Genomic DNA, 144,179 nt, shown 5'->3' on the forward strand with positions numbered 1-144,179 from the left:
CTAAACGGAGCTATGACAGCTCCAAATAAAGGATGCATACCATTGAGGAAGCATGCCAATGGCCAAATATAAGGCCATTGGCATTTATAAATATTTAAAATTATTAAAATCTAACTTTTTTCTCCGATCTCCAATATTTAAGCATAGCAGAGCACTGCACAAACGTGCAGCGCTTTAAAAAACAAGAAAATAATTTAAAAATAGCCAAAAATAGGCATTTTCACTAAAAAGCTTTTCCTGCCATGCAGGTGAATGGCAGGCTGAAGACAGCATGGCCACTGAGTAGTGATTACTAAGGGGGGGGGGGGAGCTCAGTGTGAGAGATGTAACCATGCATTAGTAGGCAATCCTATGCAAATGAGGATAAGGATAGTGAATCCCAGTTTTCCCCAGCATGTGAGCCATGTCCCAAGAGTGTAAGTGTAGGAGTAGGTGAGTAATAGAGTAGAATATAGGTGACATCATGAGGGGTATGTCAGAAAGGCTGTAAGCTAATTGGAGCACAGTGGCTTGTGTTTGCCCTGATTTGCTCAGGATTGCAAGAGGCGTGTCTACAGTTGTCCTATTTGAAAACCTGAAACCAAAGGTGCACACTGTTAAAAGTTCGGAAATTTCTTGCAAACATGCACACAGCATGTGCGCTCGTGTGCGCTCGTGTGTTTGTGTGGTGGTGCCCCGGGTGGAAACAGAAAGGGAAAAGGAAGGAAAAGAAGTAGTAGGAAGTTAACAAAGGAGAACTAGTAGAGCTGCCAGGTGAAATATATCAGAATCAGCCAATTACACAGGCAGCAGACTATCCCAGCCCAGCCCAGCACTTTAAACTCTGCAAACAGCATTCCCCCCTGTTTTTTCCCAAGAACTCTGCAACACTGCAGTATGCAAAGAGGGAAAGCTTAAAAAGCTTAAGTCAGACAAAATGTTAGGGGCTGCTCTTGCTATCATAAACCAACATGTGCAAGGTGCTGAGGGTGGTGATGTTGTGATTGCTGCTGAGCAACCCACAGTGAGGAGACGGAGAAGAGTGTACAGACCCAGGGTAACCTACCAGGGGCTACATGAGCTGGAGATAGTGGAGTGCTATAGGGTGGACAATGACCTCCTGCAGCAAATTGTTGAGCAGTGCCGGCCACGCCTCACACACAGAACCAACAGAGGAGAACCCATCCCAGTGGATACCAAGGTATGTGTTGGCTTAAGAATACTAGCTACAGGTGCCTTCCAGAGACCAACTGGTGATATGATGGGGATTTCACAGGCATCAGCATCCAGGGTACTCTACCAGTTCCTGGATGCCATGTCAGCACATGTCGGTGACCACGTATATTTCCCCAATTCCTGTGAGGCATTGGCCAGCAATATGCATCTTTTCCACCAAATAGCAAAATACCCTGAGGTAGTGGGTGCAATAGACTGCACACACATACACATCAAAGCACCACTCGGTGAGCGGGGTAGGGTATACATCAACTGCAATGGCTTCCCTTCCATCAGTTGACAGGTTGTGTGCGATTCCCAGGGCATAATAATGAATGTAAGTGCTGGTTGCCCTGGAAGCTATCACGATTCCCACATCTGGCATCTGACACAGCTGTACCAGAGATTTGCCAATGGGGACATCCCTGATGATCACCTAGTGGGGGATGCTGGATACGCACTGGAGCCGTGGCTGATGACACCCATCAGAAATGCACACACACCTGAACAAGAACTCCATAATGAGGCACATGCACAAACAAGAAACATAATTGAGCGTGTGTTTGGGATGCTCAAGTCAAGGTTCTAGTGCCTGGATACATCTGGTGGAGCCTTGCAGTACTCACTAACTACATGTACCCAAATTGTTATGGTATGTGCCATGCTACGCAATATGATCCTGCAGAAACAGCTGCAACAGGAACAGCATGGGGCAGGGCCAAACAGCCCCCCACCATTGCCAAGGCCTGCACAGGCACAGCGTGACTCGGAGTAGGAACAACCCGAGCCTGCCCCAATATGCAAAAGGAGGCGTGCCCAGTATGCCCTGGCCTTGGCAAAGAGGCAACGCATAGCACATACACTGACTCAATAGGAACCCTGGAAATGACACCTCTCTCTGACTCGCACATACAGTAAAAGGGATGCCTAACTTGACACTACCTGTTTTCAAACATGTATAGGGAGTGTATTATGTGCATCCAACATAGGCAGCCCTGCAGAACCACCTGAGGCATGGGTGCCCTATTTTAAGCAATATAAAGCACTGCTAAGCACATTTTACCAGTATTGAGCATATTAAAATCCAATTGCTCGTAGCTGCGCACCACGCTAACCAGCTCAACGTCGGGCAATGTTGAGCAACGTTGAGCAACCTCGGGCAAAGTTGGGCAATGTTGGGCAAAGTCGAGCAAAGTTGGGTGAAATGCTCACACCTGCTTTACTGTTCCTTTACCAGTCAGGTCGGCCCAGCAGGAAAATAAAAAGCAGCGACAGGGCTCAAACTCAGGATACTGTGCACTATAGTCACAGTACTGAAACACTAAGCCATGACAGCATTTCACTGGCACAGACACAATTTAAGTCACTCACACATACCAGTTGGGGGGGGGGGGTCACATACCTAACAGTCACAGCCAGCAGGACAATTGTAGATAAACGCAAACACAAACAAATGCTGTAACATGCCCTCTGAAGAGGCATATGAGTAACCTCCCCCCAGGCCTATGCAGACAGATAACAGCAGGCCAGACAGTGTGATGTGGGTTGGGTAGGCTTTGAAGTCACAAAATAATATGCATGTAATTGGAAGCTAAGGTCTGTAGTACAGTGGTATCAAGCCAGTACGATAGGCAACAGTACAGACTGAAATGGAGTACCTGACATAGCAGTGCAGGCCTAGCAAATGTGTATAAGTGTCAGGTGTACCCCTCATCCTATGTACACCCACAGTAATAATCAGGTGTGCCCCTCCTGGGTAGAAATGTACAAATAATAGCTGTCCCCCCTGTATGCAGAAATGTTGATAAGTCTATGCAAATTGACTTATGGAAGCCCTGCAGGCACAGCATGCTTCCTGTCGATGTACAACACAAAGGTGAGCCCTGAAGTAAAAAACAACTTGATTTTTCACACACATATAGTATATATGCCCATAGTGGGCATGCTCACACACTTAAACAAATCTAGCAAATTTCAGTCAGCAACATACTGAAAGGTCATACTGGGCATGCTCACACACTTAGGCCATGTCAGAGTACAGCAGTGGGCCACACATATCTGACAGTTGCAGTTCTTACTCCAGACACTTGTCACTATTCACCAATCCTGACTTGCACATACAGTGATATGAAAACAGACCCATATAATATATTGGACCCCTGTCATAATCAAACTATGTACTACAAGTACTTAAGTTGTTCAAAGAAAGTGGAAATCCAAAGATCAATAAATCTCCGATCAGTATCATCAAGAAACAATGAGCACTACTAACATCATCCAAGCCATGTTCTGGCAAAAATATTGCCAAAGAGTCCATAGAGAACCATGAAGCTTTCTTTCGCTGTTATAAATATCAATGTAAACTCATATATGTTCTGAGTCAGTGCAAAGTGTAAATGAATACATGTGCATGACTGACATTGCCAACATCTTGTCAGTCAGGTTCATACATATTTACTCCCCTCTCACTGACAAAAGGGCCCATTACCATACCTAGAGATTGTGAAAACCTAGACATCACATATACAATGGTTAAACAGCTCTATCCAAACCTAAAAACATGGCATCTATGGGATGACATGGTTTCCCTGGCTGTGTCATATCTGAACTCCAAATCAAACAGACCCTGCACCTGAACAGTCTGTTGAGACTCACCCTCTGTACAGGATATGAAACTGTTGAATGGGTTACAGCAATGTTTGGCACACTCCACAAGTGTTGGTGCACAACAGACCATGGGAACTATTGTCTTATAAGCCTAATAAGCCTGATCTGCAAGGCCATGGAGTCCATCATTATGGAACTCATAAACAGAGCTATTGGGAGCCTACAAACACCCAACCCTACCCATTTTGGTTTGGACAGGGGCAGATCATGGCTCCTAAACCTGCTAGACAGTTTTCAAGGCAGTCACCCAGGACCCAGGACATACATTAATGAAATGAGCTACACACGGCCTACATAGACCTGGAAAAGCCCTTTTCCAACATCCTACACACATGTCATATCCACAAAATCAACAACCTGTGCATAAACACATATGTCATCTGATGGATTGCCAACTGGGGCACAGATAGATCCCACAAGGTAAGAATTGTGGTCACCCTGTTGGACTGTAAGCTGGTAACAACTGCTGTCCCCCATGGCTCAGTCTTGAGACCCCTCCTGTCTGGTGTATACTTTTCAGAAATACAGTCAAACACACGAGGGCTATGGTTAGCAAAGTTTGTGGATGACTGCAAAAAGGTTGTCATAATCAATGTTTGGGACAACAGAGACATCCTTAAAAAAAGTCTCAGTCAGACAGATGTGGTTTCAAAATTATAGCCTCGAGCTGCAGTCATACAAATACCACATAGGTGCCAACACCCTAAATATGGAGGTAATAATAAGGGATCTATGGACACATGTGGATAGTCATCTCTACTTCCAGAAACACATTCACAAAGTGGTTAGAAAATCATGATATGTGTTCCCACAAATTGTCAAGGTCTTTGCATGTAGGTCAAAGGAGGTTCCCTCTACTCATCAGTCATCAGACCCATCAGAGAGTATCATGGCACACTTGCGATGAATCTGACTAGGCACCTTCAGCAGCTGGAAAGACCACTGAAGTACCTCAACAAGAGGATTACTGGCCTCAAACAGTTGCCCCATGCAACAAGACTAAAGTTAACTCAATCTATACTCTGTTGCATACTGTCTACTCAGGTGATCTCTGCCCAACAGACAGGTCCATGTCCAATGCAGAACTGATGTACATGCGCTATCTGAAGTAAACCCAAGCTCACTGTGCCACATGCTCTAGGGATATCATCATCACAACAATAAATAAAACATGTTGGAGGGATACATTACTAACTCACAGACTTCTCTTGCTTTGGAACAGGCTCCCAACCTACATTAAGCTGAGTCCCTCACTGACCCTCTTCCAGAGAAGCCTTGATGAGTGTATGTGAAACTGAACTGTCACACCATGGATCACTTCATCAGCTCTACTGCACAGAGGCCTAGGGAACTAACCCCATGTTTGGTGATAGCTGCACACTCTGGCCATACTAATATATGCCTTCAGGCAGATAGCCTATTACCTACCTATGTACCTATATATATGTAGGGGGAACACAGTATAATAAGCCAAAGATGGATGGGCAGAGATGTGTGTAAGGGGGTGACCATGACAGGGAGCCATCCAGGACTGTCTCACCCAGCACACATCCCAATGGCACAAAAGACATGAGGTGCACATCTCACCAACTGTACATAACAGCCACCAGTATCTGTAAGCATTACAGTGTATGTGGTCCATGTGACTGCTGTACAACATGACTGTAAAATGAACTACACATCTACTATCTGTAGACATGTACCTGTCACATAGGTTCATAGGTATGTAGTAGACTATCTTCACAAAGGCATATATTAGCCTAGGCAAGTTGTGAAGCTTTCACCACCCCATTGGGTAGTCTCCTAAGCCCTAGTTCTAATAGTTGGTGCCCTAAGCCCCTTTCTAGTGGGGCTGCTGATGTGATGCCTGGCGTGAATTGTCTGTTTCCCATCCATGCATCAAGGTTCCTATTGAAGAGTGTCAGTGAGGGGCTCTGTCTAATGTACATTGGGACTCACTTCCACAGTAAGGCAAGTGTCTGGGATCGTACTCTATCCCACCAGCATGTTGTATTCATTGTTGTGATGAGGTTCACATCCCTGGAGTGTGTAGTGTGACTCACTTTTGTTATCTGTAGATGGAGCATGTTCAAGAGTTATGTGTTGGACATGGGTCTGTATATTAGGCAGAGTGTGCCTCTGTGTAGGCGGTATGCAACGGAGAACAGATTTAGTTTTACCAGTTGTGTTGCATAACACAACTGTTTGAGGCCAGTAATCCTCTTGGTGAGGTACCTCTGTGGTCTCTACAACTTCTGGATATGCTTAGTCGAGTACATCCAAAATGGTGCATTGTACTCAATGATGGGTCTGATGACTTAAGAGTAGAGGGCCACCACTACCTCTTTTGATCCTGATGCAAACCCTTTGTTGATTAGATGGGCCACATAGGATTTCCTAATCACTTTGGCAACATGGTTGTCAAAGGAAAGATGACTATTTACTTGTCTCCCCAGATCCCTTATTACCTTGTCAGTTTTTAGGGGGTAATACCTATGTGGTAGTTTGTGGGTACTTTGTTTTCACCAAAGGGGATTACTATGCATTCTTGCACATTGAGCTTGAGGACATGATTCTGACACCACACATCTGTCTCAAAGAGTCCCTTCTGGAGAATATTTGTGTTATCCGGGAATCTATCATGGCAAACACTTTACAGTTCCCAGCAAACATAGTCAACCACAACCCTCGTGTGTTGGCATGTACTTTTGAGAAGTCTATACCAAACAGGAGGGACCCCAGGACTGAACCCTGGGGGACACCAGTTGTTACCGGTGTAAAGTCTGACATGTAGCCAACAACTCTTAATTTGTGGGATCTATCTATGAGCCAGTTTGTTATCCATCTTGTGATGTATGGATTCATGCCCAGGTTGGTGAGTTCATCTATGATACCTGACTGGGGAATGGTGTCAAAGGCCTTAGCAAAGTATAGATAGGCTGTGTGGAGCTCATTTCAATCATCTGTAGCTTGGATAACTGTCTCAAAGAAATCCGCCTAGTTCAGGAGGTGTGATCTGCATTTGACGAAGCCATACTGGGTGTGCTCAACTGTGTGAAGGTTCCCAATGTCTTTATTGTTGACTTCCATTATGACTGGCTCCATTGCCTTGCAGATCAGACTCATCAGGCTCATAGAGCATGAATGCCAAGGGTCTTTTGTGGCCCCACCTCTGTGGAGTGGGAAGAACGTTGCTGTTCAACTATGACTTAAGAGTAGAGGGCCACCACTACCTCTTTTGATCCTGATGCAAACCCTTTGTTGATTAGATTGGCCACATAGGATTTCCTAATCACTTTGGCAACATGGTTGTCAAAGGAAAGATGACTATTTACTTGTCTCCCCAGATCCCTTATTACCTTGTCAGTTTTTAGGGGGTAATACCTATGTGGTAGTTTGTGGGTACTTTGTTTTCACCAAAGGGGATTACTATGCATTCTTGCACATTGAGCTTGAGGACATGATTCTGACACCACACATCTGTCTCAAAGAGTCCCTTCTGGAGAATATTTGTGTTATCCGGGAATCTATTATGGCAAACACTTTACAGTTCCCAGCAAACATAGTCAACCACAACCCTCGTGTGTTGGCATGTACTTTTGAGAAGTCTATACCAAACAGGAGGGACCCCAGGACTGAACCCTGGGGGACACCAGTTGTTACCGGTGTAAAGTCTGACATGTAGCCAACAACTCTTAATTTGTGGGATCTATCTATGAGCCAGTTTGTTATCCATCTTGTGATGTATGGATTCATGCCCAGGTTGGTGAGTTCATCTATGATACCTGACTGGGGAATGGTGTCAAAGGCCTTAGCAAAGTATAGATAGGCTGTGTGGAGCTCATTTCAATCATCTGTAGCTTGGATAACTGTCTCAAAGAAATCCGCCTAGTTCAGGAGGTGTGATCTGCATTTGACAAAGCCATACTGGGTGTGCTCAACTGTGTGAAGGTTCCCAATGTCTTTATTGTTGACTTCCATTATGACTGGCTCCATTGCCTTGCAGATCAGACTCATCAGGCTCATAGAGCATGAATGCCAAGGGTCTTTTGTGGCCCCACCTCTGTGGAGTGGGAAAAACGTTGCTGTTCAACATTCTATGGGTACATATCCTGTAGAGAGGATGTAGAGAGAGGTGTAGGTATCCTTGATGGATATGGATACATCCCCACCCTATGTGCTATGATCCCGGTTCTGATGCTGGAAGGTATGGAATGAGTAGTATCCTGGTAGTGCTGGTGTGCTCTCTGGAGCCTTGAACTAGATTTCTGTTACTGCACAGATATCAATATTCTCCATACTGAGAAGTGCCTCGAGTGTGTGCATTTGGATGCTGAGACTTCTGGCAATGAGTAGCATTTAGCTCACTTTGTGGTTATTTGTGTTGGTTACGGGGTTTGGTTTGTCCTGAGTGACCGGTGTTCCACACCTGAAGTCAACGCCTCATTGGTCCGATCTGACCATAAGCTAATTACCCTACATATGCACATTCTGCCCCCACCCCCCCATGAAGGAAACCATGTTAAAAAATTTCTCCAAAGCCAACTTCGTGCTTCTTAAGACAGAAGTGGTGAACTTCAGGACACTCATGCAGATGGACAATACAGTTACGACTACTGAATCCTGCACAATTGCACTTTATAAGCACTTACTTGAGTGCATGGATTGTGGTATCCCAAACAAAACCAAGACACTGTCCTCCAAGAAAAGGAAGCCAATCTGGTGGTCCCCTGCCATAAACAAACTGCACAACAGAAGGAAGAAACTGTTGCAAAATAAGGTAAAATCCCATGAGTGGAGGAGCTCCCTGGTCAGCCTCAGTAAGAAGCTGCGATCCCTGATAAAATCCTCCAAAGCTAGTTACAAAAACAAAATTGCCACTGATTCTAATGACATCCACAAAGCATTCTAAAGCTATGTCAAGAATCTCAATGGCAACACTCAGATCTGCTCTGAGTTTCAGCACAATGGCACTAAATATACCGGCCCAACTGATATTTCCAACATCCTGGCAGATAGGATCAGTGCTAACTTTACCCCCCTCTCACCCATGAAAGAGCCCATCTCTATACCGGAAGAATGCAAAGTTGCTGTTATCACGGCTGCACAGGTAAAAACCCTCCCCAAAGCCAGGAACACAGCATCCATGGGACTAGATAACATCCCAGGCTGTGTTCTACACGGACTACAGAATGAACTGGCACCACACCTAAGTACCATGTTCAATCATAGCCTCACCTCAGGCTTTGTACCTGCTGAATGGCGCACAGCGACGGTTATCCCACTACACAAGAGGGAGCCACCATGGACCCCGGGAACTAGCCCCCCCATTAGCCTGATGAACCTCATCTGCAAGGCCATGGAACGTATCATCATAGAATTTATAAACAAAGACATTGGTAATCTCCAAACTCTGGACCATAACCAGTTTGGGTTTGTAAAAGGCATATCATGTCTCATAAACCTGATAGACTTCTTTGAAGCAGTCACCAAAGCTGTAGACAATGGTAAGGTGGTTCACACAGCCTATGTAGATCTTACCAAGGCTTTTGACACCATCCCCCACTCTGGAATTATAGATAAACTCATTAAACTAGGTAAAAATCCCTATGTCACAAGATGGGTTGCCAAATGGCTCACTGCCAGAACCCACACTGTGAAAGTAGCAGACTCCAAATCCGACTTCAGACCAGTGACAAGTGGAGTACCACAGGGTTCAGTCCTGTGTCCTGTCCTGTTTGGTATCTACTTCCCTGAAGTACAGGGTAACACATAATGTCTTTGGCTAATGAAGTTCCCGGATGACTGCAAACTAGGAGCCATAATCAAAACTACTAATGATGTGGGCATCCTATAAAAGGGCCTCACTGAGACAGATGCCTGGTGTCAAAGCCATGGCCTCAAGCTCAATGCCAAAAAGTGTATTGTCATCTCCTTTGGTAAAAACTCTGTACCCATGAACTACAACATAGGCGGTAGTATACTTAACACTGAAAGTGTGATAAGAGACCTTGGGGCACAGGTGGACAGTAGTCTCTCCCTGGATAATCACATCCCCACAGTAGTCAGGAAATCCTTCTACGTGGCACACCTCATCACAAAAGGTTTATCATGCAGAAAAAAAGAGGTAATTGTTCCCCTCTACTCATCACTTATTGGATCCATTATAGAGTACAATGCCCCTTTTGGTATGTACCTCACAAGACATCTACAACAACTGGAAAGCCCACAGAAATACCTCACAAAGAGCATTAGTGACCTCATATACATGCCCTACACAAACCATCTCAAAACACTTCAGGTTTACTCTGTCACATATCGTCTACTCAGAGGTGATCTCTGCCTAACATACAAAGCTATGTCAAACACAGAGCTGTTGGAAATGCTCCACTTAAAGAAATCCCAATCCCTCCGAGATTCGGCCCCAGAACCCGGATCGAAATACAAAAGGAGGGGGTGTATCCATTTTCATAAAGGATACCCACACCTCCAGGTTAGTGGCACAGCTCGAGGCCTCGAAGACCATCCAAGTGCAACTAACAGTGGGAAAAGCTGCTTATCAGATTGTAGCCTGCTACAGATCACCTATCATGCCTCAGGACCCTCACTCAGCATTCCTGAGTACACTGGCAAATATAAAGGTCCTACCAAACACCATGATATTAGGAGATTTCAACTACCCAAACATTGACTGGGAGAATTACTCAAGTACAAACTCCTTTGCCCAATGCTTCCTAGAGTTTATAAACTCAAATGCCCTGGAACAGCTTGTCACCATGCCCACTAGAGGTGACAACATACTGGAACTGATCATCACCAACATGGGGGATCAGTGTTCCACACCAGAGGTAATCCCCCAAGCTGGTAAGATCAGATCATAAAGTAATCACACTGGACATCCACATCCCGACCCCACCCCCAGTCAAGGAAACCACTGTGAAAAACTTTTCAAAAGCAAACTTCACACTTCTCAAGACTGAAGTGGAAAGTGTCAAAGCCCCCTTGCTACAGGATAATGCTATTCAATCCGCAGAATCCTTTACAAGTGCATTCTATGAGCATCTGCAGGGATGCATGGATTGAGCCATCCCAAGTAAAACCAAGACTCACTCCTCCAAAAAGAGGAAACCAGTCTGGTGGTCCTTAGCCATAAATAAGCTATACAACAGAAGGAGGAAACTACTACATGATAGAGCAAAATTCCAAAAAGGAAAGGCATCACTGACCATTATTAGCAAGAAACTATGATGGCTCATAAAATCATCCAAGGCCAGTTTCTAAAGAAAAATTGCCAAGGAATCTAAAGATAACCACAAAGCCTTCTTTACTATATCAAACATTTAGGTGGCAACTCTCAGATATGCTCTGAGCTACTGCAAAATGGCAAAAATACACTGAACCAACTGACATTGCCAACATCCTGGTGGACAAGTTCAGTGCAATCTTCACCCACCCTCACCCACAAAAGGGCCAGTGTCCATCCCAGAAGAATGCAGAGCCCCAGACATCATGGACATGCAGGTAAAAATAGCCCTCTACAAAGCCAAGAACACGGCATCAATGGGACTGAATGGTGTCCCAAGCTGCGTCTTACACGAGCTCCAAAAGGAACTAAACCCTCACCTAAATTCAGTGTTCAGACTCAGCCTTACCACAGGTTATGTATCCAAAGAATGGCATACAGCAACAGTCATCCCACTCCACAAAGGTGGTGCCACAACAGAACCTGGGAACTATCACCCTATAAGCCTGACCAGCCTGGTCTGCAAAGCTATAGAGTGAATTATCATGGAACTCATAAACAGAGACATTGGGAACCTCCAGACACTGGACCCTACCCAATTCGGCTTTGTTAAAGGCAGATCCTGCCTCCTAAACCTAGGTGACTTCTTTGAAACAGTCACCAAGGTCATAGATGAAGGGAAGGTAGTCCACACAGCCTACCTGGACCTCACTAAGGCCTTCGACACCATTCCCCACTCTGGCATCATAGACAAGCTTACCAGCTTGAACATTAACCCCTATGTCACGAGATGGGTGGCCAACTGGCTCACGGATAGAACACACATGGTTAGAGTTGCAGGTGCCATGTCTGACTCTAAACCAGTCACAAGTGGCGTCCCACAGGGCTTGGTCCTGGGACCCCTCCTGTTCAGTATATACTTCTCTGAGGTACAGGCAAGCATGGGAGGATGATGGCTGACCAAGTTTGCAGATGACTGCAAACTGATGGCCATAATCAACTCTATGGCTGACACAGACATCCTCCAGAAGGGTCTTACAGAGACAGATACCTGGTGTCAAAACCATGGCCTCAAGCTGAATGCCAAAAAATGCATAGTCATCCCCTTTGGAAAAAACAAAGTGCCCATGAATTACCACATAGGTGATAATCCACTAGGTATGGAACATTTAATTAGGGACCTGGGGACCCAGGTAGAGTGTAACCTCTCCTTTGATAATCACATTGCCAAAGTGGTTAGAAATTCCTTCTAAGTAGCCCACCTAATCACAAAAGGGTTCACCTCTAGATCAAGAGAGGTCATTGTGCCCCTCTACTCATCACTCATTAGACCTATAATAGAGTACAATGTCCCATTTGGTATGTACCTTAATCGGCACATGCAACAGCTGGTAAGACCACAGAAGTACCTCACCAAGAGGATCATGGGCCTCAAAGAGATGCCCTATGCAGCTCGGCTAAAGAAACTCCAACTCTACTCGGTTGCTTACTGCCTGCTCAGAGGTGATCTATACCTGACGTATAAGGCCATGTCCAACCTGGAATTAATGGACATGCTCCACCTCAAGAAAACCAAATCTCTTAGAGCCACATGCTCCAGCGAATTAAACCTCAGCACAGCAATAAACAGGACATGCTGGAGGGATTGATTCCACTCCCAAAGACTTCCCATACTCTGGAATAAACTACTTATCTATATCAAACAAATCTCCTCATTAACACTCTTCAAGAAAAATCTTGATGATTGGATGGGAAATAGGAAATTCACCCTGGGGATCACTTCTGTGTCTCTGCTCGACAGTGGCAGAGGAAAATAAATTTCTTGGGTGGCAAAAGCCAGGGTACCATTTTGGCCAGGCTTGTATAGGCCCCAGGGCCGATAGCCTAGTGCCTACCTATGAGCCTATGAACCTACGAACCTTTGAGCTTTGCCTAAAAAAGGTAATATGGGGACAGCAAGAGTCTTGGCCAGTATTCAGAAGCATAGGGGTGACAAGTGCAAACCATCTGTAGCGGAGCAACGAGGCTTGTCTCTCATGTCATCACAGGCAGACAGAGACTGGATCCCCTTTGAATGACACCAGAAGCTCAGCCAAATTGTTGAAGTTTATCATCTTTCTGTTATATTGCAGTATCATGTAGGTGAAGGTAAGATGCTACTCAAGGTCAGGGTCATACCAGCCTGGGCTACATGATCATAGAGCTAATATATATCTCTTGTCATGTTGTCCTGGGAGGTATGTCTCAGATCATTCACACTGACATGTACAAAGAACACGTCATACATGTACTTGTTCTGGAGTGAAGTAAGTGCTTGTGTTATGTGCCGGATCATAGCACCTGACAGACAACTGACAGTAACCTTCCCCTTGTCCAGCCGAGTGAGTGGAACATCTGTGTGCCTGACTATGAAGTCACCTATTACTAGTGTGTTGGGTATGTTGTTTTGCTTTATGGCCTGTTGTGAGGCACACTGCTTTGGTGTATTATGTGTTTTCTGGCATGTGCTTGGAGGTGCATGTTGCTTGCTTGTCTGCTTAGGAGGACACTCTCTCTTTTTTAGATTAATATTTGTATTCTCCGACTATGGTAATGTGTATTCATGTGTGTGTTTTGCTGGTGCTTATATTGTAGGTCTATGTGAGACAGTTGGTGTTGTGGTTGTATAACCCTACTCCTCCTGACTGTATTGTCCAGTATTGGGTTGACAGAGCTTAGCCACCAGTTTGACCCTGTGTGTGCCAGCATGTGATGCATCAACCCATATATGATATGGTCATGGCCTATGCATACAATACACTTGCAATGCACCTAGTATGATAAGCCTGCTGAGGTTAGCAAATGTGAAAAAAACCTTTGGGCAAACTGTCAGCAAGTAATGTCTGCATTGCATCCTATAACTCCATATTGCTTGCTGAAGTGTAAAGGCATACTTGGTTTGGATTAAGAACACCACAATTGCCAACTTTGTGTGTGTGTGTGTGTGTGTGTGTGTGTGTGTGTGTGTGTGTGTGTGTGTGTGTGTGTGTGTGTGCACATGTGTGTGCGTGTGTGCTCGCATGTGTGTGTGTGTCTGTCTGTCTCTCCCTGGGGAGAGAGCAACCTTTTTGGAGACTACTCACACCCCTTAAAAGTGGTATACTCATCTTTGTCAAGTCTGATGATGCCACCATCCTACAAATATACCTGTGGAAAAATGAACTCCTAGTAATGTCTATAGCGCATCGTGTAAAGGCATACCACGACATTATCATAATGTAGCTAGATAGGGGTTCAAGTCCTGCACTTTCCAACTGAGTGTGTGTGCCTGCCTCAGAAAGAGCAACCTTTTTGGAGACTTTTCACACCCCTTAAAAGTGGTATACTCATCTTTGTCAAGTCTGATGATGTCACCGTCCTACAAATATACCTGTGGAAAGGAGTAACCCCAGTAATGTGTATAGTGCATCATGTAAATGGGTAGTGTCATAATATAGGTAGGTAGGGTTTTGAATCCTGCACTTGTCAACTGTGTGTGTCTACCTGGAAAGGAGCAACCTTTTTGGAGACTACTCACACCCCTTTAAAAGTGGTATACTCATCTTTGTCAGGTCTGATGATGTCACCATCCTACAAATATACCTTTGGAAAGGTGAAACCCTAGTAATGTGTATAGCGCATCGTGTAAATGCATACCGCTGTAGTGTCATAATGTAGTTAGGAAGGAGTTTGAGTCTTCCACTTGCTGACTGTGTGCTCTAGGTCTGTGACACTGTTGGTCAATGTGGAGTGGGTTTTGATTTATCTAGTGTAGGACATATCACAATGACAACTGTATGTGCATTACACATGTAAGGTAGCTGTGGGGCAAATCCATATACATACATGTGACCTCAATTATTTCATAGGTGGGTACTCTGCTTTCTCCATGAACGCATCTGTTATCTTTGCCAGAGTGTGCTGGCACTTTCCAGACCTTAGGTCACTTCTGTATGCTTGTGACAAGCTTAGCCACTGAAGTGATCCCTGGGCTCCGTCTTCTGTTTCACATCCACTCATCACGGTTTCTATTGAAGAGTGTGAGTGAGGGTTTATGCTTGAGGTATATTTGAAACCTGTTTCAAAGCAAGCAAAGTCTGGCAAAGATGACTAATCATTATAGGTGTGCAACAACCTCTGTGGATCTGCATGCAAACCCTTTATTGTTTATGTGCTCCACACAGGGATTTCCGAAACCCTTTAGTAATGTGATTATCAAAGGAGAGATGACTAAACACATGGCTCTATGTCTACATTAGTACCTGTTCCACATTTTGGGGGCTACTACCTATGTGGTACTCTGGGGATACTTTGTTTTCTAAAAGTGGATAACTATGCTTTCTTTGACTTATAGCTTTACATCATGAGTTTGACACCAGGTATCTGTCTCTATGATACCCTTTTGGAGGATGTGTGTGTCATTTGGAGAATAAAGTATAGCCTACAGTATGCATTTTCATCATATGTGGGCAGACATATCCCTACTGTGTTTGCTTGTACCTAAGAAAGCTATATGCCAAACAGGAGTGGTCCCAGGACTGAGTGCAGGTGAATGCCACTTGTTACTGGCATAGAATAGTACATGGAGGCTGCAAATGTTACTGTGTGTCCTACATCTGTGCGTCAGTTGTCAAGCCATCATCTAGCAATCGTTTATGGTCAGTCTGTTGAGGTTATGTATAATACCAGAATGTGGGATGGGTATGAATTGCTGGTGAACTATAGCTTGGCTGTGTTGACCTCCCCTCCATCACCTATAGCCTTGTTAACTGGCTTGAAGTCTACTAGGTGAAGGAGCCATGATCTGGCCTTTAGAGAACCTAAGTGGGTATGGTGCAGTGTTTGCAGGTTCATAATGTCTCTGTTAATGAGTTCCATAATGCTGTGCTCCATAGCCTTCCAGAAAATATTTGTCTGGCTTACAGGGTGATAGTTTCCAGGATCTGTTGTAGTTCTACCCTTAATCAATTTATGTTAACATTTGCAATGGGTGTGATGAGGGTGGACAGGTTTAAGAATAAGTATATTAGAGGGTCAGGCCAGGTTTGAAGGTTAGTAGTCCAAGCCAGGTAGGCAGGATTAAGTTGGTTTGTACATGTGCTGAGGAGGGATGCAGAGTATATTGTGAAATAGATGCTAAGGATAAAGCCACCAGGTAACAGGAAAAGAGGAATGCCTAAGATGAGGTTTATGGCTGTGGTGAGAGAGGACATGCAGGTGCATGGTGTGACAGTGCAAGATGCAGAGGGCAGGAAGAAATGGGAACAGATGATCTACTGTGGCGACCCCTAATGGGAACATTCAAAAGGAGAAGAAGAAGAAGACATTGTAGCTCAACCCTTGTGGACTGTGAACACCATTACCATGCGTCATTCCACAAGTATGTAACCTGTATAGAGGCTGCATCTGGACAGAGTGTTTAGGTGAGTGGTGACTTCATATGTCAGCTTGTGTATGACACAGCCAGGGACACTGTCCAGTACCATTGCCACTGTGGTTTGGACTTTGATAAAGATATGTTTTAACTAGAGTGTCTGTGAATCATCAGGTTTTAAATTCTTCAGGTCTGGAAATGTGGCCCTTGTGTAACGACAGTGTGGTGAAATCCGCATTCAAACTGTCTGACAAGGAATTGGTAATGTCAGTTAGATAAGTGTACTTTGTGACCATTTACATTAACTGTGACCCGATCTGAGATTTCCCCTGTAGATTATAAACAACACTAAAGAAAGCTTTAGTGTTGTCTTTGGAATCCTTGCTATTTTGTATTTTGAAGCTTGCCCTGTATGTTTATTGAGGGATTGTATTTTCCCAATCATACTGACCAGAGAGGTTATCCCTTCTTGGTATGTAACTCTTTTTTTTTTTGGTACAACTTCACACCTTCTATTACATATTTAGTTTATGGCAGGGGTCCATGAGACTAATGCACTTTTACTGTATAAGTGAGAATTTCTTGTGTTGGTGATAGCACGGTCCATGCATCCTTGTAGGTGAACAGTGTGCATTACTAAAGGATTATGCAGCTGGGACAGTGTTAACCTTAGTAATGCAAACCAATGACAGATAGCAACAACAGCATTACCCACAGCACAGTGTCAAGTCGTGTCATACACACACATGCGTACTCAATTTCCAAAATGTGTGTAGTACAATGCATACTGGCCACCAATAGAAACTATGGAATGTTAACACTGGCCAATACAGGGCATGTCACCCTGCCCATGTGTCCAATATGCATGTACATGCAGACAGTGCACCTCCACCATGTTCACAAATGGACACCTGAAAATCTGTGTTGCACACACCCCACACTTACTGTCCACTGTATAATGCATGCTGATACAACTACACACATCAGCCAAGTGGCACATGGGCAAACAAAACACAATTGGAATAAACACTGGTGAAAACAATATAACATTGCTAATTACAGCTTTAATGCATCATGCCTGCTCAGCTACACCTTCAAGGATATCATGACACTTTACTGCTGACAACATGCTACACATCCAACCCTTGCTATAGGTTCATAGGTTCATAGGTTCATACTAGGCTATCTGCCCAAGGGCATTTATAAGCCTAGCCCATAGTTATTTGGCTTTCGCCACCCCTTTAGTTTGAATAAAACTATGCCTATTATTTTGCTGTGCCTCTGTCAAGCAGTGACACTGAAGTAATCCCTGGGGTATATCTGCGATCCCCCATCCATTGGTCAAGATTCCTCTTGAACAAGGCCAGCGAGGTGCTCTGCCTCACATGTACCGGGATTTTGTTCCACAGCATAGGGAGTCTCTGGGTGATGAATCTGTCCCTCCAGCATGTTCTATTAATAACCGTGTCAAGGTTTAAGTCTCCCACCCTTGTGGTTCTGAGGGATCTAGATTTTTGAGGTGAAGCATATTCATCAAATCAGGGTTTGACATGGCCTTATATGTCAGGCACAGGTCACCTCTGAGCAAGCGGTATGAGACTGAATAGAGCTGGAGTTCTTTCAGTCGGGCAGCATAAGACATATTTTGAGACCCTTTATCCTTTTGGTGAGGAACTTTTGGGGCCTTTCCAGCTGCTGCAGGTGTCGGGTCAGATACATTCGAATGGGGCATTGTACTCAATCATAGGTCTAATGAGTGATGAGTACAGGGGACGATGACCTCCCTTGATCTAGATGTGAATCCTTCATGATCAGGTGGGCAATGTAGAAGGTTTTCCTAACCACTTTAGCAACATGAGTGTCAAACAAAGGCTACTGTCAACCTGGGTCCCCAGATCCCTGATGACTTCTTCTGTGCTCAGTGGATTGCCACCTATATGGTAGCTAGGGGTAACCTTGTTTTTCCCGAAGGGTATGACTATGCATTTATTGGCATTTAACTTTAGGCCATGGCTCTGGCACCAGTTATCCGTTTCTGTGAGGCCCTTCTGAAGGATATCTGTGTCAGATGTGTTTTCGACTATGGCGCCCAGTTTGCAGTCATCTGCAAACTTTGTCAGCCATAACCCTCCTGTGTTTGCTTGTACTTCAGAAAAGTAGATGCCGAACAAGAGTGGACCCAGGACTGAGCCCTGTGGGACACCACTTGTGACAGGCTTTGAGTCTGACATGGCTCCAGCAACTCTATACTTTATTAAAGTCACCCTGTGCATTAGCACCATGTTAGCCTGTTCCTGCATCAATGCTACAGATGACAGGAGGTGGCACAGGTTACATCATATGCACAGGATGTGTTGTTGGTTTGCCAGAGGCCTACACTGAGCCATACAACTGTCATGTGACTGTGAGTGTGTGTGTGTGTGAGGGTCATGAGTACTGTTATGGGCCAATGTTGATGTAATGTGTGCGGGTATGTGTTTGCCCTAAGTTTCTGGTTTATGTGTGTGTGTCTGCATACACACAGTTCCACCATGTGGCTGCCATATACAGGGATTTGTGAGACAGCTACAGACTGTACCTGGCAGGCTATACAGATCACTGTCTCTGGCCATGGATATGGAACCTGTGCCTGGCAGGGGTGCTACAGATAGTATCAGGTACTAATCCAGATTGGGTACTGTCCGAAGAGGTCGACATATGTCCACTGGATCCAGGTCCCTGCTGGGACTGGCCAGAGCCACGTGCACGTGGTCTGCTAGGACGGTCTATGGACAGCCCCCCCCCAACATTGCTGGGGCTGATACTGGCACTACAGGAGCGGCTGTGACTTTCTGGATGTCCACGGCGACCTCCAGCTGCTGGTGTTGCTGGCATACATCCATGTCCATGTCTCAACTGTCCCGCACTGTCCTGATACATGGACATGACATTGTGGAGGACATCCACTGTCTCAATCTAACTTCTATCAATGACCTCAGTGTAGTTACGTATGGCACCTGCTAGGTCATGGTTACTGTCATTTACAGAGGTGTTATGAGCCCTCTGTGCCCTTAGTCCCTGTCTTAGGCTGTGACTTGCTGGATGTCCACGGCGACCTCCAGCTGCTGATGTTGCTGGCATACATCCACGTCCACGTCTCAACTGTCCCGCACTGTCCTGATACATGGACATGACATTGTGGAGGACATCCAATGTCTCAATCTAATGTCTATCAATGACCTCAGTGTAGTTACGTATGGCAACTGCTAGGTCATGGTTACTGTCATTTACAGAGGTGTTATGAGCCCTCTGTGCCCTTAGTCCCTGTCTTAGGCTGTGACTTGCTGGATGTCCACGGCGACCTCCAGCTGCTGATGTTGCTGGCATACATCCACGTCCACGTCTCAACTGTCCCGCACTGTCCTGATACATGGACATGACATTGTGGAGGACATCCACTGTCTCAATCTAACTTCTATCAATGACCTCAGTGTAGTTACGTATGGCACCTGCTAGGTCATGGTTACTGTCATTTACAGAGGTGTTATGAGCCCTCTGTGCCCTTAGTCCCTGTCTTAGGCTGTGACTTGCTGGATGTCCACGGCGACCTCCAGCTGCTGATGTTGCTGGCATACATCCACGTCCACGTCTCAACTGTCCCGCACTGTCCTGATACATGGACATGACATTGTGGAGGACATCCAATGTCTCAATCTAACTTCTATCAATGACCTCAGTGTAGTTATGTATGGCACCTGCTAGGTCATGGTTACTGTCATTTACAGAGGTGTTATGAGCCCTCTCTGCCCTTAGTCCCTGTCTGGTGTACTGCTCCATTCGTGTCTGTGCCTCCATGACAGCCTGGAACATGCGTGTGGTAGAAAGATGTGTGGTACATCTGCCAGGGGCATGATGACCAGCAGTGTTCTAACGAGAACCCCTGGGCATCTGCCTATGTGGTACCATTCCAGACATCTGGCTATGGCTGCTGTGTCCTAATACATGTGCCATAGATACTACACTGCCCTGGCCAGTGCCAACCGTACACTGTCCCTCAGCTAAGGGCAATGGTGATGATGGATGTACAGGCAGTATGACTGTGTACATGGATGGGGTGGAGACTTGTGTACTGTCAACTGGTGGCCCAACAACAGACCCTGACAAACCTGCCTGTGCCTCAACACACCTATCCTCATCATCATTGTCTGTCTCAGTGAAATCAAGTTCCCTGCTGTACTGAATCAGCCCCACCTCCACACCTGTGAGAGGAAAACAGGAAACACACTTTAAGACCTGAACATGACTTCAGACCACATGCGCACATGCACACATGCGCACATGCACACACGCACACATGTGCACATGCGCACATGCACACACACAAAAATACACTTCTCACTAAAGCAGACACACACAGCACCAGCAATCTCAGAACATACACAATAGCAGGTAATGGTGGGGTACAGTATCACAAGCAAAACAGTCATATCACACATGTCAGCATGCAGGACATGTGTTGCTCAACAGCATGCAGTGCAAGTGTAGACAGTCCTTGTTACTAACAATATACATGGCTTTGATGCATGTGTTTTGTTATTAGGTGATGGGCCTCCCCCTGGAACGCAATGCACACATGGACACAACATTGCTGTGCAGGTATTCATAACCCTGTAATGTACTGTGCACCATAACTCACAGGTGTACATACCATTGCTGGATGTGTATCTGTGTGTCAGATAGGTATCCAATTCTGATTACAGCCTCTGTGTCTTTAGCAAATAATTGTGGACACATTTTTAGCACATGCATGATGAGTATTCACACAACATCATCAGTGGTGCATGGATAATTGATGGAATACCATTAGGCCACATACCCAATGAACGGTACTTATGGTGAGTGTAGATCATATTGCGGACATGCCAGTCTCATCCATGACATGGCATGCTAAAACACAACTGCATATTTAAACACAACACATACCCAATGTGTGTCATATGACCTAGCCACTCAATAGCATCACAATGAATGGTTCACATTATGTAGACTATTCTTCAATAACATCTACTACATGTCAATAAATACATATGTGTCACATACCTTTCCTTTGTATGATTTGGTAATATTTCTTTTTCTTTTTCCTTTTTTCTGTCTCTCTCTCTCTCTCTCTCTCTGTCAGTCTCTGCAATAGAGTGATTGAGTTTGTTGGCAGAGATTGCAGCCTGCTTTTGTAGGAATTTGCACATGAGCATGTGATGGCCTCTGCACCAATTAGTGGCCATCATTTGCTAATTGCATATAGCCTGTTGTGTAGTAATTGCAGTAATCATTGTCATAGCAACCCAGTACTATAAATTGCTAAATCATGTAGGCGTGGCCCTTTCAGCTTTCCAAGATGGAGATCATCCTTGTTCACTGCGGACATCATTTTTTAAGACAGAAGGTTGGTATAGTTCTTATATCAGAAGCCAGGGGTGTAGCCAGAGATTTACATTTTGTACTCAGACCTAATGTTGTTGTTTCCAGTACCCACTTGTCAGTATAGAAATGTACTCACCCCTCAAAATGCTACCCCAAGATACATGGAAAGATGTACTTTCTTTTCAACTGTTACAATTAACTGCCATACAAAGCTAGTTATTGAGATGTATTCCTTTGGCACAAAAATTGTTTGTGAACTGCTATACTGGGAATATTCATTTATCCAGTTCTAAACAGTTTGTGCTTTTTTAGTGTTGACATTAGCACAAGCTGCTCAGAAAAACTGCTCACATTTCAGTACTGTAGGTATGCTTACCTATAATCTTGGTAGTCCCTGCACACACAGGTATATTCTACATTTGGGTAGGGTTGCAGACGTACACAGAGCATAAGCACTATTGTGTGGATTTTATCTTGCTGGACTTACAGGGTTGCTGTGTACATGTTAATTTATCAAAGCAAGTAGTCTGTCTGCGTAACTCCCAACTGTGGACCTATCCACATGATAGCCAGAGAATAGCCCATTATTTTTTGCCTGTGCACCACACAGGTCTTTTCAGCAATAGAGCAATGGCATTCTTACAGTTGGTTGCTACCAGTACATGGCTACATCCATTTGCATTTCAATGTTGTATTCCTTCATAAGGGTATGCTTCCGAAACTCCTTCCAAAGCTATTTGCACAGTGTGTAACAGCAGAAAGGCTGATATGCCTCTGTGTTTCTGCCTCTGCCAGACCTCTCAACCACTCAGGTACATATTTGAACAGACTCAGGGAAAAGTAAAGAAAAAGTCAGGACAGCCAGGGACACCTTTAAAATATTAGTGCCATTAAGTTGAGACATTGAGAGAATCAGAGCATATGAATTAATACACCTTTTCTGAAATAAAAGAAGTGTCTAACTCTTAATTATTGTCATTATTCATTAATTGTAATTCGCCACCTTTCTGGCCAAAGTCAGTAGTTTTCAGAGGGAGTCAGAGGGACAGAGCTAAAATTTGTTTCAAAATCAGGGTCAACATCCACAGAACAAGTTGTGTGGTATGGTATTCCTATTTTTCCTTTACATTCACTCATTCTGATGCATGATATATTTATTTAAGCACCAACTTGGTGTATCTTTACTGTGGCTTAGTGGTACTTCATGTTATGTAGTGTGTGCAAGGTCTGGAGTTCGAGACTGATAGAGGTGTTTTATTTTTCTCCTGAGCAGAACAAGGGCCCTCACATACAGAGTGACTAAGGCACTTTTAAGCAGTTGTAAGCGGGTTTGCGTGGGTTTGTGCATTGCTGCGCATTGCTTAGCCAAGTGCAAACCCACGCAAACCCACTAACTACTGCTTAATAGTGCTTACTTCTGCTAACCCCCGCACTCATTTCTTTGAAAGAAAAGAAAAATGTGGAGATAGGAAAGTGGTGAAAAAGGGGCACAAAGAGCTAAAGACAGTATGTAAAATAGCTCAGGATGTGCAGGATGGGTGTAGGGAAGGTCCATAGCTGCCCATTTTTTCAACAGCAACAGCTATGCATATGCAATAAATTTGGAGGTAGATATGAAACATTCAACCCCTGAGAGAGGGATGAGGGCAACAAAGTATGTTGTAATGCCACTTAAATAACATTTCATGTGTCCAGTGGACATGTGTGCAAAATGGGCAGCTATGTATGGGGCGTAATTTTTTTTTTTTGAGAGCAGATTGCCCTTTTTTGTTCAGGTGAGAGTGGAATGTGAGGTAGGGGAAGTAGGTATATTTGGGGAGGTAGATTGGGGAGGTAAACAGACAAGACAAACAAGACGCATACAGGGGCAGTATATGACACGTGGTGGGTGAACACCTTTGATGGGGAGGGATGTTTGGAAATCGCAAGCCCATGAGCCCCCAGATGGAAACAGTGGGACTGAGGTCCCCACCCATGGGCAGTCACCACTGCACCTTCACGGCCCAGAGGATGGCTGTGCTGGGGGATGTGTAGGAGAGGCAGGCTGACCTGAGAGTTGTGCCACTCGAGCCTCAAGCTGGTGTAGAAGTGCTGCAACAGAACGTTCAATCTCTCTATGTACCACAGCCCGGACCGTTCGAAGGGTGATAGGTGGCTCTCCTCCACCCACGCTTGCACAGGGAGCCGAGTCCCATCCCCTGCAGCGCTTCCACCTGAAGGTGGCACAGGGCCAACAGAGGAGGAGGTCCCAGGCCGGACTCCGAATCTGCTGGTTCCTGGTGCCATGGCCAGCTGAGGTGGAACAGGTGGGTTCGCTGGGACCGGTCTTCCCATACGAGCTATGTTTTGGAGAGTTTAATAAATATATGGGTTAGTAACAGTCAACAGCATTACCAATTAGTTATAACAGCATGCAGAAGTATTCCCATTAACCCAACACACCAGATTTTCAACAGTTGAAAAGCAAGCATAACACATGCATATATAGAATAATAGTGGACATTACAACAGCATGCACATTGAATTGATGGCAACAGGCCACCAATATTGTGGTATTTTAACAGGGCACATGCATAGAAATAAATGCAAATAGTTATAAACCAATAGGACATATGTCCCAACAAATGTTTTGAGATAAGACATACCGATTGAGGTGTGGAATTGCATTTTTTCATGCACATACAGTAGAGTGGAAAAAGATAGCTTAATTAACAACTTATATATCCTTCTAGTTTTCACTACATTCCTATTAACTGCAGTTATATGTCCCTTACATGTATTATTACACTACCCAATGTCCTTATATTGTGCAATTGGATGTTGCTAGATCATTATATACATGAGCTGTACATACAAACTGTCCAAGATGCAGTTGTTACTGCTACATATTTTAAGAGTTGCTCACACACACTACTGCTAAGATGGTACACTGACAGCTCTACTTTCATATAATTATTATCTAGATATATTCAGGTGAAAGTATCAGTTATATGTTAACAGCTCCCTACATTTCTGGCAGCACACTGACATTTCTGGGGAACACAATACCAAGTTACTCATGTGCCAGATTAACCTGTACATGCTGGGCATGAACCAACAGTTGAGGGCTGTAAATATGCATAAAAAACTACTGGCACTCCCTTCATCCACGTTATATGGGCCTGCCCAAGTGTGGATTGACACTGCTTAATACAACACTATTTGTAGACTGCAACAGTACAACAACATATCAAAGAAAATTACTCAGACGCACTCCTGGAATTATACATTTCTTAAAGGATTACTACACCTTTATTTATTGGGTTAAAACACTTTTTGAAGGCTCTCTCATTTATTTTATATAACAGTACATGTAGAATAATTACTAACCTACCTGATGATGCAGCCTTTGCAGCCTATCTTCATGGGCTTGCTGATTCATATCCCAGACAACTGCAGCTGTGAAGTAAATGCAGTGATATTGAGGCATACCTATCCATAGTATAGACAAGCATAGCAATTCTTAACTACTTAATAGAATGGCTACTTACTCAGTAATGGGACATTAGGCATCGCATGGGATTCCTGGATCCACTGGTCCAGTTGATCCTCCCTACGTCGCTTCAAGTCAGAATAATGGTGCCTGACCTGCTCACCAGTCCAAGAAACACCAGTGGCACTGGTGAGATCACGAGTAAGACTGTTCCAGGCCTCCATTTTATATTAGGTACCCTGGTACTGGCCCCGCAGGAGTCTTTCCTCATGATTGTGGACAAGGAGCCAAACTATAACTTTGGACTCCTCAATGCCCCAGCGTTGCACTCTAAATCGAGTGCCTTCTCTAACACTGCCCATGCTGACTGCAGAAGGAAGCTACAACCAATTATAGCAAGTATTCCTGCCTGTGGAGCTTAAATATGCCTCATTTCCCACACTTATTTGTGATTGGCCAATTTTGAAAAAACTCAGCTGTAGGCACACCTGCTTAGCTGATATTGACAATGTTTAAATTCCTTTGATAGATATGTGTCTGTTGAAAGTGCATGTTTATGAAATGCTGTCATGGCTTATTGGTTATGTACTATGACTATAGTGCTCTGTATCCTGAGTTCCAGCCCTGTTACTGCCTTTTATTTTCCTACTGGGCAGACCTGACTGTTTAAGGTACAGTAAAGGAGGTGTGGTCGTGTTTAACTGACTTTGCTCAACTTTGCCCAACTTTGCCCAACGTTGCTCAATGTTGCTTGACGTTGCTCAACGTTGCCCAACATTGCACTGGTTAGCGCGGTGTGCAGTTATGCGCACAGACATTGCGCTGGTTAATGCGGTGCGCAGCTATGAGCAATTGGATTTAAATATGCTCAGTACTGGTAAAATGTGCTTAGCAGTACTTTACATTGCTTAAAATAGGGTACTCATGCCTCAGAATGCATAACCATTTCACCTTCATATATATATATATAATTTGTTCACTACTACATTTAACTTTTCAATGCTTTTTACAAAACTTATACATAAAAAATGTCAGGAAATATTTTTGTATACAGATTTCCAGCAGAAAATGGAACGTGCAGTAGTGGGACACTCACTGGGAATGTCTCCTCTTTGCGCGAAGGCTCTAACCATTACGCTATTGCTATTTTGTTTACTTTGCATATATTTTTATTATTATCCTCTTCTGGTGTCTAAACTGCTAACCATAGCTAAGCAATGGGCAAACCCGCACAAATATGGGCAGCTATATCGGATGAAATAAAAAAAAAAAAATAAAAAATCTTTCTATTTTTAATTCTGTCAGTTGTTTAACATATGGGGGAGTGTAGTGTTACATTGTGCACATGTGAGCGGACTCGCTCATGTAACTTGACATTGCGGCGTTTCTTCATTGCAGGGGCATGGATTTTTGAACTGCACAGCAGTCCGTCACGCCCCCTACACTCGTCCACGCTCCTTGTAAGCTTTAGAGTTGAGGCAGCGCACCCTCATTAATATGCATGGCACGCTGCCATCATACTCTTAGACTGGTGCTTCCATGTAAGACTAATCAAGTCTTACAAGGAATATTAGTAAATCCTGGGGATTATGCTTTTTGTATGCTTTTCAATATAAACAAAGAGTTTGAACTCATGTAGTCTCTACTTGTATGTCACACCTTCAGTTTTATCATAATCTTACTAATATTCCTTAAATGATCCCCCCTCTTGGTAAAAAAAAAAAACAGCAGTATCTTTTGGTGTAATGTCAATAACTAAATGCAAAAACCCAAAGAATAAGGCACCACGTCTGGAACAATAAATTAATTTGTTGTTCCAGATGTGGTGCCTTATACTTTGGGATTTTGCAGTTTGTTTTCTGTGTTTCATTTCAATTACTAAATGGGCAATCTGCAGACAATTTGAATCCTCACTGTAATGTTAGCAAATTTTGAGTTGGGATGCAGGGAGAGAACAGCTTCTAAAATTTTACGTAGGGGAGGTTTTGCTCTACATAAAATCATGATTATGTAGTTCATTTTGCTTTCTTCTGAAACCAAATCTGCTTTGATATATTAAGCAGTGATAACATTTATTCTGTCCTCTCCAACATATTGAATCCCTTGTCTTTATAAGGCATCTTAAGCAAGCCTTGTAAGTTCAGAAAAGGAGCATCATTGCTTTTCTATCTAGAGTCATTGCTTTTTTTCAGTATATCTTGCAAAATGTGATTATCTTTATTGCCACTATTTCAGAGTATGATTAATGCTGCAGGTTTTTTTATAATAGCAACCCGTAAGTCTTTCTCATTTTTTTTCACCCAGATTCTTTCATTTGTCTGTTATATCCTTGTGTTTTCCTCTGGTTCAAGACCATACTCTGTCCCTCTAACTTGTTTCCTTTTTTATTACCTCTGCTATGATATTATCTGAATATACACTAAGATCCAGTTTTCTGTATCCTGTAAGAATTTATTATACAAATAAATTAAATAAGATTAAGTACAAAACTATTCCAAGAAAAAAAGAAATACAACTTATCACATTCTGTCACTCCAATAACTTTTCATGAAAACTACTGTTTGTTCCCCAATTTCAAACGCTCTACCAATCTCCAAGGTCTTGTCCTCATCATGTCCTTTCATCTTTGAAGCAAACCTGCATTATGGGTCTAAATCAGAAACACCAATATAATCTTAATGGCTCACATCCACAGGATTGCCCCATCCAACTCTCTGATGAAATAATTATAGAACTGGATCTCATCAATCTACCTAGACATTCTTGTTTTGGATATATGTGGAAGCACATTAAGTAGTCTCTTCCTCATTACCATCTCAGCTACCTTTCCCATAACACAGATAATATTAACTGAGCTGAAGCCTCCTGGATAACACATTACTCTTCTGATCTCAAGTGGCTCTACTTTCACATGTTTTTGGTCTCCTATAGCCATGACTCACAGGAAAGTTCTAGAAAAGAAACTTTACAGAACACATGTTGAGATCATACATGGTCTTAACTGGTTATGCTTCCTCAGTATCTCCAGTTGTCTTTCCACTTTTCTTATCTCATCACATTTCTATTTCTCTTATTATTGGGAAGCCACAGTCTGCAATATCCTTTCTCTTTACATTGTTAAGGTTGATAAGATATGCATTCAGAATTGTTTCCCATCTTTTAGCAAGTTTGTGCTCCCACTTTTCCTAAGTTAAACCTCTTGTTTTCCACGCTTCTTTCTCCTTTCCAAAACAATCCTAGAAAATGAATTCTTCCCAGCCTTAGCACTCACTGCCCATGCCTTCACTCCCATTTTATCATTAAAATACAGTTGTCCCATGTATCTTCTTCTTTCGGCTTTTCTCAGTTAGAGGTCGCCACTTCTCTAGAGTTAGATTTACACTTTTCTTCCCCTTTATATTTAACTATGCTGACATTTGGCCAGATTTAATATACCCTACATGCTCCGGATACACCATGCATGTGAAAGTGCACTGTTCTGGATTCAGTAAGCAGCACTACATGGTGTGTAGAGCTGTACAAACATTGTAAGCATCATGGCATGCTAATTACAGTATAAGCAGCTAAATTGTATGCTAATCAACCAATCTAAGGTGGAGGAGCTATTCAACAAAATATGAAACAACCATGTAGACTCAGTGCTGGTTTTCCCTGCAAATTCCAAAATCTATTGGAATATAGGCATGGAAAGGAGTCTACACAGAAAGAATGTTGGGGGCTGCTGTTGCTTTAATTCATTTGCATGTGCAACAGTCTGAAGTCTATGCTGCTGCCCATGCTGACTGCAGAAGGAAGCTACAACCAGTTAATGCTAATAGACCATGACCAAGAAGTAGAAGAGTTTTCAGACCTCATTTAACTTATCACAATCTGCATGATGTGGAAATTGTAGGTAGCTAGAGACATACTACAGGAACTGTGCAACCTCTGTTGTCCTCAACTCAAACCCAGGGCAAACTGAGGGAAACCCATACCAGTGGAGGCAAAGGTATGTGTAGAACTTAACATTTTAGCTACAGGAACCTTTCAGATACCAACAGGGAACATGCTGGGGGTGTCACAGTCATCAGCATCCAGGATCCTCCATCAGTTCCTGAATGCTATGCTCCAACATACCAGTGACTGCATATATTTTCCCTGTACAAATGAGGAGAGAGACACGCATATACATATAGTAACATTGATGCCAGGTAATGCTCCCAAACTTTACCTACCCATGTAATGGCTGTGTACAGCTTGCATCAGACAAAATCAGCCCTGAACTAAAACTGCTGCAACTGTTGGATTCGCAAGGTAAGTGTTGAACCTGGATTGTATTGTGTAATAATGCAAATGAATAGCATATCCCTACATGTTGTTACTTGGCAACGTAAGCAAGTAAAAGTTGGGTGATTTGTACAGAAATGACTTTAACATGTGACAGCAGAGACTTATGTGACTATATATGTCCTGTATGAAGTAGTAGGCCTCAGGCATCAGATTCACACATTCATACATCTCAAAAGTACTGATGGTCACTGCAAGTCCTCAGTTGAGCAACATACTTTTCTACTGGAAAATCATTACAGAGAAAATCAGGTCTGTGTGGTGTGCTGGGTTAATGCAATGGGCTGTAGGTGAGAGGGATCCATTTCAGTTGCAGACATCACAACCCTCAGAAGACTATTAAAAATACTGATGCAAAGAAATGTTTGATTCCATCAACTGTCTAACTTTCTAAGACCAAAATATGTCAAAGATACAGTTAATAAAACAGCATTACAAATGCAGATATACTAAGCACTAAGTCAGCTATGCACCCTGAGCATAATACACAAATGCTATGTATCACTGAATCCAAAATATAGAAAACAAGGATATGGCATAGTTATTTTCACTTGCACAGGGTGTTGTGTGTGTGTGTGGGGGGGGGGCAGGAAGCCTGGGCTGACACAAAGGGTCAGTGTGTGTGTGTGTGTGTGTGTGTGTGTGTGTGTGTGTGTGTGTGTGTGTGTGTGTGTGTGTGTGTGTGTGTGTGTGTGTGTGTGTGTGTGTTTGTGTGTGTGTGTGTGTGTGTGTGTGTGTGTGTGTGTGTGTGAGTAAGAAAAAGAAATAGGCAGGCAGTTGAATACAGTAACAAATAGCCAGTGTGGCAAAATGATCTTTAAGCTTCACGGCTGAACTATGTAACTGTCTTGTGTGTGTCTGTATGGGTCCTCCAAGTGAAATTGGTGTGTGAGTGTCTGCAAGAACACAGCCAAGCTCTGTGTTAGCTCTGTACCTTGGTACATCAGACAGTGTGAGCCATACATGGTAGAAGTGGCAGTTCATAATTGTCATACCTGACCACAAGAACTGGCTCTCCCAGTAGTTGCACTGCCATGTCCATACCCACAGTCAGATGTACTGCTGCTACCTGAACATGGCTGATGTCTGCTGGATAAGCCCCCCCTTGCAAGAGCTCCCATGGCCTGCCACATCTGGGTGAGGACACCTCAACCACTGATGGAGCAGTTGAAGCAGTGCCACTATGGGGCCGTAATCAGGCACAGCCACATCAGCTAACAGCAGATGATGTGGCTGACCTATGCCTACAAGGATGCCATCCCTCCCTCCCAGCAGATGTTCCATCACAGACACCGCACTTTCCAATGTGTTATTCATCTGATCCATTGAATTAGCAACACAGTGGAGGCAGTCACGCATGTCAGCGAGTGCCACATCTACAACCCTAAGCATTTCTCTGGAGGACCTATAAGAATATGCCTGTACCTCCATGATGAACCTAAACATATGTCAAATGCCACAGGAAGACACCCCTGGATCAGGTGGACAATGGACAGAAGGATTCCTCCGAGCACCCCTAACAACCCTACTGAATGGCTCCTTACCTACACTTTGGCTATGGCACTAAAACCGCAGTAACCACACTTATCTGATCGAGTGTCTCACCTTCCACCTGTCCAATTTCTGAGGGCTCACTGGAATGGGTTGACATAGGCAAACTGGCTGTGTCTGATGGAATTACAGGGGATGGCTGAATGTCAACCTCAGTGTTAGATTCAACCTCTGCATCCCCCCGACTGTGTCCTTGTTTGGTCACCATCATCAGTGGAGTCTGACGATACTCAGAAATTAGGTGGTAAGAATCCTACGCTTCCACTGTCAGGATCACTTGCGATAATAAGCAACAAACACAGGAAAAAATTAATAGCTCCACTACTATAGGTAACTGTATGCTAACAAAGTAACAGTGGTGCCACTACTACAGACAGTATAGTCCTGACACCAACATAACAATATGGATAAAATATTGCTCATCACTACTGACAAAAAAGTATTTGGCTTACCATGTGCAGGTGATGCTATGCTTCCCATGGATAATTGTCCTGGAAGAAGTTAAACAAAAGGTAAGGATAACATCATCACAACTAACAGTAATACAGGGAGTTAAAACTTTTTGCCCTTTATATGTCCATCAACAGTACTTTTAATAAGAACTTGGATGACAAGTGCAACCTAAGCCCATGCAGAATCAATCAGAATGTGTTGGTAACTGTATCACTCTACAACCTGGCCCAAATTAACTGATAGTTAAACAGAACGTATGTATTACTGTCAATATTTTACTATTCAAGAGTATTTAACTATTGCGATACAAAAGCCTAACTGGAAGCTTCTCCTGAGATGTACTTGCTCTCCCTGAAACAGTTTTACTAATGTCAATTGCATGATGTTCTGCAGTTTCCATTGAGCTGTCTGGATCCCTGGCAGTAGACAGACCTCTTCATTTGATGTTATCAGTGGCTATGTAGTAGCCCCCAGTACCCATGTGATCGTGGGCAACTACAGCTGCTTTCCTCCATGCATATAAACTCATGTCAGTGGCCCTACTGTGCACCTGATCATATGTGCTGCTGTGGTAACCTACTGCATTCACATCAGGAACTATCTGCTGCCAAATTTGCATTCTTCCTGACATATCTCCATGTCCCTTTCAAGCAGAAAGACACCATGTCACCTAAAAGTTTCCACAAAGACTCATTCTCAGGGTCAGTGAAGGGGGGGGGGGTCCAGGGATTGGGACACCTGGGTGCAATAGTCATAGTCGACCTAAAACACAGCAGAATATTAATACACGTAAGTATCAAATAACTAAAAGTGCTGTTTCCAGATAACACATAAAAAGTTAGCATTTCATGATTACCCACTGGAACAACATAAAACAGTCCAGATATTGAAATATAAAAAACAGAATTGTGCAGTTGTAACATATTACAATCACACACAAAACAAGGTTTGATCCAAAAAAGGAGAGTAACAATAGCAAAACTATCTTGTTTGTGCCAAAACAGAAATGCAACTTTGCTGCCCCACTCCAAAAAGAACAGGCCAGTGACACATTTTACTCACAAACCATCAGTGAAATGCTAAAAGTGCTATCAAATGAACTATCCCTGAAACATGAGTACAGATTTAACAGACAACATTCCATTTTTAAGTGATTGCCAGTAATGTCTACCTGTGGCCAGAACTCCGGTAGAGGTGCATATGATCTATCCTAGAAGGCTAACAACCCCGTGTCATTGACAATATAGGATGTTTACATTTCACAGAAATAACAATAGAAGAGTTTACACAGAAACAGAGTTGAAACATTAGCACTTGTGATGACAGTTAATAAGGTTGTGTATCTGAGAAAGTGAAATGCCCTGGCAAACATGCCCATGCCATCAGTACACTTCTAAGAGATGCATACAGATAAAACTAGCATTTGCTAATACATACATATATATATATATATATATATATATATATATATATATATATATTTGTGTGTGTGTATACACACACACACATACACAGACACACACACACACATATATATATATATATATATATATATATATATATATATATATATATATATCAACATATTTTTCTTAATGACATTTCAGCATATGCAGTATATAGCTGAAAAATGTAAGCACACCTCATTAAGGTTGGCAATCTTCTGTACAGATATATCCCAAAGTGATATCCTCTTCTGTTTTATCCACAGAAACAAGTATTGCCACTTTAAGGTTCCTTAGCTACGTTTCCCTTTTTATGGTGCAATTTCAGGGCTATGAGCACAGTGAAGATGCAAATGAGGTATAAACTTATTAGACATGTGAATCCCAATTATTTGACACCCTGTATCTGATGTAAACATAGTGCAGGTAATCCCTCAGTTTTTGTTGCTAATGGATTGTAACTGTGAATTATTACTGGTAGGGAGAAGGAAATTCAGACTGCCCTACCTCGAGTGGGTGTGTCAGGCAGGTTAGACTTGCAAAGTGTAGAATTAATTGCATCAGGGCTGTAAATGTAAGTAAGCAGCACACATTCCCAGTTTCTGTTCAGTAACATCCAACCCCCTTCATTTGTTGACAACTGAATATTATTGCCATTTAATATCCTCACACATTTTCAGGACAATAATACACAATGCATTCCAGACTGCATGATACAGATAACTGCTCATATAAATAAAGAATGACAAATAAACACAGAGAGATAAGACAGAGCTGCATTTCTGCAAGCAATACTCACAAATGGTTGTGTGATCACTCAGTGCACTACATGTGAAAGTAATATATGTACAAACAACTGTCATATGTTTTGTTAGTACTATGGAAAATTTAGTTGGTTGTATGCAGTATGATTTCAGTTCCCTACTGCAAACCTGTTTGTTTGGCAAAGAGGGATGAGACTCCCTTACTATGTCCTGATGGTTCATTGAAGAGAGAGCTCAACCTGACCTGTTTAAAAATATTTCATGTATACCAAGAAAAAATTTGTAGTGTTTTTTTCATAGATTGCTTTTCTTTATTTCAACAACTTTTCCCTTGTTTAGTTTTTATGCAGGTGTTTGCATGGTTAACAGCTTAGCACAAACAAGGGAAATGGAGAAACACAATGAATGCCAGGTTTAGCGGTGCTTATCTCATTTGTTATATCTTGAATAGGAAGAAAGCACTTAACATTTTATTGACTTAAGAACGGCTTTACTGACCTTAGTTTTCATTGATTCAATTTTTATCTATTCATATTTTGGTTATTTTTTCATTGGAATGTAGTCTCAGTCTGTGGTTTCATTTGAAATTTGGTACAACCCAGTATTCCAAGTCTCGCAGATTTGGTTTATGTGGTTCTTGTTTGCATGGGAAGTTGCATCTCATTTGTTGTAGCTCTACCTGAAACTTGTTGCACAGTTCATTCCATGTCATATGCCTCTTTCATCCCTTCTTCCTCTATTTAGCTGTAGTGATGTTGCAGTCTGCCTTTGACACAAAAGTCTCCACTATCACCACCTTCTTCTTCACTCTCTAACCCTATCCTCAAACCTTCACATCTTCACCTTCCCTCATGCTTGAATTCAGTGGATTGAGTAAGTTTATGGCAAAGAAGTTCACATCTTGCTTTAACTTCCATACTCCCTTATGCTAGCCTATTTTTCTTCTGCTTAGTCTTTGCCCTGTCTCCTCATGATTCATTACCCCTCACTTGAGCCCTTTCATTATGCATTGTTGCACACATCCACCATCCTTGTCTGCTCAGACTTTCTTGAATACCATGAGCCCTGGTTCCTTCAAGCCATAATTTCTTCTGCTACTGGTCTATGTTTCTCTTATTCCAACAACATTGTAAGGTATAACAGTTTGGTTATCTTTTTATTTCTTGCCTTCTAAAATGAGCCAAGCCTAGCTGTCAGTCTCTTTATTAACCCCCCCTTACTGTTCCTTCTCTTGTGTACCCTCTGTGAATCCCTTACCTTTTTCATCCTTTTCTTTCATTGTATCATTTTAAGATAATTGCTGCTCTATCGTTTGGCAATTTTTCCAGTTATATACGCTGATGCAGTCTTCATTTGTTTACCTTCTTCACTGCTTTCTTTCCACCTAATCATCTCCGCTTTTACAAATGACGTATTTCAAATGGTTCATCTTGAATGACTGACATGAATTGAATGATTGATAATGATCTGATTAGGTGAAATAGCTGAGGATAGCTGTAATAATGTAAATAATTAGTAGTGATCAAAGCAGCTCTATTTGAATGAAAGAAATAAATGTAATATTTATGTAAAAGTTAAATATTTTCATTACATGGAAATGTCATCTTGAGATAATATGTAAGCTAGGTATAACTAAAAAAGCATTATCCAAACTAATACTGTATCCAGGCATCACCAGCAAGACAGGAACTCAAAGGAATGTCATTCAGCATCTTACAGTAGGATACTATTATTATTATTATTATTATTATTACCATCATCATCATTATCATTTACGTGCTCCAGAGAGTGTCAGCTTTATTCACCAAATGTTTCTTGAGTCTAATGGCCGGATTACAAAAGATAATTATGGACAGTGCAGCATGCCACAGGAAGACTTCATAGAATGAGTGGTGGATGCATTTTCATAACATACACATAAACAAGACCAAGTAATTATCTTTCAGTGTAGGATAATTGCAGACTCCACATATGCACTCTGGATTCCAAAGCACAACTGGTACATCCAATGCAATTTACATGCAACACAGTACTTCACCAGCGATTTTTGAAAGCACTCAGCAGAGGACTCAAGTGCTTAATTTTAATGCTACTATATTATACAAATTCCTGGGAATCATGCGGATTCTGCAAGCCTAACTTTAAGAAAAAAAAAAATCAAACAGCATTTACTGCACTACAGCAGACAGGGATACTGCAAACCATAATAAAGGATGATCTGCAAAGGCATCCCAGAAGGCAGCCAGCCAACCAAGCAAAGAGCCAGTCTACTGTTAACCCAGCTCTCTAAAGAGGAAATAATAGATCAATACAGATTACACAGATAGCTGGTGCAGGCTCTATGCAGGACATGTGCAACCCTCATGTATGCTCACAGTGTGTGGTGTAACCCAGTACAAAAAAACAAAAGTGTGCCTGAGTCTAGCTATACTGGCCTTTGGTACATTTCAGCAACATATTGGAGATGATCCCAGACAGCTGCCACTTGCATTCTCTCATAGCTCCTGGCAGCAATGTGCACCCAGATAGATAAGTATACCCACTTCCTAACAACAGCCATTGAGCACAGAGTTGTCATGTAACAGTTCTATTCCATGGCCAAATTTCCCCATGGCCTCAGTGCAATAGACTTCACCCATGTCCTGGTCAAAACCCTAGCTGTATCTGATGCTTAACTGTACATCAGTATAAAAGGGTGGCCACTGCTCACTTGTCAGGTGGTGTGCTCTACAGAGCAGAGTTAATATCCTGATAATATACCCCGGTAATGTGCATGATGCAGCAATATGGAGGAAAGTACGCTGACATCTGTTCTCCAACGTGGTGAAATACTGGAGGGGCTTCTACTAGGTATGTACATGACCACTGCTATACAGTAAGCAGTAGCCATACCCTGCAACAGAAAGCAAGATGAACAAATATTCCTTCTCATCTCCCTAAAAATAGGTGATTGTGGTTATCTACTTGAGCCTTGGCTAACGACGCTGTACAAAGCCCCATCAACTCTTGCAGAGGATGTATACAACAGAACACACATGGCAACACGAAACACCATTGAGCATGTGTTTGGTGTGCTGAAAGCATGATTCAGATGTCTGAACACATCTAGGGCTGCAAACCTATACATACCAGAGAAGGCATCAAATATAGTTACTGCGTGTGCCTTGCTTCACAACATGATGACATCAAAACATGGTGGCTTCCCAACCACAGGTATGGGTGATCTATACCAAGAACCCCAGATGTCTGATGCTGAGCTATCAGAGCTGTCACAGGATTATCAGGAGGACACAGAGGTGAGAGGACATATACATTGGTGAAGGAGGATGCAGCTTCTGACACACACATTTCAGCCAGAACAAGACACACATACAAATGTACAAGACTAAACAGTGATGTTCACATATTATTGTCTCACAACAGCAGTACTGATCACAACTAATGGAAAAAAAAAACATTAATTTTTCACATTGAATATCATACACAACAGATGCATATGAAATATCCGTACAACCATATACAAAACCCTAAGTAAGGATAACATTTGGATGTAAACAGAGGAAACATCATAACAGGAAGTCTCTTTACATGGGACAAAACTAAAGAGGACCATACTGGCAAATATGCGGCATGCAGGAAAAGAGTACAACTGTGTTGTACTGGTAGGATATCATCATACAAAAAACTGACAAAAGAAAAAATGTAAACTGGTGACAACTCCAGTTAAAATAAAAGTGTATTGGAAATAATGAATAAAATCCACTGGCTCCACATTAGTACTAATAACTGGCACAAGGAATAAAATCCAATATTTTATTATGCAACTCAACAGTTTCACATAGAAAAGCTTCATCAGGCATATACAAACAAATTTAAACCAGTTTAGTTATAATAAGTCACATGATAAATCAAGACCTCTGATGTAATTGTTTTAACAGGGGTTTTAATGATACAGCATTAAGCCTTAAAATCCATTTAAATTCCTCCAGTTCAGTATATTGTACCAGACCACCACCACGTATGGATTCATTTAATTTAGATAAGATCATAAATTTAAAATAATGTGTAGTGCCAGTATTTTCAATATGATTGTAAAGTGCATTGGTGCTTATTTTTCTGTTAATCTCAGATAAGTGACTACTTATGCGATCTTTAATTCTTCTGTTGGTATATTAAATACCTTTCCACTGACAGGATGTACAAAATTATATCCATTATTAATGTTAATACAATGCACACATTTGTTACATGTATATGTGTACATCTTTTGACATGTATTGATGTAGTCACTCATTTAACAGCGTTTTCTGTGTTAGAATTGAAAGAACAGGTTTAGTGACAGTTTTTTTCCATTTGATGACATTGTTTTTAATCCTGGAAATATCATAACTATTATAACCTCTATGAAGAAAATCCTCTGCTGTTTTATCCAGCTGAGATATATGTATATCATCTATATCTAGTCTAGCGGTAGGATTCATCTGATTCTCTCAATCGCATTATTGAACATAAAAGGAGGATACATACATACTCATGCGATGCTGGCCAATAATGTCAGCTATTCATAAGATAATGGACTGTATAGGTGACAGACCAATGTCTGGCTATAAAAGATGCAATAACTTTTTTTTATCAAATATCTTTTTATTGAAAGCTTTTCTGGTATAAAAACAAAACAAAAAGAATAACAAGACAATTACATGTGGGACAGTTGATGTTACATTGTACATTCATGAACATGTAATGATAGTTATTGCCCATTATGCTAATAACATTCATATTTTGTAGAAAACCATAGTATTATCACACTGATATAATTAAATTATAAGTTTGTTTAAAAGTTTTTTATATGGCATATTTATCATACCATCTTTACTACTGTGATTTATAATATATGCATAACATCAACCTATAATATGATAACATTCTATTCTACTAAATAAAAAACTTACATACATATATACATATATGTCACCTTACTTATTTTGGTTGCTAATCTCAACAGAGTGGTGTGCTTACATTTCTTATGTACATAATATTTACATACTATTCATGACAAGATAGCAATTAATGTATTGCAGTACTTTTAGTAGCAGGTTTGATTCCAGCAGTAATGTTTACTATCCTTAAAATACGTAGACTATACCAGACTATTAAGAGAGCATTTCAATTAATGTTTTACGGTATTCTACATAATATATTTGATTTCTCTGACTTTTTGTATATAGTTTTTTTGGCTAATATGTGTTTTTTGCTATGCTTTTGTATTCTAACCAGGTTAATTTTGATCTATCAGTCCAGTTTTTTGCTATATAAGCTTTCATCAGAGTGCAAAGTGTTATTATGGTATGTTTAGATAACTTGTTAATATTACCCATAAATAAATGGAGTATAGCTGTTTGCCATAAGAGCATAAATTTTGAGTATCCTGATTTCTCTAATAGATTTCTAAGTGAACACCATAGCTTATATACTGTTTTACAGCTCCAGAATATATGAAGGATATCTGCTTCTTTATTTGGGCAAAAGGGACAATATGGTGACTTGGATGGGTTAAATTTGTTAAGATGTACAGGCGTGAAGTATGCATTGTCAAAAATCATGAGTTGTGTATATATTAAGTTTTTATATGGTGTCAGTTTTATAGTGTTTTTGATAGCTACTTCCTTTTGGTTATCTGTTATGGTGTTGTCCTTCCTATCCCAAAGTTTTGAAAAGATGATAGTGTTTTGGTATTTAACAGTTGCTATAAATTTATAAGTGTTTGATATCATTTTCTTTTTACTTAATAGCATTTTTATAATTTGTTGTGCTAACTTGACTTTTTGCTCGACTACTTTGATATATTTGGTTAGAATATTTAATAGATATATGATTTGTTTAATTATCACGTTATATTTTTACTGACTTTGACTAAGTTTGCGATATCTTCCAATGAAAAATTTCTTATTTGATAAAAATCCCAAACTGTATAATTTTTTATTAAAGGAAAGTTGTCCAGATTTATCATAGTGTTTGCTGGTTTTATATCTGGATTATTGTGAATTGGTTGCAGGAGAGTAATTGTATCTTTTAAGTTTACTGAAATCAGTAGTTTTTTAAAAAAATCAGAGATGTTAATTTATATTGGATGGATTTGTATTGGTTTAAGAGTTTCCTGTTTTATAAAGGGAATTGATTTTGGATTGATTTTATATTGGGTTTTGTCCCTATATAGTAATATGATCCATAATGGATACCATGTATTCCCTACTGGGTCATAATTCGCTATCTGTACGATATGGCTTGCATTGATAATTTCATAGTATAACTGAAAGTCAGGAAGGCCTAGGCCACCTTTTTCTTTTGTGGGTATTAACTTATCCTAGCTAATTCTTGTACACTTTGGGTACCATATGAATTTTGCCAGTTTAACTTTCATTTTATTGAAGAATGTAACTGGTATTTTTATAAAAATGGCATTGAGATGATATAAAATTTTAGCCAGAATGTTTATTTTTATAATTGAGGCTTTTGATAAGGTAGATAATTTAAGCTTTTCCCATTTATTCATACTCTCAACTATAGTGTACCATGTTTTATAAATATTGTTAGTGAACTTGCTTGTACATGACTAAAGTTTATACCCAAATATTTCAGAGTGTATTGCACTTTGACCTTGGTCTCCAGAAAGTAAAACTCTTCATGTCCTATTGGATTAATTGGATATATGATTGATTTCCTGGGATTAATCTCATAGTTGGACACCATGAAAAAAGTATCTATAGACGGTAGTATTTTATTTAAATCAGTATTTGGATATTGAAAGTAGATATTAAGATCATCCACAAATGTTGTGTATTTAATTTGGATGTTGGAGACATAGATAAGATGATGGTATGTTCTCTGAGTAATTTGCAGTAGTAGTGTTTCTATATACAGATTAAACAAATATGGTGAAAGTGGGCAATCCTGTCTTGTTCCATTAACTATTTGTATTGGTTTAGAAGTTTTCTTATTAATATTAAGGGTAGTAGTTGCTTTAGTATATAATGTTTTGATAATTTTATATATTCCTTAGGGAATCCAAATTTATACAGTATAAAAACTAAAAAAAATCTGATTTACTCTGTCAAAGGCTTTTGTTGCATCAACAGATAATGCATATTTCGGGGATTTGTCCTTAGCACGTAATTGGGTTAGAGCGTCTATAGGTAATGTGTTATCCTTAACTTGCCTATGGCTCATAAAACCTAGTTGTTCCGGTGATATTATGACTGGAGCTACCGTTTGTATTTTTTGAGCTATAATCGTTGAGAAAATCTTAATGTCCAAATTAATCAAAGCTATAGGTCTATAATTATTTGGGTTTGTAGGATCTGTATTTGGTTTTGGAATAAGCACAGTTTTGGAGTTGTTTATATATAGGTCCGATATCCCAACTTATATGATATAGTTGTATAGTTTGAAAAGTATTGGTGTGACTTGAGACTTAAAGTGCTTATAGAATTCTGCTACATATCCATCATGGCCAGCAGCTTTTTCAGGTTTTATTTTATCAATAGCCCTACTAATTTCCTCTTCTGTTATTAAGCTTTTAAGGTTTTTTGCTTGGAATTCATTAACCTTAGGAAATTCTAAGTTATTTGCAAAGGATTGAAATAGGTTTTCATTAATATGCTCTTGTGGCCCATATATGTTTTGAAATATTTCTTCAAAAACCCCAATTATTTCAATATCAGATCTATACTTTTTGTCTTTATATTTTATTTCTTGTATTTTACAATGGGGGTTCTTTATGTTGATAATTCTTGCTAACATTTTTGAAGGTGTTTGTACCCATTCTGCATATTTATGTATCATTTTGAGTTCTGTAAATGAGAATTCTTGTGTTATACTCTCATTTAATTGTTTCTGTAAGCTTGCTATTTGCTTCTCAATAGTAGGATTTTTTTTTGTAGCTCACTTTCAAGCAGTCTTGGCTTGTTTTCTAATTACTCTATATTTTCTCTTCTTTGTTTTTTAAAATATGATGTCTTTTGGATGAAAGTACCCCCAGCCATAACTTTAAAGGCTGCCCACTAAATGTCCAGAGGAATCTCGCCACTTAAAAAAAATCTTCATTTAATTGCATTAGAGATTTAATAATCTCTTGTTCTACCTCTTTATTTTTCAGCAAATTTGTATTTAATGTCCAGTTTGCTGTATTGTGTAATTTATACCCCACCTTATGTGTTATTTTTAGATTTATTTTAGAGTGATCTGATAGAGATCTAGGTTCTGGGTTATAGCTCACTTCATGGTGTGCCAAGCCTTGAGAAATCAAAAACATGTCAATCCTAGACCAGGTTTTATGATATGGGGAAAATTAGTGTATCTGGTACCTTGAGTGTCTGTATTGTTTAGTTCAAATGGATCCCTTAAGTTGAAGTCCTCGATTAGTTCTTATAGGAATGTTGTGGCTTGGAGAAGTTGAGTATGATTTTTATTTGACTTATCTTTTAGTGGATTAATAGTTATATCCCAGTCCCCCCCCAATTATAATCAAGTGATTTGGATGTTTATTTAGCAAATTATATAATTCAATTAAGAAATTGAGTTGGTAGTTACATGGCCCATAGACATTACACAGTAATAAAGGATTCTTGTGAGTTGGCAGTAAGGTTGTAAAATAGCACCATCTTCCTTTAACATCATAGTTATAATTAATGATATTACCATCAAATGATTTCTTGATTATTATAGCTGTACCTCTTGCTGAAGTACTGTCTCCAGCTGCTATTATTTTCTTAATCCATTTAGAATTTTTTCAGTACCCTTGTCCCATTGTTCCATAGTCATGTGTGTTTCCTGCAGAAAGGTTATATCAGTTCTTGAATTATAAATGAGATGCATTACTAGCTTTTTCTTTTTAGTGTCCTGTAAGTCATTTACATTCCATGAGGCTATATTAACAATTTTATGAGAATACTATTTTGTTCTATTTATATCTAAGGTATCTATGTATTTTATTTTGAATCTTGTCGGAGCACTTTGCGCACATTTTACTATGGACTGAGAAATAGTTAGATATAAGATTAAGGTGACATATTCCTCTTTCAAACTTTCCTTGGTGCCTAACCACTTACTCCTAATCTCTGAAAGAGAAAAGATTATCCAATAAATAAGTAGTGTAAACAACATTCTGAAATCAAAAAAAACAATCCCTATCTACAGATTTAACTATAATACAATAGTTATTTTGCATTCCAAAAAACATCACACATTTCCAGGGTAGACACTCCCCAGACAGCAACCTAACTTAAATTACTTGTTGTTTGTTCTTAACTCAAGTAGGCAGTAGGGTAGTTAATGTTTATGCTTCTATATTCCAAGTTTCCCAGCTATTTCAGACATTACTAGCTTATTTTTATTTATTAGCTGACTTTGCTATTACATATACTGTTAAGTAAATATATTACAATTGTAATTTGTGCTTTCGAAACTTCTTTTGTTTCCTCAATAAAACTCTGTATGTGAAATTACACATACGAATGCGTCTTCACAATATGCTTTACTTAGCATGCATCATGTATAAACACTACACTTTTCCTCTAGTAACTGATATTAGTTCGCAAAAAAAAAAGAAAAAAAGATATATCATGAAAGAGCATATATACATTTTGTTAACAATAATGTGCCAACCATTTCATGTTATTTTATCCTCTTCTTCATAACCTGTTATTTTTTCTTCTTTTTATATATTTTCTTATTTTTTTTCTTCCTATTCCCTTTTCTTCCCTGCAAGGATCTTTTAAATCATAGCTTCTTACACAGTTCTTACTTAATACTGCTTCCATCCTTTGCATCTGCTAGATTGTTAGCGCTTCAGCATTATTTTGCAATCAAGACTGTCTTTAAGGGCTTACATGTATTAAGATACAAAGATTGCAGTACCTCTGTGGAATTTAAGCCATGTAAAGTTCTTATTCTTGAATAAAAAAGCAGTCTCTCTATTTACAGCCTTGTAGCTTGATTTTACTTCCTGGTTTTCGATGTATATGTGCTGTGGAAGATATAGCTTTGCTGTTACCTTGTATTTGCTTCTTTTTATGATTTCTAGGCTACCTGGATTTTGGCTCTGACATCACTGATGACTTATTTATGTTTTTGGCGCGCGGTCAAAGGTCACGGGATGCTTGCTGGAAAAATGGCTTTTAGAATGTTGAAATGGAAAATAAAGCTTTTAAAGTGTTTTTCTTGTATTGTAAGGTAAGGTTACATCAGAAACTAATAAAATAATGTTTAAAACAATAGCAACATCATTATTTCATCAGAATTAAGTGTTTTGCACCATAGATGCGCTAAAAATGCTTACAATAGCAGAACAAATATACTTACTTTTCCCTTGTTATTTTGGAGGGATTTCATTAAATACTTTCAAGAAGGTTGAGTTTGCTTCACCTTTGTTTTTTATTTGGTATGCATAACCCTTAAATTGGAAATGCAGTGAAGCAGGATGCTTCATTTGGAACTTTATTTTGTTCTTTATCAAATATGTGCAAAATGGTGAAATAATTTGTCTCTGTTGTTTGATTATTAATGGTAGATCTTGTGCACCTGTTATTATATTTCCTTTCCACATGATTTTCTTTTTTTATTTTGCCTGCTTGTAAAACCATGTTGGCATGAGCTGCATTCAGTAATCTCACATATACCTGTCTTGGAGCATTAATTGTTTGGGATTTTCTTAGTGCTCTATGGAACCTCTTTATTACAAAGCTTTGTGCTGCCACATTTTTATCCAGGAATAGTTCACATATTTCTGTTATTGCAGCATGCAGGTAGGTTTGCTCATATGATTCAGGGATGCCTCTGATAAGCACATTGTTTCTTCTGGACCTTGCTTCTAAGTCTGTTATTTTTTGTTGCAGTTCAGATATTGTTTTTCCTGTGGCAATGTTACTTTTTTATTTCCTCTATCTTGTATTCATTTTCTAAAGCGTTCTCCTCGGTTTTCTGTAGTCTGGATGATATTTGGTCTAAGGTATTACCAAAGGCATTGAGTTTTGCAGAAAAAGATTTTATTTCTTCCTGCAGAGGTAATAGAGCTAATTTAAGGTCTTCCAGTAAGAGGAATTTTTCAGTTGCCATTTTGGGAGGCTGCTTCTCTGTTTGCAGCTTTGCAGTTCTTTGTTTTTTTGTACTTACTTCTTTCTCAGGAGTGCTTAATTGTGAAAGTTTTGTTTTTGTAGTTTGTGCTTCCATTGAATCCACAGTACTACAACTGATATGTTTTATTTTCTTTGCAGAAACTGCAGATTTTCACTGAAGTTTGTGCTGTTATATATGTTCCCCTGTCAGCACATGTGGTCTCACAGATAAGTATACAATACTGTGATTTTCTTTCTCTTTTGTGAAATCTTCTGAAAATATGTTTTAGTATCCAGTATATTGTTAGATTTCTTGATTTCTGTTGGGTTTTGAGACGTGTTTAAGCCAAGATTGGTTTAGATTTTAATTCCCAGTCAGGAGCTGTCTGTGAAGTGTGCCTCCTAGTTAGCGGCCATCTTGAAATCCACTAAAAGATGCAATAACTTAAAAAGTTATGCTATAAAGAACATCCTATAAACATCTTTTTTAAGACCAACAAAGTAGGAACACATATATGTAGCAAATATGTGCATTGTATTAGCATTAACACCTGGAAATAATTTTGTACATCCTGCTACTGGAAAGATATTTAATATACATGTCTATGGGAATTGCAATGCTAGAAATGTTATATATTTAGCCACATGTCAATCATCAGTCATGTACTGCATATTACATTGGAAGAAGATTTAAGGATCACATAAGTATTCACTTATCTGAGATTAACAGAAAAATAAGCACCAATACAATTTACAAACATATTGAAAATACTGACGCTACACATTATTTTAAATTTATGATCTTAACTAAACTAAATGAATCCACACATGGTGGTACATCTAGAACAATATGCTGAACTGGAGGAATTTAAATGGATTTTAAGGCTTAAAGCTCACATTTTAGCATGCTTAAATGAAACTGTATCTTTAAAACCCCTATTAAAACAATTACATCAGAGGGTTTTATTTATCATGTGACTTATTATTACTATTTAAACTGTTTTAAATTTGTTTATATATGCCTGATAAAGCTTTTCTAAGTTAAACTGTCTAGTTGCGTAATAAAATATTGGATTTTATTCCTTGTGCCAGTTATTTGTGCTAATGTTAATCCAGTGGGTTTTATTAATTATATCATACAGAAAACTAGCATGGGAAGGTAGCAGTAAAATAGCCAGTACCACAAGAAATCTAGGCCCATGCAGTATGAATGGGAATGTATCAACACAAACATTACCTAAAAGCAGAGGTCATACACCAACACTGATTCATCACACATAGCAAATTGTGATGTGAAACAGTTTGGTACAGCACAGTAAACAGCATACAGTAGCATGAGTAATGACAAACATCCCAAGGACCAGCCAAAAAGAAAAATACCACAAACAAGCTTCATATCAAATGCTTGTCATGGAATATCAAGGCAAAGCTTTGTTGCACAGGATATGCTGCAACATGACTCATTTAGAGGTAAGAATACATTCTGTCATGTAGAGTCTCAATGGCAGTGAGTACAAATCAGGCATGAAACATAGCAATGTTTGGGATACAGCAACATAGGTATAAGTGTGTAATCAGTAAGATACGGGAAGACACACGTGGGAAAGGCATGTCAGCATATGGATGCAGAATGGAAGCTGGTCCGCAGAAGTGCAGTGAGTGCTGAGGGTGAGGCAAGTGAAGTACCATGTTAAATTGCCATAAGTAACACAGAGGTATGCATACAGAGGTATACCTGTGCATACAGGAATTGCAAACAACAAGGAAATGTTTAATGTAGCAATCAGTGTTCGATGACTAAGGTAACATGCTGCTAACCACATAAATATGTGCTAGATGTCATAGCAAGCGATAAAAACATAGAAGCATGGAGATTGTCACATAGAGTGTTGATGTCACCAATATCTGTACTAATATATACTTATGACAAATATGTGCTACATGTCACAACTTGAATTTAGTCAACTAAGTCTGAGAAGTGATCATGAAAAAACATTTGGCATCAGACATTTGAAAAAATGCTGACAGCTTGATTAGTCAGTGGTCAGCACAGTGGTCATCACTGCCACAGTGTCAGAAAAATACAACAGTACACACATTGGATCAACCATCAGCGTTACTCTAATGCAGCCTGGGGTGCCCATGCTGATGGCTCACACCATTGTCCTGGCTGCTACAGCCACATCTGGAAACACTTGGTCCATGGTGCTGTACTGAGGATCTGGATGTGGTGACATTAGAATTTTAGGACACAGTATTGGTTGGAGCAGTAGAGCAAAGTATCTGTCTGGAAGTGACTGATAGACTTACAGTTGGGTCTATATTACATCGTTGAAGGTGCTGTTCATTGAACACTCTTTCATCGACACATAATAATTGAAATATGAAAACCTAGAATGGCCACATAAGCAAATTTTTTTTTCCAGGGGAAAATTTGCTTGGCTGTGATCAGGGATTTGAATTTTCCTCCACTGTAGTGTGATGTTGGAGTTGGTATATTTAGTTGGATTCACTTTATATCCTCGAAATACTGAAATGTCAAAATTCAGTATTTTGAAGCTATAAAGTCGAATTTTTGAAACATAGAAAATTGAGAAGTGCAAAATTCAAGATCTCGCACACCAGAGATTTTGAATTTCGCACTACTAGTGCACACACACACACACACACACACACACACACACACACACACACACACACACACACACACACACACATGCACACACACACCATCCTCCCCACACACAAACACAAGCTCTCTACTACATATAAGCAGGGGGGCAAGCACCCTTGCACACCCCCCTACTTAAAAATTCTAACTCCAAGATCGCACTACACACAAACACACACACAAGCACGCACACACACACACACACACACACACACACACACACACACACACACACAAACACAAGCTCTCTACTACATAAAAGCAGGGGGGCAAGCACCCTGCACTCTATGGGGGCTGTGCCCCCCACACCCCCCTACTTAAATATTCTAACTCCGAGGTCGCACTACACACAAACACACACACCACCACATAAGCTACATTCTCCTCGCACACACACATCACAGCAACAAAACACACTAACACACACCACAGCCCCTACCCAAAACCCTTAACACACACACTTACCTGAATCCATAACCACAGCGGAACCTCAGAAGCATGAAATTCAAAACCTCTGATATTTAAGGTTTTGAAATTTGTGCTTCTGAGCTTTTGCTCTTTTCAGTATCCCACTTTATGGGCTCAAAATACTGAATTTTGACATTTCAGTATTTCAAGGTTCTAACATGGATCCATTTAGTTAGGGGGGGTGTGGGGCCGAATCCCCCCACTTAGTAGGATCTGCAAATTTTTTTTTTTTTGGTGTTGGCCAAGGAATTTTTTTCCCCTAGGAAAAAATTTGCTTATGTGGCCATTCGGAGTTTTGGTATTTGAATTATGTGTCGATGAAAGGGTGTTCAATGAACAGCCCCTTCTACGATGTAATATATACTCTCACAGTTGAGGGACAAACAGCAGATGTGCATGCACTTTACAGCATAGACGTTGATATCCAAGGGCCATGTGTGAGTCAAATGAGAGGGGGTATGCTTCTTCTCACTGGAGGTAATCTGCTCAGTACAGTTTGGGCATGTAACACCAGGTTCTTACTATGCCACTACTATATCATCACTGTAACAAGGCTTACAACAGAGTGTACAACAAATACCACACTGTCATGCTGTGCAGCCAGTGTTGCTATAACCTCTCCATGTCTGTGCTTCTGACCTTCATGTAACACATGCAGCTGCAGTGCTACATGAGGGTGGCACAGGCAAGTGCTCACAAGTTGTAGCTATGATGTCACTGTGAACATTCATTTGCCTATAATTGTAAGCAGACACCCTCTGACACATTTTTATGCACATACACTACACTCCCATGTTTAGTCCAATGAGCAGTATAGATCCATTGTGGGGAAGCATTAACATCAGTGACAGACTCTACATAACACAGCAGGTCACAGTCACCATCATGTCCATCATCTTGTGTCTTTACATCATCAGATTTTCTAGTCACATTATCCTCACTCTCAGAGGATACACTATGAACCACATGTGTGTCCCCAACCTAGCCTGAAAATGAACCAAATACAGTGGCCTATGTGCCATGGGCTATATTATTGGCGTGAGGCACATTATATCCCACCTCAGGATCCATGAATTGGCTGCAGCAGGAGGCAGGTAGTGGAAGTGCTACAAAAAGAGACATAAGACACGTAGCATACATTCAAGGAGGTCAAACGATGCAGCATAATACTGAAATCTAGGACAATTATATAACTACATCGCTAATGATGATATGGAATTACCAGTTTATTGTGGCTGTGAGTGGTTCATGGACCTTAAATAACAGAGCTACACTGTGTCATTTACACATCAAGCAAATATGACAGATAATGTCAATACAACTACTGAAACCTAGCTGACATGTTCTCCCATGACTTCACCACTGGTGTTAAGGGTTAAAATGCCACTGTCATGTGAAAAGGTAAATGTACACAACTCAGTATTCACCACATACAAGGCATCATGTAGCATTCCTCCTGAATATAACACAGGAAATAAAATATGCACATACCTGATGGGAGATGAAGACATTCAGATTGCAGGTGTCCTATCCAGGTGAACAAGGCCATAGGCCATGTTAATCATGCAAGACACAGATTTAATTATCAATAATGAAATTTAGCAACTATATAGACTGACTTACCAGGGGAATCCTCCCTGGTTAGGAAACATATTCTCTGATTTAAAGTGGATGCTGTACTATAATTCAATATGCTGTAATATATTGGAGCTTTTCTCCCCGGGACTCCGCTGAAAATGGACATGTATCCAGTCGGACTATCCCGGTCAACAAATGTAAAATAAAATAAATAAAAAATATAAAATGGCACACAGACAACATGTGAGTATAATACTCAGTCATAACAGTAGTCAGAGGCACCAAAATGCTATGGATCGCACTAACAGAATATTGAGACACTTACATGACAAATGGTGCCAACATCATGCAGATATACCTGTGTTGGGAATAATCCAATACTAATATCATAATCCACAGTTGTACGAAACAGAGTTACATTATCGCAACAGTATGAACAACCTTACCATTGCTGTCTGTGCCTGCTGATTTATGGCCCATGTCTTGCAAAGATGTATCTGTATATTAAAGTGGCACACAAATGACAAGTGAGCATACTCCACTGTAATAATAGGAAGCAGAGGCACATAACTGCTATGGATCACACTAAGAGAATATGATGACACTTATGAGACAGGGGTTGCTGCTGTTCTAATTTTGACAGGCCTGTACAATTAAAAAATACAACATCAGACATGCTGCTGACATGTATGTACTGTGTAGGTAAAATAATATGCTATAACACTTGTACAATGTCATCAGGTGTGCTGTCACACCCATAGCTAATTCCTGCTTCTGAAACACAAATACATTACAGTAATAATTGTGAATGAATGTCCTTCAGTGATAATGAGTGTATACTGTAGTGTTTGTGCCATAATACTTCCTTCTGGTATCCAATGATCTTGGCAGGTGTTATAATGGGAGGCATGGAACATTGCTATCTTATTGGGGAGGCAATAGTGGCAGAATTTGTTGATTGCACCGAGGATTATGTTAGAGCAATATCATTGGCAGACCTCTCAGGATCTATTGTGTCCAACCACAGCATTGATCATATGTGTAATATCTGTCCACACTTGATTTCTCCACATAGTACTGTCTGTCCGTTTGAGCAGGTTGTGGCCATGCTGGAGTAGAGCCTCTATAATTATTTATTTTTTTGTGGTGCAAAATTCTCCCTTCTTTTGTGGTTTGACATCTGGAAGACATGATTCTATGCACATTTTGAGTTTTTGTAGGAGTTCCTGTATTGACATGACAATGTTAAAAGCATACATCAAATAAATGCCTCATCTCACATTTATAATGCTTAGCTATGCAAAACAATCCTTATCATGTGTATCCCTGTCATGTAAAGAAAATTGGAATGAATATAAAAAAAACATGTCTGGCTAGCTGATCCACATGCCCTAGCATTACCAGCATTTGTGTGTAAAGCAATCAATCCATTCCACAATTTTGGACATGTTATATATGCAGAGATGGGATTTAAATCAGTGTCAGTGGATGTTATGACAAGTAAGGGCCAAACACATAACCTATGTGCCTTAACTCCAATACTATGACAATGGTGTTGCCACAGTTGCATGCATATCTGAACTCACATATCAAGTCTACCTCAAGAATGTAGGATGCTTCTCAGATATTATCATGGTCAGTGACAGCATCACAAATGTAACCATCATGATATGGTACACAAAACAACTACTGAAATGTATACAGAAATAAAGCAGCAAAACATCAACTTATGAAAATGACCTGTTAATCAGTCATGACTACATATAACAACAACAAACAACATAAATGCTAAAACATCCTAATGTTGCCTATATTTCACTGAATATAATAACAAATGCTACTATATGATTAAGCATCGGACAGTATTTGTAAATCAGTCCCCAAACATGCATCTTGCAGACATCCCCATAAGACATTGGTCTCCACAAACCTACACCTGACGTTATAGGTTATTCTGCAATAATTGCGGATATATGTTGATTCCATCCATGTCTGTAGTTCAGCAGGGCTGATTTTCCTTGTAGCCATATAACTTCATATGAGAAAGTCTCCTTGTTAGTGATGGACATGTACCTATATGCATGCATATTGCTGAAGTCTACCCCTGTCTTTAATGTATCAGACAGTCAGATTGTATGCAGATAATTTCAAACAACATGGTGATTGTGTCTCGTCGCTATAGCAGCTGCATTTCTCTGCTTGGCTTCTGCCTGGTTCATCCGTTGCTTACCTGTTACATTATTTCTGTTAAAATATACATGTGAAATGCCTTGTATTGTTGTAAGTTGTGAGCAGGTGTTAGATTGCTAAATAATGCAGTTTGTGGCCTGTGAACTCAGACCAGGTGTTAAGATGATGCAATATGAATACTGGGAAAACCTAAGTGTCAAAAATGATGTAATTTGGGAAGGGCCTTAGAGACATGTTTGTTAGTAATGCTTAAATACTATTTCTCACAAGAGACTGGAGGCATTTTGACTTTGGATATCCAACTTACCAGCACTCTGTCTATTGCTCACATGTAAGTTTTAGCATTGTGATTTCTTGTAGGAATAGTTAAAGCTAGTAAAGATTAATTAGGTATTTTTCTTTGAAATCAGACCTGTCCTACTGTATTATTTTAAGTTTCTGTGTGATCTCTGTACTCTTAGATAGCTCTGTGGTGTAGTAGATTTGTCTTATGTTTTAATTATTTATTATTAAATATTTTTAAAACCTTCTACCTGTGGCTGCTTTGTGTAGAGATAAGTTCTAGAGTACATTGCATATTTATAGAGGTTATTGTAATAGGCCACTCTAAAGTAAGCCTTGATTGTTAGTCATACTACCATTGGATATTAATATTGCACAGTAATAATTGGGCACCCTTTAAAGGGCCTTTTAGTAGCTGATATTATTAACTAGGTGGTTGCAGTAATTACTACCGTATAGTCTGGGTAAAGGGGCACAGTTGGAGAATCTGTGTTAGCCTTTCCCAGGAGTGTCTGTGAAGTTGTATAAATACTAATTTCAATGTGTTTGTGTGTTGTGTCAGCTACTTGGCAGGGACACAAAGCACTGGTTGGACACAGAGGGTATTGAAGGTTTTAGCTTGTCCAGTTAGGCTGAGATCTGGACCATATAGCTGTGCCAGTGGGGAGTCTTATTGGGGACCTGGTGATCAAGGCAGCAACCATCCCCAGACTGACTGTGATCTCTGTGTGTACTTAAGGGAAATTGCACTTTACTGTGTGTATTGGTTATCCTTTCCTCTTCTAGGAGACAACCTCCCTAGTGTTAGTGGTGAGGATTGAGGCTCCTTGATTGCTGGACCAGGGCACGGTCATCACACCTACCATCAGTCATGCTAATTTTGGTATGACTGTCAAACAATTTGCAACATATCAGCAATGACTTGTGCATTGGTATACATATGTATTTTTGCATTGCACCATTATTGGCATGTATAGTCTATATGTGTGCTGTCAGTGTACCTTCCTTACTAACTTTGTCTGTCATGACTTGATTTATGTGTGATAGTTATTACATGTGTGTACCTGGACTTTTCCCACCTCCTCTTTCCATGTCTTTTTCATTCCTTCCAGTCTCCAGAAAACAAAACATGTGGTATTTTTCCATTCTAAAGAATTACTCATGCCACTCTCCCTCTCCCTGATCTTTCTATTTCTTCATATCTCTTGTGTGCCCCTCTTCTTTATCCTTACCAACATCTGTTTTTATATCACCCCATATCCTTGGGTAAATGCGTTACCTGTTTTCACATGACATAAGTGACAGCTTATATACAGACTGTACAACACTGGTGAAGGAAAATACAGGGTACGGATGCATACCAGCCATCATGGTGCAATGCCAATATATATATATATATATATATATATATATATATATATATATATATATATATATATATATCTATATATATATTTAACATTTGTTTACCAGGATAATCTGACTGGACAGCTAGTGTCCATTTTCAGCGGAGACCCCGGGAGAAAAGCTCCATACAGCTACAAAATAAAGAGTAAATAATGGTAACAATTATATGTTAGGGTTTTCAGAACCAATTCAACAATTCAACTCTTGATCTTTGTCCTAAGATTACTTTGAAAATTGCAGCACCATGAGCAGAAATTGACAGCTTTGGTGGTGACTGCCTGCCTTCCAAAAAAGTGAGATGAGTTGGACAGGAAAACAAGAACACTGTTTCATGCATGAAATTATGAAGGATATATTCTTCAGTCTGAAGCAGATCCTCTTTAAAATGACTGTACTGAACTACAGGACTAGGACTGCATTTGTGTTTTTTTCCATTACTATGTCAAAGCAAAGTAAAAATTGAAAATCATAAACAAAACATATCTAAGATGACATCAATGATTAAAATAGCAGGACAATGATCTGATATGAAAAGTGAACCAGAAGCAGCCAAAAACAGGTAGCAACAGAAAGTGCCAAAAAATAAATAAAGAATGCAAAAATCATGACCAAAAAAGGAAGGAAAACTGAAAATCCCACAATTGCAGTACTAAATATAGAGAACTGCTGGAATAACACTTATCCCTGTTAGCACCATATAAAATATAGGGCAGGATTCATGAAGCCTCAGTGTAAGAGTTACAAGGCTTACACGGAGGCTGCAGTTAAACGTTGTGACGTCAGCATGCCATGCATATGCATGAGGGCATGCTGACTCACACCTAAGGCTAACACGGTCCGTGTAAGACAGTAGGGGGCGTGTCCGTAGAGTGAGCCCTGCAAACGGACATGCCCCCAGAAGAGTAACAGTCCCGAAAGTAAACCCCCATGACAGAGTCCGTGTAAATGTGAATAAACACAACACATGCTCCCACAGACTATTAACATAAAATGTAAAAATGAACATGTTATATTTTTTTTATAAGTTTTAAAGATGTTTGCCCTTGAGTGCGCTCGTTTGCGCAGGCGTGCCCATCGCTAAGCACAGTTAGCAGTCAGTGGAAAAGCATATAAGAACTAAATATGCAAAATAAGCCAAGAAGCAATAGCGTAGCAGTAGAGACGTTGGCTGAAGAGGCGGCAGTCATGGTTTGAGCCCCCACAACATCAATTTTAGTGAAATAAGCACGAAACAATTCCCTGACATATATGTACATGTAAAAAATTATTTTTATGTAAAATGCAATGAAATGGGCCATGTATTATGAAGAAATGTCTGAAAAAAAAGAAGAAATATCAGAAGAGCCCATAGCTGAGCTACACTCTAACAAGCTGTGTATATCTGCCCATAGGTGAGCAGTGTTTTAACAGGTGTAAAATGAGTGCCCGTAGGTGAGTAGCCGTTTAACAGGTGTAGAAGGAGTGCCCGGGGTTGAGCAGAGTTCTAACACGCTGAAACTGTGTGCCCGTAGCTGAGCTGAGCGTAATATACGTGCTGACAGCCAAACGGCGCGTAAGCCAGCGTGATCCATTTGCGCGGAGCTGCGCACCGCGCCAACAAGCTAACCGATGAGCAACGTTGAGCAAGCTGTATCAAAATTGCCTTTACACAGACACACCTCCTAGCCTGTGTAGACAGTCATAAAATATAAAAAGCAATGGCCAGGCTCGAATTCAGGATACCATACACCATAGTCAAAGTACTGAACCACTAAGCCATGACAGTTGCTCTTAGAAATGCAGTAATAGCATATATATATATATATATATATATATATATATATATATATATATATATAGGAATGAATGGAAAGAGGAGCATGACAAAGCAGGTTTTGTGAAGCTGATACAATTCCAAAATGGCCAATCACAGATAAGTGCGGGAAAAACAGCATATATAAGCCCCAAAGGCGGGAATACACAGCATAACTGATTGTGGAACCGATTTGCAGTCAGGATGGCAGGTGTAGGAGAGGGTAGTTGCCTCCGAGCACAGAGGTGGGGCGTTGAGGAGTCCAAATATATAGTTTGGCTCCTCGTCCATGATCATGAGACCTAACTCATGCAGGATCAGGTCCTGTGGGGAGCATATAGGGCTGAGGCGTGGGACTGGTTGGCACATGATCTCACCAGTGCCACAGGAATACCAAGGACTGGTGAAAAGGTCCGTCACCACCATGCAGACCTGAAGATATGGAAGCAGGACCAACTGAACCGTTGGATCCAGGAGGCCCTGCAACTGCCCAACGCCCCATTACTGAGTAAGTTACATGTAATTATTTATGTAAGAAATTAACCTAGCTGATATTATGGAGATGTGTATTCTAATATTACTTCATTTATATTACAGCTGCAGGTGTCCGTTCCATGAATCATCGAGACTATGCCGATAGGCTGTTCCACCACCAGGCAGGTTAGTAAGTCTCTCCCTGTAACTGTAAAAAAATATAAGTATGACAGCTTGCAAAAGAGTGCAGTGTAGTCACTTATTAATAAAAAGTGCAAGTAACAGTGTAAGAGAGATTTTGCTAGTATTGTTTGATTACATAAGTGTGATGCAGCCTGTAATTTAAAAATAAAAATGAAACAAGTCTGAAATAAAGATGTTCCACCTGTAATATAATAGTACATAACCTGCAGCAGGCTGAAAAGTACAGCTACAGAAGCTGAGTAAAACACATGTGTGAAATATATCCCCGCTTAAATTCTGAAACATGACACAAGTGAGACTGTTGGAAAGGATTGTTATAACTAAGTAAAACATGTCAATAAAACCTAGAATTAAGTACCATCCTGAATTGCAAAAATAAAACAAGTGAGAGAGTGTGAGAAAGAGGTATGAATCCACCAATAAAGTAGTAATAACTCCTGAATAAAGTATACTGCAGTCAGTACATAATGAAATGAATGTGACAGGCACAACCAAGCAGCAACATGTGTTGAAAAAAGTACTGAAGCTGGAATGTGTGTCCCAAAATCTGGATATGTTGCTCTCAGTTTGCAATATGCAGATAGTATGGTTGTATGAAATACCAAACATCCACAGTTGTCTTGAGCCATATAAAGCAAATGTAGCAGGATGATGTAGCTGAACAGAGCCAGATATGAATGTGCATGAATAAAAATGAAATGTATATTGATGTAGCAGTAACATTCCTATCACCAACATGCATAAGTTGTCACATAGGAAACTGTAGTCAGACTTGTAGTGTGTATATATCTGCAGCTAGTAGAAATGTACAGCATATGTATAGGTATTTGAAGTTGTTAATGAAATATTTCTTCACCCTACCCTATAACCACAAATAATCCATTCCACGTGAAATGGGTATGTGTATTCACAATTAACTCCCCTGGACAATTGTCCTGTTGGTTCATACATATTTGCATGTACGTTGATGCATGTGCCCTGTTCATACATCCAGACCTGATGGTCTGTTGCCATCACTCAACCCTGCATGTTGTTGGAACGTGTACTGTTGTTCAAATTATGCATGTGTTATGCTTGCTGATCAACGGCTTGAATTTATGGGTGTTTGGTAAATGGGAATACTAATGCATGCTGTTACAACTAATTGTGAATGTTATTGCACGTTACTAACCCAAACTGTCACTAAATAATGCAAAACATAGGACAGCAGGGAAGGCGGGTTCCAGCGGACCCACCTCTCCCACCTCAGCTGGCGAGTGCACCTGGCAGTAGTGCCCAGGCTGGACCCTCCTCCGGTGGCCCTGTGCCACCTGCAGGTGGAAGCGCTGCAGAGGATGGGGCTTGTCCCCCCTCTGCAAGCGTGGCCGGAGGAGAACATCCACTCACCCTCCGTAGTGTCCGGACTGCGGTGCGTAGGGAGATCCGGCACGCTGTGCTTGGGCCTCTACGCCAGCTTGAGGCACGGGTGGCACAACTCACAGGCATGCCTGATGCCCATCCTACACAGCCCCCAGCACAGCCCCATCCTGGGAAGTGAAGGCACAGTGGCAACTGCCCATGGGTGGGGATCTCAGTTCCACTGTTGCCATCTGTGGGCTCATGGGCTCGAGATATCCAAACATCTGTCCCCGTCAATTGTGTAACCCCCCCACATGTGTCATGCACCACCCCTGTATGCGTCTTGTTTGTCTTGTCTGTTAACCTCCCCTACCTACCTCCCCAGCTATATCGACTTCCTGTACCTGACATACCACTCTCACCTTAAAAAAAAAAGGGCACTCTGTACCTACAAAAAAATTATGCCCCATACATAGCTGCCCATTTTGCACACATGTCTGCTGGACATGTAAACTGGCAATTACAATTGGCTGTACAACAAATATTATTGTTGTCCTCACACATCTTTCAGGGGTGGAAGGTTTCAAATTTCACACCAAATTACAAACAAATGCACAGCTGTTGCTGACGAACAAATGGGCAGCTATGGGCCTTTCCTATATCCCTCCTGCAAAACCCGAGCTTGTTTTCCTACTGTCCTACCCTATTTGTGCCCCCTTTTTCACCACTTCCTATCTCTCCATTTTCTTTTCTTTAAAAGAAAATAGCACGGGTGTGCTCGAGAGTAAGCACTTTTAAGCAGTAGTAAGCGGGAGTGCGCTTCTGTGTGCTTAGCTAAGTGTGTGTGTGCGAAGCTAAGTGGCAGTGCGCATGCGTGACCTCCGCGCAAACCAGCGCTAATCCACTTACAACTGCTTAAAAGTGCCTTACTCACTCTGACTGACAAGGCCTGTAGTTGTCTCAACAGCTAAATAAAATACCTCCCTCAGTCTTGAACCCAGGACCTTGGAAACACGAGTCTGCATGACTTACCACTAAGCCATGACTGCTATACAAGAACATTGTGCTGAAAGAAATATATCATAAAATAGTAGGAATTAATGTAAAGGGAATATAGCAAGTCTAGTACACAAAGCATGTCATGTATATTTACTGACAAATCTAGTGGATTTGTAAAATAGTACTGTGTGATGAGAAACAGTCATGCTAGTTGGTAGCTACTAGGTAATAATGTCACAGTAGCATCTGGCAAGCCACACACATACTCAGAGCAGGATAAACACTGCCGTAGTTGAATAGTTAAGAGATCAGACATAGCAACTGTGACTGAGTTACAGGGATGTCCCTGATGTGAAAACAAATGTCAACTGTGCCCCATTGACACCCTGTCAAATGCACTAACAGTAGGCAGAAAGGTGTAACTACACATGCAATGGTAACTATGAATGACTGAAGGTATGCACCACCTGCACGTCACAAATGGTGTACTAATACATATGCTTGAGATAACCCACAGTCACAACTGCAGACTATCAGAATATGTCATTGGAGTATCTCTCTGCTATGTACCATTCCATGAGGCTGATAAAAGATGCACCTGAGAGTATATGAGGCCTGCTCAGCAGCATGATCAAATACCCTTGTAAGTGTCAAGGCCCACACCATGGCCAGACCACACTGCATGCAGTAACACCCTACCACAACAAACACATAGGGAATTGCTGCCCAAACAGATTTAGCAAGCATTACAAGCTGTGAATGTAAATGGAAAATAGGAAAGCCATAGCAACACATTACAGGAAAGACACATAGCAGACATACAATGAGTGAATGTAAAGGCCAAATATTGAAGCCATAGCAACAGATTGCAAGAGCCACTGCTATATACCAGTTACACCACAATCCCCACAGGAAAGCAAACACAACCATATACACAGTATTACTAGTCATAGGTGTCAGTTTACATACACACGGAGAAGAGGACACTGGAGGAAGGAATACTCAGCTTACAGAACAACATGCATAGCAGTGTCTACAACACAGCCTGAAATATGAGAGACATACCAACCCTTACACTCACAGAACAGTGTCCACAGCAAACCAGCATGGTCCCCACCCTGATAGTCTGAAAGGGCTACGCCTACCTAACAGACCTTTTTATAGCACAGTCCTATAATCACAGTGAGAACTGCAATCAGTACACAACAGGCTGCATGCAATTAGTAAATGCTGGCTAACAACTGGTGCAGAGGCCATCACATGGACATGTGCAGATACCTACAAAAGCATCCTGTACTCCCAGTCCACACATGCAATACTTTCATTGCACCCGCTGGAGATAGAGAGAGAGAGAGAGAGAGAGAGAGAGAGAGAGAGAGAGAGTAAGAAAGAAAGAAAGAAAGAAAAAAAAAAAAAAAAAAAAACAAAGAGGCTGACAGCAGGCCAAGTAACTGCAAGCCTACGCAAACAGCTGCAACAAACACAGGTAATGTAAAGTACTACTATAATAGTCTACATACTGTGAACCCTCCAGATGTGTTACTGGTCTGTATCTATGTATATGAAGATGCGCCTAGGGCCGGGGACATACTGCAACTGTCACTGAAGGCTCTACATACATATGTATGTGAAGGTAGCTATGTGCACATAGCAATGTAGGTTGTAGTGCAATGTACAAGTAGATTGTACAGTAATTAATGGATGTTCATCAGTACATTACTGTGTGTATACATATGTGGAACTAAAAAGGAGTATATATATATATATATATATATATATATATATATATATATATATATATATATATATATATATATATAACATGTATACGTATGTATATCGAGATATGTATGTATATATATATATATATATATATATATATATATATATATATATATATATATATATATATCTTTATAATATGCATATGTGTATACATAGATAGAGAGGGATGTAGAAATACATAGACATATCTAGTTTCACAGTGTCATAGTTTAGTACTAGGCTATCTGCAGACAGTGTATAGAATAGATTTAGAAAATTGCACCTCTGTATAGTAGTGACACAGTGAAGACCCCCGTACATAATAGCATTAGTTTACTGTGCCTCTGTCTAGTAGTGACACAGAGATGACCACTGGTGTAAACCTATGATCTCCCATCCACTTGTCAAGAATTCACATGAAGAGTGTCAGTGAGGGTCTCTGCCTAACATGAACTCGGATCCTGTTCCATAGTATGGGAAGCCTCTTAGTGCTGGATCTGTCCCTACAGCATGTCGTATTCATATGTGTGCTGAGGTTTAAATCTGTAGCTGTTGTGGTTCTGATGGATTTGGATTGTATGAGGTGGAACATGTCCATCAATACCTGATTGGACATGGCCTTGTACATCAGGCACAGATCATCCCTAAGTAGGCAGTATGCTATGGAATAGAGCATGAGTTACTTTAGTCTGGCAGCATATGAAAGTTGTTGGAGACCCTTGATCCTCCTGGTGATGTACTTATGGGGTCCCCCTAGCTGTTGCAAGTGCCAGGTGAGGTACGAACCAAATGGGGCATAGTACACAGTCATGGGCCTGATAAGGGAGGAGTATAGGGGTACAATGACCCCTTTTGATCTGGATGTGAATCCCTTCATGATAAGGTGGGCAAGGTAGGAAGTCTATCCAATCACTTTGGCAATGTGGGTGTCAAATGAGAGGTCAGTATCGATTAGTGTCACCAGGTCTCTGATTACATTGTCTGTACTCAGTGTGTTACTGTTTATGTGATAATATGTGGGTACCTTGTCCATCCAAAAGGTATGACTATACATTATGTGGCATGCAGTTTAAGGCCATGACTCCGGCACCAGTTGTCGGTTTCCGTGAGGCCTTTCTGTAGGATGTATGTGTCAGCTGGTGTATCGACTATGGCGCCTAGTATGCAGTCATATTTGACCATTGTCACCCACTACCCTTCCATGTCTGCTTCCACATCTGAGAAATATATGCCGAATATGAGCGGTCCCAGTGCAGAGCCCTGTGGGACACCACTTGTGACTGGCTCTGAGTCTGACATGGCACCAGTGAGTTTGACTGTAGGGTTTCTATCCATTAGCCGGTTTGCAACCCATCTTGTGACATATGGATTTACATTTCAGCTGTTGATCATGTCTATGATGCCAGAGTGCGGTATTGTGTCGAAAGCCGTAGGCAAGTCCAGGTAGGCTGTATGGACCGCTGTGCCCTCATCAATGGCTCTAGTGACTGATTTGAAAAGGTCAACCAGGTTCATAAGGCAGGATCTGCCCTCTACAAAGCCGAACTGGGTGGGATCAAGTGTCTAAGTCCCCAATGTCTCTGTGTATGAGTTCCATAATGATTCTTTCCATAGCGTTGCAGACCAGGCTGGTTAAGCTTATGGGGCGGTAGTTACCAGGGTCTGTAGAGGTGCCTCCTTTGTGGAGTGGGACTACTGTTGCTGTATGCCAGTGTCCAGGTACATATGCTGTAGTAAGGCTACTGTTGAATAGCATTTAATGTGCATGTGTAGCTCCTCTTGGAGTTCACGTAGCATGCAACCTGCGATACCGTCGGGTCCCATTGATGCGGTGTTTACAGCTTTGCTGAGGGTGGTTCTCAGCTGGACATCTGAGATGACAAGGAGGTTACAGTCAGCTGGGATAAGTAATTCCTCATGTGTGGGTGAGGGAGGGGAGAAATCTGCACTGAACCTGTCTGCCAGAATGTTGGCATTATCTGTGTGTTCAGTGTAGCTTTTGTCACTGTGAACTAACTTTGAACATATCTGAGGGTTCCCACCCAGATGTGTAACATAGCAGAAGAAGGCCTTGTGGTTATCTGTAGTGTCCATAGCGATTTCCCTCTCATTGTTGGCCTTGCATGTTTGTACGACAGAATGTATCTTTCTACTAGTGCTGATCAGAGATGCCTTATCTCTATGGAATTCTGCTCTGCCGTGCAGTAGCTACCTTCTGTTGTTATACAATTTGTTCATGGCTGGGGTCCACCAGACAGGATGCCTGCCCTTGGTGGAGAGGGTCTTGGTTTTATTTTGGATTGCATGGTCCATGCATTCTTGGAGATGTCTGTAGAAAGCATATGTGAAGGTGTCTGCATTGTGGGATGTGGTTTCCACTGGCCCAGTGGGCTTAAAGGATACCAACTCAGTTTTAAGAAGTGTAAAGTCGGCATGTGAGAGGTTTCCCACTGTAGTCTTTTGTGTTGTGGGGGAGGTGGGATATGTATATCCAGGGGGATTAGTCTGTGGTCAGATGTGACTAGTGAGGGGTATACTTCCGGTGTGTAGCACATTGTCCCCATGTTTGTGATGATCAGGTCTAGTATATTATCTCCCCTTGTGGGAGAGGTGATTAGCTGTTCCATTGCATTTGACTTAGTGAATTCCGGGAACCTTTGGGCTAGGGTGTTTGGGCTAGAATAATGCACCCAGTGTATGTTAGGGTAGTTGAAGTCTCCCAATATGATGGTGTGTGGTGGGACATTCATATCCTCCAATGTCTTCAGGAAGGCTGACTGTGGGTCCTGAGATTGGGAGGGTGGTCTGTAACATGCTACCAGTTGTATAGCAGGTTTGTCTATGGTTATTTGCACCTGGATGGACTCTGATGCTTCATGTGTTGCCACTAACCTGGAGGTGTGGGTGTCCTTCATGAATACGGACACACCCCCTCCCTTTTGTTTTGTCCCGAGTCCTGAGGCCAAAAAGCATGATACGAGGTATAGCCTGGTACCGCTGGTGTGCTCTCAGGAGCCTTGAACCAGATTCTCACTTACTGCACAGACATCGAAATTGGTAGAATATATACGTAAAGATATATGTAATACACACATACATATATAGATAGATGTAGATACATATACATATACAGATAGATCTGACTGACAGCAGATATGTCTGTATATGACTATCTCTCTCTCTGTCCAACCCCCTCTCTCTCTCACTCTCTCCCCCTCTCTCCCCACATCTATATGTATATATCTACATCTATATATACATATTATATACATATATACAAACATATACATATATATATATATATATATATATATATACATATATATATATATATATATATATATATATATACAGATATAAATATATCAATATATACAGATATAACTATATCAATATATATATATATATATATATATATATATATATATATATATATATATGTACTGTGTGAGGCACATGTGTGCAGATGTCTTGCAACAGTTGCCTGGTGTCAAAGGCATGGAGTGAACACCAGTGTCGATACTGGAGTACCATACCCCATTCAATAACACTGACACCAGTAACCACCACATATGTGCATGCCTGCCCACCACTGCATGTGTCAGGGGGGAACAGGGGCAACAAGTGTACAATAGGCTCCCCATTGATATACACAGTGGCACACTAGTCCTGTAATACCTGTACATGGAATGTGTCAGCGGTCATGGTGTGTCAGCTATGGACATGTAGGTCACTGTACCCCTCCACACCCCACAATGTCCTACACGGTATGTACCTCCCATGACAGCTACAGATATGGAGAAGGACACAGACATATGCAAGTAACTGTGTCAATGCACTCAAACACAATACCTATGCAGAGTGACTGACAAGACCACAGAGCGCACACAGACTACCTACATAGAGGTTACCACTGCTGGATATACATAGTTCGGTCACACCCATGACAGTTGTCTAACAACCATGGTAACACCTCCAACATCCACAACACAAATTACCTATGTCTGTCGTCCTTGTCACTGCAGTAGAGAGCACATGGTGGAGGTACAGGACCCTACCGACAGATACGACATACCCTGTAGTAAACCACACAGAATTAAGAAGCAAGGCTCCCCATGAGTAGATGTCAGACATACCCCTGCTGAATGTTATGCAGATAGGTAATATGCCATATGAGTCACCCTGTGTAACTGTTTATAAAGAGCAGGTACAATCATAACACATGTGTCACAAGGGGCAGGGTAGCATAACAGTATGCTGCTGTAGGCCCAGGGCCAAAAGCACACTACCTACCTAACACACAATGCACACACATGAACACATTGCAAATGAAATATGTGAGGTGGAATGAGTGTGCCAGTGACCTGGTGCATGTTGTGTACTGGTGTGATTGCTCACCATGACTGTCTGTCTGTCTGTCATGGTAGTGTGTGTCCTTGGTGTGAGGCCAGAGACAGATATGTGAGGTATTGTGATCAACACATACTACATTGCCATATATTGTGCTGTGTTACCCTCTATGTCACTGTGGTGTAGGTAGGGTTATGGCAAGTAAGAGTAGTGTGCATTACCAGTGAAATATGTAATGTGCATTGTGTGCAGTGCATGGGCTGATAATGTTCCCCATACAGTACCTTGATACAAACCCTCAGTGTGAGGTTGGGCATTGTACCTGAACCAGTGTGTTGACTGCTGCAGTATACTAGTCTGTCGTATGGAGTATGCCAGGTACTATTGCACAGTTGTCGGATGAGCACTGATATCTGGTCATTTACATGTGTATCCCCCAATAGACAGACAGATGCTATATATGGTGGTTAAGTTATATCACTGCAGTCGAGTATTATGTGTACTATGTGTGCCATAGTTTCCTGACAGATATTGCTGACATATTTTCCTTCTGCTTTTCAGAGCTATGGCTCACCAGCAGAACCCTGTCTACTCCACTGCAGAGGAGGAAGAGATACACCAGAGCCTGGTGCGGGATTTTGCAGTACTCTTTTCCCGCACCAGCCAGAACCAGCAGGAGAGGGCTGCACTGTGGCAAGACCTGGTCTGTCGGGTAAATGACATAGGCACACATAACCGGACATATGAGCAGGTACGCCATCACTGCAGTGATTTAATTAGAAATGTCCGTCAGCGTGCATCGGATATCCACAGGCAGCAGCTTGCCACAGGTGGTGGGGTTTCTAGACATCCCCCCTCACCAGACTGGAGGGACTACTCCTAAGTGTTGTGGCTCCAGCCCAACAGCAACAGCAGCAGCATACATGTGTAATGATGGAGGCTGGAGCCACACAGCAGCAGGACACGGAGCGTGCAGGTAACATGCCATGTTATAGTTGACCATTCTGTACACTGTTAGGTTATGCATGTGTGAGGTGTGTCCTCGTTTTGTAGTTGTAATCTTGGTAATTATTGTGCAAGAGTGATATCCTCAATATCAGCAGTACACCTGTGGAAGCTAACTGTTGCACTACTGAACTGTATCATGCCCACAGTATCAATGGCAGAGTTGTGCCCACTGACAATAAATGTCTCTTTTCTGCAGGTCCCGCTGGTGTAACAGCAAGGCAGCCTATCCATGCTGGTGAGTGTGTAATACCATTACCTTCACTACTCTGTATACTAATAGTAACAATAGGCTGAATCAGTAGTGCTATGTGTTTGATTGCAGGTGTGTTTGTGTCTGTGTGTTGATATCTCATATACTGAGGTGTGTGCATGTGTGCATGTGCCCATGTGTGCATGTGGGCATGTGTGCTTGTGTGCATGTGTGCATGTGCCCATGTGTGCATGTGTGCATGTGTGCATGTGTGCATGTGCCCATGTGTGCATGTGTGCATGTGTGCATGTGCCCATGTGTGCATGTGTGCATGTGTGTATCAGTGGTGACATTGTGTACACATTGTAAACTGTTTCCTGTCTTACTCCCACAGGTTCTGGTGCTGCTCTTGTGTTGTGCAGCAGGGAACCTGAATCAGCCACTGTGGATAGTGATAATGATGATACCTGTGTAATGGTACAGGTAGGTGTGCCAGGGTCTGTCATTGGTCAGCCAATTGACACTACACAGCTGTCAACACCATCAATGCGCACAGTCATCCTGCCAATACATCCTTTGTCACCAATGTCCCTAGGTGATGGACAGGATACAGTGGGCATTGACCAGGGTAATGTGGTATCAGTGGCACATGCATCCCCACACAGCAGCCATGGCCAGGGTCCTGACATGGTACCACACAGGCAGACGTCCAGATGTTCTCGTGGGAGCATCCGTGGGCATACTGCCCCTGTTAGACGTGCCCACAGAGGTATTTCAACCTCAGTTATGTTTCGTGCTGTAATGCAGGCACAGTCACGTATGGAATAGTACACCAGACAGGGTCTGAGGGAGCTGAAAGCATGCCGCACAACTATGAGTGACAGTATGCGTGATGTTGCGGCTGCCATCCTTAACTTTACCAAGGTCATTGACAGACATTGGGGGGACACATTAGATCTGTTCCACAACTACATGTCCATGAGCCAGGGCAATGGTGGACGGTTGAGGCATCGACGTGGCTGTATGCCAGCAACAGCAGCAGCTGGCAGCCGTTGCAGACGACAACAGGCCCACGGCCGCTCACATAGTGCCAGCAGCAGCCCCAGCAATGTTGGGTCTGTGCTGTCATCATACCGCCCCAGGAGACCACTTGCACGTGGCGCTGGACAGTCCCAACAGGAACCTGTCTCCAGTCACCAACCCCCTGCTTCTGATGACAGCACCCAGTCTGGCTTAGTACCTGCTATGGTCCATAGCACCCCTGCCAGGCACAGGTACCATGTCCGTGGCCACAGACAGTGATCTGTATGACCTGGCAGATACAGTCTGTGGCTGTCCACAAACACCTGTATATGGCAGCCATGAGGTGGGACTGTGTGCATTCATACACACATGCAAAGTGATAACACCTAGGGCTAACGCATACACACACACACACTGCATCAACATTGCCCCATCTTGTACTGCTGTCCCTCACCAACACACACACACACAGACATGTCAATTGGTTGTATCAGTGGCAGACTCAGGCATACCAGGTACATACCCTGTGCATACAATGAAACTGTGCCACCTCCTGCAATCTGTAAAATCCATGCAGGAACAGATTAACATGATGCTGATGCACAGGGTGACTATGTAGATGTGTTGTAATAGTATGATGTTGACAACAGTACAGTGTCATGATATCATTGTGGGTATATACCAGCATACCTGATGCAGTTACAGTATGAATGTCATTGTATTGTTTTGTACACCCATAGTAATTACCACAGTGTACTGTCTGCACATCTTTGCATACTGGTGGTGAGGCTGTCAAGGGATGGCCACCTACATAGGTAGCACAGGGGATACGACAATGTACATATTGATACTCAGTGATGGTCATGTCAACTGCGAGTTGCATGCTGTCCACAAACGACTCTGCAATGCAGATGTTTGAGGATGTTGATATCTGTGCAGTACTACACAACAGGTTAAAGGCTCACAAGAGCACACTAGCACTACAAGGTCACACCTCATACCATGCATGACAGCACCAAAACACAGAACTAACTATGACAGGAGGGAGAGTGTCCATACATGTCAAGGATACTGTGGTGCCAGGACAGGTAGCATACATCATACTAAGTCTGGAACTGCTGAGTGAGGGCTCAGTGTCTGTTATTTGACGTGTGTATTATTACAGGTATGAGCACTTGGGTATCAGGCCAGTTATTCAACATTACGAAGGTACGTGGTCTATACACTTCTGGGGGGTGTGGCTGGACTCATCCCGTCTGACCTGTGAATGTCTGGGTACAGGCTTATAGTGCCTGCATATATTCATTGTTACCTACTGGAAGTCATACACCTTGTTTGTTGTAGCATAGTCTACATACAGGCCTGCTGACTGTAGCTTTGTTTGTATGCATGTTTGCTTGATATGTTCCTGAAATACTGATACCACCTGCAGTGCAGATTTACAGTGCCTCTGTGGATCCCTAGTGACATCTGTATTGCTTACTGTACTGATGTCCATGTCTCACTTGACAGAACGTCACTGTTTGTCCTGTTTGCATGTAGCTTGTCTGTACCACATTGCATATTACTTACCTCGCATTTGCTCAAGACAGCATTCATATATGCCAGCACTAACAAATCAGGAGCACTACACCCTCACATAGTCACCTTGAGTACCTTGTTCCCCATTGGCCCTATGTGTCATTACTTAGTATGGGATTCACAATGCTATGGTAGCATGTGCAAAGGTCACCTGTCGATCTACTCTCAGGTCCAGTTGGTGAATCTGTGAGTCATGTGGCAATGTTACAGCTGCCTCATGTACATAGACAACCCTCTTCCCTTCCCATACACTGACAACACATGTAAGAGATGCAACCACATAGCCAAACTGGGGGATAAGCTCTCTTAACTCAGCACTGGCATTCCCTGTCAGGTGGAGTGGGATACTACAGTGAATACAGTACCAGTCTCCCATAGACCTGCCACGACCGCAATCCAAACACAGAAACACACAGGTACATTATTGGACTCTCAGAATAGCATCCTGCCTGAGCAGCTGACACCTGCAAAGCAGACACACAAGCAAATGTTAAGCCAGAGCAGAGCACTTGCAACACATAGCTCACACAGCCTGTGTGCCAAACAGTCACAGGCCATACGGCTTGACAACACACCTGCTACAGTTGTATGAGGTACCTCTATCGACAGGTACACTGAGGTCCTGCTCACCAGGCTGAACAAGGTGGCGGTCATGCTGAGCTGCCTGTCGGGCACTATGATCCACCACATAACACAAGCATACTGGTCACTCCAAGGCATGTAGAAGTATGACTCAGTCATTGTCTGTGCCAGTGTGTATGACCTCTGACGCACATCCCTGGAGTACATGTTAGGGGACATAGAGGGGCTCTCTGAGCTTGTGGCACAGGCTGGTATGACCCTGACCTTGAGTAGCATCTTACCCTCACCAAGAATGCTGCCACAATATGTAGACAGGATGATCAGTTTCTGCAATTAACGTATGTTTCAGTGACATTCAAAGGGGATCCAATGCCTGTCAGTGTGGGATTACATGCTGGACAAGCCACATTGCTTTGCTTGGGACAGCTTGCACCTGTCAACCATGGGCCGTTGTATATTGGCAGAGGCTGCTGCTACACACATAGTGCCTTTGTATGCAAGGCTGACATTACATAGCCACCTACACAGGTATCACACAGGATAGGACACTAATAGAAATGCTACTCAACAGCAGCAGTGTAAACCTCAAGATGCATGCAGTGGAAACTGTCCTTAGCATGGGGTACAGCGATATCTGTGCAGTAACAGACTGCTGGTACAAGGCTCCCAGGTGCACACTATCACTGCCAGGTCATTCCTGATACCATGCTTGTCATCCCCTACACATGCACCAAACCAGAACAGGGGGTTGTATCCAAAGTCACCTCAGATACACACACCCCAGGTTGATGGCACTGCACAAAGCATCAGAGCCTATCCATGTGTAACTAACAGTGGGTTAGACTGCCTTCAGGTTCATAGCCTGGCACACACCACCCTCTCATTCCCAGGAAACCCACTTGGCCTTCCTGACAACACTGGGAATATGACGGTCTCTACAAACACCATTATATGGTTGGACTGCGACTACCCAAACATAGAGTGTGAGCATTACTCTAGCTCCAAGACCCTATCTGAAGGGTTCTTAGCATTCATTCCCTGCATTGCTATGGAACAACTTGTTACCACTCCCACAAGAGGTGACAACATGCTGCACCTGTTCATCACCAACATGTGGACTATATGCTCCAGACCAGTCATGTATCCCTCGCTGGTGGGATGACACCATCTACAACCCACACTGTCTAGTCACATACCACATGCAGCCCCTGCACAGAACACCACAGTCATACAGTTGTCTGATGCATATTCCATGTATTCACATGAGGCAGGCTTCGGACATGAGAACTATTGCAGTTCACAGGTACATATGTGTAGGTGGCACACACATACATCATGTGTGCATTGACATTACTGATATAATGTATGTCGTGCAATATTGGGAACAGCATGCCACACACATGGACAAACTGTGTGACAAAAATACACATGGCGTTTGTAGGATACAAACCCCTACCTAACTATGTTAGATCACTTGTGTGAAATGCAGTAGCAGAGTGTGCTATTTGCATTACTGGGAGGATTGCTTTCTCCTGCTGTACTTATAGGGTGCTGACATCATCAGTGTTTAGACAGTGGAATACGCAGCATGTGTTGTGTAGTAATAGTTGCCAAAAGGGACATTTTTCTTACACATGGAATTGCACACACTACTTCCCCACACACATTCAGACACACACTGAGCACTTGCAGGATTCAAACCCCTACCTAACTATGTTATGATACTTGTGAGAGACGCAGTAGCAGAGCATGCTATTTGCATTACTGGAAGGATTGCTTTCTCCTGCTGTACTTATAGGGTGCTGACATCATCAGTGTTTAGACAGTGGAATATGCAGCATGTGTTGTGTAGTAATAGTTGCCAAAAGGGACATTTCTCTTACACATGGAATTACACACACTACTCCCCCCCACAAACATACACACACTGAGCACTTGCAGGATTTAAACCCGTACTTAACTATGCTATGACACTTGTGAGAGACGCAGTAGCGGAGCGCGCTATTTGCATTACTGGGGGGATTGCTTTCTCCTGCTGTACTTATAGGGTGCTGACATCATCTGTGTTTAGACAGTGGAATATGAAGCATGTGTTGTGTAGTAATAGTTGCCAAAAGAGACATTTCTCTTACACATGGAATTGCACACACTACTCCCCCACACACATTCACACACACACTGAGCACTTGCAAGATTCAAAACTCTACCTAACTATGTTATGACACTTGTGAGAGATACAGTAGCAGAGTGCACTATTCACATTACTGAGTATCATTTCTGCTCCTGACATATGTATAGTGTGCTGACATCATTATGGATGAAGAGGTATGTACATCTGTTACTATCCATCAGTACAGGGGAGAGCATATCTATGCATTAACTTTGCACAGGCACAGTGGCCTACTGTACTGTGGAGGCAGATGCCAAATACACTGTGGATAGCCTTCTGTATTCCCTAGGGAGAACAGTCTAGTATTGCACTCTATGGCCATATGTTTACCTGTCAGATGCAAGTATCTGTTGCTCATATAATGTTTGTGGGTCTTTATTGCCATAGCCTTCCCTATCTCTATAAACAACTTGTGTACTGTGGAAGATGTTTGCATATGAGTGGGATCCAGTACTTTACATATGTCTCTGTTGTAAATTCACTGTGTGCACTGGACAGATGTCTGTATTGTGGGAGGTTCCTGTGTTAACACATACATATCTGGCATTTGTATGTGTTAACACATACAAATGCCAGATATGTGTGTGCAACTGCTGAACTATGACATGGCCAAAGTATGTGAGCATGCCCAGTTCGCAGTTTGTATGACTTCTTGACTGGCACGTCTCATTTATCTAAGTGTGCAAGCATGCCCAGTGTGACCTTTCCTTATGTTGGGATCTGTGGACCACCACATTTGTGTTTGTGTGTGGACGCCTTCTATATTTCACATGTACAGTTGAGTGTTGGACATCAGGTTGTCTTCTTACTGCCCAACTGCTTTGTGTCTGAACCTAACAGGCATTATGCTGTGCCTGCAGGGTCACCAAGGGATAGTTTACATACAGTTGTCAACATCCTTTCCTGCTGACCAAACAGTTGTGTTGTCGTATAGTGTACTGGTGCAGTACTTTCAATGTGGTGGACAGTATAATTGGTTTCAGTCCTATCACTGCTTGTAATATTTATAGTGAGCACACCAGACTGGTTGAGGGCCAGTTGTGCAGATATGACCATGTTGCATTTTGTTCAGATATGGACAGCATAGTACATGATTGTCCGACATTGTTGATGTATTCTACCACGTGTGTGGACAGTGACAAACAATGGCCATGTGCAATAGTCCATTTGTAATGCTAGTCAGAGAGTGTTTGTCCTTCAACACACATTTACTGGTGTTTGCCATGACATATGTCACGGTTAGTGTGCTGTGCCTCTGTCTACCCATGACATACAGGTGATATCCAGGGTACACCTACCATCTCCCATCCAGTCATCATGATTCCTCTGGATGACAGTCAATGAGGGACTCCCTGGATAACCTGTAGTGGGAGTTTAGTCGTGAGTGGAGTGAGCTTCTGGGTTATGGACCAATCGGTACAGCATGTCCTGTTTATGTCTGTGCTGGGGTTCAGGCCTGTCAGCTGCATAGGTTACCAGCATTCAGAGTTTACATGGTGCCAAATGTCCATTGATACCAGGTTGGTCATGGCTCTATACATCAGGCACAGTTCACCTCCAGCCAGGTGGTATGGCACTGTGTGGAGCTGCAGATTCTTTCATCAGGTGACACATGGCATCTGTTACAGCTCTGTGATCCTCCTGGTGGGGTATTTGTGGGGTCTTTCCAGTTGTTGCAGGTGTCTGCTATGGTACATCCCTGAAGGGCCATTGTACACAATTGTGAGGCCGCTGATGGATGACTGGAGAGGCACATTGACCTACCCTAACCAAGCTGTGCTTACCTTCATGATTAGGTGGGTATATGGTATGTTTCTGTAACCACTACAGACACATGGTTGTCACATGCAGGATATCTATCACCTTGTGTCCCCAGGTCTCTTATTGCTCCTGATGTACTTACTGGGTTAACACCTATGTGGTAATTTCTGGCCATGTACTGTGTTTCACAGGGGTTGACTATACACTATTCTGCATTTAGCTTGTTGACATGGCTGTGGCACCACTTGTCTGTTTCTATGTGTGCCTTTTGTAGGTTGCTTGTGTCAGCTGGAGGGTCCGATATGGTGGGCAGTTTGTAGTCCTCTGCGAACCTGTTCAGACAGTGTCCTTCCATGTTGGCCTGTACCTATCTGACATATATAGCATACAAGAGAGGTCCCAGGACCATGCCTTGTGGGATGCCAGTTGTACCTGGTCTGCATTCTGCCATGGCTGCAGCATGTCTGACCAGGTCAGTTCTGTGCTTGAACTGGTTTGCAACCTATCTACTTGCATAGGGGTTTATAGTTAGGCTGGTGAGCTTATCTGTACCGCCAACTAGGGTATTGTATGGAAGGGTTTAGCAAGGTCCAGATAGGCTGTTTGATCCACATTCCCCAAATCAATGGCCTTGGTGCACATTTCACATGAGTCAGACATGTGTAAGGGGCAGGATCTGCCCTATGACAGCCACACTGGGTAGGGTCCAATGTCTGTAGGTACCCAATCTCGTTATTCATAGGATCCATGATCATCCTCTCCATTACTTTGCCAACCTAGATAGTCGGGGTTGAGGGGAGATAGTTTGCAGTATCCATTCAGGCAACCCCTTTGTGGTGAGGGACCACTGTTGCTGTACACTGCTCTTTGGGTACATATCCTGTGGTAGGACTGATAGTGCGCAGTACTGCTATTTGCTGTTCCATTCTTCTTACAGTACTTGTTGGACACAACCCAGGACACCATCTGGTACCATTGATGCTGTGTGCTGTGCTATGTGGATGCTGGCTGTTACCTCAGCATCTGCAATGTCCGGGTGCCAACACTCTCCTAGGATAGATATTTGGCAGTTAGGTGCTGGTGGGGAGTTTGCAAGGAATCTGTTCGGTAGGATGTTGGCAATGTGTGTGGGTTTGGTGTATTGTTTGTGATATTAGAGTGCTGCAGAGCATATCTGTGGATTATAACCATGGTTCCTACCATCAGGTAGGACAGCTGTGTGATAATCCTTTGTGTCCTGCACAATTTGTATCATCATAGGTTCATAGGTTCATACTAGGCTATCTGCCCTGGCCTTGTTTGAGCACAGACAGACTGTTTGTGGGTTTCGACACCCCTTGCAATGTGCATATTATGCCCATGTAGGGTTTACTTTACTAGATGTGACACAGGGATGGCCCCCAGTGTACACCTATTATCTCCCATGCACTTCACCAGATTTCTCTTGTTGAGTTTGAGTGTGGAGCTCAGCCTATCATGGACTGGGATTCTGTTCCAGAGTGTCAGGAGCCTCTGGGTTAAGGATCTGTCCCTCCAGCACATCCTATTTATCTATGTGTGGAGGTTCAGATATCTCACTGTGGTGTCTCTGCTGGATTTGGGGTTTCTGCAGTGGAGCATGTCCATTCATTCTGGATTGGACATGGCCTTGTACATCAGGCATACATCACCTCTGACTGGGCAGTATGCTTGTGAATTGGGCTGTGGTTTCTTCAGCCAGGCTGCAGATGTCCAATGTTTGGACCCTTTATCCTGTTGGTGAGGTACATTTGGGGTCTTTCTAACTGCTGCAGGTGTAAGGTAAGGTACATCCGAACTGGGGCATTGTTGTCGCGTATGGGCCTGATAAGGGAAAAGTATGGGGCACAGTGACTTCTCTTGCTCTACATGTGCATCCTTTCATATTAAGGTGGACAATATAGCAGGTCTTCCTGGCCACCTTGGCAATGTCAGTGTCACATGACAGGTTACCATCCACTTGTGTCCCTAGGTCCCTGATTACTTCTTCCATACATAATGGATTGCCACCTATGTCATATTTTGCGTGTGCCTTGTTTGGTATTTGTTGAGACATTCATACTCTGCAGTGTCTTCAGGAAGGCTGGCTGGGGTACCTGGGTTTGTGAGTGTGGTCTGTAGCAGGTTTCAAACAGGTACACAGTTTGAGTCAGTGTTACTTGGATAGTCCATGCTGCTTCTTGCTGTGGTACCAGCCTGGGGGTGTGGCTATCCTTGATAATTACTGATAGCCACACTCCTATTGTCGTGTGTTCCATGTTTTGGAGCTGTAGAGCATGGTATGAGGCAGAACCTGGTAGTATTAGGGTGCTCTTCTGGGCCTTGACCCAGGTTTCTTTTACAGAACACATATTACCATTCTCCATGCTGTGGTGGGTTTGGTCTGCATGCACCTTGCATGTTAGACTTCTGGCGTTGGGTAGCTTTACGTCCAGGTTATTATCCCTTGTGCTACCTATGGTGGTGGGTTTGCGTTTCTGGCCTTACCTATTCAAGGCACAGTGGGGGTGACAACAGCCTTTGCCAGTATCCACACAGCCAGGTGTGCTGGGTGCTTGCCATCCCTAGCAGGTGGGGCATCATGTCTTGCTCGGCATGTTAGCCCAGGCTGTCAGCCATGTGTTCCCCCTTGCTAACAGCAATACCTCAGCCAATTATTGTACTTGATCTTGTTGTCTTCATTGTGTGGCATCATGCTTGGTGAGGGTGATATGTTAGGCAGGGTCTTCATGTTTGCATATACTAGATGGTGTTACATTGCTTAACACATGGCAATCATGCCTCAGATGGTGCTGCAGGGCTGCCTCTGTCGGATGCACATACTGCACTCCCTGTACATGTTTGAGAGCAGGTTGTGTCATGTTAGGCGTCCCTGTTACTATATGAGTGAGTCAGAGAGGGGTATCATTCCCAGGGTTCCTACTGAGCCAGTGTATGTGCTATGCGTTGCCTCTTTGCCAAGGGCAGGGCATACTGGGCACGCCTCCTTCTGCCTACTGGGGCAGGCTCAGGTTGTTCCTCCTCTGAGTCACGCTCTGCCTGTGATGGCCTTGGCAATGCTGGGGGGCTCTTTGTCCCGGCCCTATGCTGGTCCTGCTGCAGCTCTTTTCGCAGAATCATATTATGTAGCATAGCACATACCATGACAATTTGGGTACATGTAGTTGGTGAGTACTGCAAGGCTCCACCAGATGTGTCCAGGCACTGGAACCGTGACTTGAGCAACCCAAACACATGCTCTATTACATTACGTGTTTGTGCGTGTGCCTCATTATGGCGTTCCTGTTCAGGTGTGTGAGCGTTTCTGATGGGTGTCATCAGCCACAGCTCCAGTGCATATCCTGCATCCCCCACTAGGTGACCATGTGGGATGTCCCCATTGGCAAATGTCTGGTACAGCTGCGTCAAATGCCAGATATGGGAATCATGGTAGCTCCCAGGGCAGCCAGCACACACATTCATTATTATGCCCTGGGCATCACACACGACCTGGCAGTTGATGGAGGGGAAGCCCTAGCGGTTAATGTAGGCCCTACCCTGCTCACTGGCTGGTGCTTTGATGCATATGTGCATGCAGTCTATTGCACCCACTACGTCAGGGTATTCCGCTATTTGCTGGAAGAGACGCATATTGCTGGCCAATACCTCACGGGCATTGGGGAAATATACATGCTCACTGACATGTGCTGACATGGCATCCAGAAACTGGTGCAGTACCCTGGAGGCTGATGCCTGTGATATCCCCATCATATCACCAGTTGGTCTCTGGAAGGTACCTGTTGATAGTATTCTTAGGCCAACACATACCTTGGTTTCCACTGGGATGGGTTCCCCTCTGTTGGTTCTGTGTGTGAGGCATGGCCTGCACAGCTCAACAATTTTCTGCATGAGGTCTCTGTCCACTCTATAGCGCTCCACTATCTCCAGCTCATGTAACCCCTGGTAGGTGACCCTGGGCCTGTACACTCTTCTCTGTCTCCTCACTGTGGGTTGTCTGGCAGCATTTGCATTGTCACCACCCTCAGCAAGTCTCCTATGTCTCCTTATAACAGCTATGGCAGCCCCTAGCATGTTTGGTCTGAGTGCAGCTTTTTCAATTTTCACTTCTACTAGCTTACTCCTGTCTTGCAGTGTCTCTTGAGAGAAACATACTGCAATACTGTTTGCAGTGTTTTAAGTGCTGGGCTGGGCTAGTATTCTGCCTGTGTAATTGCCTGCTTCTAATTGTTTTCACCTGCTAGCTCTACCAGTATTCCCTGCTAGTTTCCTACTATTTCTTCTGCTTCCTTTTTCCTCTCTGTTTCCTCAGGGGGGAGCTGAGTGCATACCAGCGAAAACATGCTCACAGTGGCTGCCACGCGTGCACACATGCTTACACGGACTAGAATGTGCTTATTCGGGTTAAAACGCGCACACACCAGTGCAAACAGGTTTATATATCTTTACACAGGCTCCTACGTGCTTACTCTGCCTTACACGCGCGCACTCTGTCTTACTCGCGGCTCCCAGTGTGCACACGCGTGCATGCACGCACAGCAAGAAACTTTGGTGTTGGCCACAGTGTACACCTTCCATTTCTTGACTTTCCCATGCTTATCTGTTGACACTCCTCTTTTTATGCTGTGTGATTGACATCTTTCACATACCACTTTGCTCCAATGAGCTTGATTTCTTCCTGACATCCCCCCCTGTGATGTCACCTATCTCCTACTCTGTTACTCCCCCTTATCTAACTCTTACACTACAAGGAATGTGCTCATTTGCTATGTGACAGTGTGATTCACTATCCTACCACTCATTTACATAGGATTGCCTACTAATGCTTAGTTACGTGTCTTACACTCAGCTTCCCCCCTTAGCAACCACTAGACAGTGGCCATGTTGTTTTTGGTCTGCTAGTCCCTGCATTGCAAATCCATGCATTACATAAAACCCACATTTGTGGGTTTCAAACCTTTATTTTTATGTCTTATTTAGCGCAGCCCGTTTGCGCGGGGCTGCGCTGCATTTAAACATCGCCAATTGCAGAAAAAAAAATATTTTATTTCATATTTGCATCAGGTTACCATGCCAATGGCCACATATTTGGCCATTGGCATGCTGACTGCAATATTTGCACACTTTATTTGGAGCTGTCATGGCTCCATTGTGTTATTTGCAGTAACATACTCAGTTGTCAACTGAGTACATTTCTGCACCTAACACGACTCTTACACGGGCTGGTTTCAGCTTTGTGGATCGCTAATCTAACTCATTTGCATGCCTTTCGGCTGCAAGTGAGGTGATTAGCATATCCACGTCCTGCCCATGTAAGAGTCATTTTAGCTGGTCTCTTACACGGGATTTCAGGCTTTTCCCGGATCGCGATGGCTGCATGGAGTCTTACACTACTCTTAGACTCCATGCAAGCCATTGTGAATCCTGCTAATAGTGTTTTGGTTTTTGGTAGTATGCCTAAAGTGATCTCCTTACAATTATTCCAACTCCAGCCTGTATATTTACATGGGCAATTGTAATGTATGTCGGGGGTGTTTATCATAAGAAAGGAAGCAGTGTGTTGTCTTTAAGCAGCTGTTTGTATAACAATCCATAATAATTGTCTCCCCAGTATATTGGTCGCTGAAGTAAATCTGATGATGTGAATGGATGTATTTGTCATACTTGAAGTGCATGTAGATAACTGCTTCTGACACATTGTTTTATATAACCAGTCTCGCTCTGCAACCTCCTTCTCACTTACTGCCTACCCTCCATCCACAGTTATTATACTATCCCGCACCACTCCACACTCCATACCACCCTATTCACAGACATGTTATCACTGATACCTCATACACACTCTGCCACATCCTCTCACTACAACACTCATCTCATACTATCAAAGAAACACACCTTACACATACTACTCTTACGCAGTCCACAAACAATGTTCTATACAGTAAACTCACACTTACTAAACACACTAATCTATCCTTTCACAATTTCTGCTCTACTCATTCTGTCATTGCTCACCACATACCATACTCAACTTTATGACAACCCCCCATCACCAGGGCAAACAGAAGCAATCCAGTAAAACTAATACATTTCCCCATATCACCATGTGACCTAATACAATCCCATACCATCTCTTTCCTACACAATCAGCATTTAGCTTAACAAAACTCCCATTCCTCTCAAAGACAGGTTAAAAAAATTTACAAACTTACTAAACTCTACCTACACTTACTTAAAACACTTTCATGCAGTGGTGACATTCACCCTAATCCAGGACCTACTACAACAACCAACCCAAACTTAGATCAACTAAATCCTCTATACCACAGACCAACCTCCTCTCTCCTCTTCCTAAACCTAAATGTAAGAAGTATATGAAACAAGATTCATGAACTTCATGCCCTATTAGCCCTATATAAACCAAAGATCCTGTTGCTAACTGAAACATGGGTAAAGCCAGAACACCACAATAATAAGATCACAGCTCCTCATTACAATATTATATGTAGAGATAGAGTGGGGAAAAAGGGGGGAGGGGTGGCAATATTATTCCAAAACCATCTCAGCATTGAATTACATGATGGTAATCCCCCCATAGGCAACAATGTAGAACTAATCCTTGCTAAATTAAAACTAAACCCCAACAAACATAGAAATATTGTAGGTGGTTACATCCCACCAGGCAATAACACTACTATAATGGAAAACCTACTAGACTGGATTTCAAACTGTCTCCCACAAGAAACTATACTATTAGGTGACTTTAATATTTACTGGTTTAGCTGCTTAAGTTGCAATGCCTCTAACTATATTAACTTACATGGGTTTACCCAACTAATCTCATCCCCCACTAGAATTGACAAACCATCCTACCGCAAGTCCATTCTTGATTGGATTGTTAAATCTAACCCTTCTCGTGCATACAAATCTGGTTGTCTACCTGATAGTTTAAGTGACCATCAACAAATCTATCTAATTAGAAATAGATCCCAACACATCAGTCAGACTATCATCCGAGTAGTAAGAAATAAAAAGGCCTTTATGCCTAATACGTTCATCACTGCACTAAAATCTTGTAATTGGGCTCCCCTAAAGGAACTGTGCCTTGATGAAACTGTGCAATACTTTAACTCAACCTTCTTACAAAACTTAAACTATCATGTACTCTGCAGAACCATTAGAATAAAAGCAAAGTATGCCCAATGGCTAACTAAAGAAACCAAAACTACAATGAAAGAAAGCGACAAGGCTTGGATACAATGCTACAAAAACAAAACCATTACTATGAGACAAAACTCCGTAATAAAACCAAAAAGCTAATTCAAAGTGACAAAATCAACTACTATAAAAGCATGCAAGAAAAATATGCTAACAATCCTCAAAGATTCTGGGCCACAATAAATACTATACTACAGCCAGGTAAATCCACAACCCCAACCCCTGTGACATTAAACAACCATGACAACATTCCCACACAATTCAATAAGTACTTTACTGAAACTGTCCAAACCCTAGCCAATGCCCAAAATAATTCTAACTGCTCCACAACAACATCTAAGAAAACCCACCCCAACATACAAGAAAATTCATCCAACTTCTCCCTGCACCCCGTATCCACCAAGGTTATCTCTAAACTCCTTCACAAACTCAAGCCAAACACACTAGCTGCTGATAACCTACCAGCAGATTTCCTTCAGATACCAATTGAAGCCATAGCCTATCCTGTTGCTATTCTCATCAACAGATCTCTATCTGAATGCATGGTACCGCCTTTATGGAAAACATCACATATTATACCAATAAACAAAGGAGATAACTCTTTAGAACTCACCAGTTACTAACCAATAACTATTCTATCACCCCTATCCAAAATACTAGAAAGAGTTGTTCATTTCCAACTAATTAAGTACCTCTAACATAACAACCTGCTATCTAAGGCACAGCATGGCTTTAGACCCTCCCATAGCACCACCACTGCACTATTGTCTTTCACTACTACTATCAATCACTACAGAAATAAGGGTCTCATTGTATCTTCCATATCCTTAGACCTATCTAAAGCTTTTGACATGGTTAACCACGATATGCTTCTCAAAATGCTATCACACCTAAACATCAGCCCCTCTTCAATGTCATGGTTCAGCAGCTACTTATCAGACCAACAACAGGCTGTCCTATAGCAAAAACAATTGTTCCCTCTCTTACCAGTATCCTTAGGTGCTCCTCAAGGTTCCATCCTTGGCCCATTGCTTTTCTCTCTTTTTACCAACCAGTTCTCTTCCTCCATACTCTCTGCCTCAGTAGTACAATATGCTGATGACACCACCCTTATATGTGCCGCTCCCACAATAAAAAAACTGCATACCCTAATGCAAAATAACATTACCTTAGCTGAAACATGGTATACTAACACCATTCTTAATCCCAAAAAAACAAAACTTATTCTGTTCAGCCCAGGTAGGCCCCCCCATCCAGACAACAACTTTTGCATCACTTCCAAAGATAATATCCAGATCAGTCTAACCTCACACACTAAACTGCTAGGTGTAGAAATTGACAACAACCTGAGATTTGACATCCACATAGCACAAACCATCAAGAAGGTAAATAAAAAGCCTCCTCTACAGGAACAAACATTTTATCACTAGACATACCAAGGCCACTCTAGCAAGGACTCATCTTTTGTCCATTCTCCTTTATGCCTCCCCAGTCCTGACTAATCTCCGCCAGGCTGATTTAAACAAAATGAAATCTTGCTACAGCAAGATTGCCAAGATTGCTACTGAAGCCTCATACAGATCCCATCACTGCCTATCTTTAAAGCAACTTAACTGGCTTGAGTTCCCTCAACTTCTGCTACTAAAGTCAGTTGTCAGTAGCACACAAGTTATACTATTTTCCTGACAAAACCCCTGCTCTCCAGGATCTGATTCAACCATATACTACTTCTAGATCATTAAGATCTAATAACTAGTCCAGAACCTCATAAAAGTTAACAAATATAAGAATTATGATGGTAAGTCTCTCTTTGGTTGCACTATTGCAAGAGGCTGGAATTCACTACCTAGCTAGATAACTTCTAATAACACTACTGTACAGTTTAAAAAGCTCCTGAAAACCCACTATTCTAACAACTGGCTATGCTCCTGTTACTCCCCAGGGTAAGGCATAAACAATGCATCTTCTTCCTTCAGCTTTTCCCAGTTAGGAGTTGCCACAGCAGATCACCTGTCCACTCATGACTGGCAGAGGAGTTTTACAGTGTAGAGCCCAACCTTCCACAGAAGGCAGACACGTGCACACACTCATGCCAGTTTAGAGTGTTCAATCCACCTACAGCATGTCTTTGGGAGGAAACTGGAGCACACAGAGGAAACCCACATGACCACAGGGAGGACATGCAGACTCCACACAGAAGGCACCCCAGCTGAGAATCGAACCGGAGAACCTCTTGCTGTGAGGTGACAACGCTAACTGCTGCACCACCATGGCCGCCCTAAGACGTAGATATAAAAGTATAAAAATGAGAGTACTGGTAACTTATTCCAGCTCTCTGGTAAAACTGCTATTTTGATCATTTCTTAAAACATGTCATCACTGTAGAAATTTTAGTATAGGCCAAGGATCTATTTATCAGGTAGTCAACAAACACAATCTGTGGTCAGTAGCAATTACCAGTGCATGCTTTTATCCTAAAATTATAATGTTTGATTTTTGCCTCTACTGCACTGAACTTTCTGTTACCCTCATTATTTTTTGAATTTGATTATTTTATTGCGTATGTAATTTTTTATTTTGTGTTTAATTTTACTTATGTAATGTAACTTGGAGCTATTGTCACCAGGCCTCTGCTGAAAAGGGACCTGTGTCCAGTCGGACTTTCCCGGTTAACAAATGTAAAAATAAATAAATAAATGACAACAGTTAGGAAGCATGCTATAGAAAAGTTTAAAAAGTAAAAGTACAAAGTCGAAGTACAAATACGTGAGCATAGCACTTTCATGGAATAAGAATAGATACAATATATGTGCAAGGCATTTTCTTAGTAAGAACATATGTGCAATATATACAGTACATACAATGAGCATTGGTAGAGCACAATATCAGTATTCACCAGAAGCATAAGGAAATAAAATCCTTCAGTAGGGTGAGGCTTCAGGGAGGTCCATTGCAGTTACATAAATGGTATGGTTGATGTAAAGGTATGATTTAAGGATGTCTTTGAAAGTGGAGGTACAGTTTTGTAATCTGAGGTCCGGAGGCAGCGTGTTCCATGTTTTAGCAGCTTCATGAGGGAAGAAAGATTCCCCAGAGCCGTTTTTACATGGAATATGTTTGATCAGAACTTTATTATTGGATCGTAATTGTCTATTTGAATTGTAGAAGTTTAGAAGGCCAGTCAGGGCAGGGTTTTTCTCAGGATAGTATAGTATTTATTGTGCTAGGTTGAGTTGATGGTATTGTAATAAATTGTGAAATTCAAGTAATGTATGTAAGGACTGGCAGTGGTGGGAACATGATTTAGCATTGGTTGCAAACCTGGCGATTTTGTTACAGCATGTGGAAAGTTTGTTCAGGTCAGTTTTATTTAGGTTTGTTAGTACTGAGGATACATAAAGTAATGTTGATAAGAAATGGGTTCTGGCTATAGTAATTCTAGGCACGAAAGTTAGGTACCTTTTGGAGCGATAGAGGTTCCCTAGTTTTTGTGGACTTTGGAGATAGGAATATATGTTTGTTGTATCTTAGTTGCTTGTCAGTTGTAAGTACTAGTAATTTGTACTTTGGGACAGAGGTGATGAGGGTTTTGTTGGCTGAGAATACAGAGAAGGTGAGGTCATTAGTCTTTGTTGGGTGGAACAGCATAAGTTGTGTTTTCTTTGGGTTTAATATCAATTGTGATTTATTTAGCCAATTTTCTATCTCTGTGAAGGATCCTTGGGCTTTTTGCTGGAGAAGTTGGATATCAGATGCAGAGCAGACCAGGGTTGTGTCATCAGCATATTGGACTATTTCAGTTTTTGTAATTGCTAAGTGAAGTTGGCTTGTAAAGATGATGAAAAGAAGGGGGCCGAGAATCGAACCTTGCAGTATGCCTAGTGTGATAGGGAGTTGGTGCGATAGAGAGTTAAGCCATTTGACAGACTGAAGGTGGTTGTCTGGGTAACTACTGAACCAGAGAAGGTTGGGGCTGTCTATGTTGAGTTCAGTGAGGCAGGTTAAGAGTTTATTGCAGGAAACCATATCAAATGCTTTGGATAAGTCAAGAAAGGTAACAGAGACTAGTTTGCCTCGGTTTTTGTATAAGTTTATAGTATTGGTAAAGTTAATTAGGGCAGTGGTGGTGCTATGGGACAGGTGAAAGCCATGTTGAGTTTTGGATAGTAGGTTGTTCGAGAGAAGGTGGATGAAAACTTGGTGATGAATGTACCTTTCTAGAATCTTTGATAGGGGTGCAGTATCACAATGGGTCAGTAGTTAGAGAGGTCATTAGAGGGGCCACCCTTTTGAAGGGGAATGATGAATGAGGTTTTCCATTAGTAATGAAATGGGGTAAGCTATGGCTCTGGATGCAAGTTGAAGGTATTTGGTGGGAAGATTGTCGGCAGCGAGGGTGGTTGGTTTGAGTTTAGTTAAGAGATTTTGGATTGTTGATATTGGTACTGGCTTGAGTGAGAAGGGGTTAGTGTTTTTTCGGGCCTTAGAGGATTGTGTGAGGTTTGTGGGACCTGTATTGTTTATACATTTAAGTATAAAGGAGGTAAAATAGTTGTTGAAACTGGAGGCTATGTCTGAGTTTGTACTTTCTGTATTGGGTGGGGTTGTAGTGGTTTTTCCAGGCTGGAGGATGTTGCTCACTGTTGCCCTTAAATGTTGTGAGTTGGTACTGCGTTTCCTTTGTAAGGAAATATAGTGATTTTGTTTGTCAGTCTTAATTTGTTTTCTTGCCTTATTTCGAAGTTTGAAAAAGCTTGCCTAGTTTTGGGTGTTTTGTATTGGCGCCAGGTTTTCCAAGCTTTATCATTGCCTTTAAATAAGGCCCTTGTGGTTTTCTGTAGCCAGGGGCTGGGTTGCTACATATTCTAATTGTTCTAATTGAGGCTAGATGGTTGAGGATGTTTGGAAATGTGGAGTTAAAGTATTCAACTGTCTTGTCCAGTGGGAGGATTTTGATGGGAGACAAGTTACAGGATTTCAAGGCTTCCAAGAACTGATATGTGGGGAAATTTTTGTGAGAACAGGTTTGCAGCAGGGAGGGTGAATTATTAGAGTTAAGTTTGCATCTAAGGATACAAGTGGGATTGTGGTCACTGAGAGAGTTGGGCAGTATTCTGCACTGATGGGCAGTGTTGGGCTGGTTTGTGAGGATCCAGTCTAATATGGAGTCCCTTTTTGTGGACTTATTAGTATGTGTGGGTGATTGTATGAGTTGTTTGAAGTTTTATAGGTTAATATGGTTGGTGGGTTTGGAAAGTGGATAGAGTTCCAGCTGATCTTTTGCATTGCCTAGCAATATTATTTCTTGGGGAAGGGAGTGGGATGCCCAGTGGAGTATTGACTCTATGGTGGTCAGGTTGTCGACTGGGGGTATATAAATCCAGAGTAAGTTTAGATGCTTGTGCTTTTTAAAGAGGAGTTTTGCAAATAGTTTCTGCATTTTTGAAGTCTGGGTATTATTTTTGTAAGAGCTGGAGTTTTATGTTAGTTTTGTAAAGGAGGGCAATGCCAACACCTCATTTGTGTACTCTGTCAACCCTTCGAATGTTATATCTGGGTGGGATTGTGGAGTTATCTTTGATATGTGGCTTAAGCCATGTCTCTGTAATGAGCATTATGTCAGGGTTAAATAAAGAGATAGTGGAATGCAGTTCTTCTATTTTGTTCATAATACTGTGAATATTCAAGTTGCGTACTAGTAAATCTGTGGGTTTATCTTTAAATGGAAGGTGAGAGTTGCATGTGCTATTTGAGATTGTTGCTGAGCTGGGGTTGGGGTGAATATCACCTTGTAGTAGTAACTGGGTTGCTATGTTAGTAATAGTTTTAAGGTATAGCATTATTAAGGAGTGGAATCTGAGACTTGGTTGTTTTTTGGATTGTGAGACATAATAAATAAGTGGAGTGAATTGGATGAAGGATTGACTATAGATGACTGGGAATATGACTATATGTATGGAGATGAAAGTAGTGGTAAGGAGTAGGGTGGGGAACTTGAGGTCTTTGTACTGGATGAGTATAAAGTGATAAGAGGTACTTATAGAGGCTAAGGAGAGACATATGAGTAAAGAAACTAGTGGTAAGTAAGTATTGCGATGTTGGGAGTGGGGGGTATGAAACATAGCGGCAGTGGTTTTATTTCCAAGAAAGGAGGTTTGTGTTCTTGAGGAGCACATGGGTTGAACAGAATGTGAGGTGGAGTATCTTCAAGGACCAGTAGGAGGTGCTTAAGATAAGAGCGGGTAGAGGAAGAGGGAGTGATTACCTAATGATGCTGTGGTGTGGCCTAGAGTGTTTGTTAGGGTGTGGTTTTATTTTGTCTGTGATTGGATTGGACAGTGAGTGTGGTACAGAGGGTCAGCTGATATGGAGTAGGGATAAATCTGTGAGCAGCGGGGGCAGGTGGGAAATGAGCGCAGGGTAGGGTAGTGGAATGAGCCCAAGCATTAGTGAGGGTGAATGGAACAGGATGCACCAAGCAGTGCAGGTAAGTGACCCCAAAAGAAAAACAATCTGTATGTTGGGCAACAGAGTGATAGAATAAATAAAAAAAATAACTATAGAGATGCTTTTAGAATTATGATAAGTAAAGTCTACCTATAACTCAAACATGTATAATGAGGCAGGTATTGTAGGCACTATCCAAAAATTAGGTGGAGGGGGGAAATCAGCGAAAGAAATTACAGAGGGTGATAGTTCTGTGAAAATCCCTAGTTAAGTCAGTAGTATAGCTAGTATTAAATGGATGGGGTTCACAACTAAGAAAATACTTTCCCACTGCCAGCCCAGGGAATGTGCTCACATGCAAAAATAAGATATTAACCTTATTAGTATTATAACTAGGAGCTTGTTTATTTTCTAGACCTTGTGATTCTTGAAAAGGAGGTCTCTCGTGGTCTCAATATGTGTGGGGGGCATTGGGCAAATGACCTGGTATTGTAAAAACTCTGTGGTTAGAAAACAAAAGATGGAGATAAATAAGTATCAAATAGCAAGCAGTGTTGAATAAAACACCAAAATTGTAGACATAGCTAAGACAAGATAAACCAAGAATAGTGTTATCTAATAAGTCAAAAGTATCTTATCAGACTCAAATATAAGCCAAAAAACAGCACATACATTCAACATGCATAGACTGCGGACAAAGAAGAAAGCAGTAATGTCTGGGTTGTAGAAAGTAGAATAAGAGGTTACTTAAGGGAATACATTAAGGCCTCCAGCAGAATATATATCTATCTATATATATATATATATATATATATATATATATATATATATATGGGTCTACTTTTCTTTGTCGAAATTTCATTATTTTGAAGTGAAAGTGCACTTAAACGAAAGTGCACTATCACGAGTATCAGTTCAATGAACCAATAAGAAACAAACAAGGAAACACTGCAGCGCCAAAGCACACTACAGTGAGGAAAGGGAATTTACCTGTTTCCCCACTGTAGTGCAATCTCGGAGTTAGTATATTTAAGTAGCGGGGGGTGGGGGGCACAGGGGGGGCTTGCCTCCCCTGCAAAATACTGTTTTCTGTGTTTCCATTGTGTGTTTTTTTTTGGTTCATTGAACCGATATTTGCGAAAGTGCACTTTCGTTTAGGTCCTTTACTTTTCTTTTTTGAAATAATGAAATTTCGACAAACAAAAGTAGATCCATATATATATATATATATATATATATATATATATATATATATATATATGTGTGTGTGTGTGTGTGTGTGTGTGTGTGTGTGTGTGCGTGCGTGCGTGCGTGTGTGTGTGTGTCAGTGTGGGTGTGTGTACCAATGTACAAATCATTGCTGAGATGTTACAACATGAGTGCCAGTCATACCACTATGTGCATGACTGTTGATTGGTGTGTGTTGGAGAACATTAAATGAGGAGTACAATCATTGCAGGACTCAGACGATATTGTATGCAAGCCTTCACTAGGCTGTCTTTATTGCAAGCTTAAGTCAAGCAACAGCAAGGATAGGCAAATGCAGGAGAAGACATGTTGAAATCAGACTACAACCACACATACTGCATGTGAAAGCCAAACAACCAAGCACAGTGCCAAACAGCAGTATCATAGCAATGCATAAATGTGGCTGTGTAATTCATACATAAGTGTACACAATACAAACACAGTCAAAATGGGAACCATATAGCAAAGACATATGCCATGTCTGAGGCAACTTAAATGGGTTGTCAGTTTTAAAAGGTATATATAAAACACGCAATGGAATAGCATGATTCGGTCATTAAGAAGTTTCATCACACATACACAGAGCAATGACATGAAATATAATGCAAAGGGTGATACATATATGAGTTATGACATTTAATGAATGCAAACCTGTGCAAAGGCAGAAAGTGTACAATCCCATGGGAAATGCTCAACACTCAAGTACAACATGAACAATGATGGAATCAAATCGATTGCTATTACCTTGCATCCAAATATCTTGCATGTGTATGATACCCAACATGGTAGCACAAGGTAATGCAGTGCCAGTCCATATATACAACGATGATAATGTAAAGGATAGTAATCATACACATAACATATGCAGACATGGATCATGCTCATATGGGGCCCTAGGCAGATGAATGGACTAGCCACTCCCGCCATTCTGGTGTCCCATTACTTGTCCCCCTCAATACCGTAAACAATGCTCAAAACTGTCAGTGTGTATCCTGTTTTCTTCTTTACCTTTGAAATAAAGGAAAAATATGGATTTCATTTAAAGTTTTTAATTTAAATATCCTTTGTTGACCAGGTTAATCCCACTTTAGGGAAAACCTTAGTGGCATTTATACCACTAGATGAAATTTAGCCAGGTCATTGAGGAACTTCCCCCAGTCTTTTGAAGAGCTCAGATGGGTGTAAAATATCTCACATTATACAACGACCCCCCATTAATATTCAAAAAACGTGCACGCTGGTTGTCAGCGTGCACGTTGTAAATCAGAGTTATACTAATGGAAAAAGGTGTGGTCGCCCGGACTTTTTCCATTACTATAACTCTTGTATTATTTTTTTTTTTTTTTTTTTTTTTTTTACAGCAACGGAGAACGCAAGATCTCCATTGCTTCACACTGCCTCACTATGTTAAACTCATTTAACATAGCGAGACAGCATTAAAAAAAGCAACGGACATTCTCCGCTGCTTTTTTTAATGCTGTCTCACTATGTTAAACTCGTTTAACATAGCGAGACAGTTTGTAAAAAGCAACGGAGATCTTGCTTTCTCAATTGCTTTTTACAAACTGTTTTGCTATGGGTTTAACATAGCGAGACAGCTTTAAAAAAAGCAACAGCTCTGTTGTTTTTCTAAAGCTGTCTCACTATGTTAAACCCATTTAACATAGCGAAACAGTTTGTAAAAAGCAACAGAGATCTTGCTTTCTCCATTGCTTTTGCCCACAGCTCTGATGTACTGCGTAGGCATACACATGAGCAGTACATCAGAACTGCCGCAGAATACCAGACAGCTGCAGAAGGGCAGCAAGGAGGCATTATACAATGCCATTATTTAAGAAAATTAATTATTTTTTTTCTTAAATAATGTCATTGTATAATAGCAATAACCCACACCTGGGTGTGGGTAATGCTGGATTTACCCACGGTTGGCTTTGTTTGGTCACTCGGTCTTTGTCCTCGTGACCAAACCACGCCAACCATGGGTAAATCCAGCATTACCCACACCCAGGCATGGGTTATCGCTATAGTATCTCCCATTTATCCAAGTAGATAGGGCCTCAGTTTGACATCTCATCCAAAGGACGACACACTTAGGAGTGCAGCACACACTCCCCCCAAAGTATATCCCAGTATCAACTGCATCCTAAAGCTGCAAAAAGCGGCCTTCCCTGACAACTAAATATATAAACCCTAAAATGCATTTACTGTTACACCTCTCTATTTCCTGTACTGTACATTGTATGTTTTTATCCTACTTATTTTTCTAAATGTAAATTGAATAATATTTGTATCTAATGCTCGGTATCACTGTACTTACATTATCTGTTGTTTATTTTCATTCTAGCTCTCAAAATTGTAATTTGAAGTTGAATTGTATGTTGTTCTGTTTCTTGTATGTGGAGCTTTCCTCCCTGGGCCTCTGCTGAAAAATGACCTGTGTCCAGTCAAACTTTCCCAGTTACCAAATGTAAAGTAAATAATAAAAAATAAAATCAGCACTACTCCTACATGGTGTGGGAGTAAAACCCACCATCTTCTGCTCCAAAGGAAAGTATGCTACCTATTGTGCAGCTAACACTGCTTTCAAATCCTATAGCAGAAACACTGACAACTATTTGCTAAACAAAACAGAAGCACGTTGAAAATAGACCTAGCAACTTAGCTTTCCTTGAATCTCACTTTCCTTGAAAATGCATTGAAACTCACATTCTTTGAAAAAGCACCCCTATAGTTTTGAAGATTTTTTCCATTGAGCAGTGAAATAAAATGTATGAACCAATAAAACACAGAATTACCCATTTCAGAACTTTTCAATTAATGGTGATGACTAAGTTTAAAGTCTGGTAGTTGGTGTAGAGGATAGAGGGTCATATTTCTTGTAGCCAAGATACAGTGTTTGAGACTGAGCAAGCTAATTAACTAACCTGCTATCCCTAAGTAGGGCAATACACACACACACACACACACACACACACACACACACACACACACACACACACACACACACACACACACACACAGTGTACCTGCTGCTGAAGTTCATCTCTGGTTCTAAAATTCTAAAGCAGTAAAGCAGCATTTCTCTGAATCATTGCAACAGCATGCACAGACCACAGATGCAACATAGAGAGAATCTGTCTAAAGAAGAAATGTGGGATTTTTTTGTTTGTTTGTTTAATTAAAATTAAATGTTCTGATAGCCCCTCGGCCAGCAGCTCCCCTCTCAGTGCACCTTAGGCAACTGCTTAGGTTGCCTACTGCTAGATCCTGGTCTGAACATATGGCACGTACAGGTTCAACATGTAGCACAAAGCTATAAGGAGGAAGGGAAATGGATAGCACAGGTCTACATCAGTGAAGAAATGGCAGAAGCAGAAAATAAGCATAGAATAAAGCAGGACAACCCTAGCTAAAGGGACACATTGTGCATGTATGTATCCACAACATCCAGTGGACTGCTATTCCCTGATGGGTATATTATAGCAAATGGCCAACACATATCACATGGGCATAGTCGATTGGAGATGGTTGTAAACATGCCTGTGCAAAAATGACATAAACACAGTGATGTACAACAGTTAAACACCATGAGGCATAAGTATTTTTGAGTAACACATGCACACACACACACACACACACACACACACACACACACACAGACACACACGCATATATATATATATATATATATATATATATATATATATATATATATATAGAGAGAGAGAGAGAGAGAGCACCATACATGTGTGGGATTGATCAAAGGACAGTCCTATGAACAAAAGTATAGCACAGAAAAAGGGAATATATGCATGTTACCAGTATAATATTTCAAGGACATCTGTATGACAATCACAATATGATAATTTGTAGGTACATCCATGTAAAGCAGTGCAAATATACTTTAAATGCATACCCTCTAACATGTATGCAAATCTGCCTGTACATGTCATAATATAAACTATTCTCAAAGCACTGACTATTGACATATGCAATATACATTCAAACAATAGAGACATGAATGATCCTAAACAAAGCATCATCTTCATACAGTCACTAATGGACCCGTTTATAAACCCACTATGTAAAAGATGCATGCTCATATATACCAGTCACAGTACTGTAATACAATAATGCTCAGTATTTACCAGTACATGCCACACTCATGGCCATTGTGCCAGTGGGACAGAATGGCACAACAATGCTAAATAAATCACAAAAACAAGGATACATCATATTGTTGAACTGACATAAGTCAGCAACAAACAATGCAGAAATGGGTGCAATGCATACAGATGGATAACATGTACAAATAAACATATCAGACCCACATCATTGTGTTATGTGATAAGTATGGGAATAATGTAGTATGTGAGTTGCTGTCATCCCACCTAAGTATATACTGGAATAACACAATCAGAACAATCGTGTCCCACTCACATTTTGCTAATTGCAGCAGTCATATAGGACTAGTGTATTAGACATAACAACATTATGCTGTACTTCTTGCACAGGAATAGACACACACAGATTTAAGAAGTAACATCCCTATATATATATATATATATATATATATATATATACACATATATATATTTATATAAAATTAGATATAGATATATAGATGTATATAGATATATGAATATATATGACATTATATATATTTGCAATGTAATTGTCAGAAGATGATCCATAGGATGTATTTATATGCTGTATAACAAAAGACAAAAGGTTGTGATAATAACAAGTGTACTGTCATGATTATGCAATATTTCAATGTCCTAATATCAATATATTGATTATACGAATAAAAGGCCATGTATGGGCCAGTGTGCTCATCATATATTGTCATTATTTTACTCGAATGCATTACATGACATGCAGTACAGTATCCAGTTTATCAGACAAGATTCTGTTATTACTTGTTAATTTACCGACATAGTCATCAGTATGCATACAAAACCCACATGTGCACAGCACACAGACGCATATATCAAGACTAGTTTCCCTGCCACTCTGGCATGTGACACTAACATAGTGCTCCATTCCAAAAGAATTGGCAGAGTGTTGTTTAACAGTGACACTTACAGCATACATCTGGGAATGTGACCCCTGGTGTAACGTAGTAGCCATCTAGACCTTACAGCATCAGTCACAGACTTGGAAAGGAACTCCTTAGTTATATAGACCAGTATTCTTTACTGAATATAGGGTGGCCATGGTGGTGCAGTGGTTAGCATTGTTGCCTCACAGCAAGAAGTTCTCCGGTTCGATCTTCAGCTGGGGTGCATTCCGTGTGGAGTCTGCATGTCCTCCCTGTGGTCACTTGGGTTTGCTCCAGTTTCCTCCCACATCCCAAAGACATGCTGTAGGTGGATTGGACACTCCAAATTGGCCCTAGGTGTGAGTGTGTGCATGTGTGTGCCTTCCATGGAAGGCTGGGTGCCAGGCTGGCAACTCAACACTGTAAAACTCCACTGCCAATCATGAGCATACAGGTGATCTGCTGTGGTGACTCCTAACCAGGAAAAGCCAAAAGAAGAAGAAGAATTCTTTACTGAATATGTCTCTTACATTTATGTTAGGATGTCTATATAGCATTTACATTTTTTGACATTCCATGAGTAAAATATGCATGTGTTCAAAATATATTTTAAGAACAACAAGCAATCAGTCCTACACATGTAATGTATATGCAAAAGAGATGTGCAATGCAACATGGTTAATGGGTGACATCACAACATCATATAATTGGAATAAGATTGACAAGGTTAGAAAAACTGTGCAATAACATGCACGGTAACAAAAAGTGACAGCTAGAATTTATGTGTATCTCATGTGTGCACACGCGCGCGCACACACACACACACACACACACACACACACACACACTATATATATATAGAAAGAGAGAGAAAGAGAAATAAATATATATTGCTCACACATGAAAATTATTATATACATATAAATATAGATATATATTGCTCACACAGATAATTACGATATACAAACGGTAGGAACCAAGATTCAAGTCTACAACTGTCAACAATGCTTATACTACAAACTTGAACCTGCCTGACTAGCTAATCCACCTTGGCTGTGATTGCATGGACTGACAGAATTTAAAAGACTCACTTGTATGAATATGCTGGGAAGAATTAAATACAATAAAAAGTGAAGTTGTGTTTGTATAAGACATGACAAGTGAAAGAACAGTACAAGTGCTGCCACGTGCTGTGCGTTTGAACAACAAAAGCTTGCAGTCACGACTGCATGACATCATGTTGTTCACACTAGTAACACACACACAATTATCACACTTCAGAGTTCCAACTGTCATAGTTTGCAATAAAACATTTGGCTGTACTTGCAACACAGAAGTATACATTAAAGGAATTACTGTTAATCTGTGGGATATAATACATACATGTAACTTAGGTAGGAGGGCAGTCAATGAAAAAAAAAAAATCAATTATAACATAAGAGTGTGTAAGTCAAACTGTATAGGTAATATATGTCTGAATGTACTACTCAGCATTTACACATACATCATTAACAGAAGCATGATGTTTCTAGAAACTTTACAAATAATGGAGGTATCCATATTCATCCACAGACTAAGCAGTAAAGGTATCAATACACCATAACCATGTTAGAGGTTTAAAAATATGTACTACATAACTTGACAACTAAGTATATGTCTCCAATATCTGGTGTTAAATGAGAAAGGCTAAACTGTACAGATATCATCTGAAACAGGTTACATTGTGATTCAAACCTACACGTATTCATGAAAAGTTTAGATTGCCCTGTTCTTAACCTTTGAGATAATAGACATTATCCTTCTTTTAATGTTGTAAAACTTTATGGAATAACTACAGAATATGTAACTATTATTACTGCCATTAGGACATGTCAGCATACTGATTTTAACTCGCACAGTTTCCAAAAATAAACATTAGATGGTCATTTTTAAAAGGAACAAGCCATTAATGCAGAACCGTGCAATTCAATACCACATGCCTCTACATATAGTGGTAAAGCTACTGTCATAAAACAGAATAAGGATTATGGATCTACAGTTTTTGTACTTGCATTGCATTTACAAGACTCAGACATATTTCAGCTATGCAGACCTGCATTGGTCTTCCATTCATGAAAGTGATTAAAGCAAACATGGATATTAAAATAATTTTGTATTTTACTTTTTTTATTTTTACAAAATGTTTTATTAAATTAGCATATTTACAATATATACATAGAAAGGAAGAAATTAAATTTCACATACTGTTATACAATAATAGGAATCCAATTAATGCATTATGAATTTTGCCAGTTCAACAGCAACATTTCAAGGTTATCACAACAACTAAAGGTCTTACTATGATTTATAGATCTTACTTTGATCACTTCTTTTTCAGTTTTATATAGTAATTGTGTTAAATTTAAAAGTTCTTTGAATGTAGGAACTAAGTTCGATTTCCATTTTTTTTTTGTAATAATACTTCTGGCAAATGTCAAGAGAGCCCAAAAGAGTCCTTGCTCTGTGGCTTTTTCAGATACAGGAAGTGGAACATTCTTTAGTATTACTGATCTAGTTAAAAAACAATTATCAGACCATAACCCCTTAAATGTACTTATGTCTTCTAATATACATTTCATTTTTCACAATTTCACAATCCATAAACGCTTATTAAATCAGCTTTTACATCTTTACTACATCTCCAAAAAACTAAAGACATCATTTTACTAAACGTAGAGATTTTATATGGAGTAACAAACATTACGTGTATATAATTCCAGTATAAACTTGAAGAAGTTTGAGTATCTGATTTAAGGATCAAAGCTTTATTCTTATCATCTATTGAGTCACTCAATCCACCTCTATCTAAAAAGTTCCAGAATTTTGAATTGAAATTATTATTATTATTATTTATAATTAACTTATTTAGCTTGGACAAGCTTCCTTTGTATGTCACTTGACCTTCAAAACAGCATTCATATATTCATATAATGGAGAATAATGTACTGTTCCTCCTCACTCATATTATCTACAAATTCATTTAATTTCTTACTGATGGATAATATTAACTGGTTAACAGATTCATCCAACTTATATTCTTTCATTAAATATGTGGCAACTTCCCTTTTCCTTTTTCAAATAAATCAGACCATAATGCTAATCCATTCCTTTTTAATCCATTTCAACATTATTATGAATTTCCCTAAATCTAGAACTATGTGCAATAGGAAACACAAACATTTCCATTTCAATATTAATGGAGATTTAAAAACATATTTCTTAATTGTTTTAAGAATCGATTTGATATGTGCAGAGCCTAAAGACTGAAATGAATTTCATTCTAGGGCAACTTTTCATAACCAGATAAAAGGATTAATACATATTTATAATTTATCATCTTTAATAAACTTATAAGAATTTAGTATAATCTGTTCCTGGATGGTTTTCCATTGACTAGTGTAGGTTGAGTCTATCCATAGTATAATAGAGTTAAAATTTGCAGCAATAGAATAAGATTCTACATTCAGGAAGCTAATACCACCACACTCCCATAATCTTATATGATTTCTATAAGCAATTCTTGGCTTTTTAGTATACCGTAAGAATAAAGTTAATGTTTTTTCCATTTTCTTTAAAAGTGCTATACCAGGTATGAAAGCTATTGAATGCATGATACACACACACACACACACACACACACACACACACACACACACACACACACACACACACACACACACACACACACACACACATATATATATATATATATATATATCTATATATATATATATATATATATATATATATATATATATATATATATATACACAGTATAATCAGTCCTCAAAAGTAAAACAAACAAAAAAAAATGAATTCCATTTTTTATTAAGAAGTAACACTTCTTCAATTATCTTTTCAAAATTATTATTAATAGTCTTACTCACAGCTGGATAGATTTTTATTCCTAAATATTTTGATTCATTTCTGTCCCACTTATATTTATATTTATCCTTAAACTTACTTGGGGGAATTAGGTAAAGCCTGCACAATTTTTTGCATACATTAGCTCAAACATTTTTAGATTCAGTAAGCACCACTTAGCAGCTCGTACACATGTGCAAACAGGGAAAATTCCAAGGAATGTAAATTTCCTTATAAGTAGGTGAATCTTATGCAAATGAGGCAGGTTGAACGATCCAACAAGCAGAAAGACATCCGTGTAGACTCTGTGTCAGGGTCTGCAGTGTACACAGAACTTCTATGTGTACAGGAGTCTTCACAGACAGAAGGGGATGTAAAACTCCACAAATATTGACATATCTCCCCTGACAATGTTATACCACTACAAATATATGCAAAACTAATATTGTGGTTGTCAGAAAGAGGAAGGAAATAACTTAAATTAATAATATTTTTTTAATAATTTCTGCATGTTTGAACTATGCACCACAGTGTGCAAACATGCTTAATTGAAAAATAAAAACGAGGAAAAAAAAGCATTTTATAATATTTGTCTGAAATGTATTATAGGGGGTCATGTTCATTTGATCAACAACTCATTTGATCTAAAATCATTTGGTCGACAACCAGTATTCAAGGCAAAAACCTGGGATTTGCCCCCCTCCCCAAGGTCGTGCGACCCTGGAGTTGATATATATAGTTAGGGTGGGACAGCCCTCACATTGGGTGGGGGTGAAGCCCCCCACCTATTTTCATTTAAAACGTGTAGTTTTTGTTGTATTTTCATGTTTTTAAATGGAAATTGGTGGGGGGCTTCGCCCCCACATCCCCCAATGTGGGGGGCTGTGCCCCTACACCCTCCCTAACTATATATATCAACTCCAGGGTTGCACAACATTGGGGAGGGGGCAAATACCAGGTTTTCGCCTTGAATACTGGTTGTCGACCAAATGAACTGTCGACCAAATGAGTTTAGATCAAATGAGTTGTCGATCAAATGAAGGTGACCCATTATAGGATATTGCATTGGGTCCATACGATGGTGCATTGGTGCTGCCGTCCAGTTTATAGGGCTATGAACTGTGCAGGTTTCAGTCTGTCAGCATGGATATGTATGCAAATGAGGTGGCTGTCATGAAAAGCAAAAAGGAGTAAGCATGTCTGCATATCCACTTCGTGTAGGCTGCCACACCATGTGGCTATTTCCACTGGATGTGCATGTCAGCAGGGGGGTCTATCCCATTAATTTTAGGATGTTTTAATTCCTGGTGCAATTGTACGCACTATGCACCACATAGCTGAGCATGTTCACACAGAAAGACCACCCAGTTCATAGTGATGACGCAGGCAGCAAATAATTAAAACTGGATACATTCAATTATTGATTTTTGACTTTTGTGTAAGCTATGCTATGTGGCACAGCTCACAACGTAATGTGTGCATGCGGCACACTACCCATGTGATGGTGATAATGTAGACAACAATGAATGGAAAGAGATATATTCAATGAATATTTACTACCGTGTATAAGCTATGCTGCATGGGTCAGCACATAGCACAGTGTTGCACACTAAAGTAGGGCTATTAAATGATGTCAATTAGATTCTATGCAGATTAAATGCATAATAATTAACCAACCACACATGGTGGACCTAAAATAGACCTGTATGAAGTGTGCATGCACCCTACATTCTGATTTTCCCACAATACTCTGGACCACTGGAGTACAGACTTGGGAATTTTAAGTGAGATAATGCTAGTGGCTGCTGCAGGTATGCTACATCTGTATGTGCTACATGGTGAAGTCAGTGCTGCTGGTTCTGCTGACACTAGCCCTAGGCTAAGAAGGAGAAGAGAGTTCAGGCCAAGGGTAACTATCCAGGAGCTACATGAGCTGGAGATTGTAGATCACTACAGGGTGAATAGGAACATATTACAAGAACTCAGTAAGCTCTGCTGCCCTCAGCTCAGAGTTAGAGCCAACAGAGTGGAACCCATCCCAATGGAAAAAAATGTATGTGTAGCCCTTAGGATACTAGTTACAGGCACTTTTCAAAGACCAACTGAGGACATGATGGAGGTATCACAGACATCTGTATCCAGGATACTCCATTAGTTCCTGGATGCTATGCTCTCACATGCCAGTGAGCACATGTCTTTTCCCCTCTCCCCTGAGAGGAGGGCCAGCAATATGCAATTGTTCTACCATGTAGCACACTACTCTGAAGTACTGGGTGCCATAGATTGCATTCATGTACAAATCAAGGCACCACCTGGTGAGCAAGGCAGAATCTACGTTAACCACAAGGGGTACACTCCATCAACTGCCAGGTTATGTGCAATGCCCAGTGGATTATCCTGAATGTGTGTGCTGGCAGCCCTGGCAGTTATCACAACTCCCATATCTGGCACACATCACAGCTGTACCAGACATTTGCTAGGGTGGCATCCTACATGGCCATTTACTGGGGGATGCTGGCTACACCCTGGAACCCAGGATGACGACACCCATCAGAAATGCACAGACACCCACAGAATAATGCCATAATGAGGCACACACATGAACTAGGAACATCATAGAGTGTGTATTTGGGCTTCTGAAGTCACAGTTCTGGTGCTTAGATATATCTGGTGGATCCCTGCAGTATTTTCCAGCCATATGTGCATATATATTCACAGTATGTGCTATGCTACACATTCTGATCCTGCAGAAACAGCTGCAATAAGATCAGCAAAGGGAAGAGATACACAGCTCCCCAACAGTGCCTAGGTCACCAAAGCCACAGTCACAGGAGGACTTGGAGGAAGAACCCCCTGCTGATGTCCCTGTAGGCAGTCATTGGCAAGCTCAGTATGCCCTGGCTTTGGCAAAGAGACAATGCATAGCATATTCACTGACAACCTACGGACCTAGGGACTGACACCTTACCCCTACTCACATGCAGAAATTAAAATTTATGCCAGGCAACCCACACATCCTGTACCAATTTGTGTTTTGGCTGTGTACTGCTTGTATCTGACAGGGTCAGCCCTGAACTACAGTTGTGTCATCTGCTGCATTTGCAAGGTAAGTCTGTAACCTACACAGTACTCATAAGGATTATTATGATATGGCATTTTATGTATAGATCTGGTACATTATGCAAGTAACTATAGTGGGCTACCTGGATAGAAATAACATCCATATGGGTCTACAGATACCCATTCCACTATCATGTATCCATTGCTATTCACTAGGCCTCATGCCTGAAAAATTCATGCAGTCTTACCACAACAGATTACTGGTACATAAGACAATGGAGCTGTTAGACAATGGGGTTACATGATAGTCAGACTATTGTGTATCCAAGAAGAACATGTGGTGTTGTTCCCCAGCCCCATAACAGCAGTGTTCCCTTGTAACTGCTGTAACAGTAGCTCATCAATGGTATATCAGCATTCCAGGCAATCTCAGGACAGTAACATAGAAACTGATCCTATACTGCATGTCTTAGATAACACAAGAAAAACAATATACATATTTATGCAGCTGATTGTGTGATGAATGACACCTGTTTGGAATGCAGCTTGTGTGATTAAAAGGACTAGGGCAATTAGCTTGTGCAATGGTTATTATGTTGTGTTTTACAGACTGTCTGTGTGTGGTATAATATTATTAACCTCTGTCACATATTAAATACAACAGACAACTTCAGAAATTTGTAGCCAATTTGATTGAAGTGCAGCAGTGCAGAAACAGGGACAGATGTCATTGTTTGCAACAGACAAAATCCTGGACTGGAGTACAGAAAGGTTGTGGGTTGGAGTCAGTTTATAACTAATGAAAATCCCACTGGGCATGCTCATACACCTAGTTAAGCAGAGTGCAAATTCTGTTATTCCTTGCTCAAAATGAATTTTTATATAGAGATATATCTATAGATACATACTTTTATGTATATGTATCTGTCTGTCACTATCTCTCTCTCTCTCTCTCTCTCTCTCTACAGATGTATATCTATCTCTATATGTGTGTGTGTGTGTATATATATATATATATATATATATATATATATACACACACACACACACACACACACACACACACACACACACACACACACACACACACACACACACATATATATATATATATATATATATATATATATATATATATATAAAAATGGGTCTCCTACGTTAGACCGACAGTACACAACACCGACACCCACAACACCGACACCACAAGAACGAAACTGCAAAAACACGGAAGTTTACATGCCCGACAAACCACAGTCCCGACAGTTAACAAAACAAAATGTTCGCTGTTCCACACAACACACACACAACACAAGCACACCAACAACCTAAAAACCTACACTACACCTTACACACAACTATCTTTTCATTAACCGTAACCCAAACCCTAACCCTAAGGTCCGTCACTATCGCACACTTACCTTACCCGGACCCTAATCCTAACTCACTTAATCCGCCCCTAACCCTCAAGTCCCTCACTATCGCACACTTACCTTACATGCACCCTAACCCTAAATCCCTCACTATCGCACACACACCTTACCTGCACCTTAACCCTAAATCCCTCATTATCTCACACTTACCTTACACGCACCCTAACCCTAAATCCCTCACTATCGCACACACACCTTACACGCACTCTAACCCTAAATCCCTCACTATCGCACACTTACCGAGTCGCTTTACACGTTTTCCATGTTGGTGTTTTCGCTGTTGGGATTATGAGTTGTCGGTTATCTGCTCCATCGGTATTCTGGCGTCGGTGATGTGATTGTCGATCTTCTGAGCTTTCAGTCCAATGTAGGGAACCCATATAAACACATACATGTCGGTCTCACACATATGGCTCCATTTATATATATGTCCCTGTTATATATATATATATATATATATATATATATATATATATATATATATGTGAGAACTGGATTATCACCCTTAGGGCTGATAGGGGCAAAGGACTTAATGAGAGGGCTTCCATAAAACCACTGCTCAAAAAGCGGAGGGTGAAGAAATGAGATGTGTAATAGTACCTTTGTATTTTTTATACGTATATATTTACAACTGTCATGTCTTTATACTTTCATAGTTGCTACGTTTTATGCATATATTAGTTTTTGCTTGCATATATCTGAAAGTTTTAAAATGCTTGCTATGTGTTTTAAATTTTTAGGTGACTTGATTAAGGGTTGAATGTGATTGGATTACAGGGATTGGATTTTTTATATATAAATGTGCTACTTTTAATTATTTGTTAAATGGTCTGATGAAGCTTGTTAGCGAATGCGCTTACCCAGTTTTATGAGAACAGTAGAGAATTAACTGCCTGGTTGCCTCATTGCTACACTTTTTTGTGGATTATTGCTTGATGATTTTACTAGCAACGGGACTTTTATCCTGGTGAGTACTGTTTTTCTTTTTGGTTTACATAAATATATATGTTTAGATGTGTGTGTATGTCTGCATTGTCCTACATGCCCTGATAATGATGAGTAAAGCTGCACTAAGATACATATATGATGTTTCTCAAAGGACCAAAACTAAGGGCTCAGCACTAGATAATGCACTTACTTACAGCCCTTTGTGCCTGCTGGATATCATTACACATTCACCAACAGGTGAACAGGTGGCATAATATGCAATGCTGTCTATGTATACATTGACAGGGCACATTGTTTTTGCCCACAAGCTTGCCCATAAAAATGCAAACAGCCGCATATAGCCAAAATGGCTACTGTAGCCACATAGCTAGGATAAGGAACAGGCATCAGACTGCTAGGCTACTAGATGCAGATAACAGTAAGAAGCAATGTCACTCTGCAGGCCACACACTGTTCATTACAAGACTAGTTTATGTACTCCACAAGTATTTCTCCTGCAGAGCTGTATAAAACAGACTTCAGCCATGGTGTGTGATAAGTGCTGTGATTTGTAGTGTGTAAGACTATATAGGTAGATGTTCTAATCTTACACCAGATGACTTGGTGTGTGTGTGTGTGTGTGTGTGTGTGTGTGTGTGTGTGTGTGTGTGTGTGTGTGTCTGTGTGTGTGTGTGTCTGTATGTGTGTGTGTGTGCATCTCCCTGCAAAACAAATGAGAATCCCTCATTGACTACCAAACTGTAATGGTGCTGCAATTTTTAGCCCTTGCAGTAGATGCCGGCCTCCAAACTCTTGTCTTCCACAAGGCCTGCTGATGTCATGCACCTTAACACTACCAAATTGCCATTTTAATATCATTCTTCGGCTGTGGTGCATGCAGTAAGTACTGCAGTTTGTAGTGTGTAAAATTAGATAGGTAGGGGTTTCTAATCTTTCTCCAGGCCACTTGGTATGTATGTGCATCTCCCTGCAAAACAAATTAGAATCTCTCACTGAGTACCAAACTGCAATGGTACTGCACTTTTGGCCCTTGCAGTTGATGTAGGCCTCCAAACTCCTGTCTTCCACAAGGCCTGCTTATGTCATGTACTGTAGAACTACAAACTGCGATCGCAATGTCAGACTTCAACCATGGTGTGTGCGATAAGTACTGTGATCTGTAGTATGTAAGACTACATAGGTCTGGGTTTTAATCTCACTCCAGGCCACTTGGTATGTGTTTTTGTGTGTGTGTGTGTGTGTGTGCATCTCCATAAAAATAAGTATGAACACCATACTGACTTAGAAAGAGGTAGGGTTTTGCAGTATTTTGGTTGTAGCAGGTGATGTGGGTCTTCAAATTCCTGACCACAACAAGGCCTGCATATAATTACCTAAAGAGATGTTCATAACACACTTGAGCTGTGATATGTGCATTAACTACTGTGATCTGTAGTGTGTACCTTTAGACAGGGGTTTCTAATCTAATTTCAACCTACTTAGAGTGTGTGTGTGTGTGTGTGTGTGTGTGTGTGTGTGTGTGTGTGTGTGTGTGTGTGTGTGTGTGTGTTGTGCAGTGTTTTGTAAACATTAATTGGTAGTGGTGCTATTCTCACTGTAATCAGGTTTGTGTGTGTTTATGTTACAGTATTTTACATCAGTGTATGGGTTAATAGAGTTAATAGGATCATTGGACTTTACTACCCTAATGGCCCTAGGACCCTTACAATTCTAGTCAAGTCCTTACCTTTATTTACACAATCAGCACATATTACCCATGTCCACGAGGGACACAGGTAGAACACTGTGGTGAAATGATGGTCACCCACCCAAATATACAGATTGGATCTGAAGACGGCCAATGTGGTGCTCTATTTGGCATTAGGTGGGAGTTTGTTTCAAAGGTTTGTTAAAGTCTGGTAACCATATCTCTCCCACCAGCATTTATTAGTAATGTCACATACCAGATTAATGTCCTTACAGTGAGTAATGCGTATACCATTCCACCTACATATATGCAGCATTTCCAATAAAGCAGGGTCAGACATTGCCCCATATGCAAGGCAGAGATCACATCTGAGCAGTCTATTTCACACAGGCTACGACAGTTATTTCAGACAATCTCCATAGGACAGATACTGTAGACTTGAAGTTCCCTTGTGAGGAACATTTGTGCTCTGTGAAGTTGCCTCTAATGCTTAGAAAGATACAGGACAAAATGGCCATTGCACTCAAATATTGGCCTGCATAGGAAAAAACACATGGAGGATATAACTATGACATCTTCGGGTGACAGTACCCTCAGTTATGACATGACAAAGATATAATTCCCTTCTTACTACTGGGGAGACATGGGGATCTAAGTTAAAGTAGGTGTAAACCTGTGTGGCCAGGCCTGTGTGCCCAGGTCTAGCACCCCTCAGTATGTACATCAGGTGTTGCTACTGATGTGCTACTTACCAGGAACACTTGTGTTACCAATGGAAATTATGCTACATACATATTTGCATAGAGTTTACGTCCATGAGTATGTCAACAAGCATTTGTTCATGAAGACCCTCTTATAGGATATTGACATAACTCAGAGATTCTATGAACACTCATACTTTGCAGGCATCAGCCAACCTTGTTAGCCACAGACATTCACTTTGTGCTTGTACTTTGGTTAAATGGCTGTGTTAGCAAGTTTAATGACTGTATATAAAGAAAGAAAAGGGAAAGAAGAATATGAAAGGTGATTTTGTCAATGATGCCTGAATGGAGGATACTGTCACATGGCTTGGCTAAGTCCAGGGGGTTGTATGCACAGATGTCCCCTAATCTATGTCCTTGGTGACCACCTAATAAATGTCGACCAGGTTTAACAGTCAGGATCTTCCTTTCAGAAATCCAAACTGTGTAGAGTCAACTGTTTGTAGATTACATATATCTTTGTTGATCAGGCCCATTATGAATTGCCTTAGGGGTTTACAGATATGGCTACTCAGGCTAATGGGTCTGTAATTCTCATGGTCAGTGGGTGCACCACCTCTGTACAAGGGGATACCAGTTGCTGTTTTCCAGTCAGCTGGGATGCAACCATTGGTTACACTATGATTGCAAGGAGTTCACAACGGTGTTAGTAATCCTATGTAGGACACAGCCTGGGATGTTATCATGTCCAATAGATGCTTTGTTTTTTTTTTAGAGTGGCCATTTATGACCTGATCTGTAGATATAGAAAGTATAGGACAGGTTGCTGGTATGTCATGTGGTATGTGTGTTGGGGACAGGTGAGTGAAGTTCTCACAGAACCTGTTGGACAACAAGTTAAGTATGTCTACATGCTCACTATATGTGGTATCATTAAGGACAAGTTCACCAACAATCTGGGCCTTTCCTCTTATATTACACATGAAAATGCACTATGCCTTGTGGTTGTCCTTTGTGTAGGAGGATAATTTTGTCACATACTTTCTTTTGCAGGACATCACAACAACACTGTTTGCTTGTTTTAGCTTAAGAGGGGGTGCTTCCATTTTTGAGGGGGGTTCCCTCACTCAAACTGTCACACAGCAGTGTCTACCTCTTATTGTCCAGCCTGCTAATGGTACTTGTCCACCAGGCAGGTTTGCTGTGCCATGAGGAGCTTGTTTTTTTCCTGTCAGGTAAAGCCCGTTCTATGCAGTTGTAAAGGTGCTTGCATAAATCATTGGTGTAGAGCTTGACATTGTTCCCTGTTCCATCTGAGGGGGGGGGAGGTGCCCTCAAACTATTTATACCATCAAATAGGAGGTTATAATGTGCTTTATTGAAGTTTATTACTGTAATTGCTGCAAGGGGAAGTGGGTTCAGGTGTGATAATTACTTTTAATGAGACTGGTTTGTGGTCAGATCTCACCAGTGGTCACCCATATTGGTAAGCACCTGATGCAGTCTGTTGTCTCCCCTTGGGGGGATGTTATGACACTGGTGCAGGGCATTTTAGTTAAGGACATGGACTAACCTTTGGGTAAGTGAGTTTGAGTATGAGAAACTAACACAGTTGGTGGTTAGTTAAAGTCACCCCAAACCATGGTGTTGTGATGTATCTTGATAGACACAAGTAGATTCAAATAAGTGCAACAGGTGTCCTGATTCATGGACTTACTCCTGTAGCTGAAAATGGCTTGAATAGGTGGCCTTCCTGCAGTGAATACCACCTGCAGTGTCTTCAGGGAATCACACTGTTTTACAAAGCTGGATGTATATCTATCTTCACTTACCTTGCACACTGTCAGTTTGAGATCTGAACACATGGAAGGACGTATAGCCTGATATGGTTGTGGTGCTGTCTACAGCCTTGAACCCGGTGTCTGTGACTGTGCAAATATCTGTGTATTCCAAGGTGAGGACTTCCAGTGAGTGGAGTTTAGTGTTGGCATTCCTAGCATGTAGCATCATAACTGTGATGTTGTTTGAAGAGGGCGTTTTCTCATTGAAAGTTTTCCTTTGAGACACCACCTATAAGATGGACTATGGGGACATCAACAACCTTGGCCAGTACACAAAATCCCAGAGGTGACAGGTGAAGACCATCTTTGGCAAAGCATCGAAGTCTGTTGAGCAAGTCACCCCAGGCTGACATGTAGTAGATCCCCTTACAATGACACCACATGCTAAACCAATTATTGACTTCAATCATTTTTTGTTTGTATTGAGCCATCATCCTAGGTGAAGGTCAAATGCAGCGGAAGGCTATGAGCATACCTACTGGGGACACAGAGTCTGTAAGCTCATTCATGTCTCTGCATACAGTCCAGTGATTTATGTCATAGGTTGTACACACCAACAGGAACTATGACATCATCATAACGTTACCCGATTTTGACAGACTTGTGTGCATGTGCGGAATGGCATATCCTGGACACCTCACAGACAGCTATGACCTTTCCCATATCTAGTCTGGTGAGAAAGACATCAGTGTGTCATTGTGCCTCATGATGTAATCAACTATGAATAATAGATTTGATTTTGCGTTTTGCAACAGCTGTTTCACTGGAAAGACAGTGGTGCATGAGCTATTATGTGTACTGTGTTCTGCAGAGGTATGATTATGTGTAGTGAGCTTGCATTTGGGTTTCTGAGGTGTCTGTTGTTTGTGTATGCATCTGGTAAGGTGCTCCACACATGCAGGTGTGTGTGATGTTGGTGAGGTGTGCATGTTGGCAAACTGCTCATTGTCATATTTACTAACTGGTGTGTGAGACACCACAGAATCAAGGTTTGTAATATAGTCACATCTCTCACACATTGTGTTTGTGTGGTGTAGGAGTAGAGGGGTAGGGGACACTTTCCACATCTCATGAGCAGTCACTGATAATGCTATTAGCTATAGAGTGTTGCTTGCATGTACGTCACAGCAGGCCATCATTAGGCAGTGGCCTGACAGATGCTGAAATGTAACATGTTATTGTAGTTCTCCTAAGGTTAAACAACACCTGACAGTGTGCCATAACATGCTTGAGTGAGTACAATACTTTGTCAGGCATCATTATAAATACTAGCCAGCGTCTTGCATTTTTTAGCTTAAATCTTACTGTTTAAACAACTAGTATCTGTTCGTATTACATATAATTAGTGGATACAAGTCTAATGTTTTTTGGACATGTGCTCATTTTTAATGCTTTAAACACTTGCAATTTATTTGTATTATATTTTATCTGAATTTGTATCCCTGCTGCTTTCATTCTCCCTTCAGACTTACTTCACGCCTTCTAAACTCCTGTTTGTTTTCTATTCTCTCCTTATAGTGCACCCTGTTTTGGCATGAACACAAACTACTGCCTTGATCTTCTCCCTGCAATAAAAGATTTCCAGAGTGCAGTTTCTCACCAGGTGTCAATACCATAAAGTGTGCTACAACTGATGACACCATGGATGCTTCTCTCAATCAATTTCACTCATTGATATTTCAGTATCTACAATGCTGGCCACATCATCATTTTTTTATCTCTGGACAGCTGGAATATACATGTATTCGTTTTGTATTATATATTATTATTGGCATGTAATTTTATGATTTTTATGATTCTGTGTTATCTTTACAAAAACATTGCATGTGGAGCTTTTCTCCCTAGATCTCCATTGAAAATGGGCTCCATGGCCCATTTGGACACTACCCGGTTAACAAATGTAAAACAAGTAAACAAATAAAATAATAAATGTGGCCCTTGCATTAACCACAATCCTGTTATTAGGCATGGTTGCAATAGCATATCTACAAATGTGACAAAGTACAACTCCAGCAAAGTTAGGGTCATGCTGCTACTCCCTTGGGGTTGACAGCATCAAACACACTGTCTGTAGGCACTCCTTACAGTGAAGATGTGGATGTCCGTGCATGCATAGAGAACTTGTTCAACTTTACAGTCATAACTTTAGCCTTGCAGTTCTACAGTGCCTGTCAAACAACCAGACAGCAAACCGGACATAGTGTGACATGATGTGGGAGCACAGACGTGTTCCAGTAACATAAATGTACAGTATGACATACCTAGGACATGCTGGAGGTAGACACACTTTGGAGAAAGGGGGCCATTCCTCTGTAGTAGGCCTCAGATCCATGTCTCGCAGATGTCCACCATTAAGCTGTTGAAGGTCAGGCAGCATGAATTGCTGTGAAATTGTCACCAGCAAGGATCACTGTCACTGTGGTGCTTGTTTGAGCAACCGTGGATGTCTATGTCACCTGACATTGAACATTATATTGTGATGCTGCAGCTGTGCTCCTAAACACCATCTGGTCAATGCCCTAGCAAAATCTGAACAACCCCAGAATACAAGGCATAATACATGCAAACTCAGATGATTGCTTTGGTTGCTAATCAAGGCATCTACCTGGAAAAGGCTACATCAAGCCTACGGAGCCTTGCATGATGTAGAACAACTTTGTGGATGAACAAACAGGCTGTGGCCTGCATCTCATCTTGAGCTGAGTACTAATGTTTTGCTTCTGCTGAGAGAAAAAGAATAGTAGCGTAGTATCCCAGGAGAGCGTGATTGTGGTAAGACAAGCAGTAGTAGTTTCCAGGCACCAGCAGTTCAGGGGACTCCCCTCTTGTCAGCATTCTTCACAAGGTAATTGTGTCATTTGAGTACACGCTGCTTGAGCAGTGTCTAACTGCATAATAACTGTGTAAACACTTCCTCCTTACCTTCACATGGTGTACGTATTATTTTCCCCTCCATTCTTTGCCTGTGCTCTGTAAAGACGCAGGCACCTTAGATGACTATTTTCTTGGAAACCATGATGGAATTAACTGCAATGCTGAGTTCCACACAAGACAACTAGCATGCAGTGACAAGCATTGTCCTCAGATGTCCTTGTAGCCTGATAATTAAAGCCATGAAAAGAATTGTCATGGAAATGATCAGTAACAATGTACGACACCTACAGACACTGGACCAAACCCAGTTTGTTTTGGTCAAGGGCAGATCATGCCTACCCTAACCAGTGGACTTCACTGACTGTTAAACTATGCAATGGATGAAGGAAAATGACTCACTCCACCTACCATGGCCTGCCAAGGCATTTGACACTATTAGGCCATCAGGCATTGTTGAAAAACTGTAGAGGTTATTTACAAACTAGTATGTCAGTCAGTGGAAAGTCAAGTGTCTGACAGTCATCTGAGACAATATCATTAGATGGTCCACCACCACAATGAGGCCAATCACCAGTGGATTTTCCTTACTAATCATTCCTGGGACTACTTCTCTAGCCATTCCATTCCCTGCAGTCAGGGCCACTGTCAGTGACCTCTGACTGACTACATTTGCAGATGACTGCAAATTAGGAGCTGTCATTGAATTCCACACAGGGCTGACACACACATTCAGTTGTTGCCATTGACAATTATTAAATGCCAAGGAATGCACAATACTATCCTTTGGGAAGTCATCCACCTCTGGTAAATGTAGTAGTGTCTGCACAGCTCCAACAATTAACCTGGTAGTCAGGGACTTATGGACACTGAGAGTGATCTAGCCTTTGACTTTCATGGGTCGGTAAGATGTGGGGATTCACTCAATGTTGCACAACCTATAGAGAAATGCATGGCATGTAAAGCCCAAAAAGTCAATGTTACACTGTATTTGGCTCTTTTCACACTTATGATTGAGTGCAATGCCACCTTTGGCATGTAACTACACAGGCATATCTGAGAACTGTAACAGCCACAGACATTCCACAGTAAACCAATACATAGTGTACATAACATGCCCTGTGCAGACCATGTCAAGGCCATAACTGTGTATTCTGTCTCCCACATGCTTTGGAGGGGAGGTGTATGGCTGCCATATAGGGAGGTGTCAGATCCCACTGTGTGCCTCCTGCATATCCAAGAAAGGACTAGCATGAGAAATACCTGTTCTACACATCTACACCTTGACTGTGGTATAAATAGGACATGCTGCAGAGACAGGTATGTAACCCAGAGACTACACCTTATATGTAACAGGCTCCCCATCCATGTGAAGCACACTTCTGCTGTAATGCACATCAGTGCAAGTTACACAGTGAGATGCAGAAGAAGACAATCATAAATGGTTTAGGACATGTGTCTAATGGACACAGGAAAATTATAGTTTATCTCCCATGCCACAGCTTGTAGATTTTTCAGCTCCCAAAACTCTGCTTACACATATCAAGGGTATCAGACCTTGTCAGAGATTTGAGATGTATGATTAGGCTAATAGAAGCCATTGTTCTCGTTAACCTATTATACACATGTGAATCTATGGAGCCATGCACCTATACTGCTTTATCTTTCTGAAGACATTTTTCTTCTGTGCTGACATTCTATCATGTGCTCTGAAGTTTGTTTATTTATTTATTGTACCTGTGTATCCATAGGTCTGTCCTACACAATCCTGAAACTGAAACATAAACAGGTCTATGAGACACCTTTCATTGTGTAAGTATACATCCATTACAACATCATCCAATGTAATTTACACAAAATAATGTGGTTTACTCATTACAAATGGCAGTACACAATATATGTCAGTGACCAGTGCAAGTGGCATAACAAAGGCAACAATGGATGACACAAATACATAGTAATTTAGATAGTCACTCTGTGCATCAGACACATAGCTTCATTTCCCTGCATTGATGACAAGGATTACAGGGATATGGCACAGGTATCATCACTTAAACAGGATGCTGTGTTGTGGTGCAGGAGGGCTAGGCTCACCCGATAGGTTGGCAGGCATGTGTGCGAGTCAGGAAGGGAAGCAGGCAAGATAGACCATGGAAATGTAGTGTGTGTTGGTGACCTGATTGTGACAGTAGTGTGTGTGAATGTCTACATGAACACTGTCAAGCTCTGTGCTCACCCTATGTGTCTGTATGATGGACAGCTTTGAGACGTGCATGGTAGATCTGACAGTTCACTGTCTACACCCCTGAACATGGATACTGAATCTGCCAGGAGTTGTACCATCACTTCCATGCCCAAAGTCAGAAGGAGGGTTACTACCTGAGTGTGACTGCTGTCTGCTGGGACTATGTCCTCCATGGGAACACCCAGGACTATGAGGCCATGGCCTGCCATGTCTTGTTGTGGACAGCAGACTCAACCTCTGGACTGCTGGATGTACTGCCACTACAGGAGACTGTGCATGGCCACGTGGACTCTCAGCTGATGTAGTTGCTGACCTACGTCCATGAGTCCAATGCTCAACTCCAACCAGTTGTTCCATCACAGACAATGTGCATTCCAAGACAGATTGTCTGCAGTCTGTCTCAGACCAATGTGTTTCCACTGTGCCAGTCAACCGATCCAGGGTATCAGCAATCCAATGGAAGCAGTCATGGATGTCAGACTGTGCTGTATCCATAACCCTGAGCATTCGGCTGGAGTTCCTTTCAGAACATGCCTGCTCCTCCTCCTTGACAGCCCTAAACATATGCTGAGTGACACATGATGAGACACCTGCAACAAGTGGTGGTGGGACAGCAGGCCTCCTACGAGCACTCCTATCAATCTGCCTGTTTCGAACCTTGCCAACTGCTAACTAGTTGACTATGGCCAGTATCAACACTCACTGCAGCCATACTAGCCACACTTTCCTGTTCGATGTTCCCACCATCTCTCTGTCCAATATCTGTGGCCTCCAGGGACTGGGTATGTGTAGGCATACTGACTGTGCATGGTGAAAATAAGAGCAGAAGAGGGATGTAAGCTTCTGTGACAGATTCAGCCCCTGCAACCCCCATATGTGCCTCATTTTGGCCACCATTTCTGTCAGAGTCTGAAGAGATACTGATATCAGGTTGTGAAGGGGACAAAGACCAGCCCCCATGGTCACCTGTGATAAAAAGGGAAAAGCAGTACATTAATAGCTGCACTACTATGCTCTGCAGTATTATGTTGCAATATGTGTTAAGCTGTCTAAACTGCTGTCATTATTACAGACTTGTTTAACCCCCAACCTCATATAGTAGGACATAAGAACATTCTTTTCTAACAAACATCTGTAGTTACTTGTGAATAGAAACTTAATTCACAGGAATCACAAGAGCAACACTGATGTAAAGTGTTGACATTTGGCAAAACTCTGCAAAGTTGACACCTATGCCATTTTGTAATGTTCTGACAACACTGTGAAATCTGTCAGTGTGCTCACACTTACAAGGCATAGGTATGACTGTAAACTGTGTGCAGTCAGAAAATATCTGCGCAGTTGGCAATCATGCATACAGTGTATCAATCCAGCCAGCAGGCCGGAGATGACACTTTAGTGAATATATTGTACTAAATCTACATCTCTAACAAAAAAAGTGTTGTGCTTACCAGAAGCAAGAGCACAGCCTCATCCGATTCCTGAGGGTCCTGTGAAAATTTGAGCAATAGATAATGTAAACAGCACCATATGTTATACTATAACAGGGTAACATGTCCAAACATCCCGCATTTACAGTAGCTAATATGGTAATTGGTATGTTAGTCACAATCTGAACATTACATTTAAAGTGCTGCTAACCTCCCCTAAAATAAACACCTGACACCCAAGTAAAACCATGTGCACCCCGAGACACTGAATGCTACTGTATTCTAATCCTGATCCTACTAAGTATATATGGACACTCTTCTTGCATGGAAATGGTGGCACCAGCATTCAGGACATACTGTGTGATGGATGCCTGGGAGCTGTACTATGTCCCTAGGTTTGTCAGGAATTCCTCAATGGCCATGAGTGGTTGTTCTGCTGCAGGCCCTCTACCAGTGACACCATGACCCTGGCCGCTTCCACTGCTCTTCTATGTGCAGCATTGATCATATTGATGGCATGGAGTTGCACCTGCTCATATGTCGTGATCTGGTGACCAATAGCATTCCCATCACATTGTGGACCAGGTCAGCCCATAATGCTGCCCAATCTCCCCTGTTTGCCTACCCCTTTGACAGCAGGAGTTGATGGTGTTGATGCAAGACCTCCAGGATGATGCCATTTTCAGCATCTGTAAAAGGGCCCTGGCATCAGCGATACATATTTCCTAAAAGACAACAACATGGAAAGACATGTCAGGATCACATACGTGGGAGTACAGTATGTAGAAATACATCAATAAAAGATGGCTAGCAGTATTCACTGCTTAATTACACATGTCATAATCAACAGTGTGCAAACATACAAAGGGTGTGAATGCAAGTAGGATAGTAGCAGTAGTAAGCTATTCCTGTTTGTGCCATGACAGATACTGATGTATGATCACACACCCAACACAGGAGTCCGTTATAATGTGGCCCTTAGGGGTAACCCCCCCCACCTTATAATTTATAAAAACAACCATGCCAAACAAATAGCAGTGTACTATTATAACTGCTATCAAAAGAAATTTCCAGGAGACTGGTGTAACTAATTAACACAAAGCATTCTACCCTTATTGTGCTCTAGTTCCTCTGTAGGTATAACACATCTGGAGTTCAATGACATGTTATCAAGATAGTTTTAAGAAAGGCTTCATGATATAATCTCCATTCACCCTCAGTATATTTAAACATATGCATTATGTTGGAAACAAAATGTTTACATACCTGATGGAGTACAATACTCCTCCATTGAAAGGTACAGATATATAAATGTTGTGTCAATGAGTTAACCCTGCAAAGTAATTTTTATACAGAATGGTTCCCCTAGCTTGATGTTTGCCTTTTTAAAATGGTTCTCATTAGCAAGTGATTGCCTCTGAACCAGCTTGTGCTTCTGAAATACTAATTGCAATATAATCTGCCAATCCCATGCAACCGCTGAAAAAAATATAAGGCTTTAATGTGGATTACAACCCCTTTTTCATATGTTGAGGTTGGAAATTCTTGGTTTAAAAATTCTACATCATCGCAGAGAGAATCCCCCGGATTCTCAAAAGCTTGCAAGGCATGCATGATTATTGTAAGAGGAAATTTTGTCAATATGGTGGCCGAGCAATCCACATCCGCGAGCGCTCTAGCACTAGTGCTGCACGTTCCCAGCCCCATATGCAAATTGCCCCATTTGCAGGTGAAAACCATGCAAATGAGGTAAATCTGCCATCCAGGAAGCAGGAATCAGGGAATGCAGGACTAGCATAATATGCAGAAATGTACTTGGTTAGTAACTGAATACGGTACTGCAAAATCCAAAATGGAGCTATGTCATTGAAGAAGCATGCCAACGGCCAAGTATAAGGCCATTGGCATTGCAAACAATGCAAAAAATTAAAAAATCAACTTTTATTTTTTTTAAGCTGATCTTGGCTGTGTAAGCATAGGGCAGCGGTGCGCAAAGGGGATCAGGGGGAAATAAGAAAATAAACCTAAAATTAGCATTCTAACTACAATCAATATTCTGCCATGCAAGTCAATGGCCAGTGAATAGTGGTTGCTAAGGGGGGAGGCTCAGTGTGAGACATGTAACTATGCATTAGCAGGCAATCCTATGCAAATGAGGGGAAGGATAGTTAATCCCAGTTTTCCCCCAGCATGTGAGGCAGGTCCCAACAGTGTAATAGTTTGAATAGCAGAGTGCAAGCCTAGGAGGTAGGTGACATCATGGCTGGGTGTGTCAGGCATACTGTAAGCAGACTGGAGTCCTGTGGCTTGGGTTTTAGGGGGTGTGTCTAAACCTACCTAGCACTCTTTACAAAGTGCAAGTGGGTGTGTGTGCTGCGCACCGGGTTTTACAGGAAGAAAAAAGAAGTTAAACCAAGAAATAGGAGCAGTGTGCATATATGAGCACTCTGTGCAGCGCACACACGGGCTTAAACAGGAAGGCAATTGGAAGGGAAAACAGCAGTAGGAAGGTATTCAAGGAGAACTAGCTTAGCTGGCAGGTGAAATATATCAGAAGCAGCCAATTACACAGGCAGTAGACCAGCCATGCCCAGAACACTACTATAAACTAAGCAAATACCTTCTCCTCTGGTTTTTCCAATACTCTACACCATCAGTGTATACAAGCAGGGAAATTTTAACAAACAAACCTACAAAATGAGAAGAGCTGCAGCAGGCAACATAGAATAACATGTGCAAGTGGCTGAGGGTGGTGAGGATGTGAATGCTGCTGAACAACCCACAGTGAGGAGATGGAGAAAAGAGTACAGACCTAGGGTAACCTACCAGGGGCTACATGAGCTGGAGATAGTAGAGCACTATAGGGTGGACAGGGACATTCTACAGCAAATTTTTGAGCTGTGCTGGCCACACCTGACACACCAAACTGATTGAGGGAATCCCATCCCAGTGGACACAAAGGTATGTGTAAGCCTAGGTTTACTAGTCACAGGTACCTCCCAAAGCACAACTGGGGATATCATGGGAATCTCACAGGCATCAGCATCCAGGGTATTCCTCTATTTCCTGGATGCCATGTCAGCACATGCCTGTGAGCATGTATATTTCCTCAACACCCATGAGGTGTTGACCAGCAATATGTGTCTCTTCCACCAAATAGCAGAATACCCTGCGGTAGTGGGTGCTATAGACTGCACAGACATATACATCAAAGTACCACCCAGTGAGCAGGGTAGGGCCTACATCAACCACAGGGGCATTCCCTCCATCAACTACCAGGTTGTTTGTGATGCCCAGACCATTATAATGAATGTGTGTGCTGGCTGCCCTGGAAGCTATGACGATTCCAACATATGGCATCTGATTCAGCTGTACCAGAGATTTGCCAATGGGGACATCCCCTGCGGTCACCTAGTGGGAGATGCTGGGTACACACTGGAGCCGTGACTGATAACACCCATCAGAAATGCACACAGACCTGAACAACAATGCCATAATGAGGCACACGCACAGGCCAGACATATAATAGAGCATGTGTTTGGGATGCTCAGGTCACGGTTCTGGTGTCTGGACACATCTGATGGAGCCTTGTAGTATTCACCAGCTACATGCACCCAAATTGTTATGATATGTGATATGCTACACAATATTATCCTGTGGAAACAGCTGCAGCAGAAATAGCATGGGGCAGGGCCTCACAGCCTCCCACCAATGCTAAGGCCTGCACAGGCACAGAGCAACCCAGAGGAGGAACAGTCTGAGCCTTCTCCAGTAGGCAGAAGTAGACGTGCCCAGTATGCCCTGGCCTTGGCAAAGAGGCATCGCATAGCACATGCACTGACACAGTAGGGACCCAGGGAATGACACCTCTCTCTGACTTGCACATACAGTAAAAGGGATGCCAAATATGACACTACCTGTGTTCAACCATGTATAGGGAGTGTACTATGTGCATCCGACATCGGCAGCCCTCCAGCACCATCCGCAAGTCTGGCACACACTCAAGATAAGTCAATCAACCTACCAATTGCCAAATGGAGTAGAAAGTGTTGCTACCTGTAGCTGTGGTATGGATGTGAGCATGCAAGGGAATTGAGTGGCTGAATGTTATGGGAGCAGAAAGTAGATACCCATAGTGGCACCATGACATCTGTAACACATACTGGAGTCACCATAGTAGCCAGTACAACACAGGGTGACAAACCCACTGCAGAAAATGTGCTGTGTGACATGGGTGTCCATATGACCCACACATGCCAGTCAGGATGGTTCACATACCCAACAACAGTCTCAGCCAGCAGGACAGGTGTAGACAAACCCAAACAGAGCCCGTGGCATGGCCCCAGAATTATGGCTATGGTTAACCACCCCCCAAGCCCTACACAGACAGACCACAGCACAGGAGGCAGTGGGATGTTAGTTCTGAAGGGTAGGAAGACAGACAATAATATGTAGGGCAACCAAAGCCATGATCTGTAGTACACTGGTATGCCTCTAGTCAGCATGATCATTAGCAATACAGAATGAAATGGAGTACCTGACATACCAGTACGGTCATAGCGAATGTGTACATGTTTCATGTGTGCCCCCCAGATCCTACTTAGTAATGTAACAACAGTCAGGTGTGCACCCCAACCTTGTGTAGAAATGTAGAAATAGTCAGGTGTGCCACCCCATCCTACATAGTAATGTAATAACAGTCAGGTGTGCCCCCCACTCCTGTGTAGAAATGTAAAAATAGTCATGCGTGCCCCCCCATTCTACATAGTAATGTAATAACTGTCAGGTGTGCCCCCCAACCCTATGTAGAAATGTAGAAATAGTCAGGTGTGCCCCCCATCCTACATAGTAATGTAATAACATTCAGGTGTGCCCCCCCCCACTCCTGTGTAGAAATGTAGAAACAGTCAGCTGTGCCTCCTGTGCAGAAATGTAGTAACAGTCAAAGCCAAATGATCGATGGATACCACGCAAAGACAGCATGCTACCTGTTGGTGTACAACACAAAGGTCAGCACTGCAGCACAATCTACCTAGACACGATCCACAGATTCAATACAGATGGCCATACTGGGCATGCTCACACACTTAAAGAAATGAAGGCAATGTCAATCTACAACATCCTGAAAGGTCATACTGGGCATGCTCACACACAGAAACACATGAAGGCCATGACTGCAAACACAAGTGGACCGAATATATCTGGCAGTTGCACCACTCATGCCTTGCACACACAGTGGATAGGAATACAGACATATATGTCAGGACAGCACACTATAATAAGCCAAAGGTAGATGTACATAGATGTGTGGAAGAGGTTCACTATGACAAGGAGCCATCCAGGCCTTTCCCACCCAGCACACAGCCAAAGGGCCCCAATCACATGAGGTGCAGATGTCTCTCACTGCAGATACTAGCCACCATATATCAGTTTCTGTAAGCATTACAGACTATGTGGTGCACGTGCCAGTTGTGCAACATGAATGTACAAGGAAGTAGTCATCTAGCAGCTGTTTACATGTACCTGTGACATATGACCCCATGTGTGCCCACATGTAGTATGTCAACCTGTACATGAATGGGTTATGGCACATGCACAAACCGCCCTCCCCTTAGCCCTACTATGACAAGCCTGCTGAGGTAATCCAATGTGAAATACATCTTTGGGATAGTTGTAGCCCAGTAATCTCCATGGTGCATCCCATAACTGTGTACTGCTGTAGTGTGATAAACTAGCTAGGTAGGAGTTCTAACCCCAGACTTGGCAACTGTGTGTGTGTGTTTATGTGCATGTCTGTCTGTCTTGGACTGTGTAGAGAGCAATGCTTTTTAGGGTACTCATACTCCTTACAATTCATGTACTCAACTTTGGCAAGGCTGCTGATGTCACCCACCTAGAAATACACCTCTGGGAAGATTGTTGCCCAGTAATCTCCACAGCACGTCCTGTAACTGTGTACTGCTGTAGTGTGATATAGTAGTTAGGTAGGTGTTCTAACCCCAGACTTGGCAACTGTTTGTGTGCATGTCTGTCTGTCTCTGATTGTGAAGAGAGCAATGCTTCTTAGGGTACTCACACACCTTACAATTCATATCCTCAACACTGGCAAGGCTGCTGATGTGACCCACCTAGAACTACACCTCTGGGAAGGTTGTAGCCCAGTAATCTCTGTAGTGCATCCGGTAAATGCGTACTGCTGGAGTGTGATTTAGAACTGTGGTAGGGTTCCATCTCCACCCATGGCAGTTCTGGATGTTTTGTGTGTGTTTCAATGTCTGTGTATGGATCAATGCATCATAGGCTAGTCACTCGCAGAACATTTCAAATGCCCTACTTTGGTAATCCTGCTGATGTCATTCCTTGTGAAATACACCTTTGGGGAAGGAGTTCTCTAGTAATCCCCGTGGTGCATCCTATAACAGCACCGTGCTGTATATACATCTCTGTCAGGAGTTCTATACCCACACATGTTGGTTGTGGATGTTTTGTGTGTGTCTCACTGTCTGTGTAGGGAGCAGTGCATTTTAGGCTAGTCACTAGCAGTACATTTCAAATGGCCTACTTTGGCAATCCTGCTGATGTCATTCAGTGTGAAATACACCTTTGGGGAAGGAGTACACCTGTAATGTCCAGCGCATACTATAACTGCATAGTGCTGCAGTGTAATAAGCTAGTTAGGTAGGGGTTCTACTCCCAGACATGACAGGTGTGTGTGTGTGTGTGTGTGTGTGTGTGTGTGTGTGTGTGTGTGTGTGTGTGTGTGTGTGTGTGTGTGTGTGTATGTGTGTGGTGTGACATCTGTGCTCAGTGGTGGCCCTAGTACATATCACACTGCTCACTGTACAGGGATAACAACTGTGAAATAGCTGAGAGGCTGGGGTGCATATCCATACCCATACATGTGACATCAAGGCCAGGCAATCGCAGTTAGCAACCCCAGTATTACCCAGAGTACACTCTCAATCCATGTCTCATACACACACACATGCCTAGGCAACAGCCAATATGTGGGTGGTACACTGCATATTGGCCACTGATATTAACTATGGAGTGATATCAGTGGGCTACAGAGGGCATGTCACCCTCCCCATCTTTCCAATATGCACATACATGCAGACAGTGCACCTCCCATGTTGCGCAATGGACACCTGCACCACCTGTGGTGCCTTCACATGTGACCCACAACAGACATACCATGCCTGACAACATGCTCTGTATTGTCAGATGCCACTGACACCAGGGAATACTGTTAGCATGCTATCAGTGTAGGTGCAGGGTAAACCTGCTGCCCATTTCCAGTCCCTGCCACAGGTGGGCTAGACTGGCACACCTAATGATAATTTGTGTTCACAACATGGGCCAGACACCCCAGGTACAGTTCCACATGTCACTGTACATGCATGTGGGAGGTGTGCACATCCTACACACCATCCATGTCATGGACTAAGAAACACATACATGATGCATAGCATTGTCCACACACAATAGTCACCCAGGTGACTGGACGGGGGATATAATGCCCACCTGTGTGGGCAAATGCAGAAACTAAAGCCCTGAACCACAATGCAGACCATTGTCATGTGGCTTGATGCCAAGGTATATACATCACCTACCCTTGTATAGCCTGCTGCCACAGTTGAACACCCCACACACCAGTGCAGATATGCACCCATGCATGTCAGTACTGGCACCCTGTGAGTTTGTGTGTGCATTGTATGGTGTGTATGCCCACATCCACACTCACTACAACACCATGGGCATACTGAAGCATGCTGTCTGATGTCTGACACCTCCTCATAATCTTTGCCCATACAACCTCCGTATGACCTGTGTAGTGCATGTGATACCTGCACAATGATGTGTTGTGGCAATCCCACTACTGATGAGTTGTACTCCTGGCCCTGCCAATTGTATAAATGTGTGTGCATCCCTGTGAGAGTGTGGCTGTGTTGATGCTGGCACATGATCATGTGGAGAGGCATGTGTACTTCACCTACCGCATAGCTACCGTATCCCTGTTGCAGATGTCACTCACCATCACATATATCTTCTGAGTGCTCCACAACAGGTAACACATGTGGCGCATGCAATAACTGCATCAAACTGTGATAGCACTACATAGTTGTCGGGGGTTTAAAACCCTGTTCTGGTAGGTGTGTGACACACACATGCTTCAGTTTTTCTCTCCCAACCCTCCCTGACATATATTTGCCTCTGTCTGCCTCTCCCACTCCCTCTCTGGTGGATGTGGTGTCCCACACCTGCTTTGCTTAGGCAGCAGAATGTGTTTCTTTAAGTGATGCTCATGATCAGCTGATGGCCACTGCATGAATTGCAGCCCTCCCCTAGCTGATTGCATGTGGAACAGCTGTTGTAACATTCTCATATCCAATTGCATGGAAACACACTCCAATATCTAGGAACATCATGGTGGTGTTGGCCATTTTAATTCACTGTGAGCAGGAACTAGATCTGTTGTTTGGCAAACAGCATCTCAGATGGATTGGGGATTTACCTCTAACAACATACACTATGGATAGAGGGCAACAAACAGGAGGGGGAAGTGCCTAACCTGACTACAGTCTGTAAGTGCTGCTATACTGCATTTGGAGTAATGTTGGTTTCACAGTATTTGTCTGGATATGGCTGTCATACATATCTCAATACCTGCCATGTCAGTTCCATGTTTATGAGGAATCCCCATCTGCAGGATCATCTGCAGACTGGGCAGTGTTGTGCCTTTGGTTTCATATGTTACCCAAGGAGCATCCATCTGTGGACTGCAGAATGTAGTGTGAGGATTGCAGTCTGTAGATGATGAAAGCTGTGATGGTTACTGACTTCATATCACTCATAGGAAATATGTTGCAACAAACCCCATTACAACAGTAAATGTATGAGGTTATCACAGCAACATGTCAATATTGGCCCTATGTATGTGCTTCCAGCCACACCTCTGTCAACCTTTGTACATATGTTGTGCAGGAAGTGGTGCATATGTGCTGTACACCATAATTAGTGTCATCATATCTGACAACAAGTCAGTGATATATCAGACTGCTACACATGTTATGTGCAGTAGGGGTTATATTTCATGACATAACCTGGACATTCTGCGGATGTTTGTACAGTACTGAGGTCTGTGTACTTATGGTGAATGTCGACAGTGTGTCTATTGTTAATATGTACTTTAGCCTGTGTACAGACTGTGGTAGATGTCATTGCTCTAGTTCCCCTCCTATCTGATGTTACATGCTGCCCCACTGTATGGTACCATATTGGCGTACATGTTTGTAGGGCCATACACAAACATGTCCCATACTACAGACAGCCATCAGACCAAACTGTGTAGCAGCCCAGTAGATGTAGAGTCAGTCTGTGAGGGGCACATATGAGGATGGTGTAGAACAGATAGTCCATATATGTAATATTATGCTAGCTTATCATATGTGGCTGTGGCTGTGTTCACATTGGTTGTGGTTATGCATTTTCACAGATGTATCTTACCCTGTGCTGTGACATGCCTCTTGAGCCTGTTATACATGCAGGTACATGTGCATTCCCCCACAGGAGATGTAGGCCAGTATTGAGCCAGTCTACCTGTAGCCTGCACAGTGCATTGCTACATGCCTAGCAGCTTAGTGTACTTACCCAGTGAGATATCATGTGCAGATACTTGTCAGATGTACTGCTGCCGGGCCTCCCTTAAAAGACATGTATGTCAGACAGAGCAGTGGGATGCTGTACAGATGTATGTCAATATCTAGTGGGTAGTATGTAGCCATGGCACACCTGTACCAGCGGTCATTATGTGTCAGGCCAGACAGGAGTGTGTGAATGCATAACCTAGGGTGGCAAATGTATACCAGTCGTTATGTGTTATACCCATCTACATAGCTGTCTACATCCATATTGTCAGGCATGGTACGCATGTTGTGCACTAAGGGCTTATGTGTATACCTCTGGACTGTACAGGGTGTATCAGAATTTCCACATATATTGGCCAATATCTCTGCTGCAGTCCACAGGGGCATTACATGCTAGAAGCGGTACTTTACAATGATGTCCTTAGGATGTCTATTGCTGTGCTGCTTCATTTGCATATATCTTCCTTGTTATCCTCTTCAGCCTTTTAAGCTGCTTTAACTGTAGCTAAGCGATGGGCACACCAGTGCATCTATCGTTAGCTGTACTCAGATTTAAGAAAAATATAACGTGTTTTCTTCGGTTTATTTATATGTACTGTTGCTGTTGTACACATGGGGGACTGTTGGTGAAGATATGCGGACACCTATGAGTAGCCTTGCTTATTTATTTCCACTTTCTGCTGTTCTACTTTGCAGGGGCGTGTTTATTCTGAGAGCTCTGCTCTCAGACATGCCCCCTGCACTTGTACACACTCCATGTATGCCTAGGAGGTCGGGTAGCATGCCTTCATTAATATGCATGGTGCACTGCTGTCCTCCCCCTATGTGGCTGCTTCTGTGCAGTACTAGACTAGTCCTGCATGGGAGATTAGTAAATCTGGGGGAATGTCTGTAGCAGCTGCTTTTTACACACATATATGTGTACTATAGGCTGAAGCTGAGGCTGATGCATAGGCAGTGAGGGTGAACACTTTGCAGGCAACAAACTTTAAGAGTAAGTATGGGGCCTTTGTCAGCCTTGTTGTATAGCAGAGCCATATTGAGGGAACCCATCCCACTGGAAATTAGGTTATGTGTGGGAATTCAGGATAATGCATAACCTGACATTATCTGCACTTTCTAGTCTTGTAATAGGAGTAGTTAACAGCGGTCCTGTCTCTAAGCCTTTGATTTCTATTATTTAGAAACAAACATTCCTTCTACACTGCTTTGGGTGGATAAATAAGTGATGAGACAGACATATATATCTGATGTCCACATACATTTATTTTAAATGCTAAATGCAGCTTTAGTTGAACCCATGAACATGTGTAACAAAAAGTAATGTTCTGAATGCATTTTACATACTAAGCTACAGAGTCACTATTGTAGCATGTGCATTTTTACATGTTGTAGATATCATATTTATTCATTATTTATTTGCATTTGTTTACCAGGTAAATGTCCGACTGGGCAAAATGAGCCCATTTGCAGTGGAGACCCAGGCAGAAAAGCTCCAGAATATAACCATAGTTATACAAAGCAATTAAAGAAAAATACCAATACCTTTACATATTTATACAATTCTTTGCAACTAAAGGTTATAAGCTGGTACATCATCAACACAGTAAAACCAGTTACAAGAATATTTTTGATCATTATTTAAACACACTTTTTTTGTTGTTTTTTTTTTTTTGTTTGATCACTGCACATCAAAAGGATCAAGTGATAAGGTGATATCATTCCATATCATTCCACCGTTATCTGCTGTTACATAACTCACTTACATCTATTATTATGTGTATGGCTTTAGAGTGCTGTATTTGCCTACTAGCGTCCCAGTTAAAATCCTATTTTTCAATGTTTTAGCAAGTGTATTTTTACATGTTGTACATAGAATTGTGCCATTAGATACCTCACTTACATCTATTCTTATAAATGTATATATATATATATATATATATATATATATATATATATATATATATATATATAGCTTTATACCGATGTATTTCTGTACTAGAGTCACAATCACAGTACTATTTTTCTCTTAATCTTTTAGCTGATTTGCATGGTGTGACATGATGCACAGCACCACTTAAACATGCTTAATGATGGGAACAGGAGCATTACTAGGTTTTGGTTAAAACACATGTGCTAGTTAGCAGCTATCTGGCTTGGTGGATTAATTCACTGCTCTACAGGTGTGATGGTCTTGGGTTTAAAATAGGGTGCAGGTGTACTTTTCAAATGTGATTAATATTTTTTTTCAAAAACATATATCAATGTAGCACTATTTAGCATAGCTAAGTGATATGGTGCACCTCACCGTGTAGTGCAAAGAACCTTTAAAGAAAAGAAAAATGAGGAGATAGGACAGAGGTGAAATGTGGTGAAATGGGGTGCAAGCAGGGGGAAAACATAGTGAAAGGCAGGCAGGTATGAACAGGAAGGGTATAGGAAAGAATCATAGCTATCAGTTTCTTGCACAGCAACTGTGTACTTTAACATGTTTTTTCACTGAATTTGGACTGTCACCTCCAGAGAGAGGGGTAAGAAAAACCGAAGTGTGTTGTCAAGCTTATTGGAACAAATGAAGCATGTCCAGTGGGCACGTGTGTGAAACTGAGATCTATGTATGGGATGATATTTTTTGTTTTGGGACAGGTGTCCTTTTTTTTTTTTTAAGTTAAGTGGAATGATGGGGAAGAGACATAGGTACATATGGAGGAGGTTAAGCTGGGAAGATGAGGAAGCTTTTGCAGAAAGACAAGACAGACAAGGCAGCAGACAGGGTTGGCATGTGACACAAGAGGGGGTAAATACCTTGGTTGGTGAGGGTGTTTTGGAATCTCAGTCCCATGGACTTCAGACATGGTAGCAGTATGACTCAAGTCCTCTCCCATGGGGCTGTCAGCACTGCTCCTTCACTGCTCCTGTGGAGGCAGTGGTTGATGCCAGGAAGGCTGCCCCACCAGGATGAACAGCATGCTCTCCATCTGGCATAGGTGTGCATCAAGAGATGCTTAAGAGCTGCTCCCCATGCCAGATGTGAAGCATCTGTGATGACTAAGTGAAGGGCATTCATAAAGATTAATGGAAGACATGGAAAGCAAGCTATCAGGTCTACCCACCATTCAGCCTCCATCTTTACAAATCTCTGGACTGGAAGCTCAATGGGTATAGATGCTGAATCCAGACTGATCTTAGGTACCATTGTATTTTCCTAATGTGTATTGTGTCCAAAATCAGAGTGATTATCACCAATGATATATAACCAGGAATCCTGAGAAAATTCCTTGCAGATGCATGGCTTAGGCTAAAGAAACTGAGGGAAAGCACTTGAGACATATCCACGTTGTCTGTTGCAATAAATAATCTAACCAATGATGAGTCCAGCAAACAATCCAGGAAAATCTTTCTGTGAAATGAGGTGAGACTACATCTCTGCAAATTGATTTGAAAAACAAGATTGGGTAAAAGTTCCTGAACAGTTGCTAGATAATATTGACAGCTGAAAAGGGAGTCTGCAAAGATAAGACAACCATCCAAATATGGAAAATATGAATGCCCAGGAGTCTGGAGTAAGCAATGACTGGGAATGGATCTAAAAATGTTTTGCATACCCTTAGTGCAATTGAAAGTCAGAGGGTAAAACAGAGAACTAGAACTGATAAAGCAAGCCAGAAGCAGCAAATCGTAAGAAATGTCTGAAGCATTTAGCAATATGAATGTGATTATATGAGTCCTTTAGATCCAACATTACCATAAATGCTAGATGAGGACTTGGAGGTGCAAGATATTGATATGATAACATATTGAACTTTGGAATCTTGACAAAAAAGTTTATAGAAAAGAAAGACCCAGTACTCAACTCCAGGATCTTTCTTGTTTGGGAGATAGAAATATTATTGGACAGTAATATTTGCTTAGGAGATTGACAGGCATTAGTTCTAAGATTCTTGAAACAGCATGTTTTACAGAATAGTAGGAAAAAAGAGAAATGTGGTAACCTGGCTAGAGAGAATTCCCTTAAAAGGAAAAGAAATTCCCATTTCAAAAAGTGTCCATTTTGGCTAACATTCAGAACCCAACATCTGAGACTGCCTGATGCCAAAAAGAAAGATGAAATTTCATGGATATAGAAGGCCTGTAAGGGTAGGTGAAAAAGGTAAATTGAGCAAGCGGATAGTCGTGCAGACTGTGATTGCTGTCCTTTATTTTGGGAGGACCTCTTTTTTATTTTTTTGAGCTTGCTTTCCATTTTTATTAAAACCATGACTACTGGCTCCTTTCTGCTTAAACTGTTTATTGAAAAAGTGGTCTGAAGAGGAGGGGGAACTATTATTTAGTCTGAATCAGTTTTCTCCTTTCATTCCACTTCTTAAAGAGCTTTGCTGCAGAAGGACCAAACAGAGTCTCTTTATCTAAGGGAGAATTTAAATTCTCAGATTTAAAATCATTCAGACAATTCTGAGAATGAAGTCAAGCAATCCTAATTAAAACCAACCCATGTACAACAGTTCTAGTGGAAGAATCAGCAGTGTCATAAGCACATTTTAAAATAATGTAGTCACCTTAGGAACAGCTGTCACAGAAGCATTTAATCAATTTTTTTACCTGCACATTCTCAAAATACATAAGCAAAAGCTAATATATGAGCTTGTCAGTTTAAAATCCTAAAAGTTGAAGGACCAAAGGACTAAATTTGCTTCTCCAATGTATTTGTTGCTTTCCCATCATTGTCAGAAGGAATGGATCTAGTAGCAATGACCTGTTTTACAACAGCAAGTTTAGAAAGACAAATTCTTACTGGCTGAGCTTCAGGATTGGAAAACAGTTATATGTGTTTCAGGTACCCTGCATAATCTGACAGACCTCTGTGAAGGTCACGGTTGACCATCAGGAAGGCTTAATGCAGTGAGAGAAAAAGAATACTCTAAAGAAAAAAAAAAGGAAAGAAGAAACATTAATTACCACCCACTCACCAACTCACCAACTCACCAACATTTACTACTCAGCTGCTCTCAGGGAAGTCTTTCTCTCTCTCTCTCTCTCTCTCTCTCTCACTCTTTCTATCCATCTATCTATTGCTTTCTCTCTCTCTCTCTTTCATTAGTTCGACATTTCAGCCAATAAGAGAAAGGCTTCCTGGAACTTGATATCCAAAGCCCAGTAGTATTTTGCAAGTGTGTTTTGTTATCTACAGTTATACGTTTATTTTATCATTTGGAATTAAATCATTTTGTGGGGGTGGAATTTTGCAGTTATTTATTTGTTGTTGCTTTAATGATGTTGCAGTAATGCTAGTGCAGTTGTGGAATGTGGTGGTACAGTGCTGGAACAGTTGAGTTGGTGGGAAGATGGACAGATGCCTTAATGTTATTGCAGTGGTGGTACATCATTAGAATGTTATTTAAGGTGCAGCTCTGGAAAAGCTGCATTGGCGGGACAGCATAGGGAGAGCACAATTGGTAGGATACGGCTTTGTGTATATGTGTGTGTGTGTGTGTGTGTGTGTGTGTGTGTGTGTGTGTGTGTGTGTGTGCGTGCGTGCATGCGTGTGTGTGTGTGTGTGTACGTGTTATTACAGATTATAACTTTGGAAAGTTAGGTTTCAATTGGCAAATGATAGATTATTTTTAAATGGGTACTTGAATCATTAATTCTTACAAATGGAAGTTCATGTTGGTTAGACAGTGTAGATAGGTACAGATACCTTTGCAGCAGAGAATGAAATGGTTGTGGGCAGAACTAAGACTTTGCTGTGGAGAGATAATATGAGCTTGAGACCTGTATGCATTTTGTTGCTAAATTACTGGCTAGCAATTAATGATAAAGTATATAAAGTATATAAAGATCATCGGTTGTTCTGTAAGATGGAGAACTGAACATTTAGACAACATTGTAGGAAAACAGATGGCTATGACATTGATTTATTTGAGTTACTTCTTAACTATATTACCCTCTCAGTATGGTTTTCAACCTATCACAGCACCACAACTGCCCTCTTGAGTTAATTAAGTGTGGTGATCCAAATGAGAAACAATAGTAACTTAATCTCAGCTATAGGCCTAGCTCTGTCTAAAGCATTTGATATGGTGGCACACGCACAAAAAAATGCCAGCCAAACTTTTTTTTTTGAAAATGTTATGTCCCTCTCTCTACCTTGGTTGAAATGTTACCTCTCTATCAAAGAAAAAGAATGACATCTCTACATTTCTCCCAGTAACAGTTGGTGTCCTTCAAGGCTCAATATTGGATCCTTATCTTCCCAACACATTTATAAATTACCTGAACTTAGCAACAAAATAATCTAATAATCATCCAATACGCAGATAACATTATAATTATATGCTCTGTCAAAAACTTAAAAAAATGATAACTCACAGAAGAATCTCTCTCACACGTCAAGACTTGGCTTACTTGCTCGTAACTGTTCCTAAACCCCCCCCCCCAAAAAAAAAAAAAATCTAAATTGATCCTGTCTACCTCAATGCAACTACTAACCCATAAAAAAAATATATATTTTTCATTTCTTCTTTCAACCACACTAGTATAGAAATGGTAAACCATTTCAAGTTACTAGGGGTTATCACAGGCAAAAACCTAAAATTTGACCACCATGTAAAGCAGGCTGTAAAGAAAACTCACCAAAAACTCAAAGCTCTCTATAGTCATATTATTCCTAACAGAAAATCCAGAATGAACATCGCTTCATCCTTCCTCATCCCATACTGATTAAACTTCAATCCTGTCATGTCTCTTTAACAAACAGTCATAATAAAATAGCCACATTGCCTACAAGTCACCACTATAGGTCACACCACTGCCTTGCACTAAAGGAGCTCCAGTGACTAGAACTAAGACTTTTCTTAACATGCACATAATTAGACACTTCCCATAAACTTTTATATGAGTATGACAAATGTCCAGGTGCACTAATATTCTCCATTACTTTACTCTCCCTAGATCTCACTGCTTTGCTGGACAAATGCTGCTGACTTTAAGCAAATCAAACCATTCTGCATCTGACTCCTTATATTCCTCAGACATCTCCAAAATATGGAACTCGATCCTTCTCAATATTAGATTAATAGAAAACAACAAGTCCTTCAAACTACAGCTAATGGACTACATACTGAATACTTGGCAATACCCATGTACTTCTCTTGGATAATCTGCCACTGTCTTCCCCCCTCCAGAGGTCTGTAATCTCTTTCAAACTCTCTTGCATACATCAGTTGAGCAAATACACACTTACTTTCATCATCTATTCCTTCCCTCTCTACCCTTCACATCAGCCTTCACATTAGTTTAATCTCCCCTTATCTCATTTTTCTTTCACTTTCTTCTTGTTCTCCTGATCTTTCTCACATATATTCCTCACCACCTGATAACTTTTGTCTTGCTTTTTTCTACAAGGCTACAAATATTACTTTCTGACTTGAAAGCACCCTTTTTTCTATTGTTGTTAAGATAGTACAAAGCAATTTAAATGTATTCACTCTACATTTTTGCACCTTACTATATTTATGACTTATGACTACTTTTAACAAATAGTAACACTGCAGATAGCTTACTTACTGTGTAACCTATTATTGTTATTATTATTATTATTATTATTATTATTATTTATATTTGTTTTTACTGTGTAACATGGTGATGTTTATTTTATTCTGTACTTCTTTTTCCCCTGGGCCTCCAATGAAAGTGGGTAGAATATCTGCCCAAACAGATAATCCTACAAACAGATGCAATAAATACATGCACGCACACATACATACATTTATTTATTTATCGGGAAAGTCTGACTTAGAACATAGCCAATTTTCAGCAGATGCCCGGGGAGAAATACTCCAGATGCATGTCTTTGTAATATGGGAGGAAACTGGAGCACCCAGAGGAAACACATATGAATGCAGGAAGGACATGCAGACTCCACACCGAAGGCACCCCAGCCGAGAAGTGAACCAGAGAACCTCTTGGTGTGAGGTGGAAATGCAGCCACTGCATCAGTACGCTGTCTGTTACATACATATATGCATACGTACTTACATACATACATAAAATTTAGGGAAGGTTTACAAGTGGGTGTGTTGAAAGCTGAAAAAGAACTCTATCATTGTACAGTACTTTAGTGCATCTTGCAGTCTTGGCTGAGAAACTGACATATACTACAAAAGACAGGAAGGGAGGAAGATGTTTCCCCCCTCTTGACTATTTGATAAAGTGAAGGAATTGGTTTGTAGATGGGTATAGTGGGGAGATGGTATAGTCATTGCTGAAGTGTGCATTTTACAGGAAATGAAGATGTTTCTGAAGAGGTATTTGAACCACAAATACATTACAACAAAGAAAAGTATTATACAGTCATACAGTTGGATGACAGTGGTATGTCATCAGACTAAACCAAAACATGCTTGAGCATCATGCAGACATTCTGGTAACTGAACATTGGAGTTTTGTGGTAACATATTATATAAGAACAGTTGGGCCTCTTGTTTACTCCCACCCAGCTATGCTGTTAAGCCTACCTTTGTAAAATGCCAAAGACAGCTGTCTTTTCTAACTGTGCAAGCTGAACTGGCTGGAGTAACTCATTTTAACATTTATGTACAACTGTGTTACCCCTGGTTTCTGTAGCACATAGTTTTGGAGAGATCTATACAGCTCAACATTCTAAAGCAATTAATCTGAACCTACTGGCCTGAAATTGGACAATACTGATCATTGCACTACTCCGGTAAACAGATATAAATGAATGGATGAATAAGTAACTACATAAATAAACACTGTAACATTAATGATAAAATGCAGAAATTATAGATTATACAATGCTATCTGACATCTCTAAATAAAGGTGGAAAACAGGAGTGCAAAGACAGGCATCTGACTGCCTACCAGTAACTCTAGTGAATAATCAGGTCAAGGATTGTTTCTGTGTGTGTGTGTGTGTGTGTGTGTGTGTGTGTGTGTGTGTGTGTGTGTGTGTGTGTGTGTGTGTGTGTGTGTGTGTGTCTGTGTGTGTACGTGTGTGTGTGTGTGTGTGTGTGTGTGTGTGTGTGTGTGTGTGTGTGTGTGAGTGTGTGTGCATGCGTACTGCAATGAAGAAGACTCCCGCCCATGACTGCTTCTTTGCCTCATACCAGTAATCTACTAGGAAATGACTGCCTTGAAAACTGAAACAGGATGGGACATATATCAAAAAAACAAATGAAGGAAAGACACTCAAAACAAATTGAAATTTGTACATGTGTTTGTTTGTGTGTGTATGTGTGTGTGTGTGTGTGTGTGTGTGTGTGTGTGTGTGTGTGTGTGTGTGTGTGTGTGTGTGTGTGTGTTCCAAGTTACATTTTTATGGTGGCCACTGAGAATTATAATGCTAGTTATTACATCTTTTCTTAGTGTTTGATTGTCTTGGTATGACACTGATAATTAAAATAATGAAAGTCATTAGAGTTTCCTAATTATCACTCAGGAAATAGTATTATCTGGTTAACTAACTCACTCACAGACTTACAGTGGGCAAATAAATTGGAAATACTCAAACTCCTGTATCTTTGTCAACAGAAGGCAGCTCATGAACTCTCTGCCAGACCTTGATGAATTTCTTCATTTTCTGATAAATCACTGAGAATTACAGTCAGTCAATAATGTGTGTCATTAAAGTTTCATAATTGTTTAGAAAATGTATGCCCATGCACCATCTATTATTCTGTTAATTTTTGAGTTGCTGGGTGCATAAGGCTGGAAACAAGCTGCTTACTGTAATTAAAAGTGTAGGATTTGGATCCTGACACCTCCATTTACTGTGTGACTTTGATCAAGTCACTCAGAGTATACATCTCCATCCCTCCTGAAAAGGAACGCCTTGCCCAGTGGATTTACACGTTACCAAATTGATAAATGAAGATAATAGTTCAAATTCATCCATTTTTGGACCTTTGTTCCCTCATTATTTTTGGTTTGCCCAGAATTCCTGGGCAAAGAAGTTGAGATGTATTTTGGTTTGATCCTTGTAAAATGTGAAGTTTTCTGGCAAATCATTCTAAACTGCTTTGTGTGAAGCAGTTTGGTGCAGAGGTTTAAAATGGGTTACTTTGTTACAGATTTGGGTTTGATTCCTGAAGCTTCCATTTGTCCTCTGAAAATAACCCATTTTCTTTTCATACAGGGAAAACTGTTAAGGTTATTTATTGCATTAACTGGGTGATAAAAACAAAATCATGATATGTTATTTTACTTCGTTTCAATTTTCAGCCTTTTTCCTTTTGCATGACATGTTCATAATTGGTCTTTGTGGAGGCCTTGTTTCTTAAACCTATATAAGAAGTCTGTCTGCTCTTCTTTAACTTTTTGACCTTCCATGGCCTCAACTGCAGTGTATATATACATATATATATATATATATATATATATATATATATATATATATGTTAATATTCTGCTGTGAGAGTAACAATCTGTCCCTTTGTATTACACTCCATCCCTGATATAGACTATTATATTGTCATACTATTTATTTTTTTCAAGATATATTTAAAACAAATAATTATGATTGTCAAATCCAACTGCCATATCATTAAACCATAAGCAGATAAAATAAAGATGTCTTATTTTTATTTTATTTATTTATTTATTTTTACTTCTCCAAAGTCAGAATCAGAAATTTTCATGGAAATACATAATAGCTAAAGCTCTTTCTAAGCAAACTTTGATACAAAGAAGCTATGTGAAGGGATGGAATCAGAAAAGAAATACTGGAAGGTCAGAAGTCTAGATGGGTAGACATGACACAATTAAAAAAGAAAAATTGGAATAAAAATCATCAGTAGTGAGCCCGTTCTGTCTCTGCGATCTTCTTGCTCATTAAAAGCAACTAATTATTATTCCGGCTCATTAGCGATTATAAATCTCCCTTTCCAGAACTTCATTATAAAAGTGACAAGCTTGCACTTAATTTCTTGCCTCTTCAGTCTGTGTAGCACAAACACATTAACCTGCATAGCCTTCTCAGCACGAATGGCCTGGATTCATTAAGTATAATTCCTCCGCTTAAAGATATTGCTATGAAGTGTGCATTGTTGCTTAACAAATGATAACCACAGGGGGCAGGTATTGTGCTTCAGTAGGTTCAAAAGGTCAACGCATAATTATTTTAGGAAGATTCTGGCATGTGTGGGTTTATAGACAAAGGTATGCAGAAAGGAAGATCACTAAAGACAGAGAAAACAAAACCACATACATATCATTTTCTAAATACACACCCTTAAGCTACGAATGCAGACAAATGTATCCCTTCCATGCTGCCTATACTGGAAAGTATTTAATTCAAAGGATTTGAGCTCTCAGTACACTGGTAGCAGCAAATGTGTGTTCTCAGATCTTCATTTCTATGATATTTTCCTTGCTAGGAAAGATATGAATATTCCTTTTTATTTATATTCCTTCAGTCTGCTGTTTCTATTTTTCAAAATCTGGTTTAGCCATTCCTTTTCTGCATCATACATCAAATATTTTCATTTATGCTGATTCACCAGTGTCAGTGTTTGAAAGGATATTTTTTTTTTCTTCCTGGGAAAGAAAATTATAGTTAATTATGAAACCAGGTACCCATAAATTGCTTGAAATGTTTCTAGAAGATGTTTCTGTACTGCATTTTTAGGGTCAGGTTCACTGCTGGGGATAGCATTTTAAACAAAATATTAAATAAAAATGATATCTGCTTATGTTTCTTGAATACTAAGAAGAAAGACTGAATTTACAGAAGCTGTAATTTTGCCCTACAAAAATTATTGCATTCTGTAACACGTTTTAAGTACAGGTGTAGTACTGTTTATGGGAAACATGTATGGAATTACTTCTGCACTTGTTCCACATACTCTGACACTTAACAGTTTGTTATTTACTTTGTAAGGGGCTTTGGAATATTCTGTATGTAGAAAAGAGTAATATTTAAAGAAAATTATTTAAAGAAAATCTAAGTTTCTTCATCAGGACAAGCAATAGTAAATGAACAGCATGGCAATTCATTTGTCAAAACTTCCAGAATTAGCAATGGTAACTAGGGCAGAATAATTTATCAAAAGTTCAGTAATTAGTCTCTTGATTGCATCATGCTTTAGAAAACATTAACATATTTGGGTATGTGAAGCAGTGAACTAGTTAACCAAGTAAAACTATTCCAAAAATAAATGATTCCTACTTTTTAGTTACTTCAAGGATTCCTGTTTAAACACGGATCTGGTACAATGGATGAGCGGTTCCCTGCCATCTCAGTTTCTAGCTTGGTGGGTATGGGCATCCTGAAGTAGTGTAGTAACTGCCTAGTGTTGACTGACAACCATTTAATTTTAGAACAGACAAACACATTGTGTGAGAGATGTTGATACGCAATGTCATTGGAGGCAAACTCTCACATAGACACATGTAAAATGCAAGCCAGTATATTAGCATTACACCCAAAGTACTCACTAACACTAAGGGACAAATGCATAGACCCACATATATGGAGGTACTCAGTTGTAATATGCCCAAAACTGCAAGACCTCTTAAAAGCATATCTCAGTGGCACTGTGCACATCTGAAAAAGACAACACCTCACAAAACACATAACTCTGAAAATCGCAGTAGTCCTGCTTCTAAGCCCATAAGGCAACATAGTACACAGCCAAATATTCTAGTTATTGGGGACTCCATTATAAGACATACTGATGCCCCCCTTACCAGGCTAAAGAAGGAGAAGATCACAGTGAGCTGTGTGTCTGGAGTCAGGATCAGCCAGATCACACATGCACTTAGGTCTTTAAACCACAAGTACCAGTATGACATGGCCATAGTCCTTGTGGGTGCTAATGACCTGAGATGCACCTCAATGAACTATATGAAGAGAGACATGATGGAGCTTTTGAATATGTGTCCCAGGCAGGTATGACTACAGGCTTGAGTAGCATCCTAGCTTCACCAATGATGATGCCACAGTACCAGCATAAGATAATTGACTTCAGCAGTTTGCTTAGTTTCTTGTGTCACAACAAGGGGATCCAATATCTGTCACCCTGGGGAGATATGATTGACAAACCATGACACTTTGTCAGAGATGGTTTGCACTTGTCACCACTCAGCTTCTGCATACTGGAAAAAAGTGTATCCATCCCCATAGTGCCTTTTTTAGGCTGTGCCAAGTTGTTAAACCCACCAACATAACAAAATTCGCTCAGAACTACCTAAAAGTACTGCTGGTCAATGCTAGGAGTTTAAATAAAAAACTGCACTCCCTGAAAGCACTTCTCACACTGGAGAATGCAGACATATGTGCAGTGACAGAAACATGGTTCAGAACCATAGAAACCACACCGGCTATCAAAGGCTACAATGCCTTACATACATTCTAATCACCCTCATCTCAGGATAAAACAAAGTGAGAAGGTGTCTCATTGTTCATAAAGGACATGTACATTGCTAGACTGATCCAACAAAATGACTGACTTGAGCTACTCCGTGCCCAACTATCCATAGGTGCGACCTCTTCTCATATCCTTGGTAGTAACAGATCCCCTAACATGAGTCTGGAAAAACACACCTCCTTACTAAACCTACTGTACTCTCTTAACATTTAGCCGAACATCGTACTTATGGGTGACTTCAATTACCCCTCCATAAACTGGGAAACTAATACTGCACGTAATTCACTTGCTCAGAAGTTTTGGACTTCATCAATGCAAATGCCCTGGAGCAACTCGTTAGATCCCAACCAGAGGTACAAATATCTTAAATCTAGTACTCACGAACATTGTAGAATGCTGGTCCCTATCATGCATCAACTTTTCCCTGGTAAGATCTTACCATAAAATTACCTCTTTTAGTATTCAGACTAACCTAGAACCCTCATTAAACTCCAACCCTGTTAAGAACTTTGCTAAGGCCAATTACCTCAATCAAAGTGACAATGTATTAAACTTCCAAATCCTCCAAACCTAGATGACATTGAGGCCTACTCTGAGCTGTACACAAAACCACTGTAGAGTCACATTCATAGCTGCATAGCTGCATAGAGGAGGCAGCACCTGTCCCAGTCAAACCTGTGATTACTGGCAAAAATAAACCACTTGGTGGACTCCGCGCATTAATAGGCTGTTCAACAAAAGAAAAAAAATCCTTTCCAAAGCCAAGAAGGAACAGAAAAATCAGTGCAAAGAGAAACTCACCAGTCTAAGCAAATAGATCAGAGAGCTGCCAAAGCAAGCTATGGGGCAAAGATAGCCTCCCAGGTGAAAGATAACCATAAGGCTTTTTTTAATTATGTTTGTAACCTTGGGGGAAATGCTCAGCAATGTGTTGAGTTAATCACGAATTTCAAAATTACACCAGCCAAAAACTATAGCAAACCCACTGGCTGACAAGTTCAGTTGAAGCTTCCCACCCCCATCAGCTCCTATCGCACCCAAAGAAATACCCACAACCATCACCCTACCAGTCATTACCTGTGAATAGGTTCTTACTGCACTTGCTAAAGCCAAAAAGACAGCCTTAAAAGGTCTCAACAACATTTCAGGATGCTTCTTAAATAACTTAAAACAGAATCTATCAGAGCCACTAGAAACTCCCTTTAACCACAGCCTCTGAATGGGGTTTGTCCTAGAGGAATGGATGACTTAGACAGTCATCTCTCTACACAAAGGGACCCATCAACTTACCCAGGGAACTACAGACCCATAAGCTTGATCTGTCTTATCTACAAGGCCATGGAGATAATTATCATGGACTTGATCAATAATGACATAGGAACCCTCCAAAAACTGGATCAGACCCAATTTGGCTTTGTCACAGGGAGGCCTTGCCTGCTCAGTCTGGTGGACTTCTTCAAGAAATTCACCAGGGCCATAGATGAAGGTAAAACAGTACATACTGCTTATCTAGACCTTGCCAACGCTTTTAATACAATCCCCTACTCAGGTATCAGAGATAAATTTACTGAGTTATGTATAAACCTCTACATCATCAGATGGATAGCCAACTGGCTCATTGACAGGACACCTATTGTCCAGATAGGTGACTCTCCCTCTGATAAGAAAACTGTTACTAATGGTGTCCCACAGGGATCAGTGTTGGGACCCATCCTGTTAAGTATATACTTCTCCGAAATGAAGCCCATTGTTGGCGATCTCTAGCTCATCAAATTCTCTGACAACTGTAAGCTGGGAGCAATCATGATGCTGACACCCTACAAGCAGGCCAAAAATAACAAATGATTGGTGCCAAAACCATGGTCTGAGACTTAATGCTAAAAAAATGCATAATCATGCATAATCAAATCTGAAGTCCCTGCAAAATTATAATACTGATAGCACACCCCAAAAAGTAGACTCAGTGGTGAGGGACCTAGGAACACATATAGAAATGAACCTAAATGTTGACCACCAGGTAGCTACAGTAGTGATAAAATCCATCTCTGTGGCTCAACTTATAAGTAAAGGCAATGCACCAAGATAAAAGGAAGTCATAGTGCCATTGTTCTTGGCCATCATCAGGCCAAAAATTGAGTGCAATGCTCCCTTCAGCAGTTACACAAACTGGAGTAGGCCCAGAGGTTTCTCACTAAACAAATACAAAGCATAACACATGTCTTATGCAGACTTGGCTAAAGGCCCTATCCCTTTACTCCACATCATATTGTTTACTGAGAGGGGGCTTACACCTGACCTATAAGGCATTCTCTGATCTAGCCCTAATGAAAATGTTACATAGTCACAAGAAAAAAACTTATATAAGAATAACACATTCCATGGACCTAAATCCTATTTCTGACAGTAACGGAACTTGCTGGAGAGACAGATTTGCATCCCAAAGGATGCTTCATCTATGGAATAAACTTCCCATCTTCATAAAACAAAGGATGTCCCTCAATCTCTTCAAAAAGAACTTTGGTAAATGGAAGGGGAAATATCAATTCACTCCTGAGGTACTGCCATGTCCCTTACGGACACAGGCAGTCTGTAAAATGACTCAGGACTCTACAACACCCAAAGACCCACTACACTGATACTGCCCCATCCCATATCTGGGGAATTAAGATATAATACTGTCATGTCCTAGGTATTATTGACTAGGCTTGTAAAGGCTCGTGTTAATGGTAGCTAAGATGGATGTAAAATATCTCATGGCACATATTGAAAAGACTCAGGAACCAAAGAATAGCCAAACCAAACTCTGCTCACCACTCAAATCCACCACACCAAAGACCGGAATCCCAAAACACAATTTGTATCAGGTTAAACGCTTTCTTCCCCTAAGAGAGACTTCATCAGAACAATATCACAGTTCAACCCAGCCATTTTATATACATCTCATAAATAACTTAATTAAACAATTAAACCATTAATCCCTACTTAATAGTTAACAATAAAAACTGCATCACTTTATTAAAACCTATCCAAAATGCACTAAATATACAATAATCAATCTCAATAAAAACTAACAATAAAAACATTCCTAACCCAAAATGTGTTTTAATTTTAATAAACAAGCAATATTTATGCTTTCATTGATCCCCTGGTACTGTGTGGCATTTAACCTAAGCTCACATACATCTAAATGTACATCCAAAACCCTACCCTGGGAATCTTTGATTACCTGCTGCAAAACCATAAATTTAAACACATGATCTCTAAACTCATGAACATGTCTAAATAATGCAGTGGTCATATTATTATTTCTTATATCAATCAAATGCTCATTGATCCTTTCTTTAAAATGCCTACTGGTTTTTCCCATATAATATGGGGGACAATTTAAGGGGTGGCCATGGTGGTGCAGTGGTTAGCATTGTCACCTCACAGCAAGAGGTTTTCTGGTTCGATCCTTGACTGGGGTGCCTTCTGTGTGGAGTCTGCATGTCCTCCAAGTGGTTGCATGGGTTTCCTCTGGGTGCTCCGGTTTCCTCCCACATCCCGAAGACATGCTGCAGGTGGATTGGACACTCTAAATTGGCCCTAGGTGTGAGTGTATGTGCCTTCTGTGGAAGGTTAGGCACCGGGCTGGCAACTTGACACTGTAAACACTCCACTGCCAATCATGAGCGGACAAGTGATCCACTGTGGTGACCCCTAACCAGGAAAAGACAAAAGAAGAAGAAGAATATGTGGGACAATTTAAGTACTTAGCTAAGTAAATTACATTCTTACTATTACAATTGAAATGTCCGGTTAAATAAATCACTTTTCCATTTAAATTAAATTGATCCTTAGTTTCCAAAATATTTTTACAACAGGCCCCCATCTCACACTTAAAGTTTCCACTGATCTTGGAGTGGACCAGGACATTGTGGAATACATTTGATTCCAATATGTTCTTAAAAGACCTATCCTTTCGATAAACTATAACAGGGGCCCTACCCAACTTTTGAGCTATTTGACAGTCCAATTGCAAAATTTCCCAATTGTGCTTTATGATGTCAACAGCTGCTTTGGAATCCAGATTAAATGCAGTAATAAAGCTAAGCGTCATATTTGTACTATCTTTCCTAGTAGCATTTAAACTAACAGGCCCTAAGCCTGTTCCATCATTTACACCTAATATAGGTTTATATATGCCATCACTTCACTTTTGTAATACTTCATTAAAGACTTCCTCCAATAGCTGAGGGGGGGTATCCTCTCTGCTTGAACATCTGGATAATGAAAGCCATCTCATCCTTAAACATCTTCACATCACTAACCATTCTGTCAGCCCCAAATAATTGTCCTTTTATAATATACTTTTTTGGTGATAGGGATGCCAACTGTCAAAGTCTAAATAAGAATTAGAAAATGTAGGTTTTTAAAAAATTTCAGATGACATCTTGTTGTTTGCCAAATAAATAGCCAAATGAACATCTAGATAAGTGATAGATTCTTTACTACAACTAAATGTAAATATTAAAAAATGCACTGTCTCATTAATATACCGCAGGAATTCTTTTAACAAAAATTCCTCAGCCCCCTTCCATATCAAAAGAATATCATACAAAACTCTGGCACAATGGATAATCCTGGACTGAAAATTACTTTTAAAAACAAATTCTTGCTCCCAGAAGGACATCACATAGTTTGCAAAAACAAGGAACATCTGGATAATGAAAGCCATCTCATCCTTAAACATCTTCACATCACTAACCATTCTGTCAGCCCCAAATAATTGTTATTGGGAGGAGTTGGGAGGGTAGCCTAATGGTTAAGGTGTTTGCCTTACAAACACAAGGTGCAGGGTTTGAATCTCAAAAGGGATAACTGGCTAGGCTTAAAATGGCTTGCAAGGGCAGTTAGCCTAGTACTAACCTATAAAAAAAAAATAAATAAATAAATAATAAAAAAAAGGGATCAAGCCGCCCCCATTGCCACCCCTGTGGCCTGTTTAAAATATTGCCCTTTAAAAACAGGTAGTTGTTCTTAAGTACTAGTTCCATTAAAACCAGAAATGTGTTGATCTGATCTTGGTCATATAACATTGTTTTAATCAATTGGGCCTCTAACCATGTTAACCCTATATTATGGGGAATCACTGAAAACAGGTTACAGACATCAAATGTAACCAAATAAATATCCTTACTAACCTGTGATATTCAATTTCTCCAAAAAATTCCACTAATCCCTACAGATATATAGGAAGGATACCAAACCTTTTTGTGGTCGAAGGTCCAAAAATTTGCAATAAAAGATGTCCTGGCTCTCTTCCCATCTACTATTTGCCTAAAACTAGGGTTTTTTTAACTATTTATGAATTTTGGGAATGCCAAAGTCATTAGACAGCATTGGATGGTCATTTTTCATATATTTATATTCTTCTTCACTGATTTGACCTTGAAAGACCATATCCTCTAATGCCAAATCGATGGTCCTATTCATAATATTAACCTCATTTAATGAACTTTCAACATAGACCCCTTCCATTAACAATGCATTCATACTGTTTGAATAATGACCCTTAGCCATCACTACCATTCTGCTTCCTTTATCAGGTTTCATGACGTGAATATTTTGTCGTTAGCTATTTCAAACAACAATTTCTGCTCATTTTTACCTAAATTGTTCTTAAAATTGAGCTTAGACTGATTATACCGTTTCCTAATAGAGATTTCACATAATTTTTTGAAGACCCCAACAAGATTGTTATTCGGTGGATTAAATATACTGGGCTTTTTTAATGATATCCCAGAAGCACTATGAGATTCATTCCCAAATAAAATTTTACAATTCAATTTGCGTGCATATAACTTCACATCTATGAGGGTCTCGACCACATTGCCCTTTCTGCTAAGGACAAATGTTAGACCTTTGGCTAGCAAATTTGCAGATTCAATGGTTAACTGCTTGCTTGAATCGTTATAAATATTGAAGTCACCAGCTGTAGTTGTAATAATATCCGGTAACCCAACACCCCCATCATTAATTAAAGCTATTAGTAATTCCAAGTCTATTGCCTCATGTTTATCAGTTACACTAGCACAGTCACCACTGTGTTCAAGTTCAACCAAGTCCGATGAACCTACATTACTTTGACAAAAAACTACTTCCAACTTCTGTTGACAAATGGTGTGTCCGCTAATGTTCAAAGCATAAACGCTTTCAATACTTACGACTGGGCAGTCCTGTAAGGCCAATGCCATTAATTCCTCCACTGAAAGTTGCAATTTCTTTGCATTTTTGGTCTGGCCCCTTGCTGACTATAATCCATTTCCCCATTCTCCAAAAAATGGGACTGCTTCTGTTCCTTACCCCGCAACTGCTCAGAACGCCTTATGTCTCCTTCATTATGTGTGGACTGGTTCGAACGCTGTTGTTGAAATGTCCTCGGTTCCTCCTCACTGCCCAACCCCTGATTGAACTCCTGGTTACCATCGTCCTGACAATCCGAGGAAAAAGGATGCACCCTCTCTTTTAGGTATTTAGCTTTTTAGGAATTTAGCCTCCTGCATGATCTATCCCTTGCTACCTACCTTTTCTTTCCACCTGTGGTTACTTCTCCTTGGCTACCTGCCACTACTTCCACTTTTGCCCACTAGGTACCAGCGATCACTAGGCTTGGTGCCTTTAATCTTTCCCCTATACTCTCTCAGTCTCTGCTCATAGAACTCACTTTCTCTTCTTCCCTTTTCATTCTGGGCCTACTTAGCCTACTTTCTTCCCCTCTCGATCTCACTTTCTGCTTCTATACTTCACCCTCTTTTCACTTTACTACCTTGACTTTTAGTGCCCCATACCAGCTACTCACTTGCTTCACTATCTTTCCCTGTGTCCTGCTGCTCACAGATTGTCTCCACTCACTCTGTCTTTACTTGTCCTGTTGTCCTGTATTACCTCACTCTTACCTTCTTGGTATTATTTCCAAGCTTAGAGGACTACCTGGTCCCTCCCTTATTCTATTTTGCCTATCTAACTCTTACCCCTCCCATCCTCTCACCTCACTTCCTGCCCTGAGGGCATATAGAGCTGTACTTTTTGTGGTGCTTCCCTTTACTATCCCCACTTTTATCTGGCTGCTGCTTGCCCCGACCCTAGAGATACGCTAATACGCTGTAAGTACACTTATTCTCTTACCTGTTACTGGACATATGTGTATTTTGCTCTTGTACTGCTTCCAAACCATTTTTATGTACTTTTCTGCTAAGTGTATCGTAGGTTTGGTTTTTTAACTGTATCTTTGCTCTTGTACTGCTTCTATAACATTGTTATAGATTATTACTGCTGAGCGACTGGAATGTTGGTGTTTTTACCATGTAGGACTTGCTAATAATACCTTGCGGTTGTTACTGGCTAGTGTTTTCCTTGTAGAGTACGCTCTGGCTACATGGCATGCTGTGATTAGCATTTCTTTATGGCTTATTTCTAGTATGCTAGTTTGGGTTGCTCCGACAATGTTTATTTGACATTAGTTCTACCGGGTAATATATTCAGTGTCCTGACTACTGCAATTACTCAGCTGGCAGCATTTATACCTGTGTTATAGGACATATAGCTAGCAGGAACAGTAGCTTTTGCCACCTAACGCTTGCATTGCTCTGCATTCCCACCATATCGCTCTCTCTCTTATCAGCTTTAGTTAGCTCCACTCACTACACCTGGCACTCACACTGCTAGTTTTAATATGTAATTATCACTAGACGTCGCTCTATCTCGTTGGGATTGTTAGTGTTTTGCAGTACATTTTAGCGTTCTTTTTTAATCAGCGTTAGTTAGCTCCACTCACTACAGCTGGCGCTCAGACTGCTATTTTAATATGTAATTATCACTAGACGTCGCTCTATCTCGTGGGATGGTTAGTGTTTTGTAGTACATTCTAGCGTTGTTTTTTAACTGGTTAGTGCTTTGTAGTACATTTTAGCGTTGTTTTTTAACTGGTAGAGGATTCCTCTGATAGCGTTTACTTTGCTGGTGGGTCCTAGCACGTGGTCAGCATTGCGCAGATAGTAAAACGATCTACTTGGCTCTATCCAATTACTCTACATACATCTACATACACTCTTCCCTTGTTCATAAAGGGCAAGGCTGAGTGATTATTTAGTATGTACATGTTATTGTATTTTGTATTTTTACCTTAGTATGTTGTATATGTACTTTACGATAACTTGACATG

This window comes from Protopterus annectens, chromosome 10.part0, assembly GCF_019279795.1.
Source record: "Protopterus annectens isolate FY-2018-M chromosome 10.part0, PAN1.0, whole genome shotgun sequence".
NCBI lineage: Eukaryota > Metazoa > Chordata > Ceratodontiformes > Protopteridae > Protopterus > Protopterus annectens.